The sequence below is a fragment of the Myotis nattereri genome, assembly GCF_964212035.1.
Source record: "Myotis nattereri genome assembly, chromosome: 10".
Classification (NCBI taxonomy): domain Eukaryota; kingdom Metazoa; phylum Chordata; class Mammalia; order Chiroptera; family Vespertilionidae; genus Myotis; species Myotis nattereri.
This window is the reverse complement of record NC_138085.1, coordinates 57,843,018-57,987,196: the sequence shown is the minus strand read 5'-3', so window position 1 is coordinate 57,987,196 and position 144,179 is coordinate 57,843,018. Positions and strand designations below refer to the sequence as shown.

Genomic DNA, 144,179 nt, shown 5'->3' with positions numbered 1-144,179 from the left:
CCTGTATGCACCCTGATCTGGGATCAAACCTGCAACCTGGGTATGTGCCCTGACAGGGAATTGCATTCACCACCTTTTTGGTGTACAGGACGATGCTCCAACTAAGTGAGCCACACTGGCCAGTGCTAATTTTATTTTCTTGAATACTTCGTTCATGTCTTTCAATTTATGTGCTCTTTACTGATACTAATGCTTGACTGAATATCAGCTATTTTGTCAATTGGGACCTGAGAACACTATGGAATTTAGTCTCCTTTTCTGCCTCTCATCTCTGAGAGACACTGCAGGCCTGGGAGTGGCTGCGTGGTGGGTGGGAGATGGCACCCAGTTGCAGTGCTTGTCCTTTTCTGTAGGGTTTTATTTTGATATTTTTACACTACTCAGAGAGAATTCCACTGAAAGGTCAAGTGCCATGAAAAGGACAGGGAAAGAGCATCTGTGAACAGTGGCATTGTTAAATGCCAAGAGCCTTCCTCTCCAGTGGATAATTTTGAGATATTCTGAAACACTTTTCAAAGGCTTCGCTAAGTACTCATTGTGGAAAAGGACAGATTCTATATTAAACTCACACTGGGACCAGAAGTGGCCTTGGGTAAAATTGTGAACAGGATGATGTTTGTCGCCCTCTTTTTATTGCCTTTCTCTCCATCCTTGGCTGCTCCACCCCATCCCCTAAACCTCCTCAAGTCCCTTGGGGTCCTCCCCTCTCCTCCTGTTTGCCTTATTGGATTGAGTGCCCGGAAAGGATATACATCAGTAACGTAGATCTTGCTGTCCTCCCCTGTAGACATTGCTTCGGCTGCATGCTTTTCAAACAGGGCTGCTCATTCTTCCTGACCCCACAGACTTCTGCTTCTCTGCTTTCAGCATGGCCGTCCTCCAACCCACACTCCATGCTGCAGTCAGTGACCTGGCACGGATTACCAGCCTGCCTCAGCTTTGCCATATTTGCCCGGTTGGGTCTCTGTCTTTTGGCCAAATCGAACTGCTCTCATTTCCTCAAACCCACCATGTTCTCTCTCACGCCCCAAGCTCTGGCTTGTACCGTGCCCTCTCCCTGGCACACTTTTCCTGGCCCCCTTCCCCGGTCCCTTATTCATCTCACAGATCCTAGTTTAGGGATCCCACTACAGAGAGCCTTCCCAGACTATCCCCATTCACATTAGGTGTTTTTCGTAAGTGATTTTTAGGACTAACCCCATTATATTGTAATTGCTTGTGCATTTATTTTTTCTTCCACCCCAGCTGGAATTTTGATTGGAGTGCTCTGCCCACTGATTTCCTATTTTCTGGGAAGAGGCCCAAATCCAGAGGTGGTGGTAGGTGATGGTAGTATCAATGCCAATGCTATGGTGCTGATCCCTTAGCCAGAGCTTATAACCTATATGTTGAATAAAAAATATTGAATGACTGAATAAATGATAGGATGAATTTGGATCAATGTACTACTTCTCCTAAGGATAGTTGCATCTTAGTCCCTAATTATTTCCCCACAAATGGGCTAGAAATTCCATTTTACATCATTTTAACAATAACTTCAAATCAATAAGATTTAATGAATGCTTTCTATAATGGAGGGACTGTGCTAGGCACTCAGAGGGCATATAAGGATGAATAATACACAGCCTCAGTCCTTAAGAAATTTAAAATCTATCACACTTGTAATTGCAAATACACTTTTCCTTAATAAACACACACACACACACACACACACACATCTTCAAAGGGCTGAAAAGATTAAAATGTTTGTTCTAAATTTGATTTAATCTTGTTTGTAAAAGCTGCTAAAGAGAAGAGAAAGCAGCTTTAGCCTTTTAACACCTACTATGTGTCAGGGACCATGTTTTTTTCATTGAATACCTAACATCGATACAGTAAGGGTTATTTCTGGTTGTGAAATGAGAGCACCTTTTGTTGAAAGTGTTTTGAACCCGTTCTGTAGCTGTAGAAGGCACTTTTTTCCTTTTAAGGATAGAGTATAAACCCAAATAAAAATGGGACTTATTGTTTAATAGGCATATAATTTCAGTTTTGCAAGATGAAAAGAGGTGTGGAGATGGAAGGTGGTGGTGGTGGGTGCATTACAATATGAATGTACTTAATGCCACTGAACTGTACTTAAAAATGGTTAAGACAGCAAATTTCATGTTGTGTGTATTTTACCACAATTTAAAAAAATTGTGTCTACACTAAAGAAGAGCGCCTCTCCTGACACCTTTTAACAGCTTTGTTGAGGATTAACTTATATATCATAAATCCACCTGTTTTATGTGTACAATTTGATGGTTTTTATTATAGTCACACAATTGTACAGCCATCACCACTATCAGTTTTAGAGCATTCTCGTCTTCCCCAGAAGATCCCTCAAGCCCATTTCAGTCACTCCTTGTTCTCATCTCAGTCCCAGGCAACCACTAATCTAATGTCTGTCTCTATATATTTACCTTTTCTAGATATTTCATATAAGTAGAATTCACAATATAGGCCCTTTGTCTCTGGCTTCTTTCACTTAGTGTAATGTTTTTGAGATTCCTCCACATTGTTCATCCAAATTCATGCATGTATCAGAATTTTATTCCTTTTTATTGTCGATAATATTCCATTCCATTATACAGCAATACCACATTTTATTTACCCATTCATCAGTTGATGGACATTTGGGTTTTCCCTACCTTTTTACTACAATCAACTGTGCTGCTATAAACATCCATGTATGAGTATTTGTGTGGAGATGTTTTCTTTTTCTAAATATATTTTTATTGATTTCAGAGAGGAAGGGAGAGGGAGAGAGAGATAGAAACATCAATGATGAGAGAGAATCATTGATCATCTGCCTCCTTCATGTCCCACACTGGGGATTAAGCCCACAACCCATGCATGTGCCCTGACAGGGAATCGAACTGTGACCTTCTGGTTCATAAGTTGATGCTCAACCACTGAGCCATGCTGGCTGGGCTGGACATGTGTTTTCATTTCTTTTGGGTATGAATGGGATTGGTGGGTCATATGGTAAATTTATATTTAAATTTTCAAGAAACTGCCAAACTGTTTTCCAAAGAAGTTGCACCACTTCACACTTTCTTCACATCCTTGCCAATACTGGTTTGTGCCTGTCTTTTTGTTTTCTGTGTGTTCCCTCTGTTCTGTATCTCTTTTCTTTTTCCTGCCTTCCTGTTGGTTACTTGAACATTTTTTAGAACTCCATTTTGATTTATCTATAGAATTTTTGAGCGTATTTCTTTGTGTAGCTTTTTTTCATGGTTGCTCTAAGTATTACATTATACATGCATAACTTATCACAGTCAATTTTTTTACTAGTACCAGTGAACAGAAGAAACCTTACCTTACTTTATCCTCCCCCACTGATAACAGAATTTGAGAACCACATGAGGCAATGTAATAAGTTTTGCTTCAACTGTCAGACACAGTAGAAAACTCAAGAGAAGGAAAGTCTATTATACTTACTCATATTTTTACTTTTCGTTCTTCTTTACTTCTTCCTGATATTCCTTCTTTTATTATTTCTTTTCTATTTCAAAAACTTGCTTAGTCACTCTTTTAGAGTGGTTTTGCTAGTGATAAATAATCTTTAGTTTTGTTTCATCTGAGAATGTTTTGATCCTTATCCCTCTTTTCTCCCCCCTGAAGGATATTTTCACTGAATATGGGATTCTGAGCTGACAGTTCTTTTCTTTCAGGCCCCTTCCTTCTGACCTCCATGGTTTCTGATGAGAAATCCACTTACAGTTGAATGGTCTATTTTTCCCTCTGTTGTTCAAATTGGGTTACTTCTATTGTTCGATCTTCAAGTTCATTGATTCTTTCCTTTACCATCTGTTTTGCTGTTGAGCCCTGTATGTGTCCTAGGACTACCATAGCAAAATGCCATAAACTGGGTAACTTAAAATAACATAAATTTATTACCTTAGGTTGAAGTTTGGCTAGAAGTTTGAAATCAAGGTGTTGACATAACCATACTCCCTCTGAAACCTTTGGCAGAGAATTTCTTCCTCACCTCTTCTAGTTTCAGGTGTTTGCTGGCAATCTTTGGTGTTCCTTGGTTTATAGATTCATTCCTTCAATCACTGCCTCTGTTGTCACATGGCTTTCTGTGTATGCTTGTCCTTTTCTTATAAAGACTTCAGTTCTATTGGATTAGGGGCCCACTCTACTTCAGTATGACCTCATCTTAACTAATTATACCTGCAAGATCCTATTTCCAAATAAGATCACACTTGGAAATACTAGGAATTAGGACTTTAACATATCTTTTTTTGGGGGGGGTCATAGTTCAATTCATAACAAGCCCATTGAATTTTTAATTTTTTTCAGTATATAATTTCCATTTGGTTTTTCTTTATATCTTCCATTTCTTTGCTGAGACTTTCTATTATTTTGTTTAAAGGGCTTGTTAAATTGTTTTCTTAATTGCTCATCAAAGTGGGCTTTTTTTGTTGTTGTTGTTAATCCTTACCTGAAGATATTTTCCATTGATTGTTAGAGAGTAGAAGGGAGAGGGAGAGATAGTGAGAGAGAAACATCAATGTGAGAAATTGGTTGCCTCCTACACATGCCCCCTCCAGGGCCAGGGATCGAGCCTGCAACCGAGGTACTGGAATCAAACCCGGGACCCTTCAGTCCATGGGCCGATGCTCTATCGACTGAGTCAAACCGGCCGAGGCTCATCAAAGCAGTCTTATGAGGCTGCTTTAAAACCTTGTCAGATACTTTCAACATCTAGTCATCTTTGTGTTGGTGTCTATTGATGTTTTTCTCATCCAAGTAGAGATTTTCCTGGTTTTAGGTATGACAAATGATTTTCAATAGCATCCTGGACATTTTGTTTGTTATGATATTCTGTATCTTATTTAAATCTTCCGTTTTAGGGGGTCTTCTCTGACACCAGGTCAGTGGGAGTGCCATCGTGCTATTGCCAGGTAGAGGTGAAGGGCCATGCTTCTGGCTCAGTGTCTGTTGAAACCCTCCGGGAGGGAGGAGCCCCTCATTACGGTTGGGTAGCGTGGAAGTTCAGATTCCCCATCAGGGTCCACTAACATCACCCTGGGGTACGTTGTTACTCCTTCTCACATGGCCTGCACTGGCACTGCAGGGGGAGGAATCGGTATCACCGGGCAGGAATGGAAGTCTTGGCTTCTCTAACGCCGCCCCAGAGGTGGTGTGGATGCCTCAGTATAGCTCGGTGGAGTACAAATCCAGGCATCGCATCTCCAGTGACACTGTGGGGATGGCTGCACCTCATTGCAGCTGGGCAGAGTGAAATCTAAACTCCCTACAGGGCTGGGGTGGGGCCAGTTCTTTCTGTGGTATGTGACTGGAGTAGAGCAGTTATTTGTCTAAGAGTTTTCAGTCCTGCTGCCCCTTTCCTGGTCCTTTGGCTAGAGGAAAAGGCTTTTGTTCTTTTTTGTCTGTGACCATTGATGTTTCCGGGTTGCCAGCTTCACAAGCACCTGTCCAGTATACACAAGGCAAAAAGAAAACCAGGGGATTAACTGCTATATCATTCTTTCAGTTGTGAGGTTTCTAATTGCTCTATGCTCTTCTCTCCACCTTTCAGAGTCTTCTTATGATTGTTTTATATGTAATATCTAGAGTTTTTAGCTATACTTAGTGGAAGGACTAGGAAGAAGTGTCTGTTCCATGTTGTCCCTGCCTCTCTTGATATTTGAAGCACCTAAGATAACCTAAGGTATAGAATATGCAAGATGCTTCCATTTACCTCTTATAAAATTAGACAAGTTAGGAAAAAAGTGAAGTACAATTATTCTGAGAACAAAGTGGATTGGTTCTCTCCAGGTCATAACCTTAAGTTCAGTTTATTGGTCTATACCCCCATCTTCTCTAAGTAGAAATTTAGATTGGAAAGTTAACTGGAGACAATAGATATTATCCTTGCTGATATCATTAACCAAGAACTGATATGATTATACACATTGTGATTAAAGAAATGAAAATGGAATAATTTGTTAGCTAGGAAATTACTGAATCCTTATCAAGACCCTGATGAGAATATTGAAAAAGTAACCATGGGGAAAATTGTGTTTGAAGTCACCCTCCATACTTTCTGTGAGTTAATTATAATCACGAATTTTCATATGTACACAATGTACACATCTTTTTACTATTAAATATTTTAAAATAGGCAGTAATATTGTCATTAACAGTGTTCCACTGTGTGATAAGGTCACTAGTTGGCCATAGCATTGTGTCACACAGTCATTTTAATTGAAATTCTTTTGGGGTTGGAGGGGGAAGGGATTCATCATGGTGGAAGAGTATCTGATGTTCAAATAATGTAAGTTGATTTTGAAGTTGTATTAGAAAATGGAAAATGTTACAAAAGTGCAGAGTATAAATAAATCAGAACTACCAACATTGTAACTATTTCAAAGTTACAAGGTGAGGCAGAGATTATCTGGATTTTCATTTCCTGGAAGATGTGAAGGATGAAACAGAAGCAGAGAAACACAATACTGCTGGGTGCAGTGCATTGGTTGCAAAATGCTCAGAAACTAATTATGAATATTTGCTGCCTTAAGCCATATTCTCATAGACTAACTTGTATTTTTCATTACTGATAAACATACTATTTAGAGTCTATACAGTTACTGAAATACCCTGTATTTTTAAAATCTAATATGTTAAAAAATAATGGGCTGCCTCTAAAATACATTTAAAAAAATTCTTATTCAGAGAAAGGACTTCATACATATGATATGGCCTTTTCTCACAATAAGCAAAGTGAAATTGTTTCTTTACTTTTGTAATAGTATCACTGAAACCTCCAGGCAAAAGTAATGAGAACATACAGAATGCAAAGAAATTAATCTCATTATTAAAAGTTGCTTAAATGTTACAAAACTGGTATTGCTTATAAATGATGTCTTAAATATATATTGTAGTCTTTAAACGAAGTAGGAGAAAATGAAAACTTGATGCCCGGAACTGTGATGGGCAGTTGGGGAAGAGCTTTATGCTTTGCCACACGTGTAATTCCAAAGAACTGAGTACTCAAAGAAGGACCAAAGCTCAGCATTCCTTTTTTATTCTCTATTTACTAACATAAAACATAGACACTGTAAAATTGCCTCACTGAGGCTTTGGGATCTTGACATTTCAATTTTAGCATCAAAAGTGTTTTGTGTATGAACACACTTTCCCTCTGAGTTTGAATTATTGACAAAAGAAATGTGACCATAACACGACTATAACTGTTTGCTTGTTTGATGATAACCTGGGGCCGAGGCTATAAAATTATAGTCTATAAAGAATCCTTTACATACTTTTCAAATGTTCTTGTGATTGATGAAGGTATTTAAATGCTGAGATTACAATGAGGGAAAACCAAGCTTTCACCAGTCACAGTCCAATCAGAGAATCAGCTAAATTGCCCCTAAACTTAACTGCTTAAAATGATAAATGTTGCCAAACTGGTTTGGCTCAGTGAATAGAGCATTGGCCTGTGGACTCAAGGGTCCCAGGTTCAATTCCGATCAAGGGCATGTACCTTGGTTGCGGGCACATCCCCACTGGGGGGTGTGCAGGAGGCAGCTGATTGATCTCTCTCATCGATGTTTCTGGCTCTCTATCCCTCTCCCTTCTTCTCTGTAAAAAAATCAATAAAATATATTTTAAAAAATGATAAATGTTTATTATCTCACACAGTATCTGGGAATTGAGAAACTGGGAGAGCCCAGAGGGTGGTTCTAGTTCCAGGTCTCTCAAAGGGAGGCAGTCAAGCTGTCAGTCAGGACTGCAATAATCTGACAGCCCAACTGGGGAAGGATCAATGTCCAAGGTTATTCCTATGACTGTCTACTGGCTTCTGATCCTTGCTGGCCATGGGCTGGAATCTCAGTTCCTTGCCATGTGGGCCTCTCCATAGGCTATATGAGTAACCTATAACACAACAGCTTTCTTTTACCGAAGTGTGTGGTCTGAAGGAATCCCCAGGAAGAAAGCCACAGTCATTTATAACCTAATCTTGGAAGTGATACACCATCACTTCTGCTTTATTGTATTGGTCACCCAGCAAAACCATGGTACAATGTGGGAGGGCACAAGTCAAGGTTGTAAATACCAAGAGGTGAGGCTCATTGGGGGGCACCTGGAAACTGGCTACCATGGGTCCAGAGCAGATTTGTAATTTGGATTCACCTAGAATGTGGGTTAAAGTATATATCTTCTAAAAGCCATTGTCTGTTCTTGAGAAAAAATTACATCTAAGTCTACTAATCATCATACAGACACATCCCAAGGGACAAATGAAAAGTTGCTGACACTGCTCTGCCAAAGTTACATAACCTCAATGTAACTCTACTAAGTAGTATATTAAATATACTCAGTAATAACAGTTCAACCCTTAGTCCAGGGGTGGGCAAACTTTTTTACTTGAGGGCCACAATGGGTTCTTAAACTGGACCGGAGGGCCGGAACAAAAGCATGGATGGAGTGTTTGTGTGAACTAATATAAATTCAAAGTAAACATCATTACATAAAAGGGTACGGTCTTTTTTTTGAATAGTTTTATTCATTTCAAACGGGCCGGATCCGGCCCGCGGGCCGTAGTTTGCCCACGCCTGCCTTCGTCACACTTTTTATTGGTATCAAGGTCCAAATTTAATTTCAAAAGTATGTATGACCTCCCCTGGCTGGTGTGCTCAGTGGCTAGAGATTTGGCCTGAGCACTGAGGGGTCTCGGGCTTGATTTCCAGTCAAGGACAAGTACCTGGGTTGCAGGTTCAACCCCTGGCCTGGTTGGGGGTGCATGCGGGAGGCAACCAATCGATGTGCTTCTCTCACATCAATCTTTCTCTCTTTCTTTCTCCCTCCCTTTCCCCTTCCTACTTTCTCTAAAAAAAAAAAAAAAAAAAAAAAAAAAAAAAAAAAAAAAAAAAAAAAATCAAAGAAAAAAGTATCCTTGGGTGAGCATTAACTACAAAAATAGTATGTATGGTCTACAGTATAGCCCTAGGAGGTAAAATATATAATGAAGTAATATAAAATAGTATGCTCTCACAAAAAGCTAGGTGATTACCAATCCTATGCATTTAGACTCTATGAATAGAGTTTTAAAACCTAGGTTTGAAAAGATGGAAAACAAGAGACCTCTCAGCTTTCTTATTTCCCAGCTTGAATAATTTAATTGGATTTTATAATATCAGTAGGAATCAATGACTGCTTTTAGCTTTCTATTTTGGGTGACAAATAAGTCACTTTGAATACTTCTGGTAGTAAATTGCCAGGCAGAGATACAATCATTAAACATTACTGTATATAATTCTTGGGTTTTTGTAAAAGAAATTTCAGATAGTTTTCAATTTAGGAAAGTCTTCTGAAGGGCTTCATATAAATCAGCTGCTTGAAACTCACAAACCATAAGATACCCGACCCAGGAAAAGCAAATAAAGAGTTGTAGGGCATAAATAGCTCTACTGAACTCACATGCACAACTAAATAAATAAACAGCCAATTTTAAACCTAATAGAATTTTTAATCATTAAATAAGCCATCTGACTAGGCTAGGGCCGATCTGCAGGCTAGAAAGGCTGTTTCACGGGCAGAGTCGTGGCAATAGATGACTTCTTCCCTTTCCTAATCCTGCAGGTTATTTATTTTTACATCTATCCTCTGCCCTAGGCAAGGTATGCCCTCGTCAGTGATGGCGAACCTTCTGAGCTCGGCGTGTCAGCATTTTGAAAAACCCTAACTTAACTCTGGTGCCGTGTCACATATAGAATTTTTTTGATATCTGCAACCATAGTAAAACAAAGACTTATATTTTTGATATTTATTTTATATATTTAAATGCCATTTAACAAAGAAAAATCAACCAAAAAAATGAGTTCGTGTCACCTCTGACACGCGTGTCATAGGTTCGCCATCACTGCTAGATGCTCTACTCTTGAGGGGAGGAAGGGGATTACTGTAGAGCAAGAGATGGCGATTCTGCCCGAGGAGGAATGGGCCTGGGTGGCACCGGGGTGCTGGCTCCCTTCAGCCTGGTGCGCCACCGCAGCTGCATGGTCAGTCAGACTCTCTGGGGTGCTACCTAAGTGCCAAACCTTTATGAAGTTCTCCAGGTGATCTCAACGTGCAGCAAAGCTGAGAATCTTTGTCTTGGGACAGAGTCTCATGAAGTGCTCCTCAGCATCGCCGGGAGGCATGTGCAAGTTGCAGAGGACCGGGCCCCATCCTGAGCGAGGGATTCTGCGGCTCTGGGGTGGGCCTCATTCACCTGCACTTTAACAAGGTTCCCGATGCTGCTGTCCGATACTTTGAGAACGAATCTTGAAGAACCTGGCTCTTCTTCTATTTTTATTGGAGTTCAGCTGCGAGTGGGCGGAGAGGCAGGAATGAAATCGGGTAGGAGAGAACAGATACCATCAGCCTCCCCTCCTTCCTGGCCCAACCGCGCTCAGAGCTGAAGGTGAACCGGCATACTGCTTTATTCTTAGCCTTTTTTATTTTTCTTCACAGATTGAGAAAATAGAGGTTCTTCAGAGGTCATGTGTACGGTCCAGAGCTGATCAGACCAGGTGTAACCACCCTGGTTTACTAGTTGCTGGCTCCTTGCCCACACAGGCCACCCTCTCCCCGCCTTGGCGCCGCACCTCCAGGAAACCCGGCTCAATCTGTGAACCTCTCCTCCCTGCCTCCACCCCTGCGCGTCCTTTACGTCCTTACGTCCTTACGTAGTCACGGTAGTCACGTAGGCAGCGTGCACCCGAGGACGTTCAAAGCGCGGGGAGCACGACGCTCAAAGCACACAGCGTACTGCGCAGGCGCGAGCGGCGAGGCGTTGCAGCCGCTGCCGTCATGGCCTGTGTCAACTCCGTGGTAAGGAGGCCCCGCCCGGCCTCTGGGCCTACACTCTCGGTGCAGAGGGTGCCAGGTCCTGGGTTTATGGCAGTCTAACACTGCACACCCTTTTCCCTCCTGGCCTTCAGACTTGAAGAAACCCTCACCCTTAGGGGCTCCCGCTGTTCTCCGTGTGGGAGGATGGAATGAGGGCAGGTAGCCCTGCCGGAAGTTGGGCCTGGCTCCCACCGGAAGAGCATGTGTCCCTTCCCTCCTCCTCACCCAGACGGAGGGTGTCTAGAATGAGATCTTAGAAGGTGGTGAGATATGGAACTGACCTTAACCCCCCCCAGTTTCCTGTGTTTAGACATTTCCCGAGTTCAGTTGCACTCCGGTTGTAATTCTGAAGTTCGGTTATAGTTGATTCTAAGCTATATTATTTACGCAAAATCACAGGTAATATATTTCATGTTTCCCACCATGAATTTTCAAAGTTCTTCCCCTCCCTCTTTCCCCTAACTTTTAGCTTCTTACTGCTTAACTGTACAATCAGCTCTCCTTTAGGGGTTCCTAAGCCCCAGGATGAGAACTGACAGGTGAAGTGGCGCTTGTGGGACCCTCTGTCAATCTTAAAAACCCGAATTAAAGGGGGAAAAAAGAAAGCAAGGACTCATCTCCACAGACTTCACAGCTGGTGAAAGGCAATGTGCTTGTCCAGATCTGTTGAGTTCCATGTATACATGCGCAGCACGAAAGAGTCAATTTTTAGAGAAATATTATTTTACTGTGTATCTATTTTCCGATGTTAATGAGTTTTAAGATATGTAAAATACTTATGCCTTAATATAAGCTTACCATGTATGCCATTTTATCTGATGTACTCCAAGGAGAGAAAGAGTGCGTGCCTGCGCGTGTGTTTCAAATAGAGAAGAAATTAAGGTAGATTTCCTGGACTATACATAGTTTTAGTAAAGGTATCAGATAGGGGAAGAATATAAAATCTAACTGTAGTCCTAGAAGAGAAAGAAAGAATGTTTATTGCCCGCTTTGCTTTTGAAAACCTGTGTTCTAATGGGTTATTTTTGATGGCTGCTGTTACATTCTGAGGGCAGATTTTTAAGATGTTTTTAGCCCTAGGAGTTTTTTCCTTCAGCTTTAAATGCGATCACACTAGCTGGGACTAACATTGAAGCATCAATTTAGAATGCCTTTATCAGGGTAAACTGTTTAAGGAGAAGCAACTAATCTAGGGCACTTAATCTTAATGGATATGCTTGTGAATAACATTATTTAAATGTAACTGATTGGCCTATTCATAGGTTTAGCCTGAATCTTTAGAAGCATTCGTTTAAAACCTGGCTACTCTTGGCACGAGTGGGAGTATTTCCTGGATAGTATGAAAAAGCAATTCTATAATGCCACAATTTTCATTTTGGCTTGATTATGCAATTTGAAACTCAACTAAATTCCTGTTTTGCCATTTCTTATTAGTGGGACTTTCACTAGGTCAGCCTTGTTATTACACTTAGTATTGCCATTTTACATTGGGGTGAGAGTACAGCACAATTTACATAGATTTGTAGGACCAAGTTTGTTTCACAGGGCTATTTTTCTATTAATAATGACCAGTGTTTAATCTGGGTAGAAATGTTTTTAATACTGTTATGGCATATGTTTTTTTTTTAGGAAGTATTTTAGGGGTTGCTTAGTCTCTGCAATATGCAGATTGTGGAAGGGTAAGGTTCTTTCATTGCTTGGTTTCTGTTAGGCAATCCATTTTGGTGCAGTTATATTTTTACTTGACAATGGTTCAGATATTTTTTTGGTCTATGTGTATTTTGGAAGTGGGTCAGGCTTTGGTTACTCTATTGTAAGTGTTTGTTCCAATCTTATGACTTATTAGGAGTTTACTTGCATTTTTGGAAATAAAACAGTAAATTCTAAAAAAAGCTCCTTTGGCCTCTTTGAGAAAAAGGTAAATTAAAGACAGGTTCATTTCCACCTGCCTTAAATTAGTTTCTCTTTTAAAAAGGAGTAGGGAGATTAAATACTGACACAAAAGCCAGGTAACATAACAGTAACTATACATCCTGATGAGATTACCTATATACTAGAGGCTTGGTGCACAAAATTCATGCACTGAGGGTGGGGGTGGGGGGGAGGTAGTCCCTCAGCCTGGCTTGCACCCTCTCACAGTCCGGGAGCCCTTGGGGATGTCCGACATCCTTAGCACTGCCATGGAGGCAGGAGAGGCTCCCCCAACTGCCGCTGCACTCCCCAGCTATGAGCCTGGCTTCTGGGTGAGTGTGCTCTCCCTGTGGAAGCGCACTGACCACAAGGGGGCAGCTCCTGTGTTAAGCGTCTGCCCCCTGGTGGTCATTCCACATCATAGCGACTGGTTGTTCTGCCCTTCAGTCTATTTGCATAATAGCCTTTTATTATATAGGACTAGAGGCCTGATACATGAATTCGTGCATGGGTGGGGTCCCTCGGCCTGGCGGGCGATCAGGGCTGATTGGGGCCATCTCGCCCAGTCCCCATATGGGCCAACTATGGGAGGATGGCTGGTCAGCCCTCATTGAGGCTGGCCGGCCAGGGGGAGGGACTGAGGGAGATTGGCCAGTCTCAGAAGGTTGGCTGTGGGAGAGCACTGACGACTGGGAGGCAGTTCCTGCGTTGAGCCTCTGCCCCTTGGTGGTCAGTGCATGTCATAGCTACTGGCCAGACATCTGGTCATCCAGTTGTAATGATCGCTTAGGCTTTTATATTCTATATAATGAAGAGCTAATATGAAAATGGTTGTCACGCCTTCATGCTGTCACGCTGTAATGGCTCAGACACTCAACACTGGGGAGAGAGGATTGGGGACCAGCCAGGCACAAATGAGCTCACAAGAGAGGAATGGGGACCAGTCAGGCTGCGGCCCAGGAGAGGGACAAGCTGCCTGCCCCGTAGTTCCGGGTGCCAGCGGCTGGGGCGGCACCTGCGGCCTGGGAGAGGGACAAGCTGCACACCCCATAGTCCTAGGTGCCAGTGGCTGTGCCTGCATCTTTGGCCTGGCCCAGGAGAGGAACAAGCTGCATGCCCTGCAGTCCCAGGCGCCAGTGGCTGCGTCTGTACCTGCAGCCTGGTAGAGGGATAAGCCGCCTGCCCCGCAGTCCCGGGTGCCAGTGCCTGTGCCTATGCCCTGGGAGAGGGACAAGCTGCCTACACTGTGGTCTTGGGCACCAGCAGCTGCGGCTGGTCCCCTGTGGCTGCAGGCAGCCCTAGCGAAGCTGGCCCAGGTTCTGTGTGCCTGAGGCTGACCAGGGGAGGGAATCCCATGTCCTGGGTGCAGGGTGAGACAGAGGCAGTTAGGGGCGATCAGGCCAGCAGGGGAATAGTTAGGGGTGATCAGGCAGGCAGACAGAGGGGTTAGGGGCAATCAGGCAGGCAGGCAGGCAGATGAGCAGTTAGAAGCCAGTAGTCCCGGATTGCAAGAGGCAGTCAGACATTCCCTGAGGGGTCCCGGATTGGAGAGGGTGCAGGCTGGGCTGAGGGATCCCCACCCCCGCGCACAAATTTTGTGCATTGGGCCTCTAGTACATTATCTAATAAAAGGGAAACATGCAAATTGACCATACCTCCGCTACACTCACAAGCCACGCCCACAAGCCAATCAGAGCGACTATGTGCAAATTAACCCAACCAAGATGGCAGCTAGCAGCCATGGAGCTGGAGCAAGCAGGAGGCTTGGTTGCCGCGGCGATGGAGGAAGCCAAGCTTCCTGCCTGCCCTGGCCGGCTGTGGCCTCCGCTCAAGGCAACAACATTTCAATTATAGAAGATAAATAAATCCTGATACCTGCTTCCAGCCAGCCTCCACTGGGAGCTTGTGTGGCTGGAGGCTGTGGCCAGCCTGCAAACAGCCATCAGCTGCAAACAGCCTCACCCAGGCTGGCCAGGCACCCCAGTGGGGACCCCCACCCTGAAGGGGCTGTGGCCAGCCTGCAAATGGCCATCAACCCCTCACCCAGGCTGGTCAGTGCACTCCCACAGCGGGAGCTCTGCTCAGCCACAAGCCAGGCTGATGGCTGCCAGCACAGCGGTGGTGGTGGGAGCCTCTCCCGCCTCCTCAGCAGCACTAAGGATGTCTGACTGCAGCTTAGGCCTGCTCCCCGCTGGGAAGTGGATATCCCCCGAGGGCTCCCGGGCTGCCAGAGGGATGTCTGACTGCCAGCTTAGGCCCATTCCCCCCAGGGAGCGGGCCTAAGCCAGCAGGTGGACATCCCCTGAGGGGGTCCCAGACTGAGAGGGCACAGGCCGGGCTGAGGGACCCCCCCGAGTGCACAAATTTTTGTGCACCGGGCCTCTAGTATAGACATAAAAGCCTAAGTATCCTGACAATGGGCTGGTAGCTATGATGTGCACCGACCACCATTGGGCAGATCCTCAATGCAGGAGCTGCCCCCCGGTGGTCGTGTGCTCCCACGTCGCTCAGCTGACAGATGGGTGCCAGATACTGGGCTCACGGCTGGCGAGTGCAGCTGCAGTGGCATGAGCCTCTCCTGCGGACACTCCTGCTGTGCACTTGAGCGGAGGTGGTGGCAGGCACAGTGGGCTGGGATGAGCAGGAGCAGCATGGCGCCCAGCCCAGGCTCGGGCTACTTCCTGGCTGCCTGCTGCTTTGCGCACTACTTTGTGCTGTGTGGGATCGATGCGGATAGTGGGCTGGAACCCCATGAGCTGGTGGATAATGCCAGGCTGCAGCGGCGCTGAGGTCCACTGATCTCTGCAAGCCAGGCCGAGGGACCCCAACAGTGCATGAATCCGTGCACTGGGCCTCTAGTTATCCCATATTTTATTGTAGTCTTCTAACTCAGTCTTGTAGATATAGGCAGAGGCTATAGGTCTGAATGTAACACAGTTTATGGCAAGCACAAATGCATGCATACTGGAGGTAGGATGCACTTAGTTAAAATTCACGTGGCAGTTTGTCTTTAGGAAGTGTACACTGCATGTCTTTTTGGAATACATTCAAACTTGAGAATTTAAGACTTGTAACAATTGCTTTTGTGTAGCCTAAACTCTACAGATCTGTAATTGAAGATGTGATTGAAGGAGTACGGGATCTATTTGCTGAAGAAGGGATAGAGGAACATGTCTTAAAAGACTTAAAGCAGGTTTGTCAATACAAGTTTCTCTGTCTTGTTTTTCAGTTTATAGAACTGATAATTATAGTTTTAATCCCTTAATTATAGTTTAATACTTACCCATTCATTGTGCCATCAGCTGACATTTTAATTTTTTTAAAAGCAAAATTTTTTTATCTGCAGCTCTGGGAAACAAAGATTTTGCAGTCTAAAGCAACAGAAGACTTCTTCAGAAATAGCGTCCATTCATCTCTGTTCACCCTTCAGTTGCCACACAGCTTGCACCCAACATTGCAATCATCAACAGGTTGGATACAGTTAGTAAATTAGTACCATTTGGATCTTTAGACCAAATTCTCATTTGGTGGTGGTTTTGAATTAGGGTAATGTTCTTAAGGTGAGAGGGCTCGGACCTCAGAATCATTACCATTAAGTGAACACAGTTACCCCAAATAACTATTGACAAATAATCAGATTATTCAACTAATTTTTTAAAATATTAAAAGTCCACAAAGGTGACAAAATCTTACTTCAGAGGAACAAGTTATATAATTTGTGGCTATCGGGAGTATGCTTTGGTTGTTTCAGAGTATTTGGTGAGTTCTAGTCAAGGAGTAATCCAGACACCTTTGCTGAAGAAGCAGAGGGATTGATGGGTGCTTGCATACCACACTTGTGCATTCTTTCTCTTGGTTTCTGTATATATTATACATCTGTTAATGTATTGAAAGCAAAATGGAGAATTAACAAGAATGTGGAGGTTATTCAGGCTACCTCACTCTTTTGGATATATATAGTGATGGCTAGAAATTTACCATATGCATTTAATCTTTATTCTTGGACTTATTGAATCTAGACCTCTGCTTTTAAGAGAAATATTTGTCCATATTTTGTATATCATTTTAAACTGGAAAAGACTAGCTAATGAGAGATAAAACTATACTGTTATATCTTTCTAGCCCAGTGGTTCTCAACCTTGGCTGCACATTAGAATCACCTGGGAATCTTTTTAAAATCCTGATTTCTGGGCCTCATCTTCCAGAAATTCTGTTTCTTTGTTATGGGGTGGGGCCACAACATTAGTAACAAAGGACCAGAATTTCCGGAGGATGAGGCCCAGAAATCAGGATTTTAAAAAGATTCCCAGGTGATTCTAATGTGCAGCCAAGGTTGAGAACCACTGTTCTAGCCTTTATTCCTTCTTTTCTTCTCTGATTCTTACAATATTTTATGTTACCCTAATGTGTGTGTGTGTTTCTAGCCATCTTTGTATATATCCAAAACGATGATGTAGCCTGAATAATCTCCATGTTTTTGTTAACGCTCCATTTTCTGTGTGTGTGTCTCTGTGTAGACATATATGTGTGTAAACATGTACACATGCACACACATGTGTACATGTACTAGTAGATGTTTATATAAACACACAGATGCAGCTACACACACAAATAGGTTTTATTGAGTTTAGCTGAAATTCAGTAGATTAACATTTGTAAGAGATGATTTTGGATTAGATTTTCAGTAATAACTAGATTGTTCATTGCATACTGGGGAACATTCACATGAAAATCACATGGGCCAAGGTGAAGAGAAAAATAGTAAGGAGGCTAGTACCTCATTTACAAAATGAGAGAATTTAAGTGTGGCAGCAATTATAACTTATTAAAAAAATGAAGTTAACAATAGATAGTGAATTACCAAACAAATTTTATCTAATGCTATATTTTTAAAGTATAACTCTTCTCTATAAGAATTAGCCATGGCAGTTTTAATTACTAAGTTGACACATCGAAACATTTCCCATCAGTGTTGGATTTTTGGTTATGTTTTTGTTTTTAAACAAAATTTATTTTGTTAGGACATCCCTTTATTTTTCTATTTAAAAAACATCTTTTTGAATTTTTTCTTTATTAAAGAACTTTAGAGATTTTTACTTAGGAGTGGCTTGGAGGATGGCAGGTGTGAGAGGAATAAAATACTTGACTGTCTTTTATCAAAAGCATAGTTAACACTTCTCAGGTTCTTTGTTGTTCAATATTGCAATACTTGATTTTGCCACAAGATGGTAATATTCACAGTAATTTAAACTACAAAGTAATCTTGAAACTAATATATCTAGTTGGTTTTCACTCACCATTTTTATTATTCTCTGTCTTAGAAGTTAGAATAATAGAAACAATTATATTTAAATAAGACAGTTTTTCTCATTTCTTCTACATCATTTATAATCAAGTAGTTTAAGAGGGAGTATATATATCCTTTAAAAATGCATTTTGGGTCTTTTTTCTCTTCTTCATTTTTAGGTATCCTAAAAATAACATCCTTAAAGCAAATAGCCTCATAAAACTGGTGTACTTCTTAATTATATCTTTCCATTGTATATTTTTAAAAGCTTGATTAAAATAACAAACTAATTTCTACAACCTTTTTATCTTGATAACAAGTTCAGATTAATTCTACAATACAATAAACCTTTGCCTTTGTCTGTTTCACCCTTTTAAACTTGTTTTCCCTATTATAGTTTCTCACTGTATTATCCATTTATTTAAGAAATTCTTGCATCTTCAGTTGTCAACTTTTTTGGGACATCTCAGGATTCCTTTATACTGTTAAAAATTGAGGACCTCAAAGAGCTTTTTTAAAAAAAAATCCTTACTCAAGGATATGTTTATTGATAAGAGAGAGAGAAACATTGATGTGAGAGACAAACGAGAGAGAGAAAGAGAGAGAGAGAGAGAGAGAGAGAGAGAGAGAGAGAGAGAGAGAGAGAGAGAGAGAGAGAAACATGATCCTACCAGGGATCAAACCCTTGGTATGTGCCTTGAACAGGAATTGAACATGCAACCTTTTTGGTGTATGGGATGCTGCTCCAACGAACTGAGTTACCCAGCCAGGGCTCAAAGAGCTTTCTTTTATATGGGTTTTAAGTATCTACTTACCATATTAGAAATTAAAGCTGATAAATTTAAAAATTATTGGTTTATTAATTAAAAAATCACCATATGTTAACATAAAAATATATTTGTTAAAATGAGTATATTTGATAAAACTGTTTTTTTTCAGAACAAAAATATCGAGTGAGAAGAGTGGCATTGTATTAATTTCCTGCAAATTTTGTTAATGTCTGGATTAATAAAAGACAACTGGATTCTCATATCTATTTTTAGTTCAATCTGTTGTGCTATGTGGTTTTAGCTACAGTATATGAAGAAAATCTAGCCTCCCACAGATAGATAATTGGAAAGAAAGGAGTATTTTAATAGTATTTTCAGATAATTTAATATTACACTAAAACTCAACAAGTGGTAGTTTCTGAGAAGTAGTGCAAGGTGGAATCTGAAACCATCAAGTGGACTTTTTGTAATGTTAAAGTGCGCTGGTGGATCTTGCACTTTGAATCACTCTTTAATCCATGTGTAATTTTGTAACGTATTTGGTTATTTGGAAAATATTGGGTCACTGAGTTGTGCAGTTGACACATCATTTGTTAAATAAGATTTAAAAAAATCATGTTCATTAATATCACCACATATCTTATTTAAAAAGTATTAGAAAGCTATCAAGCCCACTGTGGTGGATATAAAGTTTCAAAATTTCATTTTTTACTTGAAAATGTGAATTTTATCATTACCAAACAGATATTATCAGTTTGCTTTCCTTGAAGTAGTGGGTGTACTTAGTTCATTTTCAAAAATATGTCTGCCAAATACCTAAATCTGAATAACCATAGGTTCTGTCAGTTTTTTAAATTTTTTTATCCTCACCCAAGGATTTATTTTTATTGATTTTTAGAGAGAAATGGGATTCTGTTAGTAACCTCAGAATAACAGGTGTAAACTAGGACTGTTCTGGGCAAATTGGGACATGTAGCCACCTAATCTATTTCTAGGGCAATTTATGTCAGCTTCTGCTATTTGGTCTTTATATCACATGATCTTTTTCGTGAAACCATCAGTCATTGTGGGAGTAGGTAAAGGAAGAACAGGAGCAGAGAGAGGTTTGTGGTGGCTTTCATTTTAAGTATTAAAACTCCTAAAGTTCAAGTATAAACTCTATATCTAGTAGTTCTTGAACTTAGATCTGGTGAAAATTTTAGCAATGCTGTTGATTCTTGAGATAATTTGAGTTAGAATATTCAGTTTGGTTAACATATGGAGACATCCACATATTAATGAGTAGTCACAAAGAGGAAATTGACTAGCCTTTGCACTTCTTGATCACGTGACTTCATTATTAAGATTTGGAATGATTCAAAGCAGGACTAGGAATTTTAAAATTATTAACTATTGTAATGTAGCAAAGACATTTTGGTGTACAAGGAAAAATGCACTTATAAATGTGAATATTGTTATGCCATATTGTCTTTATTTTTAAAAAAATATTTCTTTATTGATTTCAGAAAGGAAGGAAGAGGGAGAGAGAGATAGAAACATCAGTGATGAGAGAGAATCATTGATCGGCTGCCTTCTGCACTCCCCCCACTGGGGATCGAGCCCGCAACCCAGGCGTGTGCCCTTGGCCAGAATCGAACCAGGGACCCTTCAGTCCGCAGGCCAACGCTCTATCCACTGAGCCAAACCAGCTAGGGCGCCATATTGTCTTTTTATAAAATTTCTTAAATTATGTTTGTGGATTGAATTCTTTCCAAAAGCACATGTTTTGTGTGAAATTTAATATTTTAAAATATATACATGAAGACCAAAATTCTGACACTTTGTTTAACTAAAAACATGTATTCAGTTAAAACTTAATTGGTTATCAAAACCATCTTGAATATTTTGAAAAGTGTGTTGCAGGAACATAAATTTATATATAACATATATACGTACACCAGTATATAATTTATGAACATATATAAATGGTGCATGTAACTTGTGAATTTAGTATCAAGCTTAAGTAGGAGCTGCATGAAACTTTATAAAATTCTGTTTGTTTATACTTTTATTCTGATGGCTATAAAGAAACTCTTAAAACTCTTACAGCTCTGTTTGATTTATATAACTATAGAGAATTACTCTTTAGGATTTATTACAAGGTCTTTAAAAGAGGAACATTGTTGCTATTTTTCCTTAAGAAATTAATTGAATTGCTTCAGACACTGTGTTAACAGATTTTTGTTTCCTCTCAGGCTATGGCTTAGGCTGTACCAGCTTAAGCTTTGCTCACTTCAGCTAATTAAGACTAATACCATTGTTTTCCTGCCACCACAATTCTTCCTAATTTAGCCTTTTTAAAAGAATGCCTGTTAATAAGTGAAGTCATAGATGAACAGAGGATAAAAATAATTTTGTGCTTCATTAACCATCAATCTATGTAGCCTCATGTCTGTTGTCTTAATGTGGGAAGAATGGTTTAAAAAACATTTGCTCTTCTGAGTTTTTTGTTGTATATGATGGAACCATTCTGGTATCAGAAATAGATCTTGGGACAATTTCCTTAATGTAGTATGTGAAAAAGGCCATATACATTTAATACCTTTGTGCTGCCTGAACATTCTGGTTTTTATTAAAGAAAAGACAAAGTGATAATCTAACAGTCACATTCATCTAGGTAAAATGAACCTTGAGGTAAGGTTTAAGGTTACATTGATCAACTGAGATCCTTCTACTGGAATTACTATTTGTTTTTTAGACTGATTTTTAAAATGATTACATTTACAGCCATTTGGCCAACCTTTTAGATACATTATAAATAATAAAGGGAAAGTTAGCATAGAAAATTGGTATATAATAAAGAAAAGATATGCGATATCAGCTTTAATACAGGTTGAGCTGGTATTTCCCCAAGAATTTGTTCTTATATATTTTTTAAGCAGGCATATTTCAGGAGACATGGTCTTATTCATTTATTTCTACACCTGTGTAGCTGTGCTTGTCTTACTTGGCTAAAGTACTGTAAATATTTTTTATAAAATGAATTAATTGAAAGCTCTTTTGAACCTATAGAATTTAGGATAATTTGTATTGGATTATATATTTTTGTTCAATAGTACAATCTTTTGGAGATACGCACTTTAACAAATATTGCCTTTTCTCCTCTGTGAAATGTAATGGAGATTTAGTGCTACATTGACTTACTAAAGATAATCTAGGTATTTATTGTGGCTTTCTATAATACAGTATACTTTATTAAAATGAAAATTTTCTTTTGGTATTTAAAGTAGATTAGTTGTAAAGTCATTAAAGTTGTTGGGAAAAATATAGTTAAATACTTTACCTCTTTGGGGTCAGGAAGTTTAGAATTCACCATGGTCAAACATGTTAGTAATGGAAACCAGTTTTAAAAAATAAGCTATACTTAGGAATTTTATTCATTTGGTAAACTCTAATGAATTGTATAATTATTTCATTTTCTATGCAGCTTCTTTAGTTATTCCTGCTGGTAGAACTCTTCCCAGTCTTACCACAGCAGAACTGGTATGTAGTTTATTTAAGATATATTTTAAAAGATATGCCCCACATTTAGTGAATGGTAGCAGAAAACTGGGTATAGATATAATTCCTAATTCTTCAGGTGAATAGGAAAGGATGTGGTAAAGGATGGGAAACAGGAAAAATTTCTATAACAAAGATGTTGCGAAAACTCAGGAGTTCCAGAATTGACATTTTCTTACCAACTTTTTCTATCTTCCAGAGAAGTTATTAGCATCTACCAAGACTACACCTTCAAGATTATAATATTTCTGAAGTTACATTGTATGGAGTTTTGATACACTGTATAATGTTATATACTTGATGGATTCTAAATAGATAATTTTGATACTGTACTTTTTCTGATATTTTTCTCTTTGGAGTTGAGCCACATCATAGTCCCTTGGTTTAAGTGGAGCATTTTGGTCATTTTTTTGCTTTTGTATAGTAGAAGTTAAAGTATAGATTCCCCACACATGATTTGAGGAAGAAAATAAAATTAAAACATGTATAGAAAATTGAGTAGTTTTCGGTGGAGAAAAATAGCATGCTTTGTCTTTTACCTTTTTTCCGTGGTACTGATGGTATATACTCTAGTAACTATTTTCATTTTCTTTCAGCCCATCAGCTACTGTTCTAGGGTAAATGGTTTAGTGGGCTATTTATTTCCATTTCCTCATAAAAAACAAACAAACTATACTGATTCCAGGATATTTAGGAAGAATGGCACTGCTTTTGATAGGAGACTAATGAAGAAATGTCTCTGCCTTTGAAATTCGTGGACATAACTTTTCTCCTGATTAAAGAAAAAATATTCTTCTTGAAGTAAAAACAAATTTATAAAGTAAAAAGTGAAATAACCATGCAGTATTATGCCCAAAGATAACTGTTTTGTTTGATGTATACCCATCTAGACTTCTTTTATGAAAGTTATATTAGTTTTCAGGGGGTAAAAAGTAGGATCATTCTCTGTATCATTTTTATTACTTATTTTCTTTTTTTAAATTTAGTAATATAGAGGTATTTTTTTCAATGCCAGTTAAATATTGATTAGTCTTAGTGGGTACATCACAGTTTAATTAACCAGTCTTGTTGATGGATATATAAATTATGTTTAGTTTTGTTCTAACATAACATCCCATTGTTATACCTGTAGATATACCCTATCTTTGTGTATTTATGTGATAATCAGGTAATCAGGATAAATTCCTGGTAGTAGAATTTCTAGTTCAAAGATCATGCATGATATATGAAAATTGCACTTTTCATATATATTGCAAAATAGTTCTCCAAAAGAATTATATCATATACACGCATATAAGCAGTGGCCTGAGAGAATTTCTATTTATTTATTTATTTATTTATTTATTTATTTATTTATTTATTTACTAGAGGCCCGGTGCACAAAAATTTGTGCACTTTGGGGGGGGGGCGGAAGGTGGGGTCCCTCAGCCTGGCCTGTGCCCTCTCGCAGTCTGGGACCCCCCCCGCAGGGGATGACCACCTGCTGGCTTAGGCCCACTCCCCGGGGGATTGGGCCTAAGATGGCAATCAGACATCCCTCTGGCAGCCCGGCAGCCCTTGGGGGATGTCCACTTGCCAGCGGGGAGCAGGCCTAAACTGCAGTCGGACATCCTTAGTGCTGCTGAGGAGGCAGGAGAGGCTCCCACCACCACCGCTCTACTGGCAGTGTACTGCCTGGCTTGTGGCTGAGCAGAGCTCCTCCCATGTGAGAGCACCCTGACCACCAGAGGGCAGCTCCTTCATTGAGCATCTGCCCCCTGGTGGTCAGTGTGTGTCATAGTGACCAGTCATTTCCAGTCCTTCTGCTGTTAGGGTCAGTTTGCATATTACCCTGTTACTATATAGGATAGAGGCCTGGTGCATGTGGGGGCCGGCTGGTTTGCCCTGAAGCGTGTCCCAGATCAGGGTGGGGGTCCCGCTTGGGTGCCTGGCCTGCATGGATGAGGGGATGATGGCTGTTTGCAGCTAGTCACACCCCCTTCAGGGTGGGGGTCCCCACTGGAGTTCCTGGCCAGTCTGGGTGAGGGGCTGAGGGCCGTTTTCAGGCTGGTGGGTGACTGAAGCTCCCAATCTCTCCTTTTTTCCTTTTTTTTTTTTTATTCTGGGATTTATTTACCTTCTATGGCTGTCACTGGAGCTGAGAGCCGGCTTTAGCTCTGAGGCTCGGCTCCAGCTCTGAGACCTCGGTTTGTTTAGCTTCTATAATTGAAACACTGTTGCAACTCCAGCTCTGAGGCCCGGCTGGCTGAAAGCAGGTTTCTGGGGATTGTTTAGCTTCTATAATTGCAACATAGTTGCTTAGAGTGCAGCTCAGAGGCTGGCAGCGGCAGGCGGGGAACCTTGGCTTCCTCCATCACTGGAGCAAGCAAGCCTCCTGTTCCCTTCAGCTGAATGGCTGCCGGCCGCCATCTTGGTTGGCAGTTAATTTGCATATCGCCCTGATTAGCCAATGGGAAGCGTGTCGGAGGTATGGTTAATTACCATGTTTGTCTATTGTTACTTATTTATAATTGCATCCTTACTAGCATTGAGTGTTACTAATAGGTCTTTTAAATTATTTCAGGTCTGATAGGCAAAAATGTTTGTCTTTTGATTTAGTATTAAAAAATTTTAGACCCTAAAGTTTATTTCAAAACAAAAATTATTCACTATTGTATCACCTACTTTAAAATACCATTTGTGATCAACTTACAGACTAGAGGACTATAAACAACTATGGTTCTTATATTTGACATCTTGAAGGTCAGTGGCCCAGATAAGACTATGTAGTGGGCAAGTTTTGAATTGGTGCTCATACTGTTAAGACTTAATGGATTTATTGCTAATAGCCATAGAACAGAATTCTTTTTATTCATAATGAGATTATTTGAATTAAATATAAAAAAGGTGTTTTTTAAAAGAGCTGAGATGTAATGTTAACTGTTGTCAAACTGTTATCCTGAATCAGATTTTTTGACCCTCTATGAGATCAGGAAGAAAAGATACAAGTAAAGCCCTTTTGTAACTTTCTAATATAAATTTCTCATATCTAGAGCACCGCAAACTCCAGCGCAAACTTTGCTTTTCCTGGTTATCCTATTCATGTACCAGCAGGTGTGACGCTACAGACTGCATCTGGTAAGAGTATAGTCTAAAAATGTTTTATTTTTAGCATTTGTATTGACTTCTGGGTGGTAATATTGATGATTAAACTTCATACCAGAAATTATAAGAAATTTTAATAAAACTTGCTTTAAGTGTAATGATAAATGATGGTTATTATTGTTATGGAGGCAATCTATACCATGAAAGACACTGTACTAGGCCTGTTCTGTATTTCATACTCAATTCTCTTTCCCTACATTGTATAAGATACTTTATACTCCATATATGTTTTCTCTAATTCAAGCCAGTTATCTAAATTTTCATGAACACAAAATAATATATCTGGCCCAAGCTGGGTGGCTCTGTTGGTTGGAGTGTCATCCTGTACAACCAGAAAGGTTGCAGGTTCAGTTCCCTGTCAGGGCACATATATAGGTTGTGGGTTTGACCCCAGATTAGGCCTGGAGGCAACTAATTGATGTTCCTCCCTCCCTACCCACCTCCATCTCCCCCTCAATCTTCTCCTCTCCCTCTCCCTCTCTTTTTCTCTCTCTAAAATCAATAAACATAGGTGAGGATTAAAATAAAATAAAAAACCATATCTGTGTCTCTTAGGTCTAATCAAGAAAAACTAAAGATTATATTGAGCAACCTTTGTCTCCTTCTTATTGGAGATTGTATGGCATAATAGAAAGAATATCCAAAATGTTTAAATAATTCTTAACTTGAAAGAGAATTATATCTATTCTTTGGGTTGTTGTAAAGTTTAAGCAAAATACCTAACACAATGCTCAAAAAATAGATTTCGTCTTTTTAGTTTTATTTTAAAGGAAAGAGAGGAGAAATTTGATAACTTTTGAAATTAATAAACTACTTTTGGGTAGCCTTCTCTTATAATTGTTATATGGTATCCTATATCTTAAATATATGAAATATATTCGCCATGATTATGTTTGTTAAAATCCCAATTTTGGGTTGGTAACACTGTAATTTATCAAACAATGGGAGAGGCTTGTGGAGTAAATATTGGTGGTTTATATGTATTTGAAAATGTGCCATATAAGCAATAGTGGGAAAAGGCTAGAGTTAAGCAAGACATATTTAATTTTTAAAAATGAGCAATACATATGTATTCTGGAAAATACAAAAAAAACAAGCTCCTAGAGATAACCACTGTTAACATATTGATATATTTCCTCCCTACCTATTGTACATGTTGTATTTTGAAGGAAATCAGGATTCTATTGTTCTTATAGTTTTGATGTCTCCTTTTTAAGGTTACCTTTATAAAGTCAATGTACCAATTGCGGTGACACAGACTTCTGGAAGAGCAAGTATTCTTCAGCATCCAATTCAGCAAGTATTTCAGCAGCTTCGGCAGCCTTCAATAATACAGACCAGTCTTCCACAGTTGAATCCATGTTCTCTTCAAGCAGCTATTGAAAAATCACAGAGAATGGAAACTGTGCTCCAGCAACCCACAATTCTTCACTCTGGGACAGTGGATAGGAAGCATTTAGAAAATGCCACCAGTGATATACTTGTACTTCCTGGAAATGAGCATAAAATCATGTCTGAAGCTTTGTTGAGTCAGCCAGCAAGCTCTCAGTATGTCAGCCTTCCTGGTGTTGGAGTTCCTCCACAGGTCTCTCAAAGAGATGCCAATGTGGAGCCATTGCTCAGTGTTTTAGCTAGTGGGACTCAAAATCTGCATGGTGGGCCCATCGCCACAGGCCCTCAGGGGGCTCAGCACCAGCACTCATCTGATGGTCAGCTTCATTTTCTTAAAAATAGGATGTTGGGATGTGATTCTGTGAAGCAGCCAAGAAATACAGAGGAGCCCAGCAGCCTACCTGTCTCAGAGAAGGTATTAGGGGATAAGCAATGGCCAGTAATTAGACAGTCTGAGTTTTTTAAAATGTAAGGTTCCTTAGAAGTATGTATGTTTCTTTAGAAAAATGTTTTTTAAATTGTTTTTACTATAACTATTAGTTTTTAAAGTATTCATGCTCAGAATTTCTAAACTTTTAATTTCAATTAATAAATTAGAATATTTCTTTAAAGAAAATGCATTGTTTTAAGATAATCAGTTTTACCTCTCCATTTACATGGTGAGAATTGTTTTTGTCTGCAGATAAAATGTAAAGGACCAAGAAATCCATTCTAGTAATTAAACAAATATTTAGGGGAAATTCATTGTCATACTTAAAATACAGAAAAGGTCCAAAGTGGTTTTTCTCTTGCTCTACCTAATTTTCTTAAACTCCCATATGAAAATTTTCTCTATATGAGGAATTATCTTCTAGTATATACTTTGTTCCTTTCTGCTTGCTAAAATACTAGTTAACATAATTTGTTTTGGAATTCAAACCACTAAAAAATAGTTTCTAATTAACTTTCCATATTAAAAATAGGTTTTGATTATTTTCAAGGAATTCATAGTGATGACAGAAAGATTCATGGGGCATTTTGGATGATAAAATAAAAGATATCATCTTATCTTTTTACACATGTGAAGTATGTCATAGATTACTCCACTTACCCAGTTTTTAGTGACAGAGGACAAATAGTTAAAGGTTTGTGTTTCTAGCTAAAGGTTTGGTGGTCCTCTAGAACTGCTGTACAAGTCTGTACAAGTTAAGTGCCACCTTAACATTTTCTTAGGTAGAAGGGGAAGACTGTAGTGTACAGTAAAGGATAACCAACAAAGAAAAAGACTATAAGAAACTATTTGACCTGTTTTAGAATGTTTCAGAAGTTTGATGAAGCCTGTTCAAATTTTTTTAGCAAGTCTGTTTCTAGTTTAGTTTTGGCATAAAGTATTAAGATTAAAGTGTTTTTCAGGTATTTATTATATTTTCCAAATACTATAAAAATTTAAGAAATGTAGGCTAAACTCATAATTATGAAGCAGTGTTTGTTTCTATCAATTACAATTTTTAGAGGCATTTTTCTCCTGGATTCTGTATGAACTTTGCAGATTTCTGGTGTGATGATTCAAGGACTTAGTCTACTGTTACTTATTAGATATCACCTTGTACTTTGTTCTAATATGGGGAAATAGATTAGTTAAGGGAGCTTAATCAAGGATTGTTTAGGGGATAGTGATTGAGAACTTAAGCTTTGGAGTCACAATAGGTTTAAATTCCAAATTCACCACTTTTACCTTTTGAACTGGGTATAAAACCAACCTCATACTAGGATTATCGGAGATGATGTATATAGAGTTTTAAAATAGCTTTTGGTGCCATATTAAGCTTTATAGTAGTGCTATTATGCTTTACCAGAGGCCTGGTGCATGAAATTCTTGCACTGGGGGAGGGGGCTCTCTCAGGTGGCTTGTGCTCTCTTGCAGTCTGGGAGCCTCGGGGGATGTCCTACTGCCAGCAGTCAGACATCCTTAATACTGCCATGGAGGCGGGAGAGGCTCCCACCACTGCTGCAGTGCTTGTCAACCATGAGCACGGCTTTTGGCTGAGGAGCCCTCCCCCTGTGGGAGCACACTGACCACCAGGGGGCAGACGCTCAATACAGGAGCTGCCCCCTGGTGGTCAGTACGTGTCATAGCGACCGGTCATTCCTCCATTTGGTTGATTTACATATTAGCCTTTTATTATATAGAATGGGCATGTGGTATATTGGGTAACTTTTCATATAACTTGTTGGTTTAGTATTAAAATAGATCTGTATTTAAAACACAGTCCAAACATTCAAAATTTACTTTATTATTTTTTTAAATTTACTGTCGGATTTCTTTAAAATAGTTCTTAATCTGGTGAAGTTTATGCTAATATAATTTTCAAAAAATTTATAAATAGCTTTTCTTTTTTTTATAAGTAGCTTTTCAGAAATTCTTATTACAAGTTAAAATTAGCTGTAATTGTTTACTTTTCTTGCATAAACTGCCAGAGATCTTAACATTTCTATGTAAATTTAACATTTGTACTATTTCATACATATATTACTGACAATTTTTGATGAGCTTCTATTTTAAAATCTATGTTATTACTATGTTAAGTTTTTCCTCAGCGAAGGAGTTTTGTTTTCTAATCTTATAATGCCATGGAGAACTGTGGAGCTGTAATGCCATGAAACTCAGGTCTTTATTAGAACTCCAAAAAGTAGGATTAGGAGAGAAATGGTATGGTAGTGTATCTTCTTTAATTCCTTTTTATCTCTTGCCTTTCCTTCTCAGACATTCTCATTGCCCCAAGTTCAAATACTGTCATTTCTGCTTCCTTATCTTGTAATTATTTGCCTTTCTGACTGTATGCTTATAGTTCCTTCATGAGCTCCTCCTCTTTATCTGCCCTTCCTATTTCCTAAGGATCTAGCTTCAGCTCATTTCTTTTCTTCATGTTTTCCCTGGGCAATCTCATGTATTATCATAGTTTTAACTACCACCTATTTGTTGATGATTATACTTTCAACCCTATTACTCCTCTGAGTTTCATTCTTGTATCTGCCTTGTAGATAGCTCTACTAGAAGGTCACAATAATTCATTGTTCTTCATCAGAGATATTGCATGGTACCACTGCCCACCTGGGGTCACAAGCTAAGGACTAAAATTACCTTTTGGCTCTTTTTTCTCCTTTTATTATGTACTTTTAAAAAACTATTTTGTGAATGTGGGAAAATATATATAACACAAAATTATATCATTTTAACCGTTTCAAATGCATAGTTCCATACTTCTTTAGGTGTATAGCATTAAGGACATTCACATTGTTGTACACCCATCATCACTACCCATCTCCAGAACTTTTCATCATTTCAAACTGAAATTCTGTACCCACTAAACAAGTAACTCCTCATTACCCACTCCATCCACCCAGTTTCTGGTAACTTCTGTTCTACTTTCTTTCTATGAATTTGACTATTCTGTGTAACTCCTAAGTGAAAGCAGACTGGCTTATTTTACTTAACATAATATTAATTTTTTTTTATTGATTTCAGAGAGGAAGGGAGAGAGAGAGAGAAACAATGATGAGAGAGAATCATTGATGGGCTGCCTCCTGCATGCCCAAACCAGGCATGTATCCGACCAGGAATCAAACCGTGACTTTCTGGTTCATAGGTTGATGCTCAATTACTGAGCAATGCTGGCTAGGCTACTTACCATAATATTTTAAGGCTCTTCCATGTTGTAGCCTATGTCAGAATTTCACTCATTTTTAAGGCTGAATCATGTAATTTTGATAACTTTTAAAACTAAATATTTCTGGAATCTGTTCCCTTTTCATACCTACTGCCATTGCCCTAATTGCTTCTTATTTGGGTTAACATAGTCGTTTCATAATTAATTAGCCTATAGTCTTTGCTATTTTTCACTCTACTCTTCCCAGTCCATCCATCCTAGAGGTTCAAGGATTAGGCTTCAGAGATCAGAATTACTTTGAATCCATCCTCTGTCCCTTAATAACTGTGTGAATTGGACAAGTTACTGTTTTCTCATATGTAAAATAAAGATAATAGTATCTACCATAGAGTTGTAGTGGTGGGAGGAATACATGAGATAATCAATGCTAAGTGCTCAGGAGCACACTGCCTAGCACATGGTAAGTGCTCAATGAATATTAACTATTAATTTCTGTTCCTCAAGGCTTCCAGAGATTTATCCAAAGTGCAGTCTCTAATCAAATCACTGACTGCTCATCACCTACAGGATAAAGTTTAAGCTCCTTAATGTGGCATGAAAGGACTCCATGTTCTTTCTCAGTTAGAATTTGTTATTTACTCCTCCTTTATTTCATGCCTACTACGTTACTAGGAATAGCAAGCTAACTATAAGCAAATCTCTGTGTTGACCTTGTTTCCTGCCCCTCTTTTTGCCTTTGTTATCCTCTGCTTGGTGCTTGGATTTTCTTCCCACTATCCTTTCCTCTGGTTAATTCCTACTGACCCATTTATTACTTCCTTCAGAAATCTTACTTTAATATCTACCCCCTCTCTCTTCATTATCTGGGAATGCCTTAATTTCTCAATTATTTTTGCAGGACAGTTTTGCCAGATATAAAATTCCCAATTGAGAGTCTTTTCTTTCAGCACTTTACTAGTAAACATATCTATCATCCATTGCCTTCTGGCATTCAAAATTTCAGCTGATGAATCTGTGTGTTAGCTTATTGATAATCTCTTGTATGTGATGAGTTGCTTTTCTCTTGCTGGTTTAAATAGTATTCTTTTATTTTATTATTTTTCTTCTCATTTTATTTATTTATTTATGCACCTTTAAAGCAATTTATCTTTATTGTTGAAAGTATTACAGATGTCTCCTTTTCCCCCCCATTGTCTCCCTCCCCTTCCCCCCCAAGGCTTTCACCTCCTTATTATCTGTGTCTATGGGTTATGCATATGAGTTCTACAGTTAATCTCTTCCTGTCCCTCCTCCTCTCTTTAAATTTTAATTTCCAGTTGTTTATTGCTACTATATAGACATAAAATTAATTTTTGTAAGTTGACTTTTATCAGTCTGAATGTTTATGTTCCTCTCCATATGTTGAAATCCTAACTCCCAAAGGTATTAGTAAGTAAAAGGTGAGGGCTTTGGGAGGTTATGAGCATGGAGTCCTCATGATTGGGATTAGTTGCTTTTTAAAAGAGACCACACAGCCCTGGCCGGTTTGGCTCAGTGGATAGAAAGAGCGTTGACCTGCAGACTGAAGGGTCCCAGGTTTGATTCCTATCAGGAGCACATGCCTATATTTCAGGCTTGATCCTCAGTAGGGGGCATGCAGGAGGCAGCCAATCAAGGATTCTCTCTCATCATTCATGTTTCTATCTCTCTTTCTCCCTTCCTCTCTGAGGTAATATATATATTACTAGGGAGACCACACAGAGCTCCCTAGCCTCTCTGCCATGTGAGGACATCATGAGAAGGCACTGTCTTATGAACCAGAAAGTGGGCTGTCATCAGTTACCAAATCTCCTAGTACCTTGATCTTGGACTTCCCAGCCTCCATAAGAAGTAAATTTCTGTTGTTTATAAGCTACCTAGTCTATGGTATTTTGTTATAGCAGCCAAAATAACTGATAATTTCCTATCTTTCAATGTCTTCAGGATCTATGGCATCACCTCTTTTTAAATTCCTAATATTCTTTATCTGGCTTGTCTCTCTCTTTTTTTCTTTGTCATTCTGGCTAGAAGCTTATTGATTTTATTAATCTTCTCAAAAAATGAACTTTTAGTCTAATTGACTTTTTTTTCCCTGCTGTTTCATTCATTTATTTATTTTTATCTCATTAGTTCCTTGTTTGCTGTGAGCTTAATTTGGTCCTTTCTATTTTCTTAAGGTGGATTTTAGGCTATTGCTTTGAAACGTGCTTCTTTTTTAAATATAGTAATTCAATGCTATAAATTTCTCTCTACGCACTGCTTTAGCTACTTCTCACAAGTTTTGAAATGTTATGTTTTGTTTGCATTTAATTTAAATTGTTCTAATTTCTCTTGTGACTTACTCTTTGACTCATGGATATTGAGAAATGTGTTATTTAATTTTTAAATCTTTGGGGATTTTTTTGTTACTGGTATCTGGTTTAATAATTCCTTTGTGCTCAGAGAATATATTTTGTGTGTGTTAAATTTGTCAAGATTTGGTGTATGGCCCAGAATATGGTCCATCTTGGTGAATATTCTGTAAACTGCATGTTAGGGTACAGTTTTCTATAAATGTTAATTTGGTTAACTTATCGTTAATTGTGTTGTTCAGGTTTTCTACATCCTTACTGAATTTCAGTCTACTTTTTCTGTTGATTACTGAGAGAGGAGTATTGAATTTTCTAACTATAATTTTGGATTTTTCTGTTTCTTTGTCTTACTTCAGTTAGGGCAATCCTTTATATTTTTCATTTGTTCACTGAGCATTATATCTCTTGTCCTTTCTACTCCATGAGTTATTGTTTAAAGTAATGTGAAATATTTAAAAGCTAACAGGTACTATATAAATTTAAGTAAGTTATATAAACACTGGTAAATGCTATCTTAAAGCAGGGAACTCATTTGCTGTCTATATGTGACTATGAGTAGGTTTATAATTTTAAAATTATTCCTATGTTTTATTCAGAATTAGGGAATATCATCTTACAGGAAAGAAAGATTTAAAGTGACCACTTGTGAGATGTTTAAGTAATTTTATATTTTGTATGATTCAATGTTTTAGACACATTGTTTAATTTGAAAAACTTCATTGCATTTCTTTCTCTTTTTAGGATTATAATTCTCAGATGGGTTTAAGCATTCAGGTACCTGATGAAGATATTTATGAAATAATTCAAATAGATGGAACTGGTGATACATCTTCCAATGATGAAATAGGAAGTACAAGAGATGTAGATGAGCATGAAGTTCTAGAGATTATTGATGCAGGAGACCTGAAGGTACTTGAAGGAGAAGCTGATAACATATCAAATGGAGATTCAACTACTAACAGTAGTGATAACGAAGACCCTCAAATAGACATTGTGGAAGAGGTGAGCATTACTTTTGAGTTGAAACTTACTTTATTCAATTTACAACATTTGTACTTTCATATGCTTTGGAACCAAGAGGAATAACAATTAAGATTAACTTTGTCTTTAGTGTTAAAACGAGACTTATTTGTATGCTAATATTTAAACTTTTAATCTGAAACTTGTAATTTACACCAGTAGTAAGTATTTAGGAATCGGCTACTATAGTTGTTGATCTTAACATCTTGCTGACCGTGTTTCTGTATCTGAATGCTGCTGACAGGTCACGAGTTAACTTCTGTCTTTTTCTCAACTTGTCAGTCAGTATTTCCAGAGACATGACAAGCAATACATCTAATTCTTTCCATCCATTTTTTATTATGGGAAAAGTTTTTAAAAAGACATGTCGTAGCAGAGAGAAATGTTTGAGCAAATTATGTACAGCCACTTTGTCTGATTGTCCGAGTGACTTTGGTAGTCAGTTGAAAGATAGTACTTTATCAGAAGATAGTAATGAGTCTGACATTAGACCATCACGAAGGCAAAAGAGAAATGTGATAGTATCTGACAGTGAAAGTGATTCCAAAGAAGAATGGGCAGAAAAAAAAAAGATATTTTACCAGCCTTGGAGGGTTATAAAAATATTTCAAGCATAACTGTTCAGCTTGAGGACCCACAAAGTATAAGTGAAGTAACCAATTTATTTATTTATTTTTTTCCAATTTATTTTTTGATAAGGATTTTTTTTATCTCATTACTTCTCAAATCAATTTATACCAGTACTAAATGGAAAAATACCACAAAGCCTCTGCTAAAACTTCAACATGGACTGAATTACTTATATGGATATAAAGAAATTTCTTCATTTAATTATATTGATGAGACTAACAAGCCAGAATGGGAGGATTACCAGTCAACTGATCCTTTACTTGATCACCCATATTTCCAAAAACTGTGACTAGAAAGAGATTCAAGCAAATACTTACATTCTTAATGATAATTCACAAACAACATGTAACACAGACCATTCTTACAAAGTCACACCTCTTTTGGATCACTATCTCGAAATTTAAATCTTTATATATACCAAAACAGCAGTTATCACTTGAGGAAGTCATGATTCCATGGAGAGGACGCCATCAGATTAAAGACATATAATCTGGCAATAAAATATGGAATTTTAGTAATAATGCTTTGTGAAAGTGAGAGTGGCTGTGATTGCAACTTCGAGATATATACAGGTGAAGGCAAAAAGTTACAACAGACTATATTATCCGTCTTAGAGCCTTTTCTTGGTTCTTGGCATCATATTTACCAACATAATTACTACAACAGTGTGTCTACAGCTGAACTACTCTTGAAGAACAAAACACTGGTCTGTGGAACAATAAGGGGAACTGTGGGTTGCCAAAACTACTAAAAGAAAAGTAGCCAGTTGCATGGACAAGTTCTAGCTCAAAATAGCCTGTCCACAGGTGTTAACTAGAGATTGTGGGAAGTTTAGGGGATGGAAGTGTAGGTAAAGAAGGCAGCCAGGACAGAGGCATATGGTATCTACTCTAATCCTAATGTACCAAAGTTTTTATGGAACATGGTAATTAAGAAGCATGTAAGTAGTAATAACTGTCTTTTTTGGTGTTCTTGCATATGTTCCAGGTATCATATTTAGTCTTATCTGCCTTACATTATTTAACATTTCCACTGCCTTATGGGTTGTTTTATTAACCTCATTTTTTTCAGATGAGAAAACTGAGATATGAGGAGTTTTAATAATTTTCCAAAGATAAGTAGTCAACCTCAGGCTCTTTGACTTTTAAGTACACTACTGTTCTGACTCTCCAAGATATATGTACATATGCCTACTTTTAAAAAATTCAAAGCATCATTAAATTCCTTAATGTGACCATCTTTCATCTTTCATCTTTAGGACCCCTTAAATTCTGGAGATGATGTTAGTGAACAGGATGTGCCAGACCTGTTTGACACGGATAATGTAATTGTCTGTCAGTATGACAAGGTACTGTATTCAATTTTTAGACTTTGGGTTTATTAATTGCATTAATAGTAGAAAGGTATGTAAAATGATGGGGAATATGATGGTGAATTATAGTTCACAGTTAAATTAATCTTGAAATAGCTCATTAATTGTATAAATTTGCGGGGTCTCAGTGATACAAAAAAGTGGTAGTCCTTGTCTAAAGAAGGCGAGAATCTTATTGAAACAAGATGTTTCTGTATGGAATAATAGAATGGCATGAAATAAGATGGTAGGTAAATCAAAAGCTAAAATATGTGACAGATAAATCAAATGCTAAGATGAGTGGCATGTAAAACAATTGCCCAGATATGTACATACATATTGCTAAGATATTGTACATACAATAAGCCCTAAAAGTGGCTAGGAGATACAAGAAATCATTTGTAGTTGGAGTTCTCTACAAATCCTTCATGAGTGATGTGAGGTTTTGAAATAGTCTTGAATGATTTATAGGATATAGGTAAGTGTAGAGAGTAGGCATTTAGAGTAGAATAGCCTGATAAAAAGGCAGAGATATGAATGCATGTAGAATGTACAAGGGACAGTGAAGGATAGCTCTGCCTTGACTAAAGTGTTCTCCTTTTGGATGTATTAGGAAATGAGGCTGGGTGGGAAACAAAGTTGTGAGCAGGTTGGAAAATCCAAAATCCTGGTAGGAGAAATCCAAACTTGATTTAATGGGCATTGGTCTTCTGAGAATGTTATTGAAAAAATTGTAATTGGGTTTAAAAACTGGCAGTGTCTGATGATTTGAAAGAGGAAAATAGTAAGAACAGAGATAGTGCATATGTGAAGTGATCAAAACCAGACTAAGGGTGGCAGTAGACCATGGAAGAATCAAAGATTATGATGAAAGAATCCATGGGCCTTGGTGATTAGCTGGATATTAGAGAATGATCGACAAGGGAGAGTTGAAGGTATCTCTCAAGTTTCAAGCCTAGAAATTAAGTTAGTAGTAATTTAACTGTAGTAACTAAAATATAATACTCTTTTTTTCTTTTTTTTAAAAACACTATAATGTTATTATGTAGTAGAATTATCAGTTTTTGTCCTTATACATATTTACATTTATTTTTTAGATTTGAGATGTAATTCACAAACTACACAGTTTACCTAATTAAAGTATATAGTTCAGTGGTATTCAGTACATTCATGGATATGTGCAATCCTTAACACAACCAATGTAAAACATTTTCATTACCTTGAAAAGAAACCTCATACCCATTAGTTCTCACTCCTACAGGCTGTTCAAAAAAATGTATATACACAATGTCTGTAGAGTCTATTATATTTTGAAAATGAAATGTATTCAAGATGTGAATATGTTTTTTTTGGGACACTGTATTGATCTCCTTATTTCCTCCCAGCCCCACTGCCAGGCCTGAGGAACCATTAATCTACTTCCTGTCTCTTAAGATTTCCCTATTCTGGAGTTTCATATGAAAGAAATCATGTAATATGTGGTCTGTTGTTACTGGTTTCTTTACTTCAGACAGTGTTTAAAGTTTCATCCGTGTTGTAGCATGTAACAGTTCTTCATTCCTTTTTATTGCTGAATACTAGTCTATTATATGGCTATTCCACACTGCATTTTCTGTTGATGAATTGGGTTGTTTCCACATTTTGGCTAGTAAGAAGAATGCTGCTATAAACATTTGTGTACAAGTTTTTGTGTGAGCATATATTTCCATTTCTTTCTAAGAGTGGCATTCCTGGGTCATGTGATAATAGTTTGAGGAACTACCATATTGTCTTCCAAAGTGGCTGTACCCGTTTTCATTCCCACCACAATATATGATGGTTTAGATTGCTCCATATTCTCACTAATACTTGTTACCTGACTTTTTGATCCTATCCATCCTAGTGGGGGTGAAGTGGTACCTCACTGAGGTTTTGATTTGCATTTCCCTGATGACTAATGCATGTTTACATCTTTGACTTTTTTTGTGAACAATTTCAATATACTTGGGTGAAATAGAGGATGGTATTTAGAATGTTGTAAAAATCATTTTTTCTAAAAATAAGTTTGTTTTCTCCCCTATAACATTTCATTCAGATAGAAAATGGCAATTTAGATGCTGGTGAACATAAGCATAAGAAGGAATAGGTAACAGAAAAAGGGACCAAACTTAGTTTACCTTTTTGTAAATAGTATATTGCCTTCTATGAAGGAAACATTATAAGGCACCAAATTATATGTGCATTCTATAGAGGCACAAATAATTTTCTAGACCATTATGGGTAGAGTAACCTTATTGAACTTCATTGTGGGAAATAGCTTGTAATTAATTACATAGTGCTTTGTATTTTTCAAAGGATTTTCTCGTTTCCTTTTGTTTCTTAATAACGTTGTGGGGTAGATAGAAGGAGTGATATTAGATGTATAGTGTTAACAAATCTAGTTGTCTGAGGGTACTCTCTAATTAGTTAATATTTTAAGTAATAAATTTTTTAATGGAAATCAGGGCATTGGGGAACTATTGGAAAGTTTTTTAAAGAAGAGTGCTGAAGTCAAAAGATAACTTGCAAAGAGACTGTATCTCTAAGGTTAGTGCAGAATGGGAAAGACCACTTGTGGCAGTGAATTTTTGTAAAAGAGTAATTTCACAGTTCTGGTCATTAGTTGGCTTGTTTCAAGTAGTATTGGATGACTCAAGTGAATTGACTTTTCAGTAGTTTTTTAAGAGTTTTACTAGTCAGTGTGTTTTGAAGGCCAATAGCGTCAGTTCCCCCTGGGAGAATTACCAATGCAGGATTTTGTGTCTTACCTCAGACTACTGGATCAGAATGCGCATTTAAACAAGACTCTGCCAGGTCATTTGCATGCTCATTAAACTTTGAAAAGCACTTTTAAAAAAGTATATTTTTGGTTTTGATTAGCATATGGAATTGGAATTCACCTTTAAACTTTATGTTAACAATTGGGGGAATACTTTGCAAATATTAAGATGTGCAGTGAGAAAAGGTCAAATGAAGGTTACTGGTCAAGATGCTGTGTGAAAATTACTTGAAGTGTATGGACATGTTATTTCAGAAGCCTAGGGAAAGTCCAAGATTAATATAAAGGGTAAAGTAATAAGAATATCATAGGGAAGATTAATGGTGAAATGAAACTTTTTACTGTAGATGAGCGTGTTCTGTGCTATAAATAGGATACTATTTATAGTTAAATGTGAAACTATTTGAATCTGTTGCATCTTCATTTAACAATATCAAACTTTTGCTTATAGCTGGCTTTGTCCCTTAGAAGCTAGTACAATGAGTAATTGCTAATTGTGTAGCATAGTATTTCCCTTTCTTGTTCTCTCTCCTGCATACACACACACACACACACACACACACACACACACACACGTGGCCCAATGCATGAAATTCATGCAAGAGTAGGCCTTCTTTCCCTGGGCTGCCGGCACCAGCTTCCCTCTGGCACCCGGGACCCAGGCTTCCCTCTAGCCACCAGCAGGCACCCGGGACCTAGGCAGCCTGGGCTTCATCTGGAAGGTAGTCCGGAAGGACATCCAGTCTAATTAGCATATTATGCTTTTACTTTATATATAATACAAATATAAATTTTATATATAAAATAAAATAAAGCATATATAATATATATGTATAATATATGTGTGTGTGTATATATATAAATATATATATATATATATATATATATATATATATTTTTTTTTTTATCCAGTATACACATCATTAAAAACAACAAAACACTTTTATACCATGGAAAGTCTGGTTTCTATTCTCTTATCATTTGTGCTTCCTACCAGTAGTGCCCTGTCCCTGCCTTAAGTACAAATAAGTAACCAGTTATATTAGTTTCTGAATATATTTCCAGAGTCTCTTTATTCAAGTACAAGCCTAAAAGGTAGCACAAGAATCTTGTATTCTGCACCTTGTTTTTTAAAGAGAATATATCTTGGAGAAATTTGTGCTAGTATTGTATAGCTATATAATATTCCATTGTAGAATTATTAAGATTTATTATTTAATAATTATTTAATAATTCTAATGATTCCCTGTTGATGAATATTTGAGTTATTTTTCAGTCATTTGCTATTGAATGGCCAGGTACATAAGACAGTTATTTCTACTAAATAAACCCAAGAAGTGAGATTACTGAGACAAAGGGCAAATGTATATGGTTAGATATTGCCAAAATGCTTTCCTGCATGATATTCCAGTATATACTCCCATTACAATGGTTGAGAGTGCTTTTCTTTTCATAAAGCTTTGCCAATATACTTAGAAACTAATATAAGTGGTTATTATGAAGGGTGGAAAATGATATCTTGGTGAAATTTTTAACTTTTTGCTCGTTTAAGGGCCATTTATATTTTATGTGAATTGTTTGTTCATAATCTTTGTCTATTGATTTCTAAGAGCTCTGTTATTTGTGGGGGGTGGGAAATTAGCCTTGTTATATGCATAAATACTTTTTCCTGAGTTTGTTTTCAATGCTTTCTCTTTCTTTCATGCAGATGTTGAATTTGGCAACCTTTATTTTTATGGCTTCTAAATTTTGAGTCATGAATAGAAAGTTCTTGCCTCAAGAGTTTCAAGGGATCACTACATTTTCTTCTAGTATTTCTTTGGTTTCTTTTGCGGGAGTGGGGAGAGATTAACCGGGGAATGTATATGCATACTGGAGGCCCAGTGCATGAATTCATGCACCTTGAAAGGAACTGTAGGCTGTGAGGCTGTGGTGGGCACAGGGGCAGATCTCATCCCATCCTCTGTGACCCTGCCTGTCCCCTCCAGCTGTGGTCCCAGTCCCCTGTCTGCAGGCAGCCCCGCTCCCACCGCCACCACTCCCACATGCTGACGGCACCAGCACCATTTGCACCCGCAGGGCAGGAAGTTGCTTTTGTTTTTTTTAAGAACTCCCATTTAGGGTTAGAATAATCACATGTGATATGCAAAGAAATGTAAATAATACTTTGACTTTAAATTAATTAATTTAGACTATATTTCTTCCTACAGATTCATCGAAGCAAGAACAAATGGAAATTCTATTTGAAAGATGGTGTTATGTGTTTTGGAGGGAGAGACTATGTATTTGCAAAAGCCATTGGTGATGCAGAATGGTAAAACTTAAGGAGATCGATACATCATAAACATCAGTGGGACTATATCATGCATTGTGAAACTTGTTTTTGCTTCAGTATAGTCCACAAAGCTGCTCAAATTTTGGTTCACTGGAATTTAATAAAATTATAATTCAGATGCAGATATGAATATACAATTTTATATTTCTTTCATTTACTAATTTAAAAGGGTCTGTTTTTGTTAAACCCTCATTATCTGTACCATAACAAAGCATAGATGCATCAGGTGTGATGGAGCATGAGGAAATGCCACATTTATTTCACTTGAAGTAAAATTTTAAGTCAGACTACAGTTCCCCTGCATAGTGAAATCAGGATCAGTTAATAGATTGGAGCCAGTGTTTCTCCCATCTCTCACCAAGTAGTAGCAGGATATATAAGAGGGCCTCTGTGGGTCTTTTAGTCTACACTCCTTACTCGAGATCAACCCAGATGGTTCCTTGGAGGCAGATGCCTCTGCTAAACCCATGCTATACATGAACAAGGAAATCTTTGCTGAGGCCAGGGTTCCTGAGCTAAGAATCAGCCTCTCTGGGCTTATCTTGTGGCCAGGTCATTCTTGCATCCTTCTATCTCTGGAGAATTGTGAGGGTTAGGGTTAGGTTCCCATTCTATTTGTTGAAACTTTAGACTTCTGTTCTCTTCCTAGTCATACTGGGTTTCCCCTTTCTCAGTTTTTAAAATATTTTTCTTACAGTGGAAGACCCCTTTCCAAACTCTTTTATCTATCAAAGATACTACCTCTCGTAATTTTCCCTAACAGGGAATCCCCTCATTGAGTGTAGGCTTTCTAAAACAAAAGTCAGGAAAAGATACTCTCTTCAGGAACCTCTGCTTAGGCCAGATGAGATTGCTTGCTCTTATTTGTGGCAAGAAGACCTGGATAAATGTCTTAAAACCAGGGAGAGAAAACAATGTAAAACGCAGATAGCTCTCATTTTCCTGCACCAATAAAAACAAAGAAAATCATCCTCCAAATTATTTTGTAATACTCTCTTTCTTAGTAGATTCACATCCATCAAAGGAACATTTTCCTCATGTTCTGCTTCTCTTAAGGGGTAGAATATACATGTTCTCTAAATTTAGGATCCTTAATCTCAGCTTTGAGCAGTGTTCTCCAGGACAGTACTCTCACTCAGACAGCAGTGCTGGGTTGAGTGGGTTATGGTCTGTGAAAGGATGAGATACCTTGATCTGACAGGTCACAGGGTGAATTCCCCATTTCCTGTATGGGAATAACCCCAATTAGAAAGTTTAATTTATTCCAACACTTGTCTTGTTTTGCCCAGCTACTATTAGTCATGTCAGAATCTGCATAAATCTCTCTGGGCTTTGGACAATATATGTGGGGTACTATCTTTGGTTTAAAATTGGCAGCTGCATGAGGATTCAGTTTGTCCTAGTAAGTGGGCTGGTCTCCTAACCAGATCCTCCAGCTATCTCTGCTTTTTCCTCAGAGTGATTGTCCTTTACCATACTACCACTATTTTAGGTCTGTCTTTGCCTATTGAAAACTTCCGGGTGCTGTGGGTTCTCTTCATGGATGTTGCCTACCATGAAATGGCCATCTTTTCCACATGGAGAGCAAAAAGAGGGCACTTACTCTTCATGTCTGTCCTTGAAATGTACCCCTCCAGTGCTGAGTACACTTTCTAGTCTTCTTCCTGTTTCTTTCTCCCAGGCTCATCCAGTCACTATGTGCTGTAGGCAAACCTTATTGCAAATTACAGTATAAGGGCTAAATTTAGTGACAGGGTAAATTCACTTGGGAATTGGGGTTTAATGTGTTTGGGAGAGGCAATAATAGTTGTTTCTAAAATTCCTTTCCTCCTTTCCACTGTGAATTTTAAATTGTCACTTTGCTTCAGTGATTTTTTAATTTTAATTTTTTATTTCTTTATTGATTAAGGTATTACAAATGTGTTCTTATTCCCCCATTGTCCACCCCCCCCCCAGTCCTGCCCTCACCCTAACCCCCTGTTGTCTGCATCCATCACTTGTGCTTATATGCATGCATACAAGTCCTTTGGTTGATCTCTCCCCCCTACCCCCACCCTCCCCTACCTTCCCTCTGAGGTTTGAGCATCTGATCGCTTCTCTGTCTCTGGATCTGTTTTTGTTCATCGGTTTATGTTGTTCATTATAATCCACAGATGAGTGGGATCATGTGATATTTATCTTTCTCTGACTAATTTCTCTTAGCATAATGCTCTCCAGCTCCATCCATGCTGTTGCAAATGGTAGGAGTTCCTTCTTTTTTACAGCAGCATGGTATTCCATGTCTAGATGTGCCAAAGTTTTTTAATCCACTCATCTGCTGATGGGCACTTAGGCTGATCCCAAATCTTAGCTATTATATATTGTGCTACTATGAACATAGGGGTGTATATATCCTTTCTGATTGGTGTTTCTAGTTTCTTGGGATATATTCCTAGAAGTGGGATAACTGGGTCAAATAGAAGTTTCATTTTTAGATTTTTGAGGAAACTCCATACTGTTCTCCACAGTGGCTGCATTAGTCGGCATTCCCACCAGCAGTGCACGAGGGTTCCTTTTTCTCTGCATCCTCTCTAGCACTTGTCACTTGTTGATTTGTTAAAGATAGCCATTCTGACAGTGATTTTTTTTTTTAGTGGCACATTACAAATACTATTATTACATAAGTCATCTTTATTTATGTGGTACATTTTACCATTAGAAAAAAAAGTCACAGTTGTCCCATTTGAATTTCTGCATGATTTCATGCCCCTGATCTTTTAAAAATGCAAAAAAAATTAATTAAAAGAGTTGGCTTACCACAAAATAAAGTCCAATAATACTTATCCTTGCATGCTGATATAAATGGTGATAGTTTTGGTGGTGATAGCAGGGAGAGTTAAGATATTGCTCAATTTTTTTTTACCATGTACCCTTTTATTAGTTTTAAATAATGCTAGAAAAAATTCTGGTTCTTGAAAAGTTGTCTAAATAAATGATTTTCACAATTTTTATATATTACTAGAGGCCCAGTGCGCACGAAATTGTGCACAGCTAGGGTCCCTAGGCCTAGCCTGTCCTTTGTCGCTTGGCCTCTGCTGCTCTGTGAAGCTACGTGAAGCTCCACGCTCCAGGATGCTCCAGAATGCTCCAGATGCTTGCGGCCCCTCAACTGCTCTGTGGGGCTCCCCTGCCCCTCAACTGCTTTGTGAACCCTGCGACTGCTCCGCAAAGCTCCCCCCACCCCTTGGCTGTTCCACGAAGCTCGAACACTCCCCCTGCCCCACGACCTCTTTGTGAAACTTGCTGCCGCCTGGGTGACTGCTCCGCTAAGCTCATGGCCACCCCATGAAGCAGCCCGCCACCACCGCTCAACAGTCCCCAGTCCCACCCCGCTGCTAGCCCCCCTCATGGTGAGTGGCTCGGGGCGGGGGAGTGAGGAGACCGAGAGGTGCTTCGTGTACTTCATGGTGACCGGTCACCCATTTGGTTGTGACGGCACCTAGCTGTTTATACATATTAGGATACTTTAATAACAAGTATATGTTTGCATGTACATAGATACACAAACCAAAACCCAAAATTTCAGAAAATCATGTTTGTCTTTAGCACATGATAGCTTCTTATATTTTCTACTAGAGCAGCAATTCTCAACCTGTGGGTTGCGACCCTTTCACATTGGAAAACATATTTTTGATGGTCTTAGGAACCAAGACACCGCTCCTCTATCCGTCTCCAGGCAGGTCCACCCACATGCAGATACGCCCACATATGAGTACCCAGCGTATTAAAGGGTTGCAGCATTAGGAAGGTTGAGAACCACTGTATTAGGGGCCCAGTACACGAATTTGTGCAAGGGTGGGGTCCCTTGGCCTGGCCAGTGATTGGGGCGGATTGGGGGGGCTGGCTAGCTGGGGAGATACTGCAGAAGGTTGGCCAGCCACAGGAGGTTGGCCGGCCGCAGGAGGTTGGCTGTGGGAGCACACTGACCACCACGGGGCAGCTCCTGCATTGAGTGTCTTCCCCCTGGTGGTCAGTGCGCATCATAGCAACCGGTCAACTGGTCATTTGGTCATTTGGTTGCTTAGGCTTATATATATATACTATATATATATATATATATATATATATATATATATATATGTATGTGTGTATATATATATATATATTTGAATTTGTTCTATTGCACTTCAAAAATGATGGTATTGACCCAATAAATTGATTTCACTACCTACAGATGGGTCATGATTCATAGTTAACCAGTATATTTAACACATGTGCTAAAGATAGAGTGTGACAAATCTTATTCCAAGAAAAAATTATTCTTTAAGCTCTATGAATTGGTGGAGTTTATCCAAGACTTGACTTTGATATATTACTTTTACTTTTAGAAACCTCTTCCCCATGTCCAAGCTAAACATTTCTTGTTGCATATTATAACAAAATATCAAAAGTAGGTTCTAAGTTCTTAGAAATACAATACCTTGGCAAGTGTCATTCTATACCCTTTTATAGGTAGAGGTTATAATTACAGAGGTTACAGTTTGCTGGTTAAATGACATTTGTGTAAGTATCATGTATCATAATTCCCAACTCAAACTTTTTCTCATGCTTATATCCTACAGTGTTTTCTTACATACTTTTCTCTCTGTAGGCTAAGAAGATCATGCTGAGTTTGCATAGTTAGTGTCTTAGGGATTGACCAACTGGCCTTGGCTAGAATACCTTCTTTACTTATTTTATTCAATGTGCAATAATATGTATAAATAATCATATGTATAGCTCAGACTTCATAGGTCAGTGAGACTCCAGTTCTGGTTGAGGCTCTCAGTTTCAGTCATTTAAGTTGTGCAGGAAAACAAATAACCTTAGATTGAAGAGCAACAGTTAATTGGAGTGGTGAGCAGGGAAATTTACTGGGGGATTTTCTTTTGACTCATGTTAGTAGGTTAATATTATGCTGATATTCACATAAATATACTATAAGCCAGGTGGGAACTTTGTGATTTATTTTTTTTTAAGTTCTTTTTTTTTATTATTATTATTAGTTAAGGTATTACAAATGTGTCCTCATCCCCCCCCATTAACCCCCAACCTCCCCCCACACACACACACAAACTCATGCTCCTATCCCCCTGTTGTCCATGTCCATTGATTTGGCTTATATACATGTATACAAGTCCTTCGGTTGATCTCTTCCCCTTACCCCCGCCCTCCCCTACTTTCCTTCTGGGGATTGATAGCCTGATCGCTGTTCCTCAGTCTTTGGGTCTGTCCCTTTTCATCAGTCTATGTTCTCTATAATCCACAAATGAGTGAGATCATGTGGTATTTATCTTTCTCTGACTGGCTTATTTCGCTTAGCATAATGCTCTCCAGTTCCATCCATGCTGTTGCAAAAGGCAAGAGTTCCTTTTTTTTTACCGCAGCATAGTATTCCATTGTGTATATGTACCACAGTTTTCTAATCCACTCATCTGCTGATGGGCACTTAGGCTGTTTCCAAATCTTAGCTATGGTGAATTGTGCTGCTATGAACATAGGGGTGCATATATCCTTTCTGATTGGCGTTTCTGGTTTCTTGGGATATATTCCTAGGAGTGGGATCACAGGGTCAAATGGGAGTTCCATTTTTAGTCTTCTGAGGTAGCTCCTTACTGTTCTCCACAGTGGCTGCACCAGTCTGCATTCCCACCAGCAGTGCAGAAGGGTTCCTTTTTCTCCACATCCTCTCCAACACTTGTTGTTTGTTGATTTGTTGATGATAGCCATTCTGACAGGTGTGAGATGATAACGCATTGTCGTTTTGATTTGCATCTCTTGTATAATTAGTGACTTTGAGCAGGTTTTCATATGTCTTTCGGCCTTCTGTATGTCCTCTTTCGAAAAGTGTCTATCTAGGTCCATTGCCCATTTTTTTATTGGATTGTTTATCTTCCTTTTGTTAAGTTTCATGAGATCCCTGTAAATGTTGGAAATTAAACCCTTATCGGTGGTATCATTGGCAAATATGTTCTCCCATGTAGTGGGTCTTCTTGTTGTTTTGTTGATGGTTTCCTTTGCTGTGCAAAAGCTTTTTATTTTGATGTAGTCCCATTTGTTTATTTTCTCTTTAGTTTCCATTGCCCTAGGAGCATTATCAGAGAAGAAATTTCTTCAGCATATGTTTGCGATTTCGCTGCCTGTGGATTCCTCTAGTATTTTTATGGTTTCCCGTCTTACGTTTAAGTCTTTTATCCATTTTGAGTTTATTTTTGTGTATGGTGTGAGTTGGTGGTCTAGTTTCATCCTTTTGCATGTATCTGTCCAATTTTCCCAACACCATTTATTGAAAAGACTGTCTTGACTCCATTGTATGCTCTTGCCTCCTTTGTCGAATATTAATTGGGCATAGTGGTTTGGGTCAATTTCTGGGGTCTCTATTCTACTCCATTGATCTATATGTCTGTTCTTGTGTCAGTACCAAGCTGTTTTAAGAGCAGTGGCTTTGTAATACAACTTGATATCTGGTATTGAGATCCCACCTACTTTGTTCTTTCTCAGGATTGCTGCAGCTATTCGGGGTCTTTTTTTATTCCAGATGAATTTTTGGAACGTTCGTTCTAGATTTGTGAAATATGCTGTTGGTAATTTAATGGGGATTGCATTGAATCTATAAATTGCTTTGGGTAGTATGGACATTTTGATGATGTTGATTCTACCAATCCATGAACACGGTATATTCTTCCATCTGTTTATGTCTTCCTCTATCTCTTTTTTCAGTGTCCTGTAGTTTTCAGCATATAAGTCTTTTACCTCCTTAGTTAAGTTTATTCCTAGGTATTTTAATTTTTTTGGTGCAATGGTAAATGGGATTGCTTCTGTAGTTTCACTTTCTGTAAGTTCACTATTGGTGTAAAGAAATGCCATGGATTTCTTAGCATTAATTTTGTATCCTGCTACATTGCCGAATTCATTTATTAAGTCTAATAATTTTTTGATGGAGTCTTTAGGGTTCTGTATGTACAGTATCATGTCATCTGCAAATAAGGACAGTTTTACTTCTTCTTTTCCAATCTGGATGCCTTTTATTTCTTCTTCGTGTCTGATCGCAACGGCTAGTACTTCCAGTACTATGTTGAACAGGAGTGGTGAGAGGGGGCATCCCTGTCTTGTTCCTGTTTTTAGGGGGAATGGTTTTAGTTTTTGCCCATTGATTATGATGTTGGCTGTGGGCCTGTCATATATGGCTTTTATTATGTTGAGGTATGATCCCTCAATTCCTATCTTGCTGAGAGTTTTTATCAAGAAAGGGTGTTGGATTTTGTCAAATGCTTTTTCCGCATCAATTGATATGACTATGTGGTTTTTTTCTCTCAATTTGTTTATGTGATGTATCACGTTTATTGATTTGCGGATATTGTACCATCCTTGCATCCCTGAGATAAATCCTACTTGGTCATGGTGTATGATCTTTTTGATGTACTGCTGGATCCGATTTGCTAGGATTTTGTTGAGGATTTTGGCATCTATGTTCATTAGGGATATTGGCCTATAATTCTCTTTCATTGTATTGTCTTTATCTAGTTTTGGGATTAGGGTGATGTTGGCTTCATAGAATGAGCTGGGAAGTGTTCCTTCCTCTTGGATTTTTGACATAGTCTGAGGAGGATAGGTTTTAGGTCTTCCTTGAATGTTTGGTAAAACTCCCGTGTGAAGCCATCTGGCCCCGGGCTTTTGTTTACTGGAAGCTTTTTGATTACGGGAACTTTGTGATTTATAACTAGAAGCCTAAATTATAAATATTAAGTCCATGGTAATCATTCGTAGGAAAAAAACTCAATAAAAATATTGCACATTAAAAAAAGATTATTTCCATTTATGAACATATTTATATAAATCTTTGTGACATAAAGATTCTTAATTTATGCATGGACTTAATTCATTTTTGAGGAAACTGAAACCAAATATTATGACTGTAGGACAAAATACCTTTTGAAAATATTTTGTAAGTTGAGTTATTCCAGGTTGATGAACCCTTTTTAGTCATTTTGGGACTTATTTATGATAGTGTCAAACATTGTGGAAAAAAATACAAGCTATAAATATGAATTTCTTGAGCATTTGATGTTGTTATGATTTATGCATGAGAGATTATACAGCTTAAGAATGCACGCACTTTCTATGAGACCATCTTATAAGGGAAAAGCTTTCCTTATGATTGTTTCATATTTCTGTTATAAAAGTGAATCACCTAAAAATATTAACCACCTACCATGTGTAAGGTCTAGGGCAGTGATGGCGAACCTTTTGAGCTCTGCGTGTCAGCATTTTGAAAAACCCTAACTTAACTCTGGTGCCGTGTCACATATAGAAATTTTTTGATGTTTGCAACCATAGTAAAACGAAGTTGTATATTTTTGATATTTGTTTTATATATTTAAATGCCATTTAACAAAGACAAATCAATCAGAAAAATGAGTTCGCTTGTCACCTCTAACACACGTGTCATAGGTTTGCCATCACTGGTCTAGGGTACATATAGTAGGAGAAACAAATACATAATAGAAATGAGTGTATCAAAGAAATAAAAGAAATCTATAACAAGTGAAATAAGATATACAGTACTTGTAAAGATAATAATACCCAGCAGTATAGAATAATTTTATTGTCCTATAAGAATAAATTCTGATGAATTAAAATATTTCCTAGTAACTATTGGATATATATTTCTATACCATCCTTCAAAAGATAAAAAGGATAAAGTTATATATTTTTCATTTTTATTTTATTTTTAATCCTCACCCAAGGATATGCCTATTGATTTTTAGAGAAAGAGGAAGGGGAGAGTGAGAGAGAAGGGTGGGAAATAGCAATGCAGAAAGAACATTGATTGGTTGCCTTCCACATGTGTCCTGACCAGGGTTCAGACCCTCAACCCAGGTATGTGCTGAATAGAGAATCAACCCCACAACCTTTCAGTGCACAGGATGACACTCCAACCAATTGAGCCACACTGTCCAGGGCATAAAGGTAAATATTTTTAAATATTTAAGTATTTTCTTTTATTTAAATAAAAAGATGGGGCTCTTGAGAGAAAAATCCTTATAGATTTTGTAACTTCAGTGTAATTCAGCACACTGATTGCATTCCATTGCCAAGATCTTGAAATAAGAGACAGGAAAACAACATTGAGACAGGAAAACTCTTACCCATAAGGAGTTTACATTCTGTTATTTAATGTTTCATTAGTCTTTAGAGAATAAACACTAAACCAAGAAAGTAGCCTGAAAAGTGCCTTTAAATGCTTACCTTACATTAAATTTTAGACAATAGAACATAATAGGGGATGAATAAAAGTCTCTAAAACAGCACTATCTGCCGAAACCGGTTTGGCTCAGTGGATAGAGCGTCGGCCTGCGGACTGAAAGGTCCCAGGTTCGATTCCGGTCAAGGGCATGTACCTGGGTTGCGGGCACATCCCCAGTGGGAGATGTGCAGGAGGCGGCTGATCGATGTTTCTCTCCCATCGATGTTTCTAACTCTCTATCTCTCTCCCTTCCTCTCTGTAAAAAATCAATAAAATATATTTAAAACAAAACAAACAAACAAAAAAAAAACAGCACTATCCAATAGAACGTTCTATGATGATGGAAGTGCTCTGCGTCTGTGTTGTCTAATATGGTAACCAGTAGGCACATGTGGCTACTGAGCATTTGAAATGTGGCTAGTGCAACTGAGGAACTGCATTTTTAGTTTGATTTGATTAAATTTAAATTTAGCTACATGTGGCCAGTAGCTGTCAGATTGGACAGTTCATCTCTAGAGTGTGTTTCTCAAACTATCTGAAGAAAAAGGACAAATTATTTTAAATTTCTAATCTGTTATGGACTAATATTTTTGTAAAATGCAGTAAAAATTACTACAAAGATGAAATAAGAAAAAAAATCAAAGATGTAAAATGCCACCTAATTTTTTGAATAGTAGATTCAACAGACATAAAATTACTCTGTCAAAATTGCTGTAAAAGTTTCTAAACACTCGCAACTTCTGTATTCTATATCATAGAATGTTACATAACAGACAAATAGTGTTTAGACTGGTGATGGTCATGGACCATACATTGAGCTAGGTATAGGTCTTTCTTTGCCTAATGTGCCTAAGAATAAATAACCTCCTAAAACCAACTCTTTGTTAAAATTACTGGTATAGATAATTTCTACATATTTAAGTATAGTTCAAAAATGTGGTTACTGATGAACAGTTAATACTCTTTACAAGTCTCGTCAATTGTATATCGACAGTGCAGTGTGGTCAGCTTCAGTGTAGACTGGATGGGCTTATTTGATCCAGTGAAGCCATTTTTGCAGTTGGAGGTATAAGCTGAAAAATCCTCCCTTCTATAAAGTTCAGCCCGATGTTTACAGCAGCCAAATTTGCTCAGCAACAGAAAGAAATCCCTTCGGAATGCCTTTGTGAAAATCGCGTACAGAAATGGATTGGCACAAGAATTGACTGGATAAAAAAGAACCAGTAAAACTTTAGAGTTGGTTACTGTGATAAGGGGCATTTTGAAAGCAGCGGAGATGGCAAAAAAAGAGATAGGTGCCATGCAGGTGAAGTCCGTGAAGATGAGAACTGCCATTTTCTTAGCAGTCTTTGTATCTTTGTTGGTAGCCATCAGCTCTGGATTTTGAACCATAAAATAAATTTTAATGTAGCAAGCACAAATGATGATGAAGGCCACCACATTGAGCATCAAAATTGTTAATATGTATACTTGTGAGAGAGTGGATTCCACATCCATAGGGAGGCAAATGCTGACCTTCATGTAATTGCTGACACCCACAAGGGGCAACATGGCAATTAGAGTAGAAAAGAACCATCCTCCAAGCATAATCGGAATGGCGTGTCTTAATCGTAGCCTTTGGTCCAGCTGAACAGCATGGGTGATGGTGTGCCATCTTTCTAGTGTGATGACTGTGAGGGTGTAGACAGAAAGTTCACTTGCAAATACAGTGAAAAAGCCAGCAGCTCCACAGCCACTTCCTGTCTGCCAGTCTATGGCATAGTTATAATACTGGCCCTTGGTTTGGGAATCAACTGAAGCAATGAGCAGCAGATAGAGCCCCATGCAAAAGTCTGCAAAGGAGAGATTGCACATGAGAAAACGGGGTACTGTCAGTTTATGACGACTGGTTAGGAGAACAAAGAGGACAGTCATGTTTCCCAGGATGGCTAGGATATTAATCAGCCAAATCAGGACCCTAAGGAAGTCATAGCCCATAATATCTTCACAGGGGTTAAAAGCATCTGGTTCAGGAGCACATCGGACTGTCTTGGGTGAGCAGAAACCATAGTCATAATCCCAGCCACTCAGTTCACTCTCAGCAAAGATGGCAGAATAACTGTAAGAAGAATATTTAGGCTCAATGTAAACTTAAGGGATTTTCTATGATTATTAAAAAAAAATTCAACAATAATTCTTACTGTTTTTTAAAGCCTAAGAAATAAAAGGAAACAACGCCACAACAGTCTCAGTCTTACATTTATTAAATTATCTGAGAACTCTGAATTGATGTAGGCATTCCTTAAGAAGGAAATAAAAAACCATTTAGACTCTATATCTATTTATATATAGATTTTACACATTGATGCAAAGATTTAATGAAGCTGTTTACAGAGGACAATTTTCTTTGGAAAACAAATTTAGAGACACAATATATGCTTGCTAAATCAAAAGGAATTCTCTCTTGGCATTTTTTGTAGCTATTTATCCCATAGTTGTCACCCAAACTGCTCTGAAGCTGTTTGTGGTAGAACACAAATGGAATTGGAAGGCTCACATTGTTGACGTAGTCAGCTAGTGGTGGACTTGCTTGCACCTCAGTCCCTGCTAACTAAATAGCCCAGAGAGAAATAGAAACCAAAGATGGATCAGTAGGACCCTAGAAGCAGAGGAAGAATACAGTCATGGACAATAGGAAGAAATTGTGAAAATAGAGAATATGTATTCAATTCAGAGAGTGGCTTGAAGAGGGACTCTTTCCCTAAGGAAGAAACAGTCCCACCTCTGCCACTCCCTCCTCACCCCATTGCTATTGTTTGAGTTGAGGTTTTCATCTTTAAGGGGCAATTTGTTTTCTTCCTGGGATCCTTCCTCCAATTTTAGCTGTCACTCAGTCCATCTGACATTCCTCCTGGGGTGGCCTTTCTTATGCACAAATCTGTCATTTCAAACATTCCCTAGGCTCTCACTGGCTATAGGATAAAATCCAGACTCCTCGTGATGACCTCCAGGTCCCTCCTGGATCTGCCCCCTCCTCCAATTCCTTCTCCAGGAAGCAGTAGTGCCGCACCATTCACAACATGAGCTCTGAAGCAAGACTACCTGGAAAACCAGGAGAGTTACTTAATACCTCTGTGCCTCAAATTCTTCATTTGCCAATAGGGGCAATAATCATACCTTCCTTGGTAGGGTCATACTAAGGATTAAGTGCACTGACACATGTGCAATGTCTAGAATAAATCCTGACACATATTAAGTGTTCAGTGAATATTAGAGATTCTTATGATTAACTCACAAATCCCCTGTGCAGTCATCCTTTTGGTCCATGAAGTGACTAGTGGCTTTCAGAATAAGTGCTACTGTTTCATTCTCTGTCTTTGTACACATGTGCTGTTTCTTCTTCTTCCCTTGCCTCTCATTTCCCTGGTGAATTCCTCCTCATCCTTAAAGTTAAGCTCTGTGATTATCTGTCTTGATTCCACACCTCCAAGGAGTTTATTCCCCCTTCTCTCCCCTGTGGCTGCACTTAGATACTATTGTAATTATCAAACCACATTGCCTTTATGTAATGATGCGTTTAATAGTTTATTAGCTGCTTGATGGCAGGGGACTAGGTTTTATTTATTTCTGAAATCTCATTGCCTCACACAATTTTGGCTCTGAGTATCCATTCAGTAAATGTGTGTGCAATGAATAAACCAGAGTGATCCTCGCTCTGAGAGGAAGGGACAATCACTGTGTACAGTATGATGCATGTAGGCTCAACAAATTTTCTCTTTGCTCACAGTCTGCTACTATAATCTTGAGAGCTGGAGAATTAGTCATAATTTTTTTTTCTGTCAGGGCCATTACAATTATGTATTTCACTTGAGGGTTCCTCACACATTAAACAAGCATTTTTCTCTACTTTCAAAATGTAGCTTCTCATGTTCCATATAAGGAAGTGTGTACCTAATTCAGTGAGTGGATGGAGTGATATATTTGAGCAACGTAATTACTTAAATAAAAGAACACAAGTTTTTTAAAAAAATAAATCTATGACCCGGAACTTTAAAAGGGTGCTAGAATTCATAGATAACAATTTGTAACTGGAGAAGCTCTGCTGCTATGCACAGAAGACTGCAAAGGAAACGCATATGTTTCATTATTAAATGTAAGTCCTCAATTCATGCACATCAATATAATTACCTATCTTTTTAATCTCTAAAGAGGGTGGTTATAAAGCATGGTTAAAGAAATAGGTTATTTCTTAGCATTAAAAAGATCCTTAAGACCATCTCATTGACCCCCTCATTTTATGTTAAGGAAACCAAGATTAAAGCAGGTTAGTGGCTTGCCTAAGATCCCCGGCACTAGGCACCTGTGGCAACACGAGGTCTGTATACCCATAGTTCAGGGGCCTTTCCTCTACTTCACCAGCTCCCAATCAGCCTTTTTCAAAAGTGTTGTCCTTGGACCACTTCCATCAGAATCACCAGGGTGTTTGTGAAATACAGATTCCTGGCTTTACTTCAAATCCAGAATCAAACTTTCTAGGGACAGAGCCCAGGAATCTGCATTTTAAACAAGTTCCCTGGATGATTCCTACAAAATAAAAGTCTGTATTAAACCAAGTGTAAACTTTCAAATGATTGCTGCCTTAATTTCCCTTATCCCTTTCCCCTTAGCAAAACTGTTTGGCTTCTAGAAAACTTCTAAAAATTCTGAATACATTTAATATCAGTAAGAGGTCAGGCACATTCCCTTTCTTACTCCCCTGGTCCTTCGCCCAATCTCTTTTTTTTTGCACTACTGACTATATGTCTAGCAATATTCTCCTTGGTGATTTATCTTCAGACCAAATACCCCTCTGCGGCTACTTACATTTGTGTCCTGGGATGGCTCTGAGGGCAGCATTGTGCTTATTGACAAAACCCAGCAGGGAGCTGTGTTAAGTACTGAAGCGTATGGAGGGGATATGAATGGACTCATATAGGCTTAGCGATATTGAGTCAGAGGAAGGAGGAGCAGTAGCACCACTGCTCCAGCCACAATGAAGGAAGAAAGGAGAGGAGATGGGAGTTGTAGAACAGTGGGCCAGCCATAACAATAAGCACACCATTATATCTTGGGGAGAGCAGGTAAGGCTTAGTGGCTGGCTCTACAATTTCTAACTCCAGGGTCTTAGGAATAGCAGCAATCTGGTGGGAAAGGGAGAACGGGGATTTATCATAAAAATGTTTTTGCAGGAAGCACATTTTTTAAAAAATGACTAATTTCAGGTAGATTTGAGGATGCTGGAGATTAGGGGACTTGTTTTCAAGCAGTGTTAGCAAACGAGATTGTATGCTCATTAGGGGAAGGCTTGTGGTGGGGGCCAATGAGGATTATTGAGAATGACCTACAGTTTCCCCTCCCCCAAACCATCCCTTGGTGCTACCATTGGCTGAACCCAGAAGTGGTTTCCTGTTGATGAGAAAAAAGCCATACAATCGCAAAAGAATAATGTGGAAGGTGACCGAAAGGGAGGCTATCAAGAGGGAAGAGTGGGAAGAGTGAGAAAAAGAAACACCGGAGGCCAGATGGTGACAGACCTAATTAAAAGAACAAGAAAAGGATCCAGAGTATAATATTTATAATGTACCCTTGATGCTGTCACATTCTTCAACTCAGTTCTGAAAGCCACACGGTGTTTCTGCTGTCCCTTACAGATGAAGAAAGCCTTGTCCAGGAATACCCAGCATTACAGGAACATTACTGCCAAGGATTCCCATCCAACTCTGAGGAACTACGAGGCCCGGGGTCCTTCCATCATACTACCCTGCTGCCCATAACTTGTAGATTGATAGTGGAAAAGAAAAGGGGAAAAAGATGTAGAAGAGGGACAGGAGATTGGCATGATATCCTAGAAGGGCATCTGGTTTTGTAGCCTGAAGAACACATGGGGGAATGATCAAACTTCTAAATCGAAGTAGATGTGGCCTGGGGACACTGGGGTTATCTTCTGAGGCATGTTTTTTTTTTTACATTTGGAGGTATGTGAAATGCCAAGGCAGCCAGGAAAATGTAAAAAAAAATCAGTCAGTAGATGCCGGGAGCCGGTCCATCCTTGCTGTTTCAAGGGACCTGGCATATATGGCATACTGTTCTTGATATGTTTGCTCACCTTCTTGGCACTGTGTGTTTTAGCCAAGGTCTCCTCTCTGAGAAAGGTTGTTTCCCCAGGTAGGGATTTTCCCCTGAAGGTAGGGAGGGAATAAAACCCCTCAACTAAGTGCCAGGAGGGTAATTAATCACTTTAACTACAATCATGCTTAAGCTACATAATCTTTACTCCCTGGAATGGAGATAAGAAACGCCCTAACCTTTGTAATAGAGATTGATAGGATTGAATCAACTGGTATAAATACAGATGTAACAAGACAGCAAGAAACAGAGAGAGAGACAGAAATTGGCACAGAACCTACACAGAACGTTCTCTAGAGACAGAAGAACTTCGCTGGAGAGAACATGGCAAAAGATCCTGGACAGAAACTGGCCTCAGAACCTAGAGACAGAACCTAGCGAGAGAACATGGCAAAAGATCCTGGACTGAACCTGACTACAGAAATTGGCAAGAGAATCTGACTAGAACCTGGTGACTGAACCTGGCTGGAGAACCTGGACAGAACCTGGCTGGAGAACCTAGCGAGGGAACATGGCTACAGAACCTGGCTGGAGAACCTAGCAAGAGAACATGGACACAGAACCTGACTGGAGATCCTAGGCAGAACCTCTCTGGAGATCCAGACCAGAACTTGGCTGGAGATCCTGGCTGGAGATCCTGGCTAGGCTGCTGATCAACTGAACACTGTCTCCGTGTCCTTCCTTCTTCGCCGACTCCGTGTCATTCCTTCTTCGCCGACTCCGTCTACGCCTTTGGGAACCCCTGGACCTGCTGTGGTTGGACCCCGGCAAGTAGAATGGTAACTTAGCTCCCATCCAGTATATGCTAGTGGTAGCATTGAGGCTGAGTAATACTGAGCTCCAGAGTGGAGTGGTCAAGGTGGCCTAGGTGTCTTGGAAGGAAGTGGCTACTTCTAGAAGCTGTATCTGCCATTGGTTGATCTTGCTGGGATACTGACCATATGACTAGTGAAAATTCCTAGTGAACTAAATTTTTACTTAAACAAGCCCTTAATGACATTAAAATACTTGCAAATAAAATTTGGATTTTTGAGAATTTAATATAATTGTAGAATGAACAAGTAGGTACTTATTTATAGAGGTTTTTTTTTTTTTTTTTTAAACCAATTGAATGAGCTATCTGATCAACTGGATGCCACTTGCAAAGAAAAGTTCTCATTTTAAAGGTATTTTTAAATGCTTTGCAAACATCCCCCTAACCAGGACTTTTATTGAAAGAAAATTGTTACACTGATAATACTAATAAGGGACATGCAGAATGAGATAGGGCTTCCTGAGTTTCTTTGCATGCAATACTTACAGGGTTTCATTATTTGGTTTCCTTGCTGTGCTTTCACATTGTTTAGAAAAGTTTTCAAAAATGGAAAATGAAAAATTCTGCCTGAAAGAGAAGAGGTGGAAAAAAAATACCAGTTGAGCTTTTGGTCTTCAAACTAAATCTGATCATGTCTATTTATGCTTTGTTCATCTAAATTCCTTGCCGATTATACCAGCTTCATGTTCTGCACTATTGTCCTAGCTGAAACGCTTCCTGGGGAGAGAGCAGAGGCTTCTGAATTGTCATTAGAGTGCCTCCAGCTTTGATAAAATGCTTGAATGCTAAGTGTTTTGTGTGGGCTCTAGAGAGGAAAAAACTTAAAAATTTGTCAGACTGAATTACAGTTTTTTCAATGCTCATTAAAAGCTGCCTTTATGGTATATTAAGGTTTGCTTCTTGCCACCCTCCTCACTGCATTGGCCTCAATGAACAAATAACCCTTCAGAGTTCATGGCTTTGAACTGTAACTGGGAATCTCATTTATAAGGATTTGGAGATACTGGACCTGACATTATGTGAATTTTCTGCTCCCCCAGGAGTATATGTGGGTGCTTCTTTTTCTTTCATTTTTCCCTCTTAGCAGTTTAGCCAATAGAAGGGGGAGAGAGTGGAGGCAAAGAATTAAAGAAGGCATATATGCTTATATTCTTGAAATGAAACCAAAGGGAGGAACAAAGGAAAAGTTGAGGAAGAAATAGAAGAAAGGACAATAGGCTGTGAGAACCTCAATCTTCCTTAAGGAGGAAGGAGATATGAGCCAATCTGAACTAGGCATTTCTATACACTATCCTTCCCAATATTAACAAAAGAGTTAGTTTCTTTTAGGAATGACTGTATACAAGCAGGAAAATGGAGAGTATATCTGAACTATTTGACCCACTGGACTCATTTTAAATAATCAGCTTGTTATTCAGGGTGAGGATTATACATCCTGAAATTTAAATAAAATCGTGTGTGTGTGTGTGTGTGTGTGTGTGTGTGTGCGCGCGCACGCGTGGTGTGCTAGCTCTAATCTGACACTAAGGGGTTCTGTGTGTACCAGTCTTACGTTAACATGAAATGTGGTTGTTCTTGTCCTTCAGATAATAGCAGTGGGGTTTGTCTATCTTTTTTGAAATTTTAATCATAGATACCAAGGAAGTTTTTGGGGCCCTTTGCCCAGGCAGCTGTGAGCATTATCCAGACTTAGCAGCTGCAGGGCAAAGGGTGACTCAGAGATTGCACAAACATCCACTGGCCCAGCTTCAGGCTCTGCATCCTCACTAGCATCCACTAGCTTAGGGACACGGAAGGAGTCAGTTAATCCCACTCAAGACAACCCCTGTGTGACTACATTCCCCTTGTACTTTGATACTGGTCCACAATTGCATAATCCACTCCCCCTTTTTATACCCAGAAGTCTACTGGAATAAAACAACAACAACCCTGAACTAAAGTTCGTGCATGCCAGTAGTTTCAGGAAGGTTGTGACCTCTCTGCCACAAAAGTGGTGTTCAGAGTCAGCTGTATCATAAGCCACTGTCTGACTGTCTCCTAGTTGGTCTCTCACCAGTTTTGCTCACTTCCAACTCATCCTCCCTCCTCCTGCCAGAGTGATATTTGATAAAAGGAAGTCTGGGTAATGTTGCTTTAAATTTTCAGTGGTTCCCCATCCTCTAAACAACTTGGCCTGGCACTCGGAGCCTGTCATGGCCCACCTCTCCCTCATCTCCTCACTCACCTTCCTCTGTGTACCCAGAAGTCTTCCTGTCCCAGTTTTTCTGAATGATTTTCATCCCACTGTCTTTTGCCTTTGTGCCTTCACAGGAACTGTTTTGTCTTTGTGGCATGCTTTCCCCCACACCTGTCTAGCCAACTCCTACCTGTTTTTCAAGGCTCAGCAGAAGTCACTTCCTCAGGAAGCCTGGCATGAGCCCTTCTTTTCTTTGTGCACCCAGAGCCCTCTCAAACACACAACCAACCAGGGAACAAAGCAGACTAAAAAAATAGGCAAGAAAACATCAGAGCGTGTCACATGTGAAAAGTTAAGTATTGCTTTGCTTTACTTCAGTTACATATGTGATGTGCACTGGGTTACAATGTAAAAATGTAAAAAAAAGGTATTTACTATGCATCTCAGTAAAAAAAAAAAAAAAAAAAAGGTCTGGAAAACTGCTTTAAGGAAAGAATGAAATTCTGCACACCCTGTCATTCCATTCTGCATCGAATTGAGTCAGCTGCAGTAGTAAGATGTCCCTCACTGGACACAAACCAGCCAGGAGTTTGTGCCTTTTTGTTCCATAAGCTGGTCCTTAGGGAGCTAGGATTCTGTTCGGAACAAGATGGTCTGCTGCTGTGAGAGAAATAACTTAAAAACCTTCTGTAGGGATTTTGTCTATCTTTTATTAAAGATTAAGACATTAGGTAAAATTTATCCTCTTGAGGCTACTTCCCCACCTCTTAAGGAATTTTTGGCTCTGATAAGGATTAGAGCTAATTGATCTTTGAAATGCCGGTAATGTATCCATTTTGCAGCTGCTATGATAGCCTAATAATTTAAGGCTATAATTCAATTAACTCAGAATAGGGTTCAGAAGTCTCTAGCTGCAGGGTGAAGTGACTCTTTGGAATTGGTTTTCAGGAGGAAGCAGGATGGTTCATTTTCTTCTTGTCTATCTGAAAATGGCCTAGAAGGCAGGGAGTGCAAGGGCAGGGAGCCCTCCACCAGTTGCGTTTTGATGTTTTAGCTGCTGCCACAGCTTGGCAGGCTTTACTTATTGTTTTTTACTTACTCTTTTGTTGGCAAGTTTCTAAAAGCACAGCAGTGGCTGGGGTAAGTCAATACAGCATCCAGGAGATTGGTAAATTTTTCTCTTGATGGCAATTTTTTTAGAGAATAGGATGAGGTGGCAATTAGCATCTGAATGGACTCCAGCCCATAGCTAGGCAGGGCCTGTAGTTGGGTGGAAGAAATATCCCTGAACAATAAAAGGGAGAAAGGCTTTTTATTTATTTATATTATACATTTGATTCATTGAAACTTCCTCTGAACAATAGCATCATTCTAGATTATGAGGAATGTTTTCTCTGTCTTGCCTTCCCCTAATTTTCCATTTCAGTTACTCTCATTAAGATCTAAATTCAAAAAAGCTATGCTGTGTTTTTTTCTTATGCACCCCATTATTCTTGTCAAGGTTGAGTATAACTCCTTGTACCTGTCATGCATTCATTAGCATTTCTCCGTCTCTCCCCCCCTCTACCTCTCTCCACTTAGCAAAAGTGAAACAACTACCTGCTTTATGAGACAGCAGGCACACGCGGTGACATCAGCTTTTGTGCTCTACCCCAGGGGAAACAGTCAGGGCTTCAGATGCCTTGGTCTCTGATTGATCAGGCCCTGCAGGGTACGTTTTCATGGAGCACAGGCTGGCTACGCTATTCATAGCTGCTGTGTGGCGCGAGCCATCATCTACCTGGGAAGCAGAATGCACATCCTCTAAAGGCAACCTGGCTTCATCAGTCCAAAGCAAGCGAACTGGCCATGTGGGCAGAGCTGTGCAGAGAGCTCAGGCTTTGTAAACAAGGTTCTGAACTCCTCAGTTTTTCTAGACGAGGCAATGTCCAAGAAACCTCTGAACAAGTTAAATGTGAGGAGGAAGAGCAGTGAGTGGAAATTAAAAAACGCTGCCCATCACAATTCACCATAGCTAAGATCTGGAAACAGCCTAAGTGTCCATCAGTAGATGAATGGATTAGAAAACTGTGGTACATGTACACGATGGAATACTATGCTGCTCTAAAAAGGAAGGAACTCTTACCATTTGCAACGTCATGGATGGAACTGGAGAGCATTATGCTAAGTGAAATAAGCCAGTCAATGAAGGAAACATACCACATGATCTCACTCATTCATGGATAATAGAGACCATTATAAACTTTTGAACAATAATAGATACAGAGGCAGAGCTGCCTCAAACAGATTGTCAAACTGCAGCAGGAAGGCCGGGGAGGGTTGGGGGGCAGGAGGTAGGGGGGTAAGAGATCAACTAAAGGACTTGTATGCATGCATATAAGCATAACCAGTGGCCATAAGACATTGGGGGATAGGGGAGGCTAGGGGACTGTCTAGGGCGGGGGGATAAAATGGACACATATGTAATACCCTTTGTAATACTTTAAGCAATAAAAAAAATAATAATAAAAATAAAAGGAAAAAAAAATTAAAAAAAAAATAAAAACGCTGCCCATCTTCTAAGAGGTTGCTGCTGATGCCCCATGAAACTCTTCCAGCAGCACAGCACCACCCGCCCCCCACCCCCAACCCACCCAGCAAACTTCCCCAATACATGGGAGGGGATCAATAGGTGATGGATAAACAGATGAACTTGACAACAGGGAATGATGTTTAGTGTTGGCCTTGGTGGAACAATAAAGGCAGGAGATCTGCCCCAGGTACTGCAGACTTTTCCTGCTTTTGTGTCCTTATCAGTTTAGGTACCAGTGTTCTCATTCTGCTTTATAGAGTGATTATCTCAGATGTTTCAGGGATTGAGCACACGACTCTGCAGGCCTGGTTGTGGTGGTGGTGGTGGTGGTGGTGGTGTGTGTTGGGGGGAATATATTTTAACTTGGAATTCTAGAAGTGACAAGGACTCATTACAAAGGAGTGTATCTCTGATAATAGATTTTCAGTCTCAGTGACAGAATTGTAGGGAAAATATTTTGGGGGCATGGGTGGAAGGAATTCATATAGACACCACTTAAATCCACAGGCGAAATGATAATAGCTGCTTGGGAAGTAAGAGATGTGTCTGGTCCCACTGTTCTGAAGAAGACCAGGTGCCTGCAGTGCTCACAGTCCTTTCAAAGTAGGCCGACCAAGCAGCTCTTCAAGCAAACACTGTCATGCAGGGTGCCCTGTGCCTAACCCAGAGGCAATTCCCTTCAGCTGTTCAGTGGCCAGGTTGGCAGCCAACCTGCTGTAAGAGCTCTGCTCGCAGGATGTGCTAGATTGGGGAGCCATCAACCAACCTGTCAGAGTCTGAGTCTGGTATATGTTAAATGTAAAGTATATTGAAGGGGACCCCCTAGGATAGGATGGCAGAAGCTGAGAGATAGCAGAGAAGGAAGTAGGCAGGAGCCATGAGGTAGTGGGAACCATAAGGAAGCATAAGTCATAAGTAAGCGTGAGACCGAGTGGAGAGTAGAGAGAGGATTGACAGGGGCAGAAGTGAGGAAGAAAAGAGAATCAGAATGGATGGTGGTAGAAGCTGGGAAGTAGATGAAGTCAGGAGTAGATGGTGTGAGGGGTAGGCACTAGTACAGGCGGGGGTTGATAGTGGTAGGGGTAGGAAGTAGACAGAGGCAAGAATTGATAGTGAATAGGAGAGTTAGGGAGCAGATGGTTAGAAGTTAGTGGCAGAGCTAAGAAGTTTGGAGTTTATAATGGTGGGAGATAGAAAGTAGACAAAATCATGAATTGATACTGGCAGGAGCTAGGATAAAAAGATTAATTGGGTAAGTTCATTTCTTCCCCTGCTTAAAACCCGAGAGCCTCTTCATCTCACACAGAGAACAGGCAAATCCTTCTAATGGTCACAAGGCCCTCCGTGACGTGGCTCCCTGCCACTTGTCTGTCCTTAGGTTTAAGGACTGTCCTCTTTGCTCACTCTACCACACCAGCCTTCTTTCTCCTCTTCAAATACACAAGGCAGGTTCCTGCCTCAGGGCCTTTGCTTTTGCTGTTCCTTCTGCCTGGAATGCTCTTCCTGCTGAAATCCACATAACTTGCTCTCTTACTTCTTTCAGGTATTTGCTTAAATGACAACATTTTAGGATATTCTTTCCTGACCATCCTCTTTAAAATGGCAACTCCCCTTCCCAACCTTTCACCCCCAACTGTATCTTCTCCACAACCAATACCATCTTGCACACAACATCTTTTCTTTACTTATTTGATCCTGTCTGTGTTCCCCCATGCTTCTGCTCACTGTCTTTCTAGAGCTTTTCCCATTTTCTCTTGTTTGTTGCTTTGCTTGTTAGTTTCTATTTGCCCTATGTGTCTGCAGTCCCTTTAAGGGCAAGGAGCAGAGCTGGTTTGCTCATCAGCCTCTCCAGCATGGTGCCTGGCAGACAGGACGTGTCAGCCCATGCTTGTTGGATGCATGATAACAGTGTACTAGACTAGCAAGTAATGGACTGGCACAAGGGGTGATGAGACACCCTGCATTAGAGCTGCAGCGTCTGGACCTGGTGCATTTCTCCCTGAAACCTGACTGCAGCAGAGGTTGTTTGCTGTAGGATGTTTCCGGCTTCCCAAGGCTTTGTCAGGAGATAGCTGATCCCATTTCCTGTTCCTCTTAATTTTCCCACGTGTCCTCACACTAAACCCCTGTAACTAAGGGAACTTGGCTCCGCCCCCTGCACCCTCAGAGAGCCTGACACACAGAACATCAGCCTTGTCCAGCAGGTGTCAGGGCGAGTCAGACCTCTAGCCCAAGATGGCCAGGAGTGGATGCCAGGTAGGGAGCCACCCTTTGGCGGCTCACGGGGAGGCCTCCATATTTAGTGTTATGAGTTGAATTATGTTCTCCCAGCTTCATACATTGAAGTTGTGACCCTCAGTACCTCAGAATGTGACCTTATTTGGAAATAGGGTCTTTATAGAGGTAAGCAAGTTAAGTGAGCTCATTAGGATGGGCCCTAATCTAGTATGACTGGTAACCTTATAAAAAGAGGGAGCACGGGAGCCAGACAGGCATGCACAGAGTGTCATGTAGAGATTGGAATTACACTGCCACGACAGAAGGAAGTACTAGCAGTGAGAAGAGAGGCCTGGAACAGTCTCTCCCTGCTGCCCTCAGAAGGAACCAGCCCTGCTGTCCCCTTGATTTCAGACTTCCGGCCTTCAGAGCTGGGAGACAATACATTTCCAATGTTTAAGCCATGCAATTGGTGGTGCTTTGTTACAGCAGCCCTTTCACATGTAGAGGCTGATGCCCCACAAACCAGGTTGGGGATAACGTGGCTAGACACCCTAAGCAGGCCTGTTGGGGTGCACTGGGTGGGTGGGGAGGCAGCACCACTGTACTCACAAGATGTTGGGCCCTGTGGCCCCCTGGAAGGCTCCGTGGTGCATCTTCTTCAGGTGTGCGTTTCCCTTCAGCTCCCTGTGGGGAAGGACAGTGTCCTTAGTGGAGTCTGCACCTCCTGTGTAACCTGTCACAGCTGTGTACACTCATGCTTGGGCTAGCCTGTGCATGGTGCTCAGGGCTGAAGGGTACATGGGGCACTGTAGGTAAAGTGGGAGGAAGACATGCTAGTCTTGGCAAAATTGTGAAATTGTGTATTTGGCCCCACCTTTCCTTTGTGATTTCCCCTACTGGCTGGAACCTTTTGTCCTGCAACTTAAAGAGCTCTCGCCCCTTCTGCCCTGGGGTTATGGCGATTACTGTCACAGCTGGGAGGAGGAGGGTGCTGCTCCAGTGTTCAGGGCTGGAGGGTGAAGTGCAGCCTGCCCTGGATCAAGGCTCTCAGTTGTCCTGACCTTGGAGGTCTCAGAAGTTACTAGTGATATACTGAGGTTTGCAAATACTTTCCTTAAAAAGAAAAAGTAGGGGTCATTCAATGTCACCCCTTTTATCATGTTAATTGTACTTTTTTTTTTTTAAGTATGTATTTGTAAAGGGGTGAGAAAGGATGGAAGTACAGGCTGTGGAGAAAATTGTCGCATTACCAGGGAGCCCTGCTGGTGTGTGCTGTGTATGTGATCATAACCAGGTGTGTATGTTATGGGAACAAAAGATTCAGGGCCACTGCTTTTGCCTGTGGCAGAAGCCCAGAGCTGCTAAGGCAGAGGCTACCTGAGGGCTTCTGTTCCCTTTAACTCAAAGCAGCTCAGCACGAACTCTCAGAGATACTCCAGGCTGCCCCTGCAGAGTAGCCTCCTGTCTGGGCCCTGAGGCTGGGCTCCAAGCACAGGCCCTTCTCTGGGTGGTCAAAGGAGCTGTGAGAGGAGTCCCTGGGCTCAGTCTTGCCAGCCTTCTTTTCAGCACTTTCTTCCTATAAGAGAAGGGGGGGGGGGGACTCAAAGAGTATTCTGGAATCCCTGGGCAGTGGCACAGTAGACGTCCACTGTTGGTGTGATTTCGAGCATGGGAACAGGATTCTTCTGCATCGTGTTACAGTGTTACATGGCAGAACAGATGCACCAACACCAGCCTCTCCCCTGCAGGATGGCTAGGTAATTACCTGGCACATCTCATAGTGTTCCATCTTCTCCAGCGTCTGCGCATGTCTCCATGCAAGAGCCCCTGCATCTTCCTTCCTGGGTAGCTGTTTTCCACGTGCTTCTACTAAGCATTATCCTTGGAATCCCTCAGCCCTTTCATCAGAAAGCACCTGTCAGTCCCACATCACCCCCTTCCCTGGGTATATTTCCACTTTCAAAAGATGAGGTTGTCAGCGTCAGTTGCTGTTTAAAATCTAAATCAAAAGACACTTTCCTTCCTGAGCCTCCATGGTTGTTCCTCCTGATTTGGTTTGTTTTAATTATGCTCAGTTCTGGTCACAAATTGTTGAAACTGAGCTCTATGAGCAAATAATCCTCATGTCAGCCAGGTCCAATTAATTTTTTCAAATTTCATGACACCATCTTGCATGTTTCATTAAAATTCAGATCTTTCTGTGTACTGATAACTGCATTGTGTAACTTGGTCAAAGGTAAATCAAATTCTTCGACCCCTTTTTTCTGGAGGGCACTTTTGGGAACTCTCCCAGGTAACCTGGTCCTCCCATTGTGAGAAACATAGGCAGCATGGCCTTTTGAAGCAGAGTGGGGAACCCCCAACTCAACCCAAAACTTTCCTAACATGGTGCTGTGGGAATGATGTGGCCTGACTCTTGGACCCTTGGAGGTATCTGAGGACAACCTTCCAATACTGCCCCTCTCCACCCTGTCCTGCCTGAGTAAGTAGAGTGCTTGAGAACTTGACAGAGCTTTGGTGTCATTCTGAACACCTTTGGACAGGCCTATTAATGGGGAAGGTGTCAGACCCTGGGCTGAATGTAGAGTTTGAAACTTTTCCTTAACAGTTTTGAAAACTCCTCCTCCTTCTGTGCTTAAATCTTTCAATGGGTCTTCTTATTCTTAGAAGAGAATTCAGACTTCTCTCCATAGCCCCTCAGTTCTGCATGATTCGCTCCTACTTTATCTCCAGGTTTATTCCACACCAGTCTTCCCCTTGCAGATGACCCTCCAATCCCACCAGCCTCCTCGAAATTCCTGGAGCTTAGAAATTCCGTTTCTTTCTCAACTCAGGACCTTTGCATATGCTGCTTCTTTCTGTAACACACTTCCCTTGCTATTGCCATGGTGGACTCCTTGCCATCTTTTAGGCTCAGCCTAAATATCATATTCTCAGTGAGGCTATCACCTAGCCTAAAGTCAGTCGCCCCTCTGTACTCTCGCAGATCTCAGCAATAGGTTATTTTCTTCATAATACAAATCACTACCTGCAAGAAATTAACTTACCCCCTTTTTGTCTGTGCCTTATGCTAGAACAGAAATTTCAGGAGGACAGGGAGTGTTTCTACTCTACCATGCGACCCAGCACTTAACAAAGTGCCTAATATATTGGTGATGCTTAATAAATGCTTTTTGAACGAATAAATGAATGATATTGATTTCTGTTCTTGCTTTCCTCTTTCTTCCAACGATGAGGTATGGGGGATTCAGAACCTTGAGTAGTTGTATTATTCGAAGTTCACGCGCATTCTGGCATCTCTGAAGCAGCGAGACTGGTGACCAAGGCCCTCCTTCCTGAAGTCCTGTTTTCCCTGACCTCCCAAGGTCTACTCCACTGGTTTCCTTCCACCTGGTTGCTTTGGCTTTGGCTTCTCTTCCTCATGTCTTTTTCCCCCGGTTTTATATTCAGTCCTCTTATTTTCCCCCTTGTGCAGGTGACCTCAGCCACAAAGGACTTTAGCTGCCCCCTCTCTTCAGATAACCCTGATGTCTGTGTGTCTAGCTCTGAGCTACCCTTTCCAACCCTCTGTCCTCCCTGCTAACAGATGACGCTCTAGGTTTTCATTTCCTACTGAACGGAGTCCAAATTCTTTACTCTGGCATCTAAGGCACTTCCTGCTGTGTCCACCCATAACTAGAACTTTCTAAAAGCTACTACAGTGGGGCCTTGACTTACAAGTGTCCCAACTAATGAGTTTTTTGAGATACCAGCTGTCTTTTGGCCGATTTTTTTGCGTTGACTTGACAGAGTAATTTTAGTTAACGAGCTCCTTAACGAACTCCTTAACAAGCTCGGTCTCCGAACGAATTAAACTCGTAAGTCAAGGCCCCACTGTATTTGCTGGTCTATGAAAACATCTCTTGCTTCCTCTCCTGGGCCATTCTTTTTGTTATCCTCGGCCTGGAATGCATTTTCCTTCTGTCTTTGCCTCTCTCGGGCCCAGCTCAAAGTCTGCCTCTCTCGTGAGGCTTTCTCTGGTTTCCTTCTCCCTGTCTTCTGTTTCAGTTACGACTTAGCGTACAGTTTGCATACCATTTGGAGATGCCTCTTCCTAGGCTGTAGGCTCTGTCAAGGCAAACACCAGGTTTATTCATGCTCATTTCCTCTGAAAATATAGCATGTTCCCTTCAACACAGCTGATGCTTGGCACACACTTGTTGAGTGGATAATGGAATGAGGCATCTGAGAGCACTGTGCCAAGAGAGTATAGGCCTCTGATTTAAATTTGGCAGAAAGAGATTCAATTGGCTGGAGTGGACCCTTCATTAAATTCAAGTCAAGAAGAAAATGATGGGAAATTTACTCCATGATAGGAAGGACAACTTTTAAAAAGCTACTGTTTCTTGAGCACTTAGTATGTGCATAAAAATTTAATCTTATTTAATTATCATTTACTCATTGATAATTATGTGATGTAATAAATAATAATTGAGCACCTACTCTGTGCTAGGCACTGTTTTAAGTACTGAGGGTACAAAATAGACCTTTTCATTTTCAGGGGTGGGTATCCTCAAAACAAGCTATTAGTGGCTCTATTTTATGGATGAGAACACTGTGTCTTAAATAGGTTGAGTAATTTCTCCAAGGTAGCTGATAAATAGTGGGATCGGATATAGAGTCCAGTCAGTGACGCTTAGGTCTGTTCTCTTAGCCATCAAGTTATGTAGCATGGTATCTACATAAGAGGGTCTTTGGTTAATATATATAATTAAAGTAAATATATTATGTAGACTTATGCTCCTCGACTTCAGACTGGCAGCATCAGCATCTCCTGAGAGCTTGTTAAAATTGCAAATTCTTAGTCTCTATTATCCTAGAACCACTGAATTAAAGTCTCTGGGAATCAGGCTCAGGAATCTGTGTTTTAACAATTCCCACATTATTCTTATGTGTGTTAAAGTTTGACAAGCACTGGTATAGACCATACTTTATATGATCGACTTATTAAAAAAGGCTTTTTGTTTATTTTCCTTAATTTTAACTTCAGTTGAGGTTTTCATGTGCTCTTAGTTTTTATTATACACAGCTGTAGTGCGAGCATCAGTCACCTTGTTCCTGTTAGGGTTCTGTTAGAGTGGTTCAGCTTTGAACCACTCTAATAGAAAAGGAGCCTTACAAAGAAAGAGGTTGAGAACAATGAAGGAACCAGTTGGTTGGGATGCTCCCCTTGATTTAAAAGCTATTAATACTGGGGCCAGGCCTGGTGTGGCTCAGTGGTTGAGCATCGACCTAGGAACCAGGAAGTCACCATTTCAATTCCTGGTCAGGGCATATGCCTGGGTTGTGGTCTCGATCCCCAGTGGGGGCGTGCAGGAGGCAGCTAGTCAATGATTCTCTCTCATCATTGGTGTTTCTCTCTCTCTCTCTCTCCCTTTTCATTCCTCTATGAAATCAATAAAAATAAATAAAAATTAAAAAATAAAAGCTGTTAACACTTGGGACTCAAATAGGGTGTGGTGAATATTCTTGGCTCCCTCACCTGGTGGAAAATGAGCAGCCTATTCCCTCCCCTCGCCCACCTCCCACCCCCCTCAGTAAGGAGATGGGACTCTGAGTGGGTCTGTTGTGGCTGATTAGCTGGTAAATGGAGTTACCCAATTTCTCTGCAGTGGGGCCAGTGGGAAGAATTTCTTTGCTGAAATCATGCTGCCTCTAACACACCCTCAACCTGAGCACGGGCGCTAAGAGGGAGGCTGTGAGACGGTGGCGCCTAAAGTAGGTGTTGAATATTTCAGCAAGCTGTCAACTTCAATGTATTCCGGCTGCATCTGTCTTTGAAATCAGGGTGCTCTGGGGTTTCCAGCCAGCCCGTTGCCTAGTAACATGCATGAAACACTGAGGACTAGCCACTTGAAAGTTTATTTTTGTCCTGAGTTAGTTGCTGAAGATTGAATGTGGTCTGGTAGCCAGAGTAATCTATCATTTTTATTCATGAGCTGGGGAAATGAGCGTACTTACAGGGAAATCAGCGTCGTCCCATTGAACGCATGACTTCGTATTTCTTCAAACCCATTTCCATACAGTTTGCTGAAGAGGGAAGAGAGAGGGTTTAGGATAGAAAGAAACGGTTTGGAATCACACATCCTTCCTCCTGCGATGTTTATTGCTAAGATAATTATTGGCATTCACATGTCTTAGCTGTGTTTCACTAACATTTTAGATTCTAAGGTCCTGGTAAAATGAAGTTTTGTGGGGTTTTTTGCTCCAGTTTGCCTCTACCTCCACCATTACAATCTTCACCACCACCAGTTTTAAATGTTTATTAAGTATCAGATACTTAGCCAGCCATTGTATGTATAGCATATGATTTAATCTTCATCGTCATTTCCATTATCCCGATGTGAAACCTAAGCCTCGTGTTGTTGTGCAGCTTGCAGAAGATCAAAGAAAGCAGTGGCAGAAGTGGGATTTGAGGCCAGACCTGTCTGACTAACACTCAAGTCTTGCCTGCGGTTGTGCAGGCCTGTGTGTGCACCTGGGCTTTCTGGGTTGCTGAAAGTTAAGGGCGAGGAAGACTCCCATGCTGAGTGAGCTATCCCTTTCCTTGGACGAGTGTAAGTTTTGGTACCATATCTGCCCCCACAACCAAGAAGATTTCAATGTCTGTAAACAGTTCTTTAAGACTCATTGGATAATGAAATCAATATAGTTGGGTGCAATCAGCATTTAAAAAATAAAATAGAAGTGATTAGAACAGAATGGATGCAATTAGGGTAGTGTTGTTTATGAAATTTTGTTCCATAATTTTTGTATGTTATATGCATATAAATATACGTACACACACATGCACACATACATACATGTCTGTCCAGAATAAGACACCGGAGGCTTTTTAGAACACAGATCAATGCTGGGGAATGCTGGAGTCAGAAGGAAACTTGAAAAGAATCAAGTGGCACCCCTTCATTTAGCGAAGAAGGAAATAAGATCAGAGAGGAAAGTGACTTGTCTAAAGCCCACAGGAGGCAAAAATGGGACCAGAAAACACTTTGTGGCTCCTCCTAGCACATCAGTTTTGCTGGTTGTTTTACTTTTCTTCCCTGAGATGACCCCTTCTCCCTCTTCCTGCAGGCTGTGTTTGATTTGCAGGGTCACCTTTCCTGGCTGCCCTATTTAACTACCATCCTCCCCTCCTCCAGCATCTCAGCAGTCCCTATCCCCCTTCTCTGATTTGTTTTTCCTCTGTTGCTTTACCACCATCTGACCCACAGTTATGTTATACTTGTTCATTATCTACGCCCCCCCTGCCCGCAACCTGCAGAATATAAACTCTTCTGCTCTCTGCAGAATCCTCTGCATCTAGAACAGTGGCTGGCACCTGGGATTAGTACAGCAAGTATATGTTAAGTGAATTGGATGAACAAGTGGGTCTATGGAAGATGAATTTCTTACTACAAATCATAGTCCAATGAGCTTAAGTAGAAATATTGGTGTAAGTTCTTCATGAGCAATGATGGAAGACTCAGGTGAGAAAGGGCTGTGGTAAAACATAAAATTGAACTCCTGTGTCTGGCAGGGTCCCATCCTTCCCTCTACAGGGCTGCTGCAGCTGCACAGCCATGACAGGAACAGGCTGAGGGTTGTGATGTGAGCAAGAGTTGAGACATATTCTCCACCTACTCTCGCCCCACGTGCCTGTCACCTGCAAGCACTTTTATCTTGGTATATGTATATGTATATGTATATGTATATGTATATGTATATGTATATGTATGTAGTGTTTGCATGTAATATGTATGTATTTGTGTGTGTGTGTGGTTTTAATCAGTCCCCAGCACACCTGACACAAATCAGCATATAAATAAATAGAAGTGGGACTCATGTTGAAGCATGATATTTGAACACTGAAATTCAGAAAATACAGTGGTTATGAAATAATTCATAAAGTCTTCTTATTAGATTGAGTTCAAAGAGAACAGGGGAGGATACGAATTCATTCCACAAAACCCTCAGGCCTCTCATGCTGCCTGTTACCTAGCAGCGGCTCGGCCATTAGGCCGGGCGGAGCAGAGGCCCTGTCCCACCGCAGCCTCCCTGGCTTCCCCTGCTCTCCTGTGCTTCCTTCTGGGAGTCTTCTGAGTTTACGGCTGCATGTGCTAGCTTTTAACCATATTCCGTAATCCATTACTGGATGCCATTTTTTCATTAATTTTCCTTCTCCATTTGAATTGTAGAATCTGAGGGGGTAGGAGCTTGGTTTATATCTGTTGTCTTGTAAAATCAAAAACAACCTTCTTGCCTCCTTAGCATTTAGTCCCACTGGATTTTTTTAAAGTTTTACACTTAGAATATTATTCTTTAGTAGTATCTTGTTATTTGGCAGTATCTTGTTATATACAGCAGTTTCTATTAGATGAATGAATCCTACCTGTCTTTTCTCTAAACTTTTTTGAAATTGAATTTCTTAGAGGCTAGGTCAGTGTTTATAAAAGCATTCTCTTCCATCCACTGAATCAGAATCACGTACGGAATCAGACTCTGGTAGTGGCACCCAGGAGCATGTGCTTTTATAGCAAGCTCTCCCAGTGAGCCCGGGCATGCCACTTTGGGACCCATTGCCCTAGGGCAGTGGTCAGCAAACTCATTAGTCAACAGAGCCAAATATCAACAGTATAACGTTTGAAATTTCTTTTGAGAGCCAAATTTTTTTAAACTTAAACTATATAGGTAGGTGCATTGTTATTAACTTAATTAGGGTACTCCTAAGGCTTAGGAAGAGCCACACTCAAGGGGCCAAAGAGCCGCATGTGGCTCGCGAGCCGCAGTTTGCCGACCACGGCCCTAGGGCATGCCATAGGATCATACAGTTCTCATCATTTCCATAGTGCACACCAGATGGTGTGTTGGTCAGAACCTAGTCCAGAGTCTAGTCCCCTTATTGACTTCTTTGCCTTGTACATGATGAGGCTACATGTGTAGTGGATCAAGAAGAAGTAGCCCCCACTTTGATTTTGGCAAAGCAAAGCTGCCAGCAGTTGTCTGGATGCCATTCCCCATCACCGCTAGGTGCTGGCTTGATGATCCTAGTTTTGATACATATTGGGATTTTGTACTTTTTTTTTTTTTTGGTGGGGCTTATAATGCTCTAAGTTAAGTCTGCAAGCCCTGAGCCCAGCTGACTGGGCTTGAATCCAAGTCTACTGCTTATGAGCTGAATTACTTTGGGCAAGTTACTTAACCTCTCTGTGTCTCAATTTCCCAATCTGAAAATAGAGGTGATAATAATAGTATTGATCTCAAAGGCTATTGTGAGGATTAAAAGAGTAAACATGTTAAACACTTAGAAATAGTGTTTATTGGAACACAGTAAATACTTAATGTGTTGTTCCTATCATTCATGTATTCAACAGTGGCCTCCAGCTCTCCTACCAGAACTGAAGGGAAGGGTCTTCCTTTCCATGTGCTGGTCAGAAACTTCATGAAATGCAGCCACTGTTTAAGTGAATTCCACTGGGGTAGAGGGCTCTCTGTTCCTGGGTGGAGCAGGTCAGTTCAGTGGCCTAGGCTGCCCCAAATGTCCTCACTTTCTGAAAGCCCTCAACCAGCTTTCGCCTGTGTGGGCATCATTGACATTTTTGCAATTGGACAGTTTTCATGTCTTTTTTTGAATAGCCTGGGCCCTGCTTGTGCCAATATTGCAAAGAACATGGCTCATTGTTTCCTTTTCAGCGGCTGCTCTTTGTCTCTGTTCTTACCAGACTCACACAATAGAACGCACGGCATTGTTTTGATTAAAGGACTGGCTTCCTTACTCTGGAGAAATTACAAATGCGAGTGGGAGACCTCATGTTGTCAGGCCTGCACAATGCTTTGTGCCCATTCAAACATCTGGAGAGTCACTTCAGATAACTTTTTTCCAAAACATCATGGTGTCAGAATTAAATGAGAAAGGCTTCCTTTGCCTTGAGGATGCTGTCACAGGCTGGGAAACGAATTTTCCTCCTCCTCTCCTCTATTATGATAGCTGCACCTTACTTTAAAGCGTTGTCTAGGTTCTCTATTCAAATGTCAGTACTTGTGATCAAACAGAGAGAATAGTACCTTTTTATTCAAAATAAGACTCAGACTTTAGAACTTAACCACAGATGACACTTTAATTCTGAATGCTGCCTTATAGCAAACTCCAGATATTCCTTGGACTGTAAAAGCATTTCTTAGGTTATATTAATGTTATACTACAGTTCCCTCTTGGATCATGTACTCACCTAGTTTTGGATGATTTCAAAGAAGAAAGCTTAACTTATGTTTACAGACTCTCAGGGACTCAAAAGACCCAGTTGCTGAAGGGCAAAACATACTATTTTAGAATATATGTCCTAGGACGGTATATCTATCAACAAATTTTTATCAAACAACTATACAAACACCATCTCAAAGAATAGGGATCCTAAGTTTGCTACTGTCTTCTCCATGTGCCACTTTGCTGAAGTCCTTTTACATAGGAATAATTCCTCATGCATAAAGACACTTGTGTGCTGGGTTCCCTGGCAGTGGTTGTAGGGATAATTATCACTGGTCTCTACTGTCTGATGCCAGGACCCTAGTTTTGAATGTTCATCAGAACTCCCCCATTCATGTGGGGCTCGCAGCCTCTATGGCATGGGGTCCCTCTCTCTGGTTTGGTCATGCCTCCTGCCTTTCAGCAGGCCTGGAGTTCTATTTTTATATATAAATATGTTTTTATTGATTTCAGAGAGAAGGGAGAAGGAGAGAGGGATAGAAACATCAATGATGAGAGAGAATCATTGATTGGCTGCCTCCTGCATGCCCCCTACTGGGGATTGAGCCCACAACCTGAGCATGTACCCTGACTGGGAATCAAACCGTGACCTCCTGCATGGGTCTACACTCAATCACTGAACGATGCTGGCCAGGCAGCACTAGCGTTCTTATGTTTCCTCACATCTCACCAAGTTCATGTCAACTTACATGACTTTATCATATGTAACAAAAAAAGGTGATAGGCATCCAAAAATGATAACAACAATGGATTATAATATAGTGAATAAAATGTTTTTAAAATCCACACTCTGATACTTAAAAAAAAATCCACAGTGATACTTAAAAAGAAAGAATGAAAGAGAGAGAGAGAGAAAGAGAGAGAGAGAGAGGGAGGGAAGGAGAGAGAGAGAGAGAGAGAGAGAGAGAGAGAGAGAGAGAGAAGGAAAGGGAGAAAAAGGAAACCTCTTTTTTTTTTTTTTAACAGAAGAGTGCTGACTAACAAATGTAGAGGAATGGTAGACTTTCCTATGTATTAACGGAATAATCAACAGATGCTGAAACCATTGGACAAAGGTTGTTGGCTACTCTTTTTTTTTTTTTTTTAACAGAAGAGTGCTGACTAACAAATGTAGAGGAATGGTAGACTTTCCTATGTATTAACGGAATAATCAACAGATGCTGAAACCATTGGACAAAGGTTGCTGGCTACACAATAGTCACACAAACTCAAATTATCCCACCATGATTTAGTTATTAATGACAAAGGGAAATATGCACCCTTACAATGAAGAGATCAGTCACTACCTTAACCGAATGGCTAAGGAGTGGGACAGTGGGATGTGCTGTTCCTCCTGGTTTGCATTGGGAGAGACATAACATCTCTTTTGTTGTGTTCTTGCAGAAACATTGACCTGAATCTAGTTATGACAGTATAGACAAATGAATCCAGACATTGTCATCCAGAACAGAGGAAGGAAGAGGGGCAGTTTTTTTGCAGGATGGGGTGGAAGGTGATGTTGGGAGGACTAGGGACATAATAGCAAAAATGCAATGCATAAACTTTGATTAGATTCCAAGTTTAAAAAAATCTATAAACATATTTTCATTTGAATATGGATTATAGGTTGGATACTGCCATTAAACTCATGTTGATATTCTTAGTTGTAGTTATGTGGAATTTCCCTATTTTGGGGAGATATGTGCTGAAGTATTTAGATATGAGGTGTCATGATGTCTATAAACTTTTTTGGATGGTTTGGCCAAAGGGAAATGTATTGTATATAGTTACATATATAGAAATGGAGTAGGCATGGCGAGCTGGAAATAGTAGCTGAATCTAGGTAAGGTATATAGGGAGTTCATAGTACTATCTGTTCCACTTGTCAGTGGGGAGACAGAGAGAGTGACTCCAATTACCAGTTTAAAATTTCAAAATAAAAATATTTAAAATGAGATGATGCAACAGTGTTTTAAGGGTGGTCTAAACAACTGGCTTGCTGAATGTTAGTTTTTAATTGTGACAGTGCTGTGCAGACAATACAGTGTGACTGACTTTATACAAGGAGGTACTAATAATCCCATTGGAAAGACAGAGACAGAGTTACATCGAGGTGGTGTGACTTGACTAAGGCTGGTTACATGCAGAGCCAGGACTAGAACACAGGCTTTCTATTTCAGTGCCAAGCAGTCTGTGGCTTGTCACAGGTGCAACCTGAAATCTTGTCATTCTTTGCCAGGCATCTTTTCTCTGAATTAGTCTTAGAGAATTAGTTGCTGTGACCTTTCCTTCTCTTTGTGGAGTTCTGATATGAATCAAGGTTGTCACATTTTGAGACTTGCATGACCAGTGATCTAGAATATTTTAGAGGTGGTGAAGCCAAATCCTGCTTACCTAGGGGGGACATTTCAAAGTGGCATCTGGAGGAGATTTAATGGAAAGCCAAAGGGCCGTAAAGGAACATAAAAGTATAATGCATGGCTTTAGCATTAGCCCCACTGAGCTTCTCCAGCATCAAGTGAAGTGTTTTGTTTTTATTAAATGAGCTCACAGTTGGTACAGATTTAGGTGGGGGAGGCAGGAAGGTTTCCATGAAAAGCAAATTCTCAAAAACTACTCATGAAGAGAGAGGGCTTACTTTCATTATTTTCTAACTAGAGAGCTGAACTCTATAGTCGAGAAAATCCAGGCTTTCCTTTTTAAGTAATACCCTTTTCCAAGGGGTGCTCCACAGGATTCTCCACTTACAGTAGGGCCCATTCAGCCGAGGACAAGTGCCAAACAAATGACTAATCTCTCTCCTTGCAGACACAGGGGATGGAGCACATTGCCCCCACGGGCTCTCTGGGAGAAATGGATCCACAATCTTCATTAACTTCAGAAGTGGGGCAACTACGCCCTGCTGGTAGGCACTATTCATCTTAAAATCAGTACTAACACAAATTAATAGTCCACAAATAATACCGTGTAACTGTTGTGTACACATGCTGAAATATGTGTGAAAAGGAATCTTTGGTTTTGTTACTTTCGTGGGGAGGTCTGGTCTTGTGAGCTTGTAGAATCCCATGAATTATTATTTTCTTCTGCTCTTTCATTCCTGTTTGTTCCACTCCCATCATTGTACGTTTACCTGAGAGGAGTATCTGTTGGTTCCTGATTATTTTTAGATTTAGGTCAAAATCAAAGGGAGTCTTGGCTATTTATTATCTTTGAATAAAGGCAACTTATTTGAGTGGTTTCTTCTTACTACTTTTATTTAGTTACTTCTAAGCCTCTAGCCCCTTATCCTAGCATTCAAGACCCTCTGCAATCAAATGTTTCTTCCATTCCTTTTTATGTAAACATATTGATCTAAACCTCTTTCCTATCCCTTAAGCAGGATGTTCACTCCCAGTGAGTATCCCTCATCCTATTTTCCTCCTCCCATAGCCTTGTGTTTGCACATGCTGCCTTTCACTTGGATTCCTTGCTCCCCTATTCTCCGTATGTGGTACAACATAATGATGAAGCCCATGACTCTAAGATAGACTGTTTGGTTGTATATCTTGACCTTGGGTAAATTACTTAATCTCTAAAAATGAGAGTGATAGTCCCTACCTCAAAGGGTTGCTGTGAAACTTACTAGTAAATGGGTATTTAAAAATACGTACTCAAAAATTGTGCAGGCTTTTAATAGGTGCTATATAAATATTACAAATGTTATTGCTTCTATGAGGTCTGACTCAAGTCTCAGCTCTGCCCTGAAGCCTCTTCTGATTTCTCCAGCCTGAGAGGATTTCCCCAAGACTTCTCATTTCTGTGTACTACACACTCTCACAGTGACTATCTACTGGCTTGTATTCTTTTTATTATTTCATGGTTTTTCCCCATTGAGATTATGAGCTATTGGAGTACATGGATCTTATATATATCTTTTGTGTTCTCAATAAAGACACAGGAAGACCCTCAATTCTAATCATGCAGTACCCCTCCACTCATTGTTTGTTCTGAAATACCCTGTTTCTGACAGGGATATGATGGATGAATAGTTCCAGATCCACATGTAACAGAGAAACACTTTATAAACAGCTGGAAGAGCTGTGGTATTTGAGAGAAGTGGAGGAGTAAAAAGATTGTAGAGAGGTTTTTCCAGTAACTACAGACTCCTTCCTGGTGTTCAAGAGTTACAAGTAAAGAATTTTACTTATCTTGAAACCTTTTTTGTTGTTGTTGCTCTGTATTCTTTTGATTGCACTACTGAGCTGGGACTACATTGGCCAAAATTTCATAATATAATTATATGTGTTGGTTTATGGATTATGCCTACACAAAGTAAAAAATACTATACAAATTCAGTGTACCATTGATGCCAATTTTTAGAATCCACTGATGTAAAAGAATCCCCTGAGATGTCTCTCCTCTTGCTTTACAACTACTTCATTTCAGTGTTATCCAGTCCATGCTCTCTCTCTCTCTCTCTTTGAGGGTGAGCTCACTTATTACTTCAATATGATCCTGCCATGGACTATAACCAAAGCAGAAAGAGAGAGAGGAATATGGATGTGAGGAGTAGAATTGAATATGGGTCACTGGGCATTGAATATAAATTAGACATGGTGTCCAGGATGCAGCTTCTGAATGGTAGGTCAAAGGAAGGTGCCCCATGTGACAATGGCAGGGATCCAGAGTGAAGGAAGTCTGGCAGGTGTACAGTGAAGAGAGTGACTTGTGTTATTTTAGCACAATACTCACTTGAACTTAAATGTGCATGTGAATCACTTGGGATCTTGTGAATATGTATATTCTGAGTCAGTAGGTTTGGGATGGCCCTAAAAGTTTGCATTTCTAACCAGTTTTTGGAAGATACTGTAGATGCTGGCCCATGGACTATACTTTGAATAGCAAGGCATTAGGAAAGAGCCTGAAAGGGATAGAGCCTTTGAGCCTGGTAGCCTGATGAGTGATGATCAAATAAGAAGACATTATTTTCAAATTTAATATTAAGGGATTTAGGGAATTGGGCATTGATGGTGTTGCTTCAGAAACAAAAGTCACCCAAGGGGACAGTGAAAAATCAGAGAGAAAGAGAGAGGGAGGGAGAGAGAGAGAAAGAGAGAGAAAGAGAGAGAAAGAGAGAGAGAAAGATGGTCCATTGATCAAATACTCTACCTACTTGGAGAGTATCCTTCCAAACTCTTCTCAGATGAAACTTGAAATTTCTGTGCTCTCTTTTAACCACTCCAGGCTGTCTCTTTGCAGCTGCAAAGCATTCCACTGATGAATGAACAACTTCATCAGTTGGAAATTTTTTCACTGTAAATCCTCAGGGTCCATTTGATTAATTTTAAACTGACGGGCTTGGCTGGTTGTGGTACGAACATATGACCCATATTTGATGCCACACAACTCCTCTCAACTTTGGCATTTTAGATCCAAAAGAATGTCACCAGCAAGTGAGGGGCAAGATATGACAAGAAAGAGATCACCTTAAGCTAGAAATGAGAATAGCAGGAGGCTGTATGGAAGAACATGAACCTGGGAGTTACTCACAGTGTTACGGATTCGTTATTCATCCCTTGAAAAGCATTTCCTGGTATGGTGGTTATGTGTAAGTTATCACAAATTTCCCTTGAGGAATGAAATGAGAAATATTTACTTTCCAAATTTTAGCTGCAAATAGGAAACTGTTATGCATAGCAATCAGCCTGGTACTTACAGAATGAAATTAAATTCAGAGGAGAAGATCTTCGTAACATCTGGAAGCTTTTGAATGCCAGTGTTACAAATGCTCCTGTGATTTGGGGCAAGGTGGGGATGTGGGCAGAGAGTGAGCAAAAGGGAGTGTTATTATGGCATAAAGATAAAAAACAGTAGAAAGGCATTTTGCAAATACTATTTTCACATTAAATTTAAAAATATTGAGTTTGGCTTTATCAGTCACACTTTCAGATGTAAAAGACTGTGAGACTTTAAAAGCCCTTAACCCTATGGGAGAAGTTGCTCTAATGATTTCTATTTTGAGATCTAGGGGCTGGGACCAAACTTTCAGGTGTTTTTCATTTATGTTTATTTTTCATTGCATTCCAGTTTCCTTTTGCTAATTAGTTTAGACCATGCTCTTCATAGTTCTAGAAAGCATCTCTCTATTGTAGACAGGTTTTAAGTCAGACTCTTCAGAAAGATTAATCTCTATGTGAGCAATTCATATCCAGAAAGATTCATCTCTTTGTGAGCAATCCATATCCCTTATCACTGCAAATTTTCCTTTATTTAGCTCTCCGGGATTCAGGAAAGTCTTCATTAAATCTCACTGAAATCATTCAACATTCTCTTTGTTATTTGAGCTACTGAAGGCTCCTCCTCTCCCTTTTACTTAAACTTCAAAGAAGAGAGAGGCTTCAGCGGTGGGTTAAACTGAAGGATATTTTATTACACAAGAACGGGATTCCTTTAGAGGAGTCAAGTCATCTGGATTTCACTCAACCGAGTTTCAAGTCCCCACTCATGGACTCTGGACAACTGACATGAACTGCTTGGCACCCTGGTGACAATGAAAGGAAGCCAGGTTTCTGTTTTGGCTCTTTCTGGTTCTCTTCCTTACCTGCTACCCCAGATCACACTGAATCCTGCCCTGTTTGTGGCTGGTGACAGCAGTGAGGGCTTAGACTGCAATGTGTATGGGGGTTGACGGAATATCCTTTTTTTAAAAACGGTGGTGAAAATGCTATTTAATAAAGACAGTGATTCTTGAATGACAAGGGGCTGCAGTCATCACACTTGGCTCTGGGATTTTTATTATGTTTTTCCAAAGTGGTAAATGCTGAGATGCTTATGTGTCCTGTAGGCCCCTTGAAGGTTTGGAAAAGCAGAACACCTGAGTTAGGAATCCTCCAGCATTGGCGCTGCCAAAGGAGCTACCGTAATGCCAGCAGCAGCTCCTGTCAGGGCCCCAGAGCAAGACTGTACAGATGACGTTGAACACCAGAGAGAGGATGTCTCTCCTCTCTCCTCCATTTTTTAAAAAGTGGTAGGACATGCCTTGTGTACATTCACTTAATGTACACTTTGCATCCTCTGGAGATTTTATGAAATTTAATTTATCAGGAAGAAGAGAGAGAGGTATCTGTGTTAAGTGATTTATTTTTCTGTGTGAATAAGTAATTGATATGTGAGAAGATCCACAGTGATAAATTTATAGATTGTATCAAATTTCAGGAATTTTGATTTTGCTGGTAAGGCAATGAATCTGCAGGGCTAGGGTGGACCTCAGCTGATAATTCTAACTAGTGGACCCATCAGACTTAATGGGACATACAAAATAATGGTTTAGATTATATGGTGCAGTGCCTACCTGAAGGCAATACTTAAAATGTTTTCACTTAATGAATGAAGGAACAAATGAGATAAAGGAGCTCAGTGATTCTCAACCAGGGATAGGGGTCAAATCAGAATTGCCTTTTCCACATTCACCTGTCCTCTCTCCACATCACCGCCTCACCTTAGAGATTCTGATTCACCCTTTTAAAGTGTCATGACCTACCCCCCCCCCCGCCCCCGCCAAAGCCCCCCAGCGCTCCCATTCCTACCACCAGCTTTGAAAATCACTGCAAAGAGGTGATGGCCTTCTCTGCTGTTTGGGACAGAGATAGTGTTGAGAACCACTTATAGGTATTTGAAAGTGCCAGCATAGTGGCTGACAAGAAATGCTGATTAAATCAGAGGGCTGAAGACAGACATGAAAATAATTCTAAGTATATGGTTAAAAAAATTCTTCTCAACCTTGGAATTGTTTTGCTTTTTACCAGATCCCCATCTTCCCCTCCCCAGTTGCTTAAAAACGAAAATTCCTCACAGGTATTTTAACCGGGGGAGATTTATAAATGCTCCAGGCTCGATGTATACCAGATTTTTGGTGTTCTGGATCAGTCTGTAAAGAGAGAAGGGGAAACAGGCAGCAGTTTACTAGATGTGCATTGTTTGGAATGCATGAGACCATGGTCACCAGAGGATGCTGACTGAAAACAGCATCAACAGAATCAAGTGCTTGAGAGGCACTCCTGAGACCCCGGGGATGAAAGCAGCATGGTGAGAGCCAGTGGCTATTTCCAGGAAGCTCTGCTCTCAACATCCTGCCAAGGCAGGTGCATCATAGCTGGGAATCTGTTCTACCCCCTACCCCTGTTCCAACTCCTTCTACCCCTTTTCCCCAGGCAGCATTGATCCCGTGGCTCCTGGCCAAGTACGTCCTGCCCTACTATGGAGCCTGCACACTGGTGATGATGGGAGGATCTGCTCCCAGGAGAGATGAGCAAATTAGCTTCTCTCTCTTGTAGTAAATTGGTTCTCTTCATACTGGGCTGGCAGCCACACTGACCAATTATCCAGATGGTCACCCAGTCCGTGGAACAGCAGGGCAGCGTCCAGGAGCTTGGATTGGGGGGATTTTATGCTTATTCTGTAGATAATTTGCTGCATGATGATGCCCAGTCTCCTAACTTCCCTGAGCTAGTGATCCCTTCTGTAATATTGAAATAATAAGACACACTCTTCCGACTTCACAGGTTGAGAGGTAGTAATAGAATATGCAGAAACAATGTACAAGGTAGAGCTTTGCAAAGTGTAAAAGTACAGCCATACATTATAGTGGTATAAGTGTCCTTCTCCCTAGTCCCACCAGTGAAATTGACCCTTTGAGAAGAGGCCTTAGTTGCCGGGTCCCATTTACTTTGGTTTCAGTAAAAGGCCAGTAAATGCCTTTGGCTTTCTTAACCCATTCAACAACCACTCGATGAAAGAATAATTACTCTTATATAGAGAAAATATAGAGCACTGGTTAGGTGGATGGACTCTGGGGTCAGCTTGGTTTTACATCTTGGTTTTACTAATTGTATGACTTGGATATGCCACTTACAGCTCTGTCTCTTCATAGGGCAGTTTTAAAGAAAGAAATATGTAAGTTTGGTTCATAGTAAATCTTCAACCAACGTGAACAATTACCATAGTTGATGAAATCAGGAAATTGAATGATTTGTCTGAGAAGTAGCAGAACTTGGAGATGAACCCAGTTTTTTCTTGACTTCAAGTCTAGTGCTCATTCCACTTTACCTTATTTACCCACCATTGGTGCCTATTTCCATCTTTTATGTCCTTTTGATTATTTAAAGGTGAGTGACATTTTGTTGTAATTGTTTTTACAACCGAATCAAGCAAACATGGGCTATATAAAGCATTATGTGAGTGAGATGGAAGGGAATTTTATCTCTTAAGGATCTTTTGTGGTTTGACCTTAGATCACTTATCCATCCATCCATTCATTCATCAAACATTGATTGGGCTCCTATATGTGCCAGGTGTGGTTTAGGTGCTGGGGATACAAAGCAAAGAGAACCTGTGCAGAGCTAGCATCCTAATCTCAGGGCCTTTCTTGGGAAAAGTCCATAAACTTTACCTTAGAGCATTTCATTTTTCTTGCTGTTGATAAATGTTGCTTTGCATCATGAGAAGCTTTATTTACCTGAAGCTGCTCTTGTGGTTCTCAACATAAGCTGTGCTGAATCAGCATCCCTCAGGAAGTCTGTTAGAACTGCGGATTTCTAGGTCTATAGACTGTCATCTATAATTGTAATGGCCCCCCAAGAAATTTTACCTCACAGATAAGTCCTGATATACCTTTAGTACTTAAATGCTCATTACTATGGATTTCTCATAATTGTTTGGTGAGTTATTCTCACTACCCTGGCCACACTCATCTCCTGGGGAGATCTGTATTTTTACCTCCTCTGTACCCCAGCAGCATTTGGCCCTTGGTTGGACATGTGGCAGGTCATTATCATACTTATTAATTATTCTCTTTAGATAATTGCTAATTGGACCATTCATAGGGAGGTCTTCTGGTATGGTGGCACATGCACAATCTTTGAAGAAAGACAGGCTGAGGTTGAATCCCAAACCTGCCATTGTCTGAGGCACTACATTGGTCAAGTCACTGACCTCCCTGAGGCTCCATTCCTTCCCCTGAACACAAGGGGTAGTTACTCCATTTTACAGGGTGGTTGTGAGGATTTAATGACACAACCTAGAAGAAATAAGTGCCAAGCATAAGTGCTTAAAAACTGTTGCCAACATATTTCCCCTTTCCTTAACTTTAGAAACTCCTATGCAGGTGAATTTTATAGACATTCAGGTTTGGGCCAAACAAGACAGCAGTAACAGACCCAGTTTCAGAGTCACATGACCTGACTTATAGTCTTAGTTAACTTGCTGTGTGACATCAGGCAAGTCAGTTAACCTTTGGGACACAAAGTTCATGAGCTGAAAACTGAATTAAGCTAGTCTTCTCCCATCCTTTTCATTACTTGGAGAAAAATAATTTGGAAAGGATAATTTTGAAGAATCAATTTTAAGACATCATGATAACAACAAACCCAATATACACATGCCCAACACAGGACTTTTACATGGTAGGTATTCAAGAACTATTTACTGAATGAATGAATATGCCCAAATAGCTCCCCATGAACTAATTCATGAGCTATAAGCTCCTTTCTAAATTTTCCCACCACCCCAACTACTCCATACCCTCCCTTCCATAAGGTAAGAGCTACTTGGCAGGACTCCACAATGGCAATTTTAATTTTTAACTTTGTGTTGTGATGTTTCAGAGTTTATGCAGCTCTCAGGGAGAAGCAGTTGTCACCATGGCAACCTTCAGGCCACTGCAGTGAGTGAAATTAGTGCCTGCCCAGACCTAGTAATTGCTGTAGTCTTTTCCTCTTGGCTTCCTAGCAGTGGATGCTTGAATACAAAAACCGAGTGGGCTCCAGCCAGTGAGAGTAATAGTGTACAGCAGTAAACGATCTGTTAGCTGATGCTTACATTTCAGACAAATTGAGGAGGTTGTCAAAGGCCTTAGCTTCTATCTTTTCCAGGGAATCACTCTGAGAAATTTCACTAGGGAGAGAGGGGGAAAAAAAAGAAGAAACATGAAATAAATGACTGTCTGCATCATAAGCAGCTGTGTATGTGGCCCAACAACTGGGGTGTCCTTTTAAAAAAGAACAGTGGCACCTTTAGCTGTCCTCACATAATGAAGTGCTAACACCTCCCTTTAGGAGCCCTGATGGGCATCTACAACCCAGGTGCTATTGAAATGCAAGTTTCAGTAATCCCTGTTTATTTACAACAGGATTTTTTTTTTCTTGTTTTTTTTTTTTAATTAAATCTTTTTTGTTCAGATTATTACATTTGTTCCTCTTTTTTCCCCCCCATAACTCCCCTCCTCCCAGTTCCCGCCCAACCCTCCGCCCTCACTCCCCACCCACTGTCCTCATCCATAGGTGCACGATTTTTGTCCAGTCTCTTCCCGCATCTCCCACACCCCTTTCCCCCCCAAGAATAGTCAGTCCTTTCCCTTTCTATGTCCCTGATTCTATTATAATCAACAGTTCATTCTGTTCATCAGATTATTTATTCACTTGATTCTTAGATTCACTTGTTGATAGATGCATATTTGTTGTTCATAATTTGTATCTTTACCTTTTTCTTCCTCTTCCTCTTCTTAAAGGATACCTTTCAGCATTTCATATAATCCTGGTTTGGTGGTGATGAACTCCTTTAGCTTTTCCTTATCTGTGAAGCTCTTTATCTGACCTTCAATTCTGAATGATAGCTTTGCTGGATAAAGTAATCTTGGTTGTAGGTTCTTGGTATTCATCACTTTGAATATTTCTTGCCACTCCCTTCTGGCCTGCAAAGTTTCTGTTGAGAAATCAGCTGACAGTCGTATGGGTATTCCCTTGTAGGTAACTGAGTTTCTTTCTCTTGGTGTTTTTAAGATTCTTTCTTTATCTTTTGCTCTTGGCATTTTAATTATGATGTGTCTTGGTGTGTTCCTCTTTGGATTCCTTTTGTTTGGGGTTCTCTGCGCTTCTTGGACCTGTAAGTCCATTTCTTTCACCAGGTGGGGGAAGTTTTCTGTCATTATTTCTTCAAATAGGTTTTCAATATCTTGCTCTCTCTCATCTTCTGGCACCCCTATAATTCTGATGTTGGTACGCTTGAAGCTGTCCCAGAGGCTCCTTACACTATCCTCACATTTTTGGATTCTTTTTTCATTCCGCCCCTCCGGTTGTGTGTTTTTTGCTTCCTCGCATTTCAAATCATTGACTTGATTCTTGCGCTCCTCTGGTCTGCTGTTGGGAGTCTGTATAATATTCGTTATTTCAGTCCGTGTATGCTTAATTTCTAGTTGGTTCCCCAATATAACATCGAGGGTCTCATTAGTTTTCTTGTAGATCTCATTAAGTTTATCGGCGGCTTCTAAACAGTTCTTGAGAGACCTTAAAAGTGTGGTTCTGAACTCTATATCTTCCATTGACAATTTTGTCCTGTTTCTTTGTCTCCGCATTTTGTTATGCTTCCTTGGTGCACCTCCTAGTGGTCTTTGTGCGCAGTCTTATAGTTAAACCTTGATTGTTGTAGCTAATACCAGGGAGGGTTTGACCTCCAGGCCAAGTGGCTATGAGAATCAGCTGTGTCTGCAGTGAGAGAACTTCTGTCCTCTAGGGAGGTGCTAATCTAGCCTTTGCCTGAGGCTATCCGGCAAATGCCTCTGTGCGGGGTGGGTCACACAGGATCAACAGGGTGGGCCGGAGAGAGCAGTTATGACGGCTCTCAGTCTTGTCCCCAGGGGCTCTGCCTCTCTCAGTCCCAGCACCCGTTGCATACCTCGGAGAGAAAGCTGCACTCGCTCTGACCGAAGCCAGACAGTCGCGCTTCTCCTGTTTGAGTCTGGGTCCCTAAAGACTCGCCTGTATCTGGAGCTCAGAGTCTGCGACTCCCTCCCGATTGAAAACGCCAACCACACCCTCTGCCGCCAGCTCGCTCCTCGCACTCCGCACCTCAGATTTTGACTTCAGCACTGCGCCTCCTCTGAGTGTCCGTATGCGTTTCTCTTTCCTCCTAGTTGTAGGACTTCCACTCAGCCAGCGTTCCTGTGGTTCTGGGTGATGTCCGTTCTGTTTTTTAGTTTCACTTTTGAAGTAGTTGTTCAAGGCAGCAAACTCTGGCGTTAACCTATTCCGCCATCTTGGTTCTCCTTTTTTTTCTTGTTTATTATGACACTAGGAGCTCAGTGCATGAATTTGTGCACCTTGAAAGGAACTGTGGGCCACAAGGCTGCTGTGGGCATAGGGGTGGGTCTCGGCCTATCCTCCATGCCCCTTCCTGGCCCCTCCCACCAAGGCCCCCCGGTCCCCCCGGTCCTCTGTCTGCCAGCAGCCCCACTCCTGCTGTCTCCGTGCTGGCCCCGCTCACACCCGCTGATGCTGATGGCATGGAGCGATTGGGGCCAGCGCTATCAGTGGGTGCAAGCAGTGGCTGCTGCCCTGATCGCCCCTCAGGAGCAGGGGGAGGTGGAGAAGCCCTCAGAGGCAATTGGGGCCAGCAGGTGTGAGCGCAGGGTGGGACTGCAGCATGCAGGAGCAAAGAATTTTGAGTAACCACCAGAGGATCAGCTCCATGACAGCGGCCAACACCCCACCTTGGTCTGGTGCCCCCACTCTCCTGCTCCACCATCCCACTGTGGCCGATGCCTGCCATGTTCTGCACTCTGCCGCCTGCTGCCCATGCCCACCATGTCCCGCGCACGCCCCTTGGTGGTCAGTGCACGTCATAGTGATTGTTGTTTGGTTGTTCCACCATTTGGTCTATTTGCATATTAGCCTTTTATTATATAGGATGGCATCATAGATTATTAGAAGTCAACAGGCCCTTTGAGAAAATCTAGTCAGATTCCCTTGTTTTACAGCAAATTGAGTTTCTGAGAGGAGAGGCGCCTATTGTTTTTTCCCATTTATTTTTCATTTATGCTTGTATCGTTTCTTTTAAATAATTTTTCAATTAACTCAAACTCAATATTTTTTTGTATTAGTTTCAGGTATATAGCATAGTGGTTAGATAATCATATACTTTACAAAGTTTTCAGCCTGACCTGGCACCATACATAGTTATTACAGTATTATTGATTATATTCCCTTTGCTGTAGTTTACATTCCCATGATTGTTTTGTAACTACCAATTTGTATTCCTTAATCCCTTCACTTTTTTCACCCAGTCCCTGAACTCCCTCTTCTTTGGCAACTATAAGTCTATTCTCTGTATCTATGAGTTTGTTTCAGTTTTGTTTGTTCATTTATTTTGTTCTTAGATTCCACATATATGTGAAATCATGTGGTATTTGTTTTTTCTGGCTGATTTATTTTATGTAACACAATATCCTCCAGGTTCTTCCATGCTTTTGCAAATGGTAAGATTTCATTCTCTTTTATGACCAAATAACATTCCATTGTGTAATGTACCATAGCTTTTTTATCCACTCATCTGGTGGTGGGCACTTGGTTTACTTCCATATCTTCACCATTGTAAATAATGCAGCAATGAACATAGGGGTGCATATATGCTTCCTAATTAGTGTTTTGGTTTTTTAAAAAATATATATTTTATTGATTTTTTACAGAGAAGAAGGGAGAGGTATAGAGAGTTAGAAACATTGATGAGAGAGATCAATCAGTTGCCTCCTGCACGCCCCCCCAGTGAGGATGTGGCTGCAGCCAAGATACATGCCCTTGACCGGAATTGAACCTGGGACCCTTCAGTCCACAGTCTGACGCTCTATCCACTGAGCCAAACTGGTTTGGCAGTGTTTTGGGTTTTTTAGGATATATACCCAAAAGTGGAATCACTGGGTCATAAGGATGTTCCATTTTTAATTTTTTGAGTATTCTCCATGCTGTTTTCCAGAGTGGCTGCACCAGAGGCACTTACTGTTTATAGGAATGTTTCAATCAGGATCAGGCTATCTGGGTTCCCAACTTCATCATTTTAGTGAGGTTTTCATTTGGGTTGAATTCGTTGTTTCATAACTCTTTCCCTATCCCCAAATCCTGTCCTGAGGCAAAAGCAAGGTGGTCACCTCATGCACATAGTATCTTTCTGGTTGTGACTGTCTATTTCTTTGACTGTTTTTCTCTGTTAGCAAACTGAGGACAGAGAGTATGTCCCATTGACTTCTGAACCCTGGTGGTATCATAATGCTTGGCACATTGGGAATGAATGAATGGATAGATTAATGAATGAATTGATTTTTTTAAAAAAAGACACAAAAGTAAAGGAAACAGTTTTGCCATATACCACCTCCAAGCATGTAGGTAATGTCAATGTTATTCTAAAATCCCAACATAAGCTACCATTTACTGCCAGCTAAGAAAAATGTCTCAAATTCACAAATTGTACATTTGCGTGTTTTTTAAGGTTAACATTCATTGAAGGCTTCAGATTTGATGAGAGCTTTAGCACACAGAAAGGCTGAGCCTAGGGCAGTTAATGCCTTTTATGAACACAGTAATGGATCATTCTTGGGCTGATTCATCTCATTCCTACCTAATGGTTTGCTTATTTAACTGTGGCTGCCTTTTTTTTTTTTTTTTTTTTTACCAGGAGGTCTCAATGCATTGAAAGTTCTCAGAACTCACCATGTAAATGTGAGAGCAGAAGAGAAGAATTAGGCTCAAGCAAACTGACATTTCTGTAACCTGCAGTGAATTTCTCATAATATGCACTAATTCTTAAGGAATTATTTTTACGCTAATATCCTAATGAGAGTCAGAAGTTCCTCAAGGAGCTGGAATTGCTTTGAAAGCCCAGTGGATTGTTAAAAATCAGAAAAGGCCCCTTAGGTCTTTTGACTCAGACTAACATTAAGGAGGATACGGGAATCCTGGAGTACTGAGAGAGTTCTCTCTCCATGTGTGGAGTCTTGGACCATAGAAGCTGAGACCCAGGGCAAAGGATTAAAGTTACATCTGAACAAATGTGAGATCACACTGCCTTTTCAGGCTGTCTACACTTTGATAAATACCTCTGATCAATAAGGCTATAAGTATTGTGTTTTTGTCATTGCTTATTATATTTTAGATACAAAGATTATCTTTCCATGCACAATAAACTTCCAATCTATCATCTTTTCTACTTGAGAAGTTTATCATCACTTATCAAAATACATTCAGTTCACTGAAGCAAGGTTAATTATCTAGATTTTAATGACTCTTGAAAAGCATACCTCTCTTCAAAGGTTCCTAGATATTATTTGTATTAATAAGATAAAAGTACTAGGTTTCCCAAAATATAGTTTCTCTCCTAGAAAAATGATCCCCTTTCAACTATGCTTTCCCTTGGAAAAATTTATTATTCCAATTATAAATGTCTTTTGATATGCAGTATCTTACTTACATTTTTATGACCTCATTAAGTCCTCTGAAAGCTTGAGATGGAATTACTTTGATAGGGAGATAGGTGAGTGATCTAGAAAAGAAAAAAAGGAAAGCCAAGAATTTAAACTTTAAGATTGGGTGCCTTTTAAGTTCATGAATAAAATGTGTGTGTGTGACTACAGAGCTCTCAACAACTGAATTTAGGTTGGGAATTCTAACTTATATCCATAAAGAGATGTGTCATGAATTATTGCTGGTCTATATCAAACAGTGTGTAATTTTTTGGTTAAAATCTGAACTTTGGGATCAGACACATCAGGTTCAAATCCTCACTCTCTTACTACCTGGCTATGTGATCCTGATCATGTTATTTAAGCCCTCTGTTTCAGTTTCTTCATCTATAAAACTAAAATAAGATAACCCATGTGAAGGACAGGGCTTCGCACCAAGTAAATAGTTAATACATAGTTCTAAAGTGGTCCTATAAGTTTGGTTGGGAGGGTGGAAAAGAAGCTTTCTTGGGTAGAGTGGAGAAACAAATGGTAAAAATACAACTGAAAATTAGGCAGACAGGAGAAGGGAAGATCTAGTAAGAACATGTCCCATCTTCTCCAGGCAGCTTATTATCCCAAGAGCACTTGCTAATATGGTTAAATCACACGGGCATCACATGCCATTTTTGGGGAACATCTATATAGCACATTTCCTTCAGGCACTCACTTATATCCTGAGGAACAATCTAAGTGTTCTTGAATTGAGATAAAAATTATGCATTACATAACAGTTGAGAATAGAATGATTACTCAGCAACAGCAAAAACTAGAACAAGACGATGTACAAGTGATAAAGGAACTTGGAGTTATGATAACTCAGAAGAAAGCATCAGCCAGGTAGGGATGAATGTTCAACATTTATCAAGCACCTACAGTGATTCAAAATTTTAGCACTAGGACTGGCAGAGAGAAGGGGCATGGAGCAGGACATTTCAGGTGGGACAAGAATATCATGACAATGATAACAGAGGTGGGAGGTGCTGCCTTGCTTTTTATTATCTATGCATCAGAGACTGCCTTAGCTGCTGGGACAGAAAAGCTCCATGATGAGCAGATTTGAGTCAGTGAAATGTCTTACAGTTCCAGAGAGACTTGCTGCTGGTATAAGGTGCTGTGTGAGTGATGCACACCAACCTATAACCTTGTTATAGCTACTCAACAATGGAGTGAATAGATATTCCCCTTTAATAGCAGAAGAAACTGGATCACAAAGATATTAAGTAATTTGAACAAGGTAACAGGACTAAGCAGATTGAGACCAAATTTTCTTCCCACTGGCAATATTGGGCCAAAGTATGTGATTCCCAATCCACTCTTTTTGTTTCTTCCCCTGCCCCCCAATTTTATTGAGGAATACTTGACAAACATACTTATATATATTTAAGGCGTTCAACATGATGATTTGATATATACACATATATTATGAATAGTTAACTTTTGTTGTGGTGAGAACACTTAAATTAAGATGTACTCACAGCAACTTTCAAGTATACAATACAGTATTATTAACTGTAGTCACCATGCTGTACATTAGATCCTCAGAACTTATAACTAATAGTTTGTACCCTTGACCTCTACATTTTTTTCTCTCAGGCCATGGCAATCATTCTATTCCCTGTTTCTATGAATCAGCTTTAACAAATTTTTTTTAGAGTCTACATATAAGTGATGCCATGCAATATTTGTCTTTCTCTGTCCAGCTTATTTCAGTTAGCATAATGCCCTCCAGGTTCACTCCATACTGTCACAAAGGTAGCTTTTCTTCTCTCTTTTTTTTATGGTTGAAAACTATTCCTTTGTGTGTGTGTATGTGTGTGTGTGTGTGTGTGTGTGTTTATATATATCACATTGTTATATTTTCTATCTATTCATCTGTCAAAGGACATTTAGGTTGTTTCCTTATCTTGGCTGTTATAAATAATGCTGCAGTGAACATGAGAGTGCAGATATCACTTTGAGATAGCGATTTCATTTCCTTTGGACATCTACCCAGGTAATGCCCTCTCTTTCAGTGAGCACAGTGGTGGGACAGGCCTTGTAACCTTGCTTTTCTTGAGAGGAGGCATGTCACACTCTTGATATTCCTCCTGCAAAGCATCTTACCAACAGTTCCTCTCTGGGGCTAATGCAAAGCAATTTCATTGCAGAAAAATGCTTTCATTCAAGATTCTCTTAGAGATGGTATAGCCTTGAGGAAGTAAACCAAACTTGGTCCTCTGAATCTATTCCTGAAGACAGTCTCCCCAAGTACACCGTTCAATACCCAAACTTATTTAACAGGGCATCCAAGAGGAATAGGGACAGTGGGGGAGAAATCTTCTTACGATGGCATGTTTGCTTCCTATATTTCTTCTGGAATCATGTCCGCTTGGCTTACTGATTAAAAACACAGTTTTATTGCTCTCTGCACTGCCAAGTCAATAAATTTCCAGAAGAGAAAGCTGTATTCTACTGTACCCCATGCAACATCAATAAAACTGACAGCCAAATTCTGATTCCAGAGTCTTTATTGCTGGGGATAATGCAGTGCAGAACATATTTTGAAGAGTGTTTACATAAAAGCTTCCACTGAACACTTCAGAGCCATTTATATGCAAATGAAACCCCCAGGCTGAAGCCTCTCCCCAGGCAGTCTCCTCCTCCATAAGGGCACAAGATGTGGCTCTCAGAGGAGCAATTAGGCTCAGATTTGACCAGGGAGGTTGTTTGATATAGGGATGAGGGATGAGGAGCAAAGGTCAGACAGGAGTGAAAGAAGCAGTAGATCATGCACTGGCTGTCCCCAATGACTATGGAAAATCCCTGGTGCAAGATGAAAATTTTGAAGTTGATGTTGATGCCACAGAGCAGGAAAGGCAGAGTGATTGAGTTCCCACCATAAAAGAGCCACGGAGCGAACAGCAGGTAGTTTTGTGGTTGTGGTTGGGGCCAGAGAATGGGGAGAGAGGTTGAGTGAGGTAGGGGCACTGAGCTTTTCACAACAGATGTATTCTCTTAAACCCATGTGGAGAATGTGTTTCTGTGAATCCAAAACTGTTTTTTCCCCCCACTGATTTATATTTTTATTTGAGAGATGCTATGTCTTTATTTCCATTGCATCTTCAATTGGCAGCAGTTCCTAAGCATTCAAGTGTCTGTCTCCTGTATTTAAATGTGTTTGTTCACGTGGCCCATGATTTATTCATGACCATTTGAATGCACTTCCATTAAGGTGCTCTATTCTTTGATGGATGCTTCTATGAGTCTTAACACAAAGCCAGAAACTTTTAGCAATGTGGTTGTCTCAATTACACTGCTATTCTACTCCCACATGCATCCCAGAAAAATTCTCACATTGATACTTAAGGGCAACTGTACAAGGATTGTCTTCATAGCATTGTTGGTGTCGGGTGGGTTGGAGGAACGTGAGTATCCTCTGCTGAGCGAGGGAATGGTAAAATGTGGACAGTATACACCTACCTAATTGGTCAGCAGTGAGAAGCAAGCATCTAAAGCATGATTCTAAGATCCACACAGAGCATCATGTGTGGATCTTAGAATCATGGTGATAAGAGAAAAAAGTAAGAAATTACTGATATATATATATCTCAGTAATATATATTTATGTATATATATGTACAGAATTAAAATACATACACATCAAACATAGACATTTAAAAAGAAAACATATAAACATACATTTGGATGGTTGCCCATGGTGAGTCAAAAGGAAGTAGGAGAAGGGGATAAGATAAATAACTGAAAACAGAGAGGGACTTTGAATGGACCAATGATAATGTTACTTGAATGAAGAAATATAATCAACTTAATGCTCTGTACTATGAGAAAAATGGGAAAGAGAAAAAGTTTTATTTTGATATATCGAGTTTCCTCCTCCCCTTCCCTCCCTCCTTCCTCCTTTTCTTCCTTCCTTTTTTGCAGTTAGGCCTACATGTATTCCAAGACTTTTGTGAACTTCAGGGACTCTTGTGGGAAGGCCAATCAGTATCATTAGATATAGAACAGAAACCAAGGAGAACTGGGGAAAAAAGGCAAGGACTGTTCAGCGACTCTGCTGTTCAGGGTCAAAAGAGGCATGAAAGCTATGCATAAAGCAAAGAAAAATAAAGGAAGGACAGCCTTTTCTGTCTCAGACAAATAGAATCATTCTTCCAAACTATGGATCTCAGATGAGTAGTAAAGAGCCAGGATTAGTGGGCAAATGTGAGTTTGAACTTGCAGGGTGGGGCGTTCTCTCTGCCTCTTGAAAAGTGAGATGGCAGTGGAAGAATATGGCTGTGAAACCATATGTAGCTGCTTACATTTATTACATTTTCACAGTCCTTTGTACAGTTTTAAACTTTGATTTCTAAATGAATAATGTAGCATAGGTGACACCTGGAACATGGCCAAAACCCACCTTGCCCAAGTGCCTTTCACACAGATGTTGAAACAAATACTTAGATTGGAAGACAAAGGTTGCCTTAGTTTCATCATTTTGGGAACCTCCATCTACTCAAGAATCCTGCCTGCAAGTTCCTCACCCTTCCAGTTATAAAGTTGAAGTAGAAATAGTCAGCCTATCTTCCTTAGAATTGGAATAAAGCACTCACCCTAGTTCTGAGATCTTGTAATTGGTTATGACTCTGGTGAAGCCCTGTGTTTCTCTGCATCATCTACACTGGGCCCAACAATATTTGGAGAGTAGGAGTGTGCCTGCATGCCTTGGATTATATCTGCTTCCCCCACAGCATGTTGGTGCTTGTTTTTGTCTTGATTCCTTATTCTGTAACTTGCAGGTCCTCTCTAATTGTTCCTAATGTCTCTTGAATACTCAAGGTTGGGCCTTGAGCCGCTCTTCTTTTTCTCTCCTGACTGATAACCTTCAAAGGAGACAATCTGTCCAGCCCACTGAATTGTTAATGAACCCTCAAAATAATGTTAGTTGAAGAGCTTTAGAACCAAGAGGACTCTGTGTCCCCCTTCAAGGAAATCTAGGATTTGGAAATCCTTGCTTACAAAAACCCATCAATTGGGAGACATTTGTTTTATCAAAGGGTTCTTTTTTCTACAAAAAGATTCCAAGCACAGTTCCTTTAAATAGCAAACTTCATAGGTGAATTGGAAATATGGTTCAGTGGGTACACTCTCTCCTTTTAAAGACAGGCCATGCATAAAGCCAATAACAACTGCAGGTTCCCCACCTCCCTTTGGTTTTTAAGAGCTTGGAGTACACAGTTCAGGGCAGGGCCCACTTCTGAAGCCCACAGATTGAGCAGGGGCAGAGAGAGACAAGAGCCAGGGAAGAGATGCAGCACCAATCTGGAGCCTTCAAAGCTTGGGTGAAGTCTTTGGTCACTTTGCTGGAGCTTTTACCTTCCTTCTGTTACCAGTGAATCAGGTACTCGGTTCTTGAGTTTAGCAAAGGAAGAATTCAGAGCCAAGAACTCTAGTGCCAGAGGAAGTTTAATTAGCAAGCAAGGCACAAGTACACTAGAAAAGAAAGACTTGAGCCCACTGCTCAGAGAGCTGCATTGGCCTTTTAGAAAGAAAGTCACAGAGGCAGAAGCAGTGAGCTAGCTGGGCTTCATGGACTCAGGAAACAAGTAACAGAGGCAAAAGGGGGGCCCTTGGAAATAGGTTCAGGGGGTTAGCCCAAGATGAGCTGCCCCTGCTCACTGCTACCCTGGTTGCAAGTCTCATGGAGACCTTTAGAGCTGAAGAGAAAGAAAGCAAAGACACAGGCCTGAAGATAGTAGACATGGGAGAGAGAGAGAGAGAGAGAGAGAGAGAGAGAGAGAGAGAGAGAGAATGAGAACACTGGGTCCTTTGTCTTAAGGGTTTTTATCTGTTTTCTAAAGGCGGGAATTTTAGGGGAGGTGTCAGGAGAGGATCTCAATAGGATATTCATCAGCTTTCTAGGTGTATCCCTTAATATGCTGATTCATCAAAATGAGGAGGATCAGGGTCATGATCTCTACTGGTTGGTCAGTCCTAGGGTAGGGGGTCATTGGTTATTGCATCTGGTCCTGATGCCAGCCGTGGTAATGCTTGGTCTGCTTTTGCTGCTTTTCTGGGCCTGGAACTGAAACACAACTGAGGCCTAAATGTTATGCTGGTTGGACTAAAACTCTGTTAACAGACCTGAGGCTTTGTTCCGAAGATTATTTGATGCTGATAAGAACCTCATTGTTCTGAAGGCTTTAATGCTTGAGGGAGTGGTATGTGGGAGAAGGAGGCAGGTAACTAAGGGTGCTGGATGAGGCCAGTTTGAATCAGTCATCTGTCTCAGTTTCCCCATTCTACTTGCCAAGGAATTTTCCTAGCTTCTAACTATCGTGCCTCACTTCTGCCCAGCATGACAGAAGTGAAATATTTTTATTCACTTCCCTCTAATTGTTTAGAAAAGCCATCTATATTATTGACTTAGGAAAGCTACAAACATCCATCCATCTTTTACAGATGATTAGTTTATTGATGGAGCTACACACGCTGAATTTTAAAACACTACAAAATCAAAGGGAAGGGAAAAGAGAAATCAGAGATGGTAAAAGCTTTTTGCCTAATAAACTCATTGAAATAGGAGGGAGGAACATTAGCTTATTTAAATTCAAAAGAATGTTAATGTTTTTGTATTTATAATATAAAACCTTGTTCTATATTTAACAGAAGCTTAAGAATTTCTGTATTCTTTTCAAAGCTGCTCAGTAATTACAATAAACTTGCTTTCATCTTGGAATGATATAAAATGGCTTTTCTCTTTCCAAATGATTTAAATCTTTGTGATTTCAAGTGCATTGATCTATTTGGTAACTTTATTACTTGGTATGCCTTCATTTGTTGGCCTCTTGTCTTTAGCATTTACCTTGAGGGAGCTGAGACTGCAATGTTAACTGAAATATGAAGTCAGTATAGATGGACATCCAAAATGTTAAGTTTTACTTCAGAAACTTTTGGGGCATACATTAAAAATACATCCAGGTAGCCCTAGTCGGTTTGGCTCAGTGGATAAAGCATTGGCCTGTGGACCGAAGGGTCTCGAGTTCAATTCCTGTCAAGGGCACGTACCTCCACTGCAGACTCCTCCCTGGTCCAGGCCCTGGTCAGGACTCGTGCAGGAGGCAACCAATCAATGTTTTTCCTCATGTCGATGTTTCTCTCTGTCTTTCCCTCTCTTGCACTCTCTCTAAAAATCAATGGAAAAATATCCTTGGGTGAGGATTAAAAAACAAACAAACAACACATCCAGGCAGTTCTATTGTTTGACTACTTCTTTAAGCAGGTATTGTATTTGGCTCAAAGGATCAGAGTGAAAGGTCCACTTGCAGGTGATTTGGTTCAGCCCCTCACTTTGCAGTTGAAGAAACAAGTTAGGAAAAGTGAAATGACTTCCCTGAAACTACCTGGCAATTCAGTGTCAGGTCTGGATTATAACGTAGGCCACTTCATTCCTGGTCCAGTGCTGTGTCCTTCACTAATCAAATCACATCAGTACTTTTCTTTGGGGGGGAGGGGGTTCATACATCCTGCTACATGATCCTCTGGTTCTCCTGTGAAAACCTAGACTTCTGATGGAGCCTTCAGCTTCTTGAGGGTATGTGCTCACAGCTTTAACATTAAAGATGGGAAGAGATCAGCCAAAGAACTCATATGCATATATACATAACCCATGGTCACTGACAATAGGGTGGTGAAGGCCTGAGGTGGAGGGTGGGGGTGGGTTAGAAAAGGTCAATGGGGGGAAAAAGGGGACATACGTAATACTTTCAACTATAAAAATAAAAAAAGACGCAGCTCAAATTCCTCTTCCTCCATGAAGCTTCAGATTCTACCAGAATGGGTTTTCTTTCTCTCTTTGGTTCTCATCAGCATTTAATAACAACATGGATTTTTGTTTGTTTGTTTACTGCACTGTCATTTGAAATTTACCAGGAGCCCTGTGTGAACATTTCTTCTGTTCCACCATTGGACACCCAGTCTCTGGTGGATTCTGCCTTCATATGTATCTTGCTTCTAGTCCTTTATCCCTTTCCCACTGCCACTCTCCTTGGCCTTTTTTTCCCCCTCCACCTTGACTCAACTACACTCCCCAAATTGGTTTCCTCTCACCCTGCCCTGGGTTTCTCCTGCCCAGTCTAGATTAATCTTCCTTATAACTCCTACTGTGTCACACTTAGATATCTACGGATGTCTCAGCCTTGCATTCAAGGCTCTCTAAATAAAGGCTCAAACTTCATTTGTCAGTCCTATCACTCATCATTCCTCTCATATAACTAGTATACTAAACTTGCGCTGTCCAGCACCACAGCCACTGGCCACATGTGGCCACTGAGCGCTTAAACTATGGCCAGTCCAAGCTGAGATCCACTGTAAGTGTAACATACACACTAGATGTTGAAGACTTAGTATGAAAAAGAATGGAAAGTATCTCATGAATAATTTCATGTTGATTACATGTTGAATAATATTTGTACATATTGGATTAAATAAAGTATTTTATTAAAACTAATTTCACCCTTTAAAAGCTTTTTAAATGTGGCTATTAGAAAATAAAAATGACACCTGTGACACATTATATTTCTACACAGTGTCTATCTAGACAAATCAGACTATTGTGCTTCCTGAACTTGCCTCACTTTCCTTTCTTCATTCATACTGTCTCCACCATCTGGCACATCTGCACTTCTCTGCTGGTCAAATTCTACTCTTGTTAAAGGTTTGTCTTGAGTGCTATATTCTTTTTTTTTTTTTTAATATATTTTGTTGATTTTTTACAGAGAGGAAGGGAGAGAGATAGAGAGTTAGAAACATCGATCAGCCGCCTCCTGCACATCTCCCACTGGGGATGTGCCCGCAACCCAGGTACATGCCCTTGACCGGAATCGAACCTGGGACCCCTCAGTCCGCAGGCCGACGCTCTATCCACTGAGCCAAACCGGTTTCGGCAGTGCTACATTCTTTAAGGAATGTGTCTTCCCACCAATTGCATGTGCTTTCTCTTTGGAAGTAGCACAGTGGGGTAGTGAAGAGTATAGTTTCTGCAGCCAGGCTGTCTGGGCTTAAATCATCACTTCATTCTATATCTATAAATGATGATGATGCTAAATAACCCAGAGATTTTTGAAATTAAGTAAGAAAATGTCTATATAATACTGCTACAGCGTCAAGCACAAAATAAGGCTCAGTAAGTACTTTTAATTCATAGCTGCTTACTGTGAAAAACTCAAGCTTCCCCACTTTTGCCTTCCTTGTCGGGGGTGGAGTAGGGTGGGTTCAGGACTTTGGAATGCACTCTTCTACTTAAGGTCATCCTTAAGCTTATAAAACGGTGACTTGTTCCAAACACTTGACTATCTGCTGATTATACATAGGACAACTGAGAGGAAGACTAACCACACCCAATTGGCATCTTTCTTTTGGGTTCAGGTATCTCTTATAGGCCTCCCCTAATAGCCTTTAAATAAATGGTAAAGAACAACTCTCCATTAAATATTTCAACTCTAGGGAGCCACTCTGCAGAGTCCACATTTGCTCATGATTTAAAGAAGTTCAGTCGGAACTCTGCCATTGAAAGTGCAATTTGAGTGACCATCCTCTAAGACGGCCATTGCAGAGCACCGGCCAAGCTGCTAGGTGACTATGAATTATAATGGGAACCACGATGTTCAAGAAGCTTCCTGGATAATGGATTTTCCAAGTCATTTGTGCTACAACTAAATTAAAAATATAAAGCCTTGGAGGAAAATGGTATAATCTAGGCTCTCACTCAAAACCCATTTCAAGGTTTCTCAAGACACAAAGCAAAATGATCTAATCTTTACCCCCTAAACTAGAATTCTCCTAGCAATAATATAACATGACAAGAATAACTCTGGTAAATAAAAGTACACGATGAATTCTTCCAGGGGGGATGTCTGCATCATCTGAAATGATTTCTCAAAAATATTTTTTAGAAGCAGAGAGTATTATGTTGTCAGGGCAGTGCCATTGCAGATATGCTTCAGGAAGCTCTTTGATTACAAGCTTCTGTTTCCAGACACCTAAACCTTCTTCATTTTATTTTATTTTACTTTAATTTTTAGTGAGCCTGTAAAAGGTGGTTGCACTGATATACCACATATTTTAATTAGCCGGAGGATGGGTTTGACATGCCCGAAATTACTGGCATGTGTGCTTTCTGGTTGCCTGGCTCAAAAATGACCCTTCTCTGGAAGCATGTCATTGCTGATTGCATGGGGTACAAGCACCTCACTGACTGCGCTCTTATGCTTCTGCGTTGGGGCCTGGCAGGGGGAGGCAATCAGGTTCTCTCTCTTGGGAATTTAAAACTATAACAGACAGACAGAAGGAGTCTTTGCAGCTGATTCATTGTGAAGGTGGCATCTAGAAAGAAGTTCCCTGATCTCTTACTGCTAAAATGCCAGATTCTCCCTGGATCTAGCTAGCACCCTTCTACCTCCTTATTCTTCTCATAAATTCATCTCTTATGGTTAAGTTTGTCAGAGGTGATTTCTGGTGCTTGCAAATGAGAAAAGCCTTATTCAGAGCCCTACCCAGGGTTTCCAGTGGAAGTGGCCCACTGTGCCCTTGATGCTCGATACATAGACAGGGCCTGTGCTGGTGGTCAGTGAGAGAGCAGAAGACTTTGAAGAGTGATTTTAAATCTATCTATAAATCTATCTATCTATCTATCTATCTATCTATCTATCTATCTATCTATCATCTATAGAAAGAGAATCATTGATCTGCTGCTTCCTGCATGCCCCTAATGGGGATTGAGCCTGCACACCAGGCATATGCCCTTGACCGGAATCGAACCCGGAACCCTTCAGTCTGCAGGCTGACGCTCTATCCACTGAGCCAACCTGGCTAGGGCAAGAGTGATTTTTTTCCCCCCAGTAGCTTTTCTAAGCTGGTGTCAAAGGCCAGGACTGACCTTATGGGATAATGGCGCTAACCCAGCTGCCCATATAGAGAATGAGGCTTACAAAGCTACACCTTAGATGATACCTCCACCAAAGTTTCTTTGTTACTGTGTCTAGAAGGGAAGGCTCCTCTGAACTCCTATCAGATGTTGTTTATAGTGGCCTTTATTACCTTCTATTGTTCCGGGTGTGATCTAAAAACTGTAGTCCTCTCTTTCCTACAGTCTGAAGACTGTCATTGGATCCTGCACATTGACGGGTTTCAGCATGTAGTTCCTGAGTGGTCAACAAGTCTGACCTGAGGGCTTTCTCTGTTTCTAGCCTGAGGCTTAGGGGTGGAGAATACGGAAATGAAGGAAGAAGAATGGGTTTGAGAGCAGATAGGAGTGGCTCAACTAAACAATAGGAACCAGCCTATAATGAAGTGTAAGGGGTGCATTTGAGAGGCAGCTCAGACTGGGCTGAAAAGACCAGCATATCAGACTCCAGGCAATAATGAGCTCTGCTATTTATGGATTCTAACTTACTCACCTTCAAGGTTGAGGAGACTTAGTGGGTCATTTTCTCTAATTAACACCTACCAGGAACAAAACTAGTCCATCAGGCTTGCCCCTTGGAAGACAGATATTTACTGTTCATCCTCCTATATGGGCTAGGACAGTGGTCAGCAAACTCATTAGTTAACAGAGCCAAATATCAACAGTACAACAATTGAAATTTCTTTTGAGAGCCAAATTTTTTAAACTTAAACTATATAGGTAGGTACATTCAACTTTAAATTCAATTTTAAATTCATGGTTTTCGTCTTCCGTTTTTCTTTGCTTCTTCTTTGTAGCCATTTCAAACAGGGCACCTAAAAAATGTTTCTTTTTATAATAATAAAGCCACCAACACAAAAGAATTACAATTCTTTTTTTTTTTAAAATATATTTTATTGATTTTTTACAGAGAGGAAGGGAGAGAGATTGAGAGTCAGAAACATTGATGAGAGAGAAACATCAATCAGCTGCCTCCTGCACATCTCCTACTGGGGATGTGCCCGCAACCCAGGTACATGCCCTTGACCGGAATCGAACCTGGGACCTTTCAGTCCGCAAGCCGACGCTCCATCCACTGAGCCAAACCGGTTTCGGCTACAATTCTTAAATTGATGACAAAAATATCTGTAGGATTTGCAGCTGGTTGGAAAAATACAGATAACTTTATGCTTCGAGTAGGTACTTTTGTCACCCACGCGCCATTTGCGGACGTGACTAGCACTAACCATTGCACATGAGACTGTTGACTGACTGGCTCACTCAGCTTGTGCCTGAATCGCAGGCGCCTCCCCGCGCTGCGTATCCCGCGGCCCGCCTGCTCCGCATCTCCTGTCGCCCGACCAACACCCCCCGCTTCTTCTAATGCCACTTCTTCAAAATAGACTCGCCCAGGCCGAAAACTGACTTCTGCGCATGGGCCACGAAGTTTCAATCGCACTGTAGGTGTGCACCTGCACGTGGTATTTTGTGGAAGAGCCACACGCAAGGGGGCCAAAGAGCCGCACGTGGCTCGAAAGCCACAGTTTGCCGAGCACTGGGCTAGGAGAATGAACAGTAAATGCAGTCTTCTCGGCATCATCCGATGGCTAAAACAATACTTTGTAGTTGTGGTAAACCTTTACTTCCCAGTACTTTTGGCTCTGCTGTTCTGTTTATCTTTCCCATAGTCACACCCACTCAGGGGCAGGAGTCATCGCTCCCCTTTTATGGACAGCATAGAGCAGCGGTTCTCAACCTGTGGGTCAAGACCCCTTTGGTAGTCGAACGGCCCTTTCACAGGGGTCGCCTAAGACCATCCTGCATGTCAGCTATTTACATTACAATTCATAACAGTAGCAACATTACATTATGAAGTAGCAACGAAAATAATTTTATGGTTGGGTCACAACATGAGGAACTGTATTAAAGGGCCAGAAGGTTGAGAAATACTGGCATAGAGGCTTTATCAGTAGCCAAATCCACAGTGCAAGTTAGGGAAAAGAGACCTGGTGCTAGAACTCAGGTCTGCCTGGTCTTTGTCCTGTCAATCAATTCAGATCACTTGGGGGCTATGTTGGACCCTACCCTATCATACCAGAGCATCCCTATCCCTGTGAGCTCAGATGTGTTGTCTGTTGTTGTTCGTGAGGTAGAATTAGGGACCCAGGAGTCACCTCATTTCCTTAGAGTCAAGGATGATTCTGATTTTGGCTCCGGTGGCATTACAGAGCTTTGGCTCAGGGCCACACAGAGCAGCTGTGCATGGTTTGCTGGCCAGGAGGGGGTTTCATCTCCCAGTGAGGCAGAAGCTGGGAGTAAATGAGGACCATGTAGAGAAGCTGCTAGAAGCTGCCCACCAAGTCCGAGAGCCCACTTGCCTGGTGGGAAGGATTATTTTAATTCTCTTCTTAAAAAAATAGCTGGTGGGAGACTTGCTATAATTTGCATTGAATGTGATTTTTCCGCACACCCAGGGGAGCTGCCAGAACAGAACACATATGCTCCCCTGGAGCCAGCCCTCTGGGGTCTGGGCGTGAGCAGCAAGGCCTCTCCCAACTGCAGGGGCTCAATTGGTTTTAGCTTCCTGTGTGTGAGATCAGTTACACGTGGCCAAGACTCTGTCTGGTAAAGCTACTCTGGAAGATTATATTTTGAAAAAAAGATTTCAGGCCTCATCTTAAGACATGAAAAGAAGCCAAATTGAGGGGCTTGGAAAGAAGATAGAGGTGGGTAAAGGAGCAGAACTTGATCTTTGAATTAATCTGACACTGCTTTTTGAAATAAAAAAGAATAAGGCAAGAAAAACCCACAGAATTATTGCTCTCCAAGGGGGGAAGCTGGGTCCAATGCCAAAAAGGTCTGTATGTGAACCTTTTGGCTCTACACTTCCACTGAGATTTTGGGAACTCTATTGCATGTTTTTTGGTATCTCACTAGGGGCCATCATTCCCCAAAAGGATGATTTTTAAACTAATAAAGTCTGGTTCTTGCAAAGCTTCCCCCAAGGAGCCTGTTTATAGGTACAGGCGTGTTTAAGAATTGCCTTGAAGGTACAGCTGGGGGAGCTGAGTCAGAACTGAGGTTCAGGATCAACCGCTACCTGGGGCCTTTGCTTTTTGTGGGGTAGGGAGGTGGGATAAGAGCTTCCTGAATTCTGAGTTTTTTTGGTCTGGCTAGTGTTAGGGAAGGCAGGGATAAGACATACTGTCTTACCTGCAAGAGTTAGGAAAGCTTCCCTCTGTCTAGTGGGCTTCTACCTGGTGTCCTGGACAGGAAATCCATCAGTCTCAATTCAGGCTGCCTTGGTGGTTGTTTTGTTTTGTTTTAATGGATCCTGGGCTGGGAATTATTTTTTTTTTCTTCTAATGAGTGAGTTAAAACAAATAGACAATAAAAATTAAAACAATCTGGATGGGAGTATATTAATATAGGTATGTTTCCAGTCTTGCTTCTCAGAGGCTGATATGTCTACAAAGGCCTATTCAAAGGACAGACTAGGGCTCTGCAAAATCTTGGACCTGATTGTTGATATAACAGAGAACTCCCTCCAGCACCCATAGCACCCTTGCCTCCTCACTGTCTAGGATGGAGAATTTCTAAATGGTATTTAGATATGGTACATTCTAAATAATATGTGTTTCCTTTTGGCATTGGTTCGTTGTTCTTATTCAACTTCTATTCAGTTTGATCCTCATGTACGTAGATCAGCAAACACTTTAATCATAATACCTGAGAAATTCTGGGAATCTTGAGTTGAATAAGACCTCTTCAATTGATTCTCACTTCAATGATTCAAAACCAAAGGGAGAGGGGCAGATTTTACCCCCAGGGGCTATTTGGCAAATGTCTAGAGTCATTTTTGGTTGTCACAATTTGGGAGGGCAGTGCTACTGGCACCTAGTGGGCAGAGGCCAGTGATGCTACTAAGCATACCACAGTGCACAGAACAGCCCCCACAACAAGTGATTATCTGACTCCAAATGTCAGTTGTGCTGAGGTTGAGAAACATGCTGTAGCAGAAGAGACACACATTGAATAAATGGTTACACTGTGGTGAGATATATGCAAAAATATACGTAAGTACAAGATATTGAAGCAAGTACATGTGTTTGTGTTTGGGAGGGTGGGGGTAGGAGAGGACATTGGGGGAAACTTCATGGGAAAATGACTCCAAATCATGATTTTTACTTAATGCCTTTTAATTAACTGTCCAAGAATGACTTTTGAAAGTTTATTAGTCAAGAACTACATATTGGATTTTTTCTTTTTGCACAACCCTCTGGGTAATTTAATCAGATGTTTTTGATGACTTCATATCTTCTCTTAAAAATAAAATTTCCCCAAAGAGCTGGGGAGAGGCATAATAAGAAAAAAATCCATTCAACCTTATTTCATGTTTCTCTAGTCCCGTGGTCCGCAAACTGTGGCTCGCGAGCCACATGCAGCTCGTTGGCCCCTTGAGTGTGGCTCTTCCACAAAATACCATGTGGGCGCACGTACAGTGCGATTGAAACTTTGTGGCCCATGCACAGAAGTCGGTTTTCGGCCTGGGCGAGTCTATTTTGAAGAAGTACTGTTGATATTTGGCTCTGTTGACTAATGAGTTTGCAGACCACTGCTCTAGTCTACTATAACTTATTATGGTTATAGTCCTTCCACCTGGACAATTCTTCCCTTTTCTCCTTCAAGATTCATCCTCATGACCTTTGGCTCATGAAACCTTTGGAAATTTCAGTTCACAGTTATTGGTCTATTCTCTAATTTCCTTAGAGCCTTGTTACCTCTTTCCCCATGAATATCAGTCTCTTGAGCATATTTACACATAGACTATGGGCTACTAAAGGACAGGGACCACACCCTCCTCCTGTAGATTCCTCTATAACATTGAACACTGTTCTGGACCCTGATTTCCACTGCAAGAGGAAGAAGGAGAAACACATTCAGGAAAGATGTTAAGATACTAACATTTTGCTGGGACACTGGACTCATGGATATAACACATTTTATCTTTCCAAGTCTCTGGATCATGTCTTATAATAAAGTCTAAAAGTTTAATCTTTGCTCAGTTGGAACAACATGCAAAAAATAAATTGCCATAATTATTATTAGCATTTTCTTACAAACAGATTTTTCAGAAGCTATTTCTATATCAAGCAGATCAACCTTTCTGTTGTCATAGAGACAAAGATCTTTATATAACCATAGGCAAGGTGAGATTTTTTTCTCTCTCTCCCTTCCATTTGTCTGGAACTAATAAGGAAAGGAAAATTTTTAAATCTTTTTTCTATTATATTTTTTTATTCCTCAATTAAAACTAGTAAAAATGTGGGAGGCTATTTTTTTTTATATCACATTTTAGGTTTTAAATATCTAAGTTTAAATAAAATATGGAAGGGATGGACAGATAGGAACAATTGAACAATGCCATTTTCAAGATTTGCAAGCATGGGCTTGTCAATGATAAGCAATTACAGTCCCTCCCCCCACTTTTAAACCAAACAGTGAGCTTCAGTTGGAGGTCTTAAAAGTCAGGACTACCAGGGCCTGAAACAATTAAAACGTGAACTAGCAGTTGCTGAGGGGCTGCTGAATTCTAAGGGGCACTGGGTATCCGCCTTCTCCATCCCCGAACCCAGACTGCTCCTCTTCTCTCTGCTGAGCAAGTCCTGTGGATAACTGAGTGCAAGACCACCTCCCTCTTCTTCTGGAAGCCTTAGCTCATAATTTCAGTGCCCTTCTTTTTACAAACTCCTGATAACTTGTTATCCATAGCATTTGTCTATTTTATAATTACCATTTACCATTTCATTCATTCATCATTAAGAAAAGAGGATTTTAGCATGAACTCAAACACTTTTCCTGTCCTTTGCCTCAATGTTGAATTATATCTTTACCCAACTGACTTCTTGCCCTGGGACTCAGAAGTCTGTCTGTTCTTTCTAAGATTAACCCTTCCCCTATGACCTGAGACTAATGCTATCCTCCCACCCGCATTGAGATCCCACTCCATCAAGTATTATTCTCCCCACCCCTTGCATTGTCATTGTCTGTCCTTTTCCATGGATTCCTTCCCCTATTTATCTTAAAAAAAAAACCCCAAATGACCTTTTTTTTTCTTTCTCAATCCTGTTTATTTTTCATATGTCTCAGAGTTTGGGGTTTTAATTTGATCACAGCTACCTTTTGCAATCGATAGGTATTATGGATGTATGGATGTGTGTGGGGGATGGTGGAAGTGTGGAGACGGGAAGTATATGGCACAAGGAAGTTTACAACAGACTTCTTGCTTTCCAGAAGGTTATATCCTCTGTAGAGAGCAATATCTTGCATCAGAACCACGCGGGGAGTTTGTTAAAGCACGGACTGCTAAACCACACCCTCAGAGTTTCTGATTCGGTAGATTGGGGCTGGAGCCTGAGAGTATGCATTTCCAACATTTCCCAGGTGATGCTCATGCTGCTAGTCTGGGACCACAGTTTGAGGAATATTGCCTTAATATATCTACCCTCCTATTCATTTTTATGCACCTCTTTTGTCATATTGATGTTGAAGTCACCATATCCTGCTGAAAAAGTTATCCTGTATGGGCCTTTATCAGCTCCACCTCCACCGGGTTCTCACCTGAAGATGAGGTCATCTCTCGATTGCTGATCCTCAGGAAATCTGATCTTGTGAGGGGCAGCATGTCTGTTGACCCAAGGCAGGGTGGGGTACCTTTTTTCTTCCAAGGGCCATTTGAATATTTATAACATCATTCACTTAATATAATTCACTTAATATAAATTTATGTTGCTATGAAAAAAGCTCCTAGATTTATTGAATTGTGATTTCCACCTGCAGTTGCTTTGCAGGGCCAGACCAAATGATTTCAAGGGCCTTATACGGCCTGATTCTGGATGTTTCCCACCCCTGGCCTAAGGGGTCTAAATGTCTAGGAGAAGATGCTCCTGGTGTGATGCCAAAATAGTGCGCGTGAAGAGAGGAAGTCAAGGGTTCTCCAGAATCCCACAGGGATGGCAAAGGACTTCGGAGCCTGGACAACTAGCTCCTTTTTTGGGAATGAGACTAGGCAGCTTTAGGGTGCTAGCAGACTTACCTTGTCTCACACTCAACCCCAAATCTAGTCAGCCCTTAACATCTTTTAGAGGGGTTCTCAGCGTCTTTAAACTGTGCTGTGGGGCAATAAGAGGATTTTTGTTTTGTTTTGGTCTTTCCCTTTCTGTCTTCTCCAGGGAAGGGGTACACTCCTGAGGCCTCCAAGGGTGTGGCAGCAGGAATTGAGAGATTTCAGTGAAAAGCTGAATCTGAAAGGAACTGGGACTTGGTCCACCCATTCCTGCCGCCCACCAGGGGTTCTCCACTCAGTGCCAACTTTGGAGAAGCTAGGGAAAATGTCATATATATATGAATGAAGGGGTAATTTTCTTGCTAAGAAAACAAATATAAAAAGATAATTAATAGATGAAGTATCTTTGCTACTCAATAGCTGCAGGGCCTTGGTTATTCTGTTTCTTTGGATCTAAGTGTCTTGTAATCTGTATGATGAGCACCAGGCAAGTGAGAGAGGCTGTTCGTGGCACAATCATTCATAAGAGCAGGATGAGAGGCTTGTCAGAGAAGGACAAGGCCTGTGACTTTGAAGGCAGGTTCCATAGATTTGTTGATTGATTGAAACAAATTCTATCAGTATGGTCCTCACTTTTAGGGGATTGAACTGACAAAATAATTAATGAGAATTAATATAAACCCCTCAACCTTTAAACTGTATCTGTCAACCACAAATATCCCCTGAAGGCCACTCATTCTTCTGGGGGAGAAGTCTGGCCCCTCAGGAGGGAGGGCATTCCCCTCAATGAAATGGGCATCTGACAGAATGCTGGGGCCCAAGGAATTGGGAAGGGGGGTCTCTTTTCTCCCCCAGCATGAAATTCTATCACCTCCAGCTGTTAGAACATGACCAAGACCTCCACTTTGGTGCCTTTTGGATTCTTTTATAGTATCCCTTATCTCTTGTAGCAAGTTTATCAAAATGTAATTCATATACCATAAACTCACATATTTATAGTGTACAATGCAGTAATTTTTAGTATAGTCATAGACTTGTCCAACCATCACCACAATCTAATTTTAGGTAGTTTTTGTTACCCCAAAAGCCACACCCTTTAGCAGTCACCTGACCCTTACTCCAACCTGGCAGCTTCTAATCTATTTCTGTGTATCTGGCTCTTTCATTTTTTTAAAAAAATATATATTTTTATTGATTTTAGAGAGGAAGGAAGAGAGAGAGAGAGAGAGAGAGAGAGAGAGAGAGAGAGAGAGAGAGAGAGAAACATCAATGATGAGGGAGAATCATTGATTGGCTGTCTCCTGCACATCGATTGGGGATTGAGCCTCAACCCCCGGCATGTGCTCTGACCAGCAATCGAACGGTGACCTTCTGGTTCACTGGTCGATGATCAACCACTCAGCCACGCCGGCAGAGCTCTGGATATTTCAAATAAATAGAATCATATTATGTGGGTACCTTTTTCTAAATTGAAGAAAGGAGACCTGGTGACACCCTGATACACCAGCACTCACCCCCTTCTCTTCCTCACCCCATTATTTCAACACACACCTTCCTCCACCTGCTTGCTGATGTATACAGTTCCCTTAACCAGCCCTGTGAGGGTGGAGGCGTTGGTGGCAGGCCCAGGTGGGACACAGGGCCTCCGATTAACGAGGCCTTGATTCAAATGCGTTTGTTTGGGACAGGGGTGGAGCAGGGGCTCGCATGCTCACTAAGGTGTAGGTGTGCCCTGGCTGGGGGAGGCGGCTCCCAGCAGTCCGGGTTGGGTGACCAGGTCACCCCTGGCCATTGGGCCTGAACACCTCATTCCTAGGGGACTACAGGAAGCCAGAGGTCACAGTAAGTTCTACCAACCGGGCTGCCCCAAGGCCCAAAGACCACGCAAGATTTCCGGGGGCAGAGACAGCTGCTGCTTGAGCAGCATCACACCCTGCCCCTTTCCAGTAGCGACAGGGAGACAGGGAACGACGCCTTCCCCTGTCGCTTCTGGGCAGTTCCACAACCCCTGCTGCGGCCCCAACCAGGAGAAAGAGGGGCCGGGGCTCCCAGGGGCTGGAGGTGCGACAGGGTGGTAAAGACAGACCCCAATGTTTGGCTTCTCATCACCCTAAAAGCTGGTGGGTTTGACCAGGTGAAAGATTTTCCTCCAAAGTTCCAGGTAAAGGCGGGCAAAGAGTAGGGAGGCGAGGTGGTGGGGAGCGAGGGAGGGTCGCAGGTCGGGGACGCCGCGTACTCACAGTCGGGTGAGGCCGGCCCGCGGGCCAGGGCAGCGCAGGGCGCCGTCGGGGGGGCAGCTGCAGGGCTCGGGGCAGTGCGCCCCGCTCAGCGGCCGCGGCAGCGCGGGCGGCAGCAGCAACAGCAGCGCCAGCAGCGGCCACCGCGCTGGGGACGCCTGCCCCATGGCAGGAGAACCTGAGTGCAGGCTTGGCGACTGGGCGGGCGTCCTTGATAGCCCTGGAGTGGCCCGCGCCCCTCTCCCCGCCCCTTGGCCTGTCCTCCCACCTCCTCCGCTCCGCCCGCCCTTACCCCCGCTACGGCGTTCCCGCCGCTGAAATTGTGTTGTGCCTCGACGTGGGACAGAGTTCAGTACCCCATCACTTCCTTACTGCTGCTTTCCCGCTACATCTGCAAACAGCCTTAGTTCTGGGGTAGCTGTGGGAAGGGTGCATGCTTGGGTAAGGGTGGGGAGTTCAGAATGCCTGTCCTGGCTCCACTGTAACCAGGAGTGTGAAGTTGAGTGAATTGTGTCACTGCCCCTAACTTCTTTTATTTCATCAGGGAGGGGACAGCCCCAGACTCGGGGTACAAACCATACCCCATCCCAGGGGTGAAAGTGCCCAGCTGAGAAGCTTCTCCTCTCCTTCCTTCTCAGCCCTAAATCCTTTCTCCTTCTTCCCCACCATCTCCCTCCACACTAAACTAATCTCTGTCCTCCCAACTTCCCCAGTACTGCTCAGTACTCTCTTGGTAGTAACTGCTTTCCTCCTTATATAATAGCGATTTGAGTCTGTTCTAATCTCCTCTGTAGATTGTGAGGTGCCAGGGATTCTTTCTGGCTTCTACATGGTAAAGATTTGTTGAGTGAATGAAACTACTCCAATAATATACAGCAGTTACTCCACTAGAGGCCCAGTATAGGCTGGATCTGTGACAGGTGCTTTCCTTCACATCATGCCTAAGCTTCACAGTAAACTAGCATGTGTTACAATCAGAAAAACAGTGTTCTGAGAGGTTACATGATTTTCCCAAAGTCACATAGCAGCAGAAACCTGTTTGAACTCATATTTATCACCCATGCAAAAAAAAAAAAAAATTACTATATGATCTACATACCAAGGACTTGGAAAGGAGACAAAATGTTATGGTAGACGTGGGGATCCATGATTTCCCCTATTTAATCCCATCATTAAAACACTTTTCTACCTTCCTTCCAAGAACTCTGGAAATCCTAGAAGTCTTTCTGGAAGAGGTGGGCTTTGAGAGCTGGGAAGGTATCCAAGACTGTACAGACAGGAAGTGAAAACAGATTCCCTTCTTTCTGTGTTGAAGTTACCTCTCATGGACAGACTGGCTCAGGCACCAGTCTCTAGTCTAGGGGTGTGCAAACTTTTTGACTCCAGGGCCACAATGGGTTCTTAAACTGGACCGGAGGGCCAGAACAAAAGCATGGATGGAGTGTTTGTGTGAACTAATATAAATTCAAAGTAAACATCATTACATAAAAGGGTAGGGTCTTTTTTTTCAATAGTTTTATTCATTTCAAACTGGCCGAATCCCCAGGCCGTAGTTTGCCCACTGCTGCTCTAGTCTCTTGGAGCCTCTTGCCCAAGGAAGGTGAATTTAAAAAATAATTTGGCTTTGCTAGATGACAGCATTGTGCTAGATGGCATGAAAAACAAAGCTTTGTGTGTCTATATGATTGTCTTTATGTTCTGGATCCCTGTCTCCAACTGCTTACCTAACTATATTTGCTGTTCCCCTGACCTGGAATGATTTTCTCTTCCTTTTTCATATTCCATTTAGGTAAACTCCTAGTTGTCCCTCACGACTCAACCCAATGTCACTTCCACTGTAAAGCCTTCTCTGATTCGACCTGCCTGAGTAGTTGTGGCCATAGCACTTGATTCTATAGCCAGTAATATAACACTGTAATTATGGCTTTAATTTCGCTTCCTCCTGTCCATTCATTTTAGTATTGCTAGGGCTTGTCATAGCTTCAGCCGTGGGCAAACTACGGCCCGCGGGCCACCCATTTGAAATGAATAAAACTAAAAAAAAAAAAGACCGTACCCTTTTATGTAATGAAGTTTACTTTGAATTTATATTAGTTCACACAAACACTCCATCCATGCTTTTGTTCCGGCCCTCCGGTCCAGTTTAAGAACCCATTGTGGCCTTCCAGTCAAAAAGTTTGCCCGCCCCTGTATCTAGCTCCTAGTAGGTACTCAGTATATATTGTTGAGTAACAGAATGATTAAATGAAACCCATGCGCAGACCTATAGCAGATGCTCAATAAATCAGCTGAGAGAAGCTTAACAACCTTGCTTGATTTATTTTCAACGGGGTCACATTTCCTCTCTTTTAGCTTTGTCAGATTTTGGTGGGGAAGCTGGGTTAACTCTGAGCTTTTCAAACATTTCCACCGTGTATCCTGAATTGCAGGAGAAAAGGGGTGGATACTTCAAGGTGGCGGAGTGGCATTTATTATATGCCACTTATGTTATATGGCGCCTTTTCTTTTTACTCCATAGCCTGTCTGGTATATAAAAAGAATGTTGCTCCCACCTATCCCTGAAGAACTATTTGATTCTATGCTTGGGTATCCTTGGGAGTTACTTAAACTCCCTTAAGAGAAGAACAGAACAGTCAGAACATCTTGATTTTCCTTTCTGTTTCATCATCAACCATGTGACTTAGTCTTTGATTTCCTCATCTGTAGGAGGAGGGGTTGGAGTTCACAATCCTTAAGGCTCTTTTAGCTCTACAATGCAAGGCCTTTGGGGGCAGCTCCTATTGTTTTGTTGGAAGGAGGTGTATTGTGTATATTGACTTCTTATTGCTTCTACTGGATTGGAAATTAAATCCTTTATAAAAAAGTGAAGTTGTTCAGTTGAAAGAAAACTTTAATTCTAATGAGCTTTCATTAAACTTTTATATCTCTGATTAATTTCTGTTGTATCTTACTTATCACATTGGTTCTTGTAGTGTACTTCTTATAACAAAATCACACTGATTGTTAAAATCACAAAAGTCCATTACAGTGGAATTTACCTATCCTTCTCATTAATATGTGACCTATTTGGAGTGAATATTTTTAAATTTGAAGAATCCCTATGTCATATAATTATACTTATGGTTACTTTTGTCACAGAACTTCAAAAGAGCATGACCCACAAGGATTGCTAATTACTTTTTACTGACAAACTGAAGTTTTTGGAATTCACAAGAAGTTTATTCTAACTTAAAGAGATAAAGAATATCTGACGTGCCCTAGCTGGTTTGGCTCAGTGGATAGAGTGTCAGCCTGCAGACCAAAGGGTCCCAGGTCGATCTGGTCAAGGGCACGTACTTTGGTTGCAGGCTCCTCCCCAGGCCTGGGGCCTGGTCGGGGCTCATGAAGAGGCAACCAAATGTTGTGTTTCTCTCACATCGATGTTTCTCTGTCTTTTCCCTCTCTTTCCCACTCTCCCTAAAAATCAATGGAAAAAATATCCTTGGGTGAGGATTAAAAAAAAGAGAAAGAATATCTGACACTACAACTCAGAAATCTTAATAAAATTTTTTTGAAATTTTAGAACGGGTTTCTTATATTTTAAGATGCAGAAATATCATTTTGGAAGCTTTAAAAACAAAGATTCCTGGGACTCTTTCCCCAAAGAGATTAGAATTCAGTTGATAGGAAGTGGAGCCCAGGAGTCTGTTCTAACAAGCACCCATGCAATTTTGATGCATGGGGTTCCCAGAACACAATTTGTGGAACATTAAAATGGAAGTTCTAGAATTAAATTTGCCTTGAGAAGACAAAGCTCAAGAATCTTTACTATGGACTCTGAATAAAGTTTAAGAATTTTGACCCATTGTTAAAGAAATCTGGTATGTGTTAGCACATGCATACAAATAATATATTTGTAAAATTGTTCAACTGATTATAATACTGAGGTTTTGTTTTACTTATAAGTAGCAATCAGTTTACTCATTTTAATTTTTTGGGGGGGTGGGGGGAGAATGAACAATTTCACAAGATCATAGAGCATATTTTTTCTTATGCCTCACTAGATCAAAACTCAATAGCACTTGATGTCACACTGAGATACTAGAGTTGGAGGAAGTCGGCAAAGTAATGAAAAAACCTCAAGCAGATTAGGTAAGAGTTTCTGATTCTTGAACACATACCATATTAATATAATACCATAACTGATATTTCTTCCCTCTTAAAAGCACTGGTTTTACCTTTCCCTTAGAAGGAAAGTAGGGCATGGAGGGAAAAAATGTGTAAAGAAAGAAAAATACAGTTATCCTGTCAGTTGTTCACTTTACCACTGGGAGCAAAATAAAACAAAGCAAACAAAAAAGATGACCCCTGAAAGTTACACTGTGACATTTCATGCAACCTCCTTGTGACTTGCTTGGAAATTTCACTTTCTGTTTTACTGTCTATATGGTGTGAAATCAGAGATGTGATCAGCTGTGCCATCTCCAACTCTGCCCTGGAGTTCCTGTGAGCCTTCACAGGAAGGCTGATGGGCTCCAGCCCTAGGGATGGGTCTGGGAATAGAGGCTTTAGGATGGTCTGGGGCATGAGAGTCCTTCTCCAAGACTGCTAGAAGAGCTAGAGAAGGGGCCTTGCCATTTTGGTCCTGTTGTTGGAAGGATATAAATGAATTGGGGCTGTTGTCCTCCTTGTCTCATGAAAAAGCTTACCTGCTCTGGCAGTGATTAAAACTACAGAGAGAAAAACAGAGATGAGAGACAGATGTGGGCAAACAGAGTCTGAGGATTTCCCAAGTAATGAGCCAATACACCTCTTTTCCCTTAAGCTAATTGGAGTTTAGTCTCTCTCACTTACAACTAAACTTCCTAATCTCTCCTACCAGCCTTGCTGTGACCTTTATTTGACTTGCCTATATCCTCCGTCCCTTCTCAACTAGGAAAGAAATAGGGATTTTCTATTCTTATCTCTGTCACTTTTTCCCTTTGATTGGTAGCATTTATCACTGTGCTTCTGGGAATAAACTGGCCCACTGAGTGAACGAACAAATGAATGAATGTGAATGAGTGAAAAAAGAGGCAGTGTCATAGAAACACATTATTCTTTTTTTTTAGAGAAGCTGCATTTTGCTAAATAACTCTCCACGCATTCCTTCTATTTTAGGGAAGGACTCCTAGTAAACTGCAGCCTTGGTTTAGAAATCAAGTTTTCAAACTAAAATATTAGGTAGAGCCAACACAAAGAAAGAGAAAACTTTCTCATATGATGAAATAAATAAAAAAGGAAATAGGATTTGAGTTTTAGAAAACTGATGTAAAATTAATCAAAGTGTGGACCACAGGTTACTGTTGCCTCCCATGCTAATTGGCAGTATTTAGGGAAAAGGTGTCAAAGCTCAAGAAATTTGGGTCAAATTGGGTTCAAGTTAAACAAAGTTCTTTACTGGACACTTTCTCAGAATTTGTAACATGCATTCTGAATCTTCAAGAGGGCCATAGTACATGCAGGGGACTGATGTTGCTCTGGGACATACATTGGGAATACTGATTTGGGAACATAGATTGAGAAAATGGACTTTTGTGGCAAAGAACCCCTTCACTAACTGGAAGCCAGAGCTGACCTTGGCATGGATATAGCCAACTAATACATGGACTTGCTGGTGATCAGGAAGGTTGCCTGGATCCCTCTTCTTCTCCCTCTAGCCTTTGATGTGGACAGTCTAGTCGAGAACCCCAGTGTTATCAGTATATCCTTTTAGGGTGAGCATTGCCCTCCCCAGGCTCCTTTTTAAAAATGAAAATATAGCACACTGATTTGATTATATCTTCACTGGATTTATTTATTTTCAGAATAATTTTTCTGGGTCCTGGGATGGTGTGAAGACCTAGGGTACATGAAGTTTAGGAGGTGGATGCACCTTGATTGAGGGGAGGGAGGGCAGGAAGCTTCTTCCCCTCAGAGCAGCACAGGAGCAGACTTGACTTGCCCGCAGATGCATTCAGAACACAGAGATTAGGGTCTGGAGAGTGAAAAAAACCTCTGTTTTCCTCCTGGCTGCCTTGTGTAGAGGTGGCCTGCTCTCTCACCTTCCTGCTCTCATCCTGTCCCTGGATCAGGAGTGGGTAAGGCTCTCAGTCCCCTTGTGAGACCCTCTTGCTTGCACGTGGCTCCATTAGAGATGCTCAGAGCGCCACATGTCTGCCTGATGGTGTAGATAATACCTGTCATGTTGATTTATGCTTTCTGCACATCATGTCACATGTAGACAAACAGAAAGGCCAGTCATTACCTTAGGGCCTGCAAGGCCTTTCTCAAAGGAGGAATCTCCTTCAAGGAATAGGAGTCATTACTGAATTGCACAATATGGGGCATGACAGACTGAGAGAATGGTGCTCCCATTTTCAGCAGAAGGGAAGGCAGTGGGAGCTGATTCGCAGTGGTGCTGAGGGCGCCTGGGGGTGACTGGGCATGCTGGGAGATGAGGAGTGCTGCCATGGGTTTGTGGAGTTCGTAGTGACAGCTGGCTGGAGAGATTCAGGAGGCAGCTGGACTGCACTGGTGCAGAGCAAGGGAAACACTGAAATGGGAGAGATGAATTTGGGGATCCTACCTTAATGGTTGTCATCTCGTACAACCACTTTGGGAAGTTACTTAAGAGGCAGATTTCAGGGGGCTTACTGGGAGATTCTGCTTCTGGCTCAGGACAGGAAATGTGCATTTGGAAAAGGAACTTCAGTCCACCCTCTGTGAAACACTGCTCCAGAGTGATAGATGAAACCAGAGAGAAATTGTCTGGAGAGAAGTGGGCTCAGGACAGCATGGTGAGTGGGTTACCTGTGTTAGGGAGGAGGAGGAACAGGACGAGCCATAACAGAATTTGGGAATGCAGTGAAATCAAGGGAATAGACTATCCACTCAGGAAACAAGACCCATCAGAGGTAGACACAAAGGAAACTTTATTCTAACTTGAAATAAAGATATGAAAATTAAAGAAAACCAGATGTATGATTTTACTTCTTCTAAATTAGCCAAAAGAAAAGTCATTTAAAGCAAACACCAAATGGTAGAGAAATAGTTGTAAAACAAACACATCCATGCATTTAAAATGATTTAAGCCTTTTGGAAAGCAATATGGTAATTCCTATCCCAATCCAGGCATATGTGTATCAATCCATTGATTCTAGAACTTAGAATTTTCCAAAGAAAATATTCAAACAGGATAAATAAAATGCCATGAGAATGAAGATGTTCATTATAGTAGTGTCCATATAACATATTTGAAATAATCTAAATATTCAGCAATATTAGTGATTTAAATAAATTAATTCACTTAATTGCTGAAATATTACAGTAATTAAAAATAATTGGACTAATTAAGAAACATAGAAGAGTTGGATATTTTCAATAAAAAAGTTAGAGTACAAAGTAATCTTTACATTGTTAGTTCAAATAAGCATGTTCCTTTGAGAAGAAAACCAAATTTAATTTTCTGCCCCAATCCTGCAACTCCAGGTCAGCTCAATGTGTCATGTGCCATGTTCCTGTTAACCTATAAAGCAAGCCACAGACACCAGTTGGTTTTCTGAGCAGTTACATGGCTCTCAGATATAAACATCGTATAACCCCTCTTCTCACCAGTTCCATCATTGGCTTGGTTTCCAACTCTTCCCTGCTCTTTATCAACTTAAGATGCCACTTCTGACCCTCTGCACTTTATATCAGCATTTGGCCTTTCTCAGTCCTGACTTTCACGTTCCTTCCTCTCAGACTCCACTGTGACAGGCCCTCCCAGTTTCAGACACTCTCAAGTACTAACACCCACCTCAAGGGTTCTATAATGAGTCTAAGTTTTTACTTAAAAATTTTTTTTTTGCATTGAAGTAATGTCCCTGCTAAAATTATCCAGATGGTTTGAAACACCGAATATTGAAAAATATAATACTTTCTCATACTCCTCCCCCATCCACAGCTATGGCATTTGCTTCATTTCTAAATTATATACTTTTATTGCTACCTGCTTTAATTATCTATTGCTGTATAACAATATTACCACAAATTGGGCAGCCTAAAATTGTTATTGCACAGTTTCTGTGGGTCAGGATTTAGGGCATGGCTTAGCTGGTGGAGGGTGGGCAGGGTTGGGGGAAGATCTGAAGATCTAATGAAAGTCTCTGTATAGACTTTCATTACATTCTGAGACTAACTAGGTTCCAATTAGAATGTTGGCGTGATTGAAGGCTCTGTGAATCTGCCAGCAATGGTGAGCCTGCGATATGGACTAACTTAGGTTTCTTTGGGCTGGTGTCACCTATGTGGCTCATGAAGGTCTCTTCCCCAAAGCTTTCTCTACTTTCTTCACAGGTCTGCGATTCTTCCCCAGAATGATATCCAGTCAAGGTATCAATGTTTAATAACAACAGGATGGATTCTTTAGGGACTTTTGAAAATCATAAAAAAATTAGTTGATAATAATTGAACTCACATAAAATTATGAGAATTATCTGTACCTTAACATATAGCTAGCCTAGATATAGTTTTATACAACAATGAGATACGTTTTTTGGAGTACAATTCTTGAATAAATCTCAAGTTGCTTCTTCCAGAAAAATGGATATAATTTTTACCCCTAAGAAAATAGTCTTCTTCTTCTTCTTCTTCTTCTTCTTCTTCTTCTTCTTCTTCTTTTTTTTTTGTTAATCCTCACCCGAGGATATTTTTCCATTAATTTTTAGGGAGAGTGGAAGAGAGAGGTAAACATCGAAGTGAGAGAGACACATTGATTAGTTGCCTCCTGCATGTGCCCCGACCAGGGCCCAGCCAGGGAGGAGCCTGCAACTGAAGTACATGCCCTTAACTCAGTGGTTCTCAACCTTCTGGCCCTTTAAATATAGTTCCTCATGTTGTGACCCAACCATAAAATTATTTTCGTTGTTACTTCATAACAGTAATATTGCTACTATTATGAATTGTAATGTAAATATCTGATATGCAGGATTGTCTTAGGCGACCCCTGTGAAAGGATCGTTGGACTGCCAAAGGGGTCGCGACCCACAGGTTGAGAACCGCTGCCTTACCGTAATCGAACCCGGGACCCTTCGGTCCGCAGTCCGACACTCTATCCGCTGAGCCAAACTGGCTAGGGCAAAATAGTCTTCTTTTTGGTCTGATATGTAATTTTCTTCTCTGAGTGTTTCTAAATATCCTGATCCTACAGGAGGTGGCCTATTCTTTTCTATTCTCACCCAGTCTGCTCTGGGGAGATCATTTTCTTATACTAATGCCTGTATGATTTTTCTTTGGCCAGCTCTTGGTTTTCGCATCTGCAAATGTTCCAAGTACATTTTAAGTATTAGGTGTCCGTGATACTGGTGAGGCTGTTCTGCTTTCCTCCACACACAATGCTGTGCCCCAGGCAGCTTGTTACCTGGAAAGACTCTCTTCTGTGGGCTGGCACTAGTCATTTTGCCTCCCTAGTATACTCTTCCTTTGGTAGCTGCACTCTGCTTTGCTATTCAGGAAACTCTCTGTCCCCTCTTCAAGGTGTTTTGTGAGGCTATTGACCCAAGTGCTCCTTGGTCTTCAACTCTCTTACCTGAGAGGTGATGAGCACAGGACCTGGGTTAAACTTTCCCCTGGGAGTTCAGTGTTCAGTGAATGACTTGTCGACAGAAGTGGCCAGAGCTGAGTCATTCTTTTTTCATCTGTGAGATTCTGACTGAAATTCTTGGAACTGATTTTTCTTGTCCTTTTTCAGGACTGCTTGTTTTATATCTTTCTTAAGTTCTAGGACATTACCCAATGTCCTGTTGTTCTAATAAATTATTATTATTATTTTATCTATATTTTTTAGAGTCAGTTTCAGTTGCTTACAACTAAAGAACCTAATCATATACCAAGTCTTTCTACTTTTATTTCCATATGTGGTCCTTTTAAAAACATTAATTTTAGAGAGAGGGAGGGAGGAGGGAGGGAGGGAGGGAGGGAGGGAGGGAGAGAGAGAGAGAGAGAGAGAGAGAGAGAGAGAGAGAGAGAGAGAGAGAAACATCAATGTGTGAGAGAAAAATCGATCAGTAGATGCCCTGACTGGGAATGGAATCTGCCACCCCTTGGTGTAAGGGCTGATGCTCCAACCAACCGAGCCACACCAGCCAGAGCTCCACATGTGGTCTTTTCTGTTCTTTGCTCTATTGGCCAAAAGTGGAAAGGACTGCTCCCCACTTCCTAAGTGTGTTCTGAGTAAGAGACTGCCCTGACTTGTCTTGGCGACCTTGTTTAAGAGACTGATGAATGCCATGGAGAGCAGCAAGAGCGATTACCCTCAGACTCTTAACAAGACACCAGGACTGGGGAAGAGGCAGGGACAAAGCCTGGCAAGGACTTGGGCTCAGCAACATGGGAGCCCCTTACTCAAAGCAGTGGCAAGGTTTCAGAGGAGGGCCAATAATGAACCCAGGGAGTCTGTCATTAGGCTCCTTTGCTCCCAATGGCAAAAATTCCTTTTCTTCAGGCTGGGCATGGAAGCAGAGATATCTGACTTTAAGGGTTCATCATTGGCTGGGACAATGAGGATGTCAGCAGTGACCATGACCTGATTTTTTGAGTACTGTGGAAGCCAACTGAATTCTGGAGAGACCCTCAGGAGGAAGGATACCTCAGTAATACCAGAGATAGAAATTCTTGCAAGTCTAGGAAGATGAGAACTCAAATCGGAAATTAATTTGATTTAATGAAAATAAAGAAATCGATGTTTTGCATGTCTCAGTGTGTTGACTTAGATTCATAATGGTTATAAGCCCTTAAAAATTCTCATCCATAGCTTAATGAGTGCACCGAATGTCAGTTCTATCCCAAACATCAGCAAGCCTCTCTGTGGGTAAAGCAAAGACATATAGGCTTCTGCCTCAATCTTCCAAGAGCATACAGTCTCATTGGAGAGAGATGACTCAAATAGCTAGGATGAAGTTAGGTACCTTACAAGAGCTAATCATCAGCATCTGACAACAGTTTAAGAGCTGTACTTGTGCTTAATTGGCAAACGAGTGGCTTAGTCAATAAGCAGTAGGAGTTCAGTGACTGTAAAGTTAAAGGACAATGGGAGGAAGAAAAATAATTTAATGCTTTTTGTTCCAGTAACGGTGAGGATGAAGGGTTGCTTGTTCCGAGAAAAGGAACAGTTTGTCTTAGCAGTTCACTGCTTCCCAGGGAGCCCATGCTTTGCCAGCCTCTGGTCTCAAGGGTCCCTCCTCCAGAGATGGGGGGTCAGGCCTACTGGAGCAGCCTGCAGAAATCAAGCAGGCTGATAATGCGCTTAAAGATGTTTTCTGCTTATCCTTTCTCTCTGTCTTCCTAAATGCACAGCACTTTTCCAGGTCAGTGTCAGAGGAGCCGATGTTCCCCTTCAACAATAAAACCTAGCAGGCAGGGAGGGGATTGCTTGGGGATTAGGGGAACTCAGAGTGGTTTTGTGTGTCGGTGATACACAGTCCTCTTCTTCCATGCCAGTATCCAGCACAAGGCTGTTTGAGAGCCTTGCTTAAAAATCTGAAGATATGGCCAGCTGCGAGCTCTGGGCTCTGATGAAGGGGAGGTGAAGAGACCAGATGAAGTTCCTGAGAGACCCAGGCTGTGAGGCTGGGTGGGTAAGGGAGGGATTTGAGAGTCATGATAGTATGGAGTTTGTCTCACTGTGTTCTTGGCATATAACTCCCTTTTGAAGCTTGGTTTTTCTGTCTGTAAAATGACCACAAGAAATTAGATAGAGCTTTAATGAAGACCAAGAATAGACATCTAAATATCCTACATTAACACATTAAGAAGTGGTTATTCACTTTACTAAAAGGATTGTCCCCTTTATAAGAATTCAAAAATCCCAATTACAGGGCAGTTGTCTTTCATTTGAAAGTAGAATTTAGTTTGCAAAATGTGATTGTATTTTCAGTGTTTAAGAAAAATATAAGTTGCATAAAGGGAGTTCTGCATGTCTTCTTGCTCTGTTCCTTCTTTAGCCCTCTACCCAAGATAATGGTGCTTATCTGATGTTTAAGATATGAGCTGAAAACCAAATTGGTAGTGGATTCCTCAGCAAAGACTAACTGGGGTTTATCCTCCAGTGGCTTCTGGACTGGCAGTGGACAAATCTTTGTTCTGGTCGAAGCTCCAAAATAGCTGGATTCCTTTGGACAAGTCTTAGAATCATAGACCCTTTGTGTTGGTAGGGGTCATCTAATCCAACCTCCTTTTGAGAGAGGCATTTCAATATCCCTGACTGATATATTTTCTGGACCTCAGTATGTCCATCTGTATGATGAGGGGAATTGATCTTCAATTTGAATCAGGGCCCAGGGTGGGAGTGGGAGGGTTGAGAAAGTAGAAGCCAGGACTCGGAAGTCTAAATGTAATGATATCACAATCTAGCAGAGGCTAAATTCTAGATAGATCATCTAAATAAGACGCCTTGGGGAATCAACCTCTATATATTCCCTCCCTCTGCACAGAGCCACCCTCCTGTGGTCAGTAGTGAGGAAAAGTTCTGAGATCTTGAGGTACTTGCAGTTTGACCTGGAGCTATGAGCAGCTCTACCTCTGCATTTATAAAGGAAGATGAAGTCAGGATGTCAAATGAATTCTTCTCATCTTTGAATGAGAATTATTCCAAGGTTGAGCAGCCTCACTGCCTTTTCTCTCTTGCTTCTGGCTCTCTCTCCTGCCTTTACCCACCCCCCAACCATTTTTGTCCCCCCCCTTTTTTTTAAAACAATATGCAAACCTCAAGGGCATGCAGTTGGGTCTGGGTGAAATCAGCTGAGTGTTTACAGGATTTATCCAAGGAAGAGCCCTTGGGTCATTGTCATGGCAATTTCGATAATCCCAACAGGGTGCAGATGTGGCTGTCCAGGGCAATCTGAGAGTGCCTCTCACCCTCCAGCCTCAGTCACTGCTGGGGGCATATGGGGCTTGCTTACCCTTTTTTAGTAATCTATGTGTGGGGGAAAAAAAGTTCTCATAATTTTAGTCATGAAAATCTTGGGCCCAAAATATTTTATCAAAAACTTCATCTGGAGTGAGAAAAAGGCTCTGCAAAGGCTGGTTGAATCATTGGTAGGGCTGGGCAAATATGCCATTTTTGCATAACTGCATTGCTTCTTTATTGCCTGCAAACATGTCTATTTACTCTCTTCGATCCTATCTCCCCCTGCTGCACTCAGATCTGGAATATGAGCTCCTCAAGGCCAGGGATCTTTTTAAATTCATTTCTTGATGTTTTCAATGCCTATCACTGTGCCCAAGCACTTAACAGGACTTCAGTAATCTCTTTTGGGTGAATGAAGAGGTAGCATAAGATGGCAGAGATGTGCAAGGCAACTCCTGTTGGATAGAGATTGGATGAAGGTAGGAATGCGTGAGGAAATCGATACCATGAAGATCAAAGCCCAGAAAGATAAATCTGGTGTCCAAGTACTTGGAGAGCTAGAATTAGAAAGAAGTTGGTGGCAGGAAGACCAGCAAGGAATGTGAACCAGTCTCCTTGAAAAAGCATTGCTAGGGGTGCCTAAGAGAGACCTGCTATTGCAGCTCTGTTCATCTGGCCAGGCGCACAGCCAGGAGAGAGATTCAAATGCCTAAAGAGTTGGGCACCAACTTGAACATAAATGTTCGCAGCAGCACTTTTCATAATAGCTAAAATCTAACAACTCAGATCTCTATCAACTAATGAATGGAAAAACAGAATGTGGTATATCTGTATAATGCAGCAATTTTAACCTTTTCCACATCCTGGCACACATAAACTAATTACTAAAATTCTATGGCACACCAAAAATGTATTTTTTGCAGCTCTGACAAAAAAGGTATACTTTTTATTCATTTACATCAAATGGCTATTGTGTTGGCTTTTTTTTCCATTTTTTAAATTTGACAATTTAAGGAGAGAGAGGTCAGTGCCCCTGACTTAATAGTCAGGTATTGCATGTTTTAAAAATTCTTGTGGCACATCAGTTGAAAATTGCTGATATAGTGGAATACCATTTGGCAATAAAAAATGAAACAAGCTACAGCATGGATGAATCTTGAAAACATTGTGTTAAGTGAGAGAAGTAAGTTACAAAAGATCATATGTTGAATATTCTATTTATATGAAATGTTCAAAATAGGCAAATCTTATAGAGACAGAAAGTAGATTAGTGGTTGCAAGGGCCTGAGGGAGGGAGGAGTGGGGAGTAATTGCCAATGTGTATGGGTTTTTTAGGGGGTGATGAAAATGTTCTAAAATTAAATAGTGATGCTAGTTGTATAACTCTGTAAATATACTGAAACCCATCAAATTATATACTTTAAAAGGACAAATTGTATGGTATGTGAATTATGTCTCAATAAACATAATTATTAAAAAATAAAAAATTAATTGCCTGACATAAGGGTTTAAGAGTCTTCTGGGCTTTGGAGGAGAGGCTGCAGGGGTTCCAGAGGGTAAAAATGAATCAATTAGCAGGTTGTTCATGCTAATAAATACTGTATATGTGCAAACCAATCCACAAGTCCTCAAATGGCTGTCTTCTTTTTATTTCCATTTATTTCAAATGTGGGCTGCTACAAATGCAGCTTAGGTGGGGTCCATTTCATTCTGCAGTGTTCCACAAGGCCCCTCAGTTCTGGTAGCTGCATGTTAGTGAAGGAGCCCCAGAGCTGTCCTGGACTCTTGCTCCATGTCTGGCTTATTCAGGTTTCACCTGCTCTTACTATAGCCTCTCTTTTTCTAGGACTCAGTTTGCTAGAGGATGATACCATTCATCTTCAAATTGACCCCTCCCTTGGGCTGCTGACCCATGGTCCTTAAGCCAGGTCGTGAGTCAGGATGCCATTAGAATGGGAGGCCTTCTTAGAAGCTGCCAGTGCTGTGCTGGCAAACCAGCTCTCTTGAAAATAGGTTAAGTATCAAATGGCAGAGCCAGGATTAGAGTCCTAAATGTGTGTGTATTTAATTACGGGACTGCCCCACTCACTCTTAAAGCACTCACACTAGTTCACAAGATCCCCAACAGTAAGGTCTTCAAAAGGAAATGGTCCAACCCAAGAAAAGGGATGTCATTCTAAAACCTCCAGTGTGGCTGAGTGCAAACTATCAATGTGAACATAGAGTAGGGAAGAGAGGAACATGATTGGCTCTAGACAGGTGGCATGAACCTGCTCCAGCACACCATCGCTCTCAGGGCGAGCACACTCTGGTGGCTCCTTCACCAACTCCGCAGGCACATTCAGATGGGTGTTTCCTGGAGTATTCAGAAAACATGAAAGCTTTTAACTTTCCCCCCATATCAACTTATTTGACATTTGTGCAGGCACAGAGGATAGGGACGAGTTGTTAATGAGGAAATGATATAAAGGTTTTGATGTGAATAAATCCCACACCAAAATACTGATGGAGGAGATTAGATTCCTGATAGGCTCAAGTTTGTTTGCTATCCTGTCAATTTTGGAAAGCATATGACTATGCAGGCTAGATCAATATAGATTATGTGGGGCTTACATGTAAAACAGTGGACTTATTTTTGCATACGCTGTCTGATTTTTAGGCTTCAACCTTGTGGAGAAACCTAAACTTTACCATGCCATCAATCACTTTTCTTGGCTATCCATCCTCACCAACCACTCTATTCTTTATAATTTTAGAACCTTTTCAACAACCCCCAGAAGAAACACCATCCACAGTAATAGTCACTCTTTATTCTCACTCCCTCACCCCACTGTCCAGAATAATACCAAGACACTAATCTATGTTGTTTCGATGGATTTGCTTATTCTGTACATTGCATATAAATGGGATCATACAACATGTGGTTTTATTACATCAGGCTTCTTTCACTTAGCACAATGTTTTCAAGTTTCCTCCATGTCACAGTGTGTATCAGCACATTATTCTTTTTTATTGCCAAATTATATTATGTTGTATGGATATATATATCACACTTTATTTATCCATCTGTCATTCAATGGACATTTGGGTTGTTCACTTTTTGACTATTATGAATAAGTTGCTATGAACACTTGTGTACATGTTTTTATTTCTCTTGGGTGTATGAATAGGAGTAGAATTTCTTAGTTATATCTATTAGGGAATTACCAACTGTTTTCCATCATGTTTGCGCCATTTCATACTCCCACCAGTAGTGTCTGAAAGTTCCAATTTCTTCACATCCTCACCAAACCCTGTTATTGTCTCTGGTTTTTATAATAGTCATTCTAGGGCAGTGGTCGGCAAACTCATTAGTCAACAAAGCCAAATATCAACAGTACAACGACTGAAATTTCTTTTGAGAGCCAAATTTTTTAAACTTAAACTATAGAGGTAGGTACATTGTTATTAACTTAATTAGAATACTCCTAAGGCTTAGGAAGAGCCACACTCAAGGGGCCAAAGAGCCGTATGTGGCTCGCGAGCCGCAGTTTGCCGACCATGGTCCTAGGGCATGTAAAGTGGCATCTTATTGTGATTTTGATTTGCATTTCATCAATGATTAATGATGTTGAGCATCTTTTTATGTGCTCATTGACCATTTGTATATCTTCTTTGGAGAAATGTCTATTCAAATTCTTTGCCCATTTAAAAATTGGGCTATTTGTCTATTTGTTGGTGAGTTGTAAGTGTTCTGAGTGCAAGTATGTTGTCAGCTATGTCACTTGCAAATATTTTCTCCTATTCTCTGGGTTGTCTTTTCACTTTCATGATGGTATCATTTGATGCAGTTCGATTTTTCTATATTTTCTTTTGTTTTATTTTTGTGTGTGTGTGTCATATAGAAGAAACCACTGTATAACTCAAGGTCATGAAGATTTACTCCTACATTCTATTCTGAAAGTTTACAATTTTAGAGTCTACACGTAGGTTTGTGATCAATTTTGAAAAGGTTTTTGTGGATAGTGTGAAGTTGAGTTCCAACTTGGATATCCATTTGTCCCAGCACTAATTCTTGAAAACTCTTCTTTCTCTATTGAATTGTCTTGGCATGCTTATCTAAAATCATTTGACCATAAATATGATAGTTTATTTCTGGACTCTTGGTTCTATTCCATTGATCTATATGTTTATTCTTATGCCAGTCCCTTATTATCTTGATTACTTTGTAATAAATTTTGAGATATTTTATCATGAAGCGGTGTTGGATTTTTGTCAAACACTTTTTCTGTCATTGAGATAATTATGTGGTTTTTATACTTTATTTTATTAATATGGCATATTACAATGCTTTTTTTTATGTTAAGCCAACTTTGCAAGTCCTATTTGCTTTTAACTAAGCCCATGAAAAAGTAAGGGACTTACGAGTGAGTGGGGCAGGCAATGACTAAGAGTCAGAGAGACAAGAGCTCTGCCATTTGCTTCTGACTTAACATCTCAAAGTCTCAGTTTTCTTATCTGCCAAATAGAAATACTACAAGTACCTACTTCTTAAATTTTATCCATGATGTGTAGGGAGTTTATAAACAGTACCTGGTCCATGAGTGTTCAACAGCAGCAGTTACTGTAATTAATGATGATTATAATGGTATAATTTCTCTGGCTCTTCACTCTCCTCTGATGATTATCTGACATAAGATCTGGAGAGTACAGTAAGTACTCTAGCCTGTAGATAAAGTGGGAAAAGAATAGAAAATTTATAGACAAGTTTGTGTGGATGTGCATGGAAAAAATGAGCTTTTACATGTGCAGTTGATTTAGTTTCTCCAGTGGAAAAAATGCTAATGACTACGATTAAATAGCTGTGCTTAATTCCACAACTTGAGGAAACATAAGTCACTAGCAAGTTGATTATTATTATTAATATTCAAGTAATCAGGCTCATTTGTAGAGCCTGATTAAAAATAAATGTTTAAATGAAAACACTGGTTTTAAATTAATGAAAGTTAGAGCCCCAAATATTTAAGATGATAATCTGTGGTACCACAATAAAATCAAAGCGATTAAGTTATTGGCAATACTTGAACAGGAACATGTGTATATTTTGTCTTTGCCTCTCTAATTGAGAATGGGGAGTAGAGAATTCCAAGTCTTACTCTTCAATAAAAACTTCTCATTTTTCTCACTCAGCTGTTGGTACTTTAATTCAGTAACTTTTGTACCCTCTCTGACATTCACGTGGAACTTTATGAATTCTGACAGGACCTAGTAAAATGCCACTGTGAAGGTCAGCTCACCATCAGTCATTCTTTTAAATATGTTTTTTTTTTTAGTTGGTTTCAGAGAGAGACGAAGGGAGAGGGAGAGAAAGAGAAAGAAGAATTGATGGAAGAGAGAAGCATCGATTGGTTGCCTCTTGTGAACTGAACCCACAACCTGGCATGTGTCCTGCCTGGGAATCGAACCAGTAACCTTTTGGTGTATAGGATTATGCTCAACCAACTAAGCCACATCAGCCAGGGTGACCACCAGTCGTTCTTTCTCGGCTTGTACTTTTACACAAGATTAAACCCTCGGCACCAACTCGCACATTAGATAGCAGATCCTGGACACAAGGACTCTTGACAGAAGAATATTGCCAAATTTTTGTCCATCCTGCCCTTGTCATTTGCTAAGACATCAAACCTTTTAGTGCAGGTATAGCTTGCTTTAAGAGATATGTGTTCTCCAGAAAATGAAATGTTTACAAATTAGATTCTATTTTAAGTGTTGAAAGGGAGCACTCCCCTTCAATTCATTAGCTGGTGGATCTATTTCTTATGCCGTCAGTTCCCTTTCTGCTGCCTCTTCTGCCTGTGAAAGTGCTTAGGTGGTTCCAGTGTCCTAAAATCCCTTTCCTCAGCCCCTGGTAACTGCAGTTCAACTTCCCGCTTTTATGAGTTCAGTTTTTCTTAGATTCTATATATAAGTGGGATCATATCCTATTTGTTTTTCTCTGTCTAACTTATTTCACTTAACATATAGCCCTCAAGGTCCATCCATGTAGTTGCAATGGCAGGATTCCCCCCCCCCCTTTTTTATAGCTGAGTAATATTCTATGTGTATAGATTTTTTTAACCTATTCTATTTGTTGACACTTAGGCTGTTTCCATGTCTTGGCTGTTATACTAGTAGATAATGCTGCAGTGAACATAGGGGTGCAGATATCGCTTTGAGATAATTATTTTGTTTCCTTTGCACATATATCCAGAAGTGGGATTGCTGGATCATATGGGAGTTTTATTTTTAATTTTTGAGGAATCTCATATTGTTTTTCTATAATAGTTGTACATTCCTACCTATAGTGCAAAGGGTTCCCCATTTTTATTACATCCTCATTAGTACTTATCTCTTGTCTTTTTATATAATGCTAGAGGCCTGGTGCACAAAAATTTGTGCACTGGGAGGGAGGGGGTCCCTCAGCCCGGCCTGTGCCCTCTCGCAGTCTGGAACCCCTCGGGGATGACCACCTGCTGGCTTAGGCCTGCTCCCCGGGGGATTGGGCCTAAATTGGCAATCAGACATCCCTCTGGCAGCCCGGCAGCCCTTGGGGATGTCCACTTGCCAGCAGGGAGTAGACCTAAGCTGCAGTTGGACATCCTTAGTGCTGCTGAGGAGGCAAGAGAGGCTCCCACCACCACTGCTGTACTGGCAGCCATCAGCCTGGCTTGTGGCTGAGCAGAGCTCCTCCCATGTGAGAGCGCACTGACCACCAGAGGGCAGCTCCTGCATTGAGCATCTGCCCCCTGGTGGTCAGTGTGTGTCATAGTGACCAGTCATTCCCAGTCTTTCTGCTGTTAGGGTCAGTTTGCATATTACCCTTTTACTATATAGGATAGAGGCCTGGTGCACAGGGGGGGACCAGCTGGTTTGCCCTGAAGGGTGTCCTGGATCAGGGTGGGGGTCCTGCCTGGGTGCCTGGCCAGCCTAGGTGAGGGGCTGATGGCTGTTTGCAGCTGGTCACACCCCCTTCAGGGTGGGGGCTCCCACTGGGGTGCCTGGCCAGCCTGGATGAGGGGTTGATGGCTGTTTTCAGGCTGGCCACACCCCCTTTAGGGTGGGGGTCCCCACTGGGGTGCATGGCCAGCCTGGGTGAGGGGCTGAGGGCTGTTTTCAGGCTGGCCGGTGACTGAAGCTCCCAACCTCTCCTTTTTTTCTTTTTTTTTTTTTTTTTAATTCTGGGATTTATTTACCTTCTATAATTGAAATTTTGTTGCCGTCACTGGAGCTGAGAGCTGGCTCCTGCTCGCTCCAGCTCTGAGGCCACGGCCTGCTGAAAGCAGGTATCTGGGGTTTATTTACCTTCTATAATTTAAACTTTGTTGCTTTTGGAGCTCAGAGCCTGGCAGTGGCAGGTGGAGAACCTTGGCTTCCTCCATCACTGGAGCAAGCAAGCCTCCTGCTCGCTTCAGCTGCGTGGCTGCCGGCCGCCATCTTGCTTGGGTTAATTTGCATATCGTGCTGATTAACCAATGGGAGGTGTAGCGAAGGTACGGTTAATTACCATGTTTGTCTATTATTAGATAGGATAGCCAGTCTAACAAGTGTGAGATGATATCTGATTGTGGTTTTGATTTTCAGTTCCCTGATAATTAGTGATGCACACCTTTTCATGTGTTCATTAGTCATTTGTTTTTCTTGGAGAAATGTCTACTCAGTTCCTTTGGCCATTTATTAATCTGGTTATTGTTATTTTTTGCTAGAGTTTCTTATATATTTTGGATATTTGTCCCTCATTAGATATATGATTTGCAACTATCTTCTCCCATTCAGTAGGTTGCCAATTTTGTTGATTATTTCTTTTGCTGTGCTGAAGCTTTTTAGTTTGATGTAGTCCCACCTATTCAATTTTGCTGTTGTTGCTTGTGCTTTTGGTGTCATATTAAAAAAATTATTGCTAAATCAAGTCTAATATCAAGGAGCTTTCCCCTATGTTTTCTGGTAGGAGTTCAATGGTTTCAGGTCTTACATTTATGTCTTTATTTGGAGTTAATTTTTTTGAGTAGTGTAAGATGGGGCAGCTCACTTTCCTTTTTCAGTGTTTCCTTGCTACTCTAGTGCTCTCTTACTTTTCCCATTTCTACCAATTCTGTTACCCGAGGCAAGTCATATAAACTCTCTCAGCCTCATCTCAAAATTAAAAGGGGCTTTATGTTAATGACCTCCTAGGTAATTGTGAGGGTTAAACATATTAATCCTACATAAATACATGTATAACATGTCAGCATAGCACTAACCATGTAGGGTACACAGTAATTGTTGTTTATTTCCTTCCAATTTTTCCCCCTTTAAAAACTTCCTTTCCCAATAAGGCATTAAATACTAATAGGAATGTTTAACGAGTTACCATTATTTGTGGTATTTGCATTTTATTCTAGGTAATGAACTCAGTCATTCATTCCTTTATTCCATATCATTGTATGTTTTCTGGGCCTCTATGTATTCCAAAAACTGTCAACTTGAACAGTTAAAAAATAAGCAACAAAATATAAGGGGGCCTATGTTCCTGAAATTTGACCTAGTGGATTTGGACCTAAACACATAGATCTGATAAGATACCTGCATTATTTTGGTCATGTGTTATAGCCCACATTATGAGGGTATCTTTCCTGTTTGAAAATTCCACTGTCACTGTCCCTGGAATGCCTATAAACACTCACCACTATCATCTCTGAGGGCAAGGACAGAAAGAAAGAGGTTCAGGAAGGCAGCTTGCCAAATACCACAGTCTTCCCAAATGCTGCTGTTTTGTCTTAACAGGCCTGTTTTTGTAGCAAAACTATCTGACGGAGGTGCTTTTGGCATCATTCTCTAAGCATCCTGCACCTCATGATAAAATAATTCTGAATATTCTGTGGTGAGAGGCTGTGAGTAGCCAGCGATTTTCTTTGGGCGGCTTTAGCCATAACAGAGATAGGACCCTATGCAGAGCAAGGGGAATTCAGGACACGCATTGAAGGGTTGGGGTTGCAGGGAGAGTATGGGTAACTAGAGACTTCTTAGCACTTTTTAATCCAAAGAACTAAATCCGCTCCTCAACCTACCTCTGAAGAGAACTGTCATAATTTCTACCCACTTTCCGGGTGAGGAGCTGAGAAGCATGGAGAGACCCAAGGCATCTCTGGCTCAGCTTACCTGTTTGTCTTTATCTTCAGTTCTTTAACATCATCTTCTGCAACAATCACCCTTTTTATCATTCCCCAATCTCACCAGGTTCCTCTCTCAACTCTGGTGTAGAGGAAGGAGGTATACTGATCCCATTTTACAGATGAGAAAACAGCAGCTCAGACCCCAAGTTCATCTAGTCAGTCATGGCAAAGCTGGGACACACTTGGCCTCGTGACTGCCAGTCTGTTTCCTTTAAAACTCAGGGAAGTGCAGGTTCTCAGAAACCCCCTCCATGCATACTGAGTCTACGCCCACGACAGCAGACGGAGCAGGTGGAAGAAGACAGGAAGCACAACCCACCCATCAGGCTCCATTTACTCCCAACCCAAGGATTCTTCTTCTGGTAACTTAACCACTTTCCAGAGTCAGCATTTAGTGTTGCTTGTGGAAACACAAATAGTTTAGCACACAACACCCCGAACTGTAAACTCTGGTAAATAGGATCAGGGGGAAGATTTAAGTGGAAGGGACAACTGCTGTACAGACTTAACAGGAATTCATTAGGCTCCACAGATAGAGCAGATAAAAGATCCATAACCACCGGAGGGAAGTGAAAGGAAGATCCTAAATCCTTAAGACACAATGAGGTCCTGCCACAACTTATTAATCAGATCATGCTCAGGGGCACGGGCTCAAGTATTTAAAGGAACCCAAGGCATGGCATTTTAGATGAGAGCAGGGCCCTCCTGAAATGCATGGCTGTGCCAGAGATTCGGTGTCATCTGTCCAGTACTACCGCTTCTCAGAACCTTGGGCCTTTTCTTCCTGTGCCTATGTACTGTTATTTGCTTCCTTGCTCTTTTGCCCTTTATTCTTTCCCTTTCTCCCTGTTTGCGTCCCCCCTTTAAAAAATTCCTGTTCCTTTTCTTCTTTCTCTACCCATCTCTGCCTTTACTAACTCACTCCCACATTCTCTCCCTACCTTTTTATTTCCCACCCTCCTCGGACTCTCCGAGGACTTGCCTTCCCCCACTTCCTGTGTTCCCACGCCCTGCACACTCTCCCTGTAGGATTTAGTGTGCTGTGTGCAGGTCGAGGTGTGGGGAGATTCACACAACACTCTCTCTGTCTTCCCCAGTTACATTCCTTTCAGCACTTTGCATGACTGGGAGGAGCAGAGGGGTAGAGCAGAACATCAGCACTTCATTTGGTCCTACACTGTTTGCTTTTTATCATTAAATCAGATGTCCTAGGATTTCTATATAAAAACCAAACAAAATACACTGAAAAGTATCACACTGTGTCTTTGGATATTAAAGGGACACAATTGGAAAGAATATTAACCGTTATGAAAAGTGAAGTGCCTATTTCTCACCTCACACTGATCAGCACCGATTTTTCTGAAGAGCATGCCAGTATGCTTTCCCATTCTCCTATTCTCTTACCTTGCCTCAGAAGAGACGTAACAGAGTCTTAAGAATTGAACAATATCTTATTGCAATTTTTATACAGTTTTTGAAATAATTGCTTGTAAGTGGAAAAGAACAACAAAAGAACTTTGGAGCAATGCTATGTCACTTTCAATAAGTCAAAAAGGAGGGAGAGTGGGTGTTGTTAAGTGGCATAGGGGAAAGTGCTCAGAGAACAAACTGTGTGTGTTTGTGTGTTTGGTGGTGTTTCTACAGCATCTCGAAGATCCATTGCAATCTCTAAAATCGCTGGTGAGATTGTGGTATGACGAATATCTGTGCTCCCCTTCATGGTAAGGCTCTGGATGTACTCTGCCCATATTTAGCCAGAGTAAAAGCAATTTTCCATACACTAGGGGGCGGCAATTTGAGCACTGTAGGGACTAGTGATTTCATATGGCTGTAGGCAATCCCCTGCTCATTTTTATATATTAAGTGTTAAAAAGGGAAGGGGGAAAACTTGACAGAGCTGGTTGATTGAAATTCTAAGGGGAACTTTCCTGTAGATAAAAACGTATTGAGAAAAGCCAGGGTGCTTGGGAATTCAGGGTGAAAAGGAGAGAAATAGAGAAATAAAAAATAATCATAGGAGAAAGGTTCCCTGATTCTTTCTGATTGTGAATAATGTTTATATGTTTTTCAGGCTGTTTGGTGTGTTGGTTCTATACTTCATGGGTTTTCAGCTCCTTCCTAGCACCATGCTTCCTCCTCTTCTACTTCTTCTCGCCTTTATCTCCCCACTTGCTTCTCTTTCTCCCCCCTTCCTGGCTTTTCCCTCCACAAGAAGCTGTAATATGCCTCCCAAAGAGGCAGATTCTATGGTGAATGGTTGTCATGGAAACACACAGATTCTGAGAACTCTAGTCCTGCTAGAATGATCTGGGAATCAGACTCTGCTTGGGTCACAGGACAAGGCCATCCCTAGGATTTCTGGATAAAGGAAACCAGGAGATATAAGGTCATTTGAAGTATAGGCCAGAGCCTACACAGAAAGGCTGGAAAAATGGCAACTAAATAGTTATTTCTTCTACTTTACCCTATACATTATTACACTTGCTGTAATGTAAATAGATGAATGTAGCTGTGTCTAAACGGTTGAAAAATAAGGATAGCTGCTGTATTTTTCTAATGTTTTCTTACTATTCTTTATTTATAAAATGATACTGTCATGTCTCTGGGGAAGGGGTCACAGTTTGAAGGAATTTTTGCCAGCTCTTTCATATCAAACCTGGTGAATTGCTATTTTAGTAGAATAAAAAAATTCAGTTTTATAGATGCCAAAGTCACCTTGGGTTCCCCAAATCAATGGCATCACATTTTACAAAGCATGTCAAATTTTACTGAGATTACTTCATTTTGGCCCAGGATTTCAACCTAGGTACCAGGGGGCTCATCTCTGTCTCAGATCTAGGTTTCCAGAGGGCCCAGTTTTCCTCTCTCCAATCCAAACACAGGCCTGGAGGCTTTTTCTCCATTGTCCACACAGTGTTGAGGGCCACACCTCTCTTGTGGGTTGTGGACCATCGTGGATGGGTGCATAGGTGATGGCGAGGAGTGAGCAAAATTCACTAAATCTTTGACCTTTAGTTTGGGGGAAAATCTTTTTATTATTATTATTATTATTCTCAAAGACACTCCTCCCTCCTTTTCTTCTTTCTCCTCCTTAACCCCATACGTATTTTCCTGCTGTTCACGATAGACTCCAATGATCCCAGAAGCACAGAGTCTAAATCGGTTAAAACTGGTCCTTCTTCTGTGATGATAAGAGAGTTTGCTCTTGAGATTATCCTAGAAGATGAGGAAAGTATTGATATCCACCCTTTAGAAAAACAACAAAAATGCAGTCATGTTTGCAATTAAAACAGATCGCCAATATTTGACCATATAGTCTATATAAAATACTCTTTTCTCCAATTTGTTCACCAAGCAGATTGATTGGTAATGCATAAATGGTGATTGGTGAATGCTCCTGAGTTGGAATTTTAAAGGCATGTATGATTTTGTAAGGTTCCCAGGAATGGAAGAGAGTCACCCATTCCAGTCTGTGGCATCTTAACAAGGGACTTACACAAACTGTCTTTAACATACCAGTCTAGGTGAGCTTCAGTTGCTTGCTCTGATAGCTTCTTTAGCAGTTGCCTCTGCTGCTTCTCTCCACCCCTGATCCCTTCTTCAAAGGCAACTTATTTAAACTCGTCAGCTTTAGTTCCTTTACCATATTTCTAAGTTACATACCGATTTGCTGATTTTTCCACATTAGACATTCTATTGATTTCACACTATAGAAGATAAAGACTTGAGGTAGAAGTGCAGCTCTTAAGAAGAAAGGCATAGTCCTTGCCTTCGAGAACTTACCCTCTGAAGTAATGCCCCCCTCAATGCCATTGTCCTGGTATAGGAGAATGCAAGACTTCAGGACTTTAGGCATGGTGTAGGATCTAGGTTTAAATAATAGCTGTGTGACCAGGAGCCAAACCTTTTCTGGTTGCACAGGTGCAAGGCTCAAGATATGTAATAGAAAAGGAGGACTTACTGTAGCCTTGAGACATAAGTGATGTAAGCATCATTATCTATATGTTTAATGTAAGGAAAATGAGGACCTTGAAGCTGAGCAGCTTGCCCAAGGTCACAGAACTAGAATCCCATCTTCTGAAAGTCAGCCCAGGGATTTCCCCTTCTCACTGACATTCTTTTCAGTATTATGTATTTTTCAAAGATGTCACAGCACTCTTATGAGGTAGGTGGGGTAGGTGATATTTCCATTTTGTAGGTGGAGAAACCAATGTGAAGAGTTAAGTTCAAGCATGCCTTTAATAAATGCTGCTTTAGGATGGATATGAATGGAGCCCCTGACTTCCATGCAATTTGGACACATAGGATGGGAGGAGGGTTATGAAAACACAGGGAGGAAAAACCTCTATTTATTGAGATGCCAGCTACTATATAAGGGCTATATATGATCTTGTCTAATCTTCAAAACTGTACTGTGAGGTTGGTAGCTTTATCTTTATGCACAGCTGAAGCTCAGAGAGGCTTTGAAACTTTCCAATTGTCACACAGACCATCTGGCTGTCACTAAGTGGGGTCTGTTTTATGTATCACCTGACAAAGTTGATATTTGACTCCAGGACTGTATAATTTTCAAGCTTACAGGAGTATGTGTTGTTAATTTTTTCTTGTTGTTGAAGATTAATCATTGAAATTTCTGTGGTTTCTTAGAGCTGAAACCAAAGGTAAGCTTTTCTGCATCGCTTCACAGAGATTCCTCTAATTTAAAGAGCACATTCATGTCTTTTTCTCTCTGTTTTGGGAGAAGGATAAATAATGTATTTGAGGAGATGTTTCTTCAGTGGCCACTTTAATAAAGGCTTTTCTTTCTTTCTTCCTTCTGAGTCCATAGACAATATTTTTAATTGCCCTGCTTTCCCCCCTGAGTTATAATTAGCCAGGCTCTGAAAGTTATAAATGTGAAAACTTTTATTCATCTGCTAAAATCTCTACCTCAGAGTATAGCCTGTTGGTTTGGATGTACACAAAAGGACTGTAAAGGAAAGATTTACAGAAAATGTGCTTGATATGGAAATGTAATAGTTAAGAGGCCCAACAACATTTTCTGGATATTTGTGTGAAAAGCCAGCAGTTCGCTGGATAAGTATTCATTGCTGCCTATAGGGTAATAGGAGCTGCTTGGGAGCCATGAAGTAGAAGAAAGAGACCCTTGTCTGTACTGGGGAAAGAGTATAGTGGCACTGACTTTATAATTAGGAAAACACTAAATACGAGGCTATGCTACCACACAGCTCTGCTGTTTCAAAATATCTTCGTATTCAAAGTATCTTTTTCTCTTGCTTATGATGCTGTTTTCTCCCAAGGAGTTCAAACTTTGTGTTTAGAGCATAACCTCTGGGGAAGTTTACTGGACATGAATTTTAGAGTGTGTCAATTCCAGGCCCATTGCTGGAAGCTGTTATCATAGATGAGGTGAACAAGTTACTGCCCGTGTCCAAGGACAGCATGAGCCACACAACCCCCCAGGGCTAGTAACTATTTGTGAGCTCCAAGTGGAACTTAGGTCTACCCTCTTCTCACACATCACAAAGCCAACCAAACACATTCCTCAGCTTATTGTAATAGAAACACTTTCCACTGGACTCATTCTCTTGTTTCTTCTACTTGAAAAATCACCCATATATATTTCCATATGTATTTTTATTTTCTAAGTTTTCTTTCTCAATGTCCTGAAATGACAGCTGGTTCTGGATTTTCCTAAGCATTTTTGTTTTTTTAGTTGTTTCTTTAGAACACACCAGGCACATTTTAACATATGGACAGTCATTGGTTTGGCACTGAGAAATACAAAAGAAGTGAAACCATCATGTGTCTTAGAGTGAAGACATGAATATACCCCCACAATCAATGGGAAAACAAGGACTAATTACAGTGGACATTCATGCCTATAATTAGCAGGTACTCAAAAGCGTTTGTTGGTTGAGAGAAGGGGTCTGAAGTAAACAGAAAAAGGTTGAGGCAGGAGTCAGGGATTTAAGGTAGGTTGATGGAAAAATCAGCTACAGTTAGATAGATAAGAGAGAAATCCTGTGCCCACCAGGGGAGAACATCCTACAAAATGAAGATTTGAGCCGTGGCTTGATTTATGAGTTGGGCAAGTGAGAAGTTCTGTCTAAATCAATTAGTGTCATCTTGGAGAGAAATGAGGAACAATTTGAAAAATCCATACGGGCCTGCTTCTCTCCAGGTACATCACCCCATCCCTTGCTACTCATTGTGATCTTCTGTCTGTCGGCGTTCCTAGGCTGTGGGGAACTCCCCGCTGAGCTTCATGCATGCTCTATGAGGTAGGGTCAGAGACACATTTGTTTACAAAATATCAATATATAAATAGAGGAGGTGTCTTGGGCTCGTATAGAGCATGTGTGTGCTAAGGTTTAAGGACGAGAGAAAATGTCTCATCCTTAAAGCTCAGCACCAAGCACTGGATAGCTTGTGTCAGCATTTTCCTGGCATGAATTTCCTCACTGCCAAGCCTTGCATGGCATTTCAAAATTATGCAAAGAGTTTTTTTTAGCAACATAACAGGAATGCTTAGTTATTCCTTTATTGGGGAGTAAATGAGATGGTTATAAAGTTAAATAAAACCCAGAAAGTTCATACTGCATTTTCTTAAAATCCTTTGTCAAAACAAATAGCCTTGAAATGAACATAAAAATTTAAATGGCATTGACTCTAATGAAACAACATGGAGCCTAATGAAGTTGAAGTGCTCTGAGAGTACTGGGAAAGCAGGGCTGCTTTTATCTTATTGGAATGTTTATGTCCTTGCATGTCTCCTAATCACACTGTGATAACGTCATTTGGAGAAAATACTTTAGGAAAGATTGCTGATAAAAAACAAAACTGATACAGACTCAAGTTCACAGTGCAGTCTCCCAAGCAGTCAGGCTAAATCAGGTATCTAGGATAGAGGGCAGGGGGCTGGAAGAACACGATTGGAGATAGCACTCATCTTATATTTGGGTGTGTAACAATTTGGTGCCTTTGATAAAGAGGTTCTCAACTGTTAACTGGGACAGCACCTCAAATTCTACATGTTAGAAAGCTAAGTCTTTACTATTCTCTTGGAAACCAGCTTTCGGTATACTGTTCTTTATTTCCATGAATGAGTTGTCATTCTTACAGGCATCCAGAGTTGAGGCTTTGAGTCATCCTTGGTTCTTTTCTCTCTCCTTCCATATCTCAATATCTAAATATTATCAATTCTTCTCTCAACACCTCCAGAATCCTTCTCATTCATTCCATGGCTACAGCAATCAGCTCAGCTCATTTTCTTGATCCTCATCACTGGACTAGAGCTCTCTCTTAGTTCAGGTTCACCATCTTCCACCTTCTCCTGCCTCAGCTGGTCAGATAAATCATCCTAAAGCCCATGTCACCATGTCATTCACCTGAGTTCTGCCCACAGCATAATCCTGATGGTCAAGGACCTTTACTACCCAGTTCTAACAGCTTTTCCAGCTCCATGTTTTGGCATTATCTTAGACGAACATGGGACACTACTGCTGCTACACTGGTATTGCTCCTTTTCCTCTTAACTGGTTTCTTCATTCCCTCACAGTTCCTTTGTTTACTTGTTCCCTTATTTAGGATATTGTTTTTCTTCCTCATTATTTATAAAATTTTTTTGCAAGGTAACAGCTTGTAACTTTTTCAGTCACCTCTTTGAGAATCTGGTGAAGGCTATGAAACTTTATCCCAGGAAAATGCATATCCAAAGGATTCATTGACTCCTACAGATCCATTTATGTACTCCTTAAGAGAACATTGACATAAATTAAGAATCATTGCTCAAGGTCAAGTTGAAATTTCCAATCCTTCATAAAACCCTCCTAAATCACTGTGGCTAATGATAACAACACCCCCACCCCTACCTTTCTCACCTGAACTCCACTGAAATTGTCTCTCTTGTTCATTTGAACCTTACTGGAGACCAGTGTGTATTGTTTGTTTTTTGTCTATGCACATGCTTCATTTCCTCAAGTAAACTAAAAGCTCCTCGAAGGTAAAGCGGTGCCATATAACCCTTGGAATTGTATATAACTTGGTGTATGTTGTTTCGATTAATCAAATAATATAATTAGGCATATACAGGAGTCCAAATGGCAGTTTTTTCCTCTTCCATGTTAGTTGCTGTAGAATATATTTTTGGGAGGCCTCTGATGCCCAGTGATGGTCAGACCTGATGACTCTGGTAGACCTCCTGATCTCTGTGTAAGTTTACTGCAGTTGTTACCAGGGAGGCCCCTGGCTGGAATTTTTGATTTAGAAGAATTAAGAAAACTGGCCCTAGCTGGTTGCTCAGTGGTTAGAGCATTGGCCTAGGGACTGATGGGTGGTGGGTTTGATTCCAGTCAAAGACACGTTCCTCAGTTGCAGGCTCGATCCCTGCCCTGGTCAGGGTTTACTGAGGGAGGCAACCAGTCAATGTATTTCTCTCACAAAGATGTTTCTCTCTGTCTCTCCCCCTCCCTTCCACTCTCACTAAAAATCAACGGCAAAAATATCCTCTGGTAAGGATTTAAAAAAAGAAAAAGAAAAAGAAAAGAAAGAAAACTGGCCATGAATATTATTTACGGGCATTTTGGGATGTAGTGAAAGGATTGGCACTTCATATAAGATCTTGGCAAAACCGTGAAGATAATAAGTTCCTCCTTGGTGTACTGTCCTCTCCTCTCAGGGCTCCCTTGACCCTGACATTGTAAGCCTCAGGTACTTCCTTTCCTAACCTGAATCTGTACTTGGGAAATTTTTAATCTGAATGGCAGCCTCTCTATTCTTTATTCCAGGATTACAATGATTCATACTTAAAATTACACCATGCAATATACATCTATACCATCCTTTTCACACACATCCCAACACACACACACACACACACACGTGTGTGTGCACACACGTGACTGAAGCTGGCTTCTGTATATGAATTTATACAGTCTTAATAACACTAGTTATGAATTGAGGAAACCTTCATTTTCCATGTTTCTAAATAATCTGAGTCACAAAGGCTTTACCACACTTTCATTATGTTCTTCAGTAGAGAAAGAACGTGCAGTAAGGAAGAGGTGATAAGAAATTGGGTGAGTAACACATTATGGGCTCAAGACTAAGAGTTGTAGAGGAGTGACCAGGGTGAGAGCGCTTGAGTTATAAAGCCCAACAGCAGCAAAGGCTATATATATTATAGGTAGCTGAGAACAGTGCCCCTCAAACTAGCCTAGGTAATAGGCATCTGGACAAGCTGGTGCTCTTTATGGAACACTATAAAATGTTGATATGTTTTACCCCAGTGGACAAACAAGTAGCATGTTGCTAGCTTATATGTCTGCAATAAAATCTCACTATCAAAAGCACAATTCCACCAAAAACAAAATGAAGCAATACCTCAGTGGGGAAGAGAGGGAGGAAGACTTCTCTGGCCTGCAGACCCAGAGATGTCCGCAGATAGCAGGCATGCCGGAAACCCTCTAGAACAGTGGCCCTGAGTACAAGGGTTGATGGTAAAATCACTGGCCATGACCAATTGAAGACAAAGAGCGCTTTCTGGATTGTAAAACTGTACAAGCTTCCTGGTTCTGATTCAAACAAGGAAAGGAAGGAGTCTCCTGAATAACTGCAGCTAGATTTCCTGTTCACCAGGTGGGACTGAACAAGATTTAATTTGATTTAGAACAATAAAGATATTTATTTTTTTGCACCCAAGGGACATGGAGCAATTCATATCATTATAGGATTACAATCGGAACTGTAACTCATTCTCAACAATGCCTTTATAAAGTCTTGAGTTTAAGGATTTCTCCTACCACTGTGTTGGAATCTGGCTGAAGTGCACACCCTACTGTTAAGTTTCTGATGACCAGAAAAGCTGCCCTCTGTCTAACTAGCACGTGGGAATAGGCCTCAGTGGATAGAAAATGATTAAGAAACATTTATGTATTTTTTTCCTATGAATTGAGAAAAGATAATCATAGCGCAAGTTCAGGTGAGGAATACCTGGGTTCAACTCCCATTGGGTGACACACAGGTTGAGATATATAAAAATAGATCAGCACTCCTCAAACTTGAGTGTGCATGTGAATCACCCCCAAGAAGCTGTTAAAATGCAGATTCTGACTCAGTAGTTCTGGGGTGGTACCCTGGAATCTGCATTTTCCATGTGATGTGGTGCTGTGGATCCATAGACCATACTTTGGGTAGCATTTGTCTTAATTTCTGTTCCACCTCTACCCCAAACTTGCTCTTTGATCTTTAAAAGTTATTTAACCTTTCTAGATTTTAGCTTCCTTAACTACAAAGGAAGAAAATTGGCTTAAACATTTCTGATAAGGACATTTTTTAGTGCCTTCCTGATAGCACTTTGATTTCCTTCAGGGGAACTTTGCTGCTTAGTGTGCGGATGTGATAGGTAGGTAAGCCTCAGGATTCTCTATCCAATTATGGAAGCTGATGGAGACCCTCCTCGCTCAGTTCCCATGACCTTCGTCTTGCAAGCCAGGTGCATAAGAGGCAGGATAGGACCTATGCTTGGCATATTGGTTTCTCTCTCATAGGTCTTCAAATCCTGAGTAGAGTGAACCTAGGCTAGAGGAACTGTTGAAATCCATCCTTCCACCTGGGAGGCCAGGGCTCAACTGGCAGCAAAATCTTCTGGCGCCTCCTCACACCTGTCTTTCTCAAGCTTGCCTCTTTAGTCTTCCCTTCAATCTTGTGAGGAGCCCATAATTTTCCAGAATATTTTTTTTTACTTAAGTTACCCAAAGTCCATTTCTGTTGCTTGCAATCAGAGATTAATATAGTTTCTAAAATCCTTTTGACTAGAGCATTGTAGGATTCAAGAGTTGAGCAGCTTATGGATGGGTTTGATCACTGTTTTCTATAAGGAAAGGAAAAGACACAGAATATTTTTCCTAAGGAAGGTCAATTGCTTTGAAGTCTTGGACATGGAGTTGGCTGTAGGCTATTGGTGCTGGTGAGGGATTTGGATTATTTTCTAGCAGATTGGCAAGTGTAGTAATGTGATCAGGTTATTTTCCTTGATAGTCAAGTGAAGACTCAGATGCAACCTGTGCTTCAGAAGCAAGT

The 144,179-nt window shown here is 40.7% G+C and overlaps 2 protein-coding genes across 3 annotated transcripts; one reads left to right on the top strand and one right to left on the bottom strand.

Moving 5' to 3' along the window:
- Nucleotides 1-10,836: 10,836 nt before the first annotated feature.
- GTF2A1L (general transcription factor IIA subunit 1 like) lies at nt 10,837-41,189 on the top strand (the record flags this gene model as incomplete). 2 transcript variants are annotated; one of them, XM_081101306.1, is made up of 9 exons in its annotated part: nt 10,837-10,857; nt 15,878-15,979; nt 16,133-16,256; nt 22,310-22,365; nt 25,416-25,500; nt 26,745-27,334; nt 33,677-33,937; nt 35,844-35,933; nt 40,944-41,189. In XM_081101306.1, the coding sequence occupies 9 exons, from the start codon at nt 10,837-10,839 to the stop codon at nt 41,049-41,051; spliced, it is 1,437 nt and encodes a 478-aa protein (XP_080957432.1). In that variant the 3' UTR covers nt 41,052-41,189. The 2 variants fall into 2 exon arrangements, with proteins under 2 accessions (XP_080957432.1, XP_080957433.1); XM_081101307.1 differs by lacking the exon at nt 15,878-15,979.
- A 10,098-nt stretch (nt 41,190-51,287) lies between these two features.
- LHCGR (luteinizing hormone/choriogonadotropin receptor) lies at nt 51,288-111,211 on the bottom strand (the record flags this gene model as incomplete). The annotated part of the gene is made up of 11 exons (XM_081100781.1): nt 51,288-52,431; nt 57,778-57,858; nt 60,567-60,752; nt 64,869-64,943; nt 70,260-70,328; nt 80,050-80,127; nt 80,216-80,290; nt 82,352-82,426; nt 85,375-85,449; nt 90,787-90,858; nt 111,048-111,211. 11 exons carry the CDS (start codon nt 111,209-111,211, stop codon nt 51,288-51,290), a joined length of 2,094 nt encoding a protein of 697 aa, XP_080956907.1.
- Between the last annotated feature and the right edge of the window lie 32,968 nt (nt 111,212-144,179).